This window comes from Paramisgurnus dabryanus, chromosome 6, assembly GCF_030506205.2.
Source record: "Paramisgurnus dabryanus chromosome 6, PD_genome_1.1, whole genome shotgun sequence".
Lineage (NCBI taxonomy): Eukaryota > Metazoa > Chordata > Actinopteri > Cypriniformes > Cobitidae > Paramisgurnus > Paramisgurnus dabryanus.
The window spans coordinates 10795666-10939844 of NC_133342.1; the positions used below are offsets into that span (position 1 = coordinate 10795666).

Sequence of the window (144179 nt, forward strand, 5' to 3'; positions counted from 1 at the left end):
TCATGACGAAATATGGTGAGTACCCACCGTCGCCGAAATCGACGCCTCTGAAAACATCCCCCCCTCTGTTTTTTTCACAAATCGCACCCTGATTATGAGTAAGTAAACAAAAAGTGTTAAACACAAAAAACTTACTTTAACCAATCTACGGCCACTTAAACTAGTATATTTACGGTAAAGTATTAGCGGAAACACAAAACAACAGCTGATAATTTTGTTCTGTTGTCGTCAGAAAGACCAATCCTCCTTTAACATGCTAAACTGAGAGTGTTAAATCATTGTCATCACTACATGAATTATACCGCAGCAATGTTTATAAAACTGACACCAATAAAGTTTAATGAAAATACGCAGCGAGCGAAGAGTTAAAAGTCTATCTGACCAATCAGAAGCCGCATGTGCGGTTAAACCCCGCCCTTTTTGTAAACCGTATCGCAATGTGGTTGGTCGGTCTATCGTGAGGAGGAAATACGTGATTTATAAACAACTGGACGCGTGCAATGATCCGATTCCGTTCGCTTTAATTTTCGGTTGGACTAAAAACACATAAAGCTTAAAAGCGACTCGCTCTCGGGTTTAGGCTATTTTGTTCGAGAATTGTCGCAGAGATGTCGTCCTGCTCTTTCCAGACGCAGTTAATGTCCATCATGGAGCTTCTGGCCAAAGCGGCGATATCAGAAATCCACCGGCACGTGGACGACAACTGCGCGTTCATGAGAGTGGAGCTGAGTCGCAGCCGAAAGGACATCGATGTTCTGAAGAGGAAATGCGTCATGATGGAGAGTGAACTGAGGAGGGTCAAAGGTCGCGCTAAGAGGAGAGGTCAGAGGTCAAACACTTCACCTGTTTTAGTCTTGTTCTCATACTGTAATGGTACACACTGTAAACATAGCATCAGTCATACATAATTAACCACTGAAGGATGTTCATTTTACATTCAGTTATTATTTGTGTCTGCTGTCTGGTGCTGATGATGTTTAAATCATGCAGATGTGTGATGTGTTTCAGTGTGGATCAATGGGACATTAGATCGATATCCTACACCCCTCAGGACCGGCTGTGTCAGAGATGAAGATCCAGAACCCATTCTCAATATCCATCAGGTGACATAAAAACATTCACACACAAACACTGGCTTCAGGTTACAGGATTCTCTGTTATCTGTAAGTGCTGTGACAAGAAAAACATGTTGACATGCAGTATAAACTTGTTTATTATCAATAAGATCATTTGCAAAATACAACCTTTTATGAAGCAACATAGTAAACCATTTATAAGGGAGAGCGGGGGACAACCTTATGCTTTTTTGACTTTGGCTTTATCATTCAAAAAATATTTAAGTTAGATTAATAATTTTTTAACACAATCAACACACACAACTCTGCTATAAATGAACACTTAAAGTTTGTTTGTGTGATCTACCGTTACAGGAGTGCAAACGTTACCACATAGTACAGGTTTGTTGTAACACCTGCTTTAGTTTAAACACAAATAATTCAATCAAATTCTGTCTATATACTAAAGGTGGATATTGTTTATATATCTGCCTATAATATATAGATATTCACACATTCATTCATCCATCATCTTTTATCTAACCATCCATCAATTATGCAGCAATGCATAGAAATAGATTTTTTTTAAAGGGCTGCACAATTAAGACAAAAAATCTTAACTGTAAGTTATTTTCCCTGATATTGTATTAACAGTTATTATTTTGATGAATAGTATTTACATCGTTTTCATTTAATTATCATTGTATACTGGAGGCTTCATTGTAACACTGTGTGACAACTAACCCCGCTGTGTAAAAATGTTTTCAATCCCAGCTATCAGTTACTAGGAGTTGCTGACATGTTTCAAAATGGTGTTATGTTTTAGGTAACAAGACAGTGATTAAAATAATATAAGGTTGGATTTGATGACTTACACACTCAACTCAGAAATAAAAAAACGTAAGATGAAGAAATTTACTTTCATGCCTCCAAAACACTTTTTGTTCAATATGTTCACCAAAACACAAAACATTTCACAAATTCACAGGAGATCTTCTGACAGTAAGAGAAAAAGACCAAAAGCACAGATTGTAGAAATATGTAAAGTATTCATGTTATAATTAACCCTGTGTTAGTTTGTGTCCCGCTCACCCTTACATACAAGTTACACACAGTGACAGTCGCACAAACACTTATAGACCATTTCAAAAGATGTAAACAACACTGGTCCAGAAACACTTCCTGTTTCAGTTTGTGACTGTTTTTTTATTTCACACATGTATCTTTAAGATGCTTGTTTAACTTTTTGATTCAGTTCTATATGTTCTGTTGGTTGTATTTTATCCCAACGTTTATCTAGTTTATCAGTGTTGTTTACATCTTTTGAAATGGTCTATAGAGATAACAGTTTAGGTTCTGATCCGTTTAGGTATAAAGTATTTATATCTCTTAACACTGAATGAATCAAGACACTGACTGTTGTATTGTAGGTGGTCCAGGTTCTGGATGATAAAATTAAAATTCCAGTGATCAAGCAAGAAAGAGATGAAGAAGACCGAAGCGGCGGTGAGAGAGGCAAGCAGAACTAATATACACACATACTCTGTTTTACTTGAATTTAACAATTAAACGAATAAAAATAACAGGCATTAAACAAAAACTATTAATTTACTTATTCTCAACTCCATGGGAGTTTTTCATTTCTAGATTTCTAGTGGATAAGGAATACTCTACTTTCATAAAAGGAATTCTGATAATTTACACACCCCCATGTCATCAAAGATGTTTATGTCTTTGTTCAGTTAAAAAGAAATGACGTTTTTTGTAGAAAACATGATACTAATTAATTTCCTTCTGTCAGTTAGGTCTGACGATTATTATTTTATTTTATTTTTACGATTAAATTAGCGATTATTTTTCCAATGCTTCAAATTATCTTAACGATTTTTTTTTTTTTCATTTAGATTCTCATTATCTCCCCATTAATTGACTAATAGCAATTTATATACAATCGACACACATATTTTGCATCAAAATATTTTTGCGCCAACGTCAGCGATGACGTCAGCACGTTGTCCCAGCCCTAGTGTCTGTTTATTGTTTTAAATGGTCCACAAGTGTTCGTTTTACATATGTAATGCGTGACCTTTCAAACATGAATACCTAATACGTAAGGTCACGCTGGGGAATCCCACGGCTAGTGCAAGACGAGAACTTAAATAAGTTTAAAAGTAATTATTTATTTGTGCAAAACTGATGATGGTTTCTCCAGATAAGGCTCTTATGTCTCGGTTGGGATCGTTTTGAGTCCTTTGAAGCTGCATTGAAACTGTAAACTGTTGATGTTGAAAATCCTGGAATGTTTTCCTCAAAAAACTTAATTTCTTCTCAAATGAACAAAGAAAGACATAAACATCTTGGATGACATGGGGGTGAGTAAATTATCAGAATTTATGAAAGTGGAGTAATCCTTTAAATGTTTATTTTTGCTTTTAGATGCATTAAACAATTCATACGATCTCGAGCAGAACATCCAACCACAGGAGAACATGGAAAGTCAGAAAACTCTTTCTGGAGATCCGGAAGTCCAAAACACAAGTTGTGTACCCACACAGACTTACGCAGAACTTGTTGAACTTGATGAGGGTTGTCGAAGCGATCTGGGACTGCAAGTCAAAGTGGAAAAAGATATTAAAGAAGAGGGGAACTTAAAAACAGAAGGATCTGAATCCAGCATGGGTCCAGGAGATCACCTGAGGTATGCAGTTGTTCAGAGAGATGCCCAGCTGTGGCCATCCGTTCCTGAATCTGTCCAGCGAGAAAACACAGAACGAACATTTTCCACATCCATCTTCTCACAGCCTGATCACAGATCACAGATGGAGTCTGGACAGATCAATGCAGAAGACCAGGACCACCCAACCTGGTGTGGTGATGGCACACAGGAGTTGGGTCGCATGACACACTGTGATGAGCAGAGTTCAGCTGGTGTTTCATATAACATGCTGCATGAATACAACACGCCAACAAACGTGTTTCCACCGCATGGTGGTCTTGGAGAGATCGGTGCCGGGCGCAAGCTTCGGACTCACAGGCGCTCGAGCGTGGATGTGGTAAAGCGATTTAGCTGCTCGTTCTGTGAAAAGAGCTTTAAACGATTCGATCAGTTGAAGGAACATCTGCGCAGTCACACAGGTGAGAAACCGTACACGTGCATCCAGTGCGGGCGCAGCTTCACCAAACATTGTAACTTAATTCGACACACCGCAGTACACAGCGGCGAGAAACCGTTCCGGTGCGTTCAGTGTGGAAAATCTTTTACACGTCGATCCAGTCTGAAGTCACATCAGAGGATCCACTCAGGTGATGATACAGTCACTGGTGGAAATGGCTGAGGAGAATTGTTATCGATTCAATTTGCAGTTTGGACATTTGCGTTTCAATGCTATTTTGTGGATTAAAGATGGGAGTCCTCTACATTTTGAACTTTCCCTTTCCTACCCCCTTGAAATGAACTTCTGGCCCTGTTATGTTTGTGGGGTTTTTTAAAGTGAGAATTTGTAAAAACAACAAACAGGCCCTTCAAACAAGTAAAACATACTCTTAGTAGATACATTTTTTGTAAGATTACACTTGTGTGAAAATATGTGAACACATTTGCAGTGATTTTGTTAAAGGTGTCATTAAATGTTTTCATTTGACCAGCATGTTTCACAAATTTTTGCATGTATTTTTGAATCTGTCGCATGCTTGTGTAAGGTTAGTATTAGGGTTGCGGAAAGTTTCTGATAAATTTGAATCGGAACATAATCTGGGGAATATTGTGGGGTTTTTTTTCAAATTACTTAATTGTGAGCTTTATTTATTTATTTTGTGTGTGTGCTTAGTTATTTTTAATCAATAATGCAAATATCCCCTCCTCAAAATGATCTCTCTTTTTATTTCCGGTCATTTTGTGTGACAGGTGGGCGGGGTCTGGGAAAAGATTGCAGCGATTAGCAACATGACCCAACTTCAAACGATCCAATCCAATCAGTTCTCAATGGACGAATTCAAGTCCAGTCCTACACTTATTTTTTATTTTATTTCAGAATCCGTTTCACTTGGATAAACGTCACCACGGAGAAAATAAGACTTATAGTTTCTCATTGTAATAAAAGTCATAAAATAATCGCCAAATTGACCAAACTGTATTTTGGTGATTCATTGGTCTACTAACAGCGCTTATCAATGTCATAGTAATTGAACTGACCAATCAAAGAAAGAACGTGGAGTTACTGACCAATCAAGTCAGAAGGCGGGAATTCCATTGGACGCAGAATGAGGTAACTGACATTTTATATTGTACAACCGTTTAACACTATACATTTTAATTATTTTTTTTTTTTTTAATTAAATGAATTTACTAATGAACGAGGTCGAGATAACGTGACTCGTTATGTAAATCGCATTGTCACACAAACGTGCTGTTTTCAGCATCTTATTTATTAGAGATCAGATTAAAAAATGTATGCACATTGTTGATAAATTTAATGGACTTCGTTACCTGTCTTCACCTGATAGACTTTCGGTAGTAAGAAAATTATTCATAACATTTTAAGTGGGATAATATCATCCTCAGACTTGTGGCTTTGACTCAAGTTCAGATGGATTACTTTACAATAAAAAAATTAAACTCGTTCTTTATTTATCTTATGTAAAATGATATAATTTTGTTTTATAAAACAAATATTCCATTATACTTTCTAAAAAAATTTGTATTCAGTTTTTAGGATTCCCTAGCCTAGAAATCTACACGCACCCTAGCGGCCGCAAAATATATTTGCTGCCAGGGTTTAGTCTAGGCACTCACAATACACTTAACAGCTCCAAAAACCAAAATTTGGTCAGGCCAATCACATCGTGTGTAGCGTCTGTGGGGCGGGCTTAACATGATGACGACAGAGCTGCGACGGTTCCTACTTGAAAACTTCGTTCTTCGTTGCTCTGATTGGTCATAGCGCTATCCTATTGCGTGCAGAGGCATTTTGAGGGACAACCTTATATCCCGCCCCTTGCATTGAGCCGTTTGTGTGAAGAGTTGCCAGACCTTACATCTTGATGTAGGTCTGGCTAACCAGGCTAAGGATTCCCTTTATAGGGAAAAAAAAAAAAAAAAAAACATTTTCCATTAATGGTAAATGTATCTTCACGTTTTCTACGGTCTTTACGGTAACTGAAACTCAAGCAGGAAGTAAATTGACTGTAAGCCCGACCTCATCCTCATGATAAACACTCATTTCATTGAGATTTGGTGTTTTTAATGTGTGTTCATGATATCAGATGAGAAGATGTCGAGCAGTGTTTTATTCCAGAGCAGACTGAAGTCAGTGATCGAGTGCGCTGTTTCAGAAATCATCCGACTGCATGAAGATGGAGTAATGTTGATGAGACTGGAGATCACTCAAAGAGATGCTGAGATCACTCAGAGAGATGCTGAGATTACTCAAAGAGATGCTGAGATCTGTCATAGAGATGCCGAGATCAGTCAGAGAGATGCTGAGATCAGTCAGAGAGATGCTGAGATCGAGATGCTGAAGCTGAAACTCGTGTCAATGGAGAGAAAGCTACACTGTGTCAAACATAGAGGATTTATTCAGAGTTCAGGTAAATAAACCAGGAGAAATCACATTTCCTAACTAGTTAAATCCCAACTAGTAAATGTGCTTAATATGGTAACCAGCTCACATGCCTGTTTAAATTTTAATCAATTGTATAAGGTTTGTTTGTGATTTGTTGTGTTTGTATGCTTCATTTTAAAGGAAGGCGTCTAGTATGGCAAGTCATTGTCAGGATATTATTTTTTTCAACCAATACCCAGATAGAAAAAAATGTTAAAAAGTGTTGATTTGTCAATGTTTATCCAGCTGAATCAATATCAGGTGTGCACCCTCCGTTACAATTGAAAAATATTGAAATTTCAATAAACCACCATTATGGTGATCAGCGTTTGCTTTAGTTAAGCCCTTGACTTTTACTAAGGTGAATCTTTTGTTTCTCAGTGTTTGTATGTTTATGTAGAAACACATGTGCATTGGAAAACAAAGATGTGTTTTAAAGTTAGGTTAAAATTGGGTTGTTTTTATGAAGATGTCAAGATGATATTTAATTTCTCTGCTTTACATGATGATGTTGATTCTTTTATGGCCTTTATAATTGTTCTGGTTTTTAAATGCACTGTGACAAGGTAAACCAGGGCCCGGTTCCCCGATAACGTTCACTCTTAGCGTGCTAAGCAGACTCAAAAAGATATATCTTACCAAAGTTGTTGATGTTCCTAAGTGTGTTCCCCGAAGTGTCTCTTAGGAAGATTCTTAACACGCTGCCTCTAAGTTCGACGTACAATGGCGCTGTCCCAAGGGAAGGTGCTGAATTATTTGCGATCGATCACTCAGGGATCGATTTTCCACTTCACGCGAAGGTGCATTACGACGTTAAGAAAGACAACACGTTATATACAAATGCATTACTCAAATTATTCCAGTCACATTTATGTTAACATAGTTTAAGTTATCCGTAAAATATAGACTATTAAATAAATGATCAAATTGTCAGTAATACGGGTAGACGAACAGGGTATCCCTCGCTATTTATCCATCCTCCTTATCCCGTTGTGCCTCTTCTTGACATGGGTTTTGACTTTAAAAAAATATGTAATACACTTTTATACGAATGTTAAGGTACTTAACAATCAGAATTGATTGGCAAGCAGCTGCAGTAGTTCTATTTAATGCGGTATTCTGTTTAATTGCTTACCATTAATGTTTTCAATAAAAAGCAACCTAGTTAGATAGAGAATATGGTCTGAGAAGATCTAGCAGCTCCATAATCAGTTGTCTTGGAAGGCGATTTTTTTATTTAGCCACGTCAGGCAAAATGTCAAAAGGTTTAAGGGTTGACGAATAAAAAAATTGGCATGGACTAAACAGTTACGCGGCCGGTGTTGTGTGGAAGTCTGTTCCCCCTATGTTTCCCTTTAGTGTAGTGTTTTTATAGCATTTTTATCACATTATACGTTTATTATTTATATACATTGAAAGTTTTAATGGCTACTGAGATGTATATGTGTGCATTTATGTAATGTATCTTGACTGTTCTTGATTGTAAGTCAATTATTTTTACAATATGAATCATATTATATGTATAATATATATTTATTATGTTTGGAAACATAACAGTTTTAAAACAAACAGTAGAGGAAAAAAAAGAAAAGAAAAAGACAGGCTATATGTTAAAAGACATAAAACTGTCAAATATGAAATATTTAATAAATTGTATAATAGAATACATGATATTATTGCTTTTTAGTATAACCAATTGAAATCTTTAATCTTTCTAAATAAATTATAAATGTAACTTGATGAAAACGCTATAAACATAGAGGGAACAGACTTCAATGAGGAACAAACACTGGCGCCGTCTTTGATTCATTAGTTCTGATACGAAATAAAGTCAACTGCATAAATAGTCCTGTATCCATTGCAAACATATTTTATTAAGTCTTAAAATGTCCATAACATAAAATCATTGTCAGCATACCATAGTTTGACTTGTACTGCGCTGCGCTGATTTTTAAAGACTGCGGCGATACCGTTTTGCGCTCAAACAACGCTAAGAGAGAGCTTACGAATGGTCCAGACCAACCTTACGAAAGTGTGACTTACAGAAGATATACTTAGCGTACGAACGTTTTGGGAATCGTGCAATAGAGTTAAGAGAGAGGTTAAGGAATAGGTTAAGAACTACTTAGCGATAAGAACGTTTTGGGGAACCGGGCCAAGGTAAATTTAAAAAAAAATACTGACACAGCATGAAGCTTTCTTTTGTTGATCATCACCATTGATGAGTTTCATAGACTGATTGATGATGTTAGAGATTGATTCAGTAGTTTAACCTACTAGATCTATGTTTTCTTTGCAATAGCAGATGTATCTTAAAACATGCTTCAACAACCAAAGAAAACTTAACATTAAAACACAAGAGTCAGGGGGCCAACTAAAGCAAACACTGATCACCACAATGGTTGTTGAAATTGTAATATTTTCTAGATTAATATGGTGCAAACGTGATATTGATTCAACAGGATTAACACTGACAAATCAACAATTTTTAACATTGTTTCAAGGTTGCTTGCTATATATTGCTAAGTCAAGATAATTTTCGATATATCTATAACTATATGTCTTTTCATATGTTAAAGATCCTAATGAACTGTCTATGACGTGCAAACTAGGTCTGCTATTTGGAGATCTAACCATGACCTTACTTGGATTTCATTATGCAGTTCAACATTTGAACGTTGGACTACACTGTAAAATCGATTTTGTTGTGCTTCTGCTTCAACAATTTTTCTTAAGTTGATACAACACAAAAAAAATCATTCATTACAGAAATGTTTTCCTTTATCCAAATACAAATCTTTAGGGTAATGGTTCACATTTTTTTTTTATAACTTAAGCGAATGAAAAATAAACCCTTGCCCTAAACAATATTTTTTACATCTATGAACACCTGGCAATTTTTTAATTTTTTTGTTGTTGAAGAAAGTACATTTTAGTCCTGTTTTTATAATGTTTAAATGTTTGTTGGTTGTGTGAATGTTAGGGTAATGTTACATTTTATTATTTTTTAATTGTTATAAAACATTCTTTCTGAATGTTCTGTAAAATATTGCTGTAGAAAACACAATTCACTTTTTAGGTTTAGATGTTGGTTTTGTTTCACGATTATGGTGATCAGTGTTTGTTTGATTCTGAGCTTGTTAGCTTTTCCTCTGGCTGCTACCACTTTGTGTTTAAAACACGTTTTTGTGTTTAAAAAGTTGATTTATTCATTCACCGTTTGATCAACCAAAAGTATCTTTTTGCATAATGATGTGATACTACAGTAAGATATCGAGCACGGACAGATTTTAAGACAATTTGCTCATAAAAAAGAAACCATGGTTCCATTTTGACACACAAACATAAAGAATCAGAGTATGAATCTTCAATCTCATCAACGGCGACAAAGTATAAAAAATTTTATTTATTTACACAGCAGTGCATGCTGGGAGTCCTGGATGTAATTTGTAATTTGTTGATACAGATGTCCAATGAACGTCAATAATGGACTTTCAGTAGACGTTGGAAAAAAGACATTGTCTGGCATCACATATTTTGACATGACAATTCACACACATGAAGATGTTTTAACAAGTTGTCGCACTCGTTTCTTGTCGGAAATAAAGTCAATGGCCACCACTGGGAAGTAAAATATGCAGGACAGGTGCCAACCAGGAACAACGTTAAAGATACAAAATCTATTCACTGCTAAAAAGGACTGCCAAAAAATGTGTCAATCTCCGGCTGAATTAAGTGTTTAAAAACAAAGTAAACATATTTTAAGATTTTTTTTCTTACCCATTTGGCAGAATTGTTGCTTGTTTTAAGCACAAATTTACTTAAATATAATATTTTTTTTGTCTAAAAACTAGATTTATTTTCTTAGGTCATTTTGCTCATCAAGAAAATACATCTTGATTTAACGGGATGGTTCACCCAAAAATAAAATTCATAATTTTCTCATCCTCATGTTGTTCTAAATATGTATGAATTTCGTTTTGTGCTAAATTGCCATCATTTACCAAATCTCTTTTTCATCATTTATCACAATACTTCCATAATATTTGTTTTCCTACTGTAAAAGTCAGTGTTTACAATCAGCTGTGTGCCTACCATCATTTACCAAAATATCTTCTTTTGTGTTCATCAAAATAATAAAACTTCTTACAGTTTTAGAACACCATGAAGATGAGTAAATGATGACAGAATTTGTATTTTTTGGTGAACTATCCCTTTAAGATTTTTTTGTTATTTGTACTGAAACAAATAAGTGTTTTCAGATATCAAGATTAGGCATTGACGTTAATTGTAAAAAACATTGTATAAAAAGACACTTAAATTACTCATACACAATACCTCAATGTCATTTTATCTTCTATTAAAGCATCTGTCATTTAAAGAGTGGATGTTCAATACTCAAAAGATATTGACATCATTGTTCATGACATGAAGCATAATACACTAGTCAACATTTGAAGTGGATCAAAAACATTCATCAAAGTTGTCCTAAGACAAGAATGGGTAATGGGCATTGGTTTTAAGAAAACTTTTAGGAAAGATTTTGATCCACTTCAAATGTTGAATAGTATAGTTCAAAATGTAATGTTGGATGTGTTAGTGTTGTGAGAAGAGTCTAATATGTTTTGATCTGTGCTGTCTACAGAGTGCAGTGATAGAGCTGTTCCAAAACTTCAGCTTGATAGTACTACAGAAAACCATCAGAGAGACACCGATGTAGAATCCAACACAGAAGAAACCTCCTGTACAGAACCACACACACAGATCCAATGTGCAGATAGACAAGACCTGAACAATGAGAATGAGGAAGGACCACAGTTAGAGGCTGAGCAGAAGTTTCCGTCCGAAATCACAGACCATCACAGACCAGACCTGGACCATCAGGACACCAAACGTGATGTCAGTATGAGAGACTCGCAGTCATGGCCATCTGATAATGGAGGAAATACTGAGGAACCCACAGAAGATCCACACTGCTCATTTATTCCTGTGGAAGAAAGTGCAGTCAGTGGACAAACCCTAAACGGTTTCGACTCCGTGAACCAGAGCGCAATTGAACCGCTTTGGACTGACAGAATAAACCTGGACTTGATCCAGACACAGCAGCAGAAAGATGTCATAGCACCTCAAAGCTCATCGTTTAATGACCACCTGCACGATAACGCAGACAGATGCGTGTTTACCTTGAGCGGCTTCGGTACAGGTCCAAAGAGCTTTACTCACAGGAGAGACACGAGAGGAGTGAAAGAGAAGTGGTTCATCTGCTCGTTCTGTGGCAAGAGTTTCGATCGCTTCAGTCACCTTCAGATGCATCAGCGCATTCACACAGGAGAGAAACCGTATAGCTGCGCAACCTGCGGCAAAAACTTCTCACAGCAGAGCAACCTGCGCACGCACCAGAAGATCCACCGCAAACCTCGGATACTCATGAAAGCATCCTGACGGACAGAGGACAAAGATGTCCTACCATTGCAAGACTCGTTCTCTGACAGCTGTGCCTTTCCTTTATGGTTTCCAAAAACATAAACAGTGTTCAATGAATTGCGGTATCTTTAATGTAATTTAACGTTTGTTTGCATAAAATGTCCCTGCCATTAAAGGCCTTTTACAAACATGGAAAAACCTCTTCATCTAGGTCTGTGATTGGAATAATTTCCTTCTCAAACAAACAACTTTATATACAGTATTATACCATAATATTGCATAGTTGTAACCGTGCGTTCACACCAGCTATTCGCACCAGCAAATCGCGCTATTCGTGTGTAGTTGGACCCTTGAACATTTTGTGTTAGCATAAAATTCGGTTGTGAATACGCTCAATTTGCCAGCATTAGCCTTTGTTAGGGGGAAAATAAAATATATATCCATCCGTTTGGCCCAACGACGGTAACAAAACGTCATGGCAGAAGGATCAAAGTTGTTTTCCCGGGCTAACATGGCGATCTCATGCTGTGTCCTTTGTGGAGGGGGCTATCTTTATTCAGGAAATTGTCTTACAGCTAGCTTGTACTCACTCACTTTTTTCCAAGCAAGATCCTTTTCATTCCTGTTTCTATAAAAATACAAATATGTGTCATACAGCTTGGGGTGTCCACATACAGCGACGATGATTTTGTCCTCCATTGTTGTTTTGTATTTTTTGCCTCAGCTCACTATGTCATAATCAAGTCCCTACTAGAGCAAGCAACTAATTGGTTAACGCGGTGCAAATATCCACCAAAGTTCAGACTTTTAAATTCATGTGAATCATGGCTTATGTGCGGCAAACAGCAGAAACACTCAATTTGCACATGTCTATTGCGTCTTTGCATTGACTTAACATATAAATCACTTGATCTTAACGCTTCATTCACGTCTGGTGTGAACGCACCTTAAGCATTTAAACATAATACAGTGTATAAAATACAGCATCTTTTCAAAGTAAATATAACAAAATCTCAAAACTTCACAGTACAAAATCTTTGATTTTGGGAACTGACGAAATGCCAGTCTACAATCAATTTTTTTTGTTTTCAGTAGTACAAAAAAATTTCCTCTATGACAATTAAGTAACATAGTATCGTGTATTGCTCCAAAATTCGGTTAACCCTTACAAACATATGATTTAGTGTTTACCATATTCCTGTGTTTTGGCAAATTGGTAATCTTCTCACATCTGAACCTGCTAAAGCTTTCGTGATGCACATTATGTCTGATCATCCAAACACAAACTCAAAAAAAACAAAAAAGTGGTGAGAGCCTTTAAACGGACAGAGGAAAGTTTTAAACACACCACAGAGTTTTCAGCAGGTCAGACATAGCAGACGACTCTGAGCCGGATCCACGCCGGTGCAGATCCGGCCCGGAGTCTTCAGCTGTCTGTGCAATTAATGGCTCACTTATTGTTGACGAGGCACCTTAAACCGGGCTACAAACTATTTTAATGTGCAAAAATAACTTTCACCTCTATTACTTTTGTTGTCTTGGCACCGTGTTGTGTTAAGTACAGAGGTAGACTGTGTCTTAACCAGGTTAATATTATATTCAACAATATTATACACAGTCAGGGTTCAGTAGATTCACTGGAGTGTCAGTGTTTGAATCAGCAGAGATGATTTGTTTGAATCTCTTTGAAGCTGACTATTCATGGAAATCCTTCACTGTCCCATTACATCCCATTTAAAACAGTCTACTAAACATCGTTTGTGTTTAGTATGAAGTTGACAGAATGATTCCTTTAACAGTCTGTCACTACGAACCACACGCACAGATGACAAGTCCAAAACTTTCTGCTGTTATGTGGTATCGTTTAGGAATATTGTCGTTTATCAGATGACTTCAGATTGACGTCCTAGCGGGTGTATTATGATCCCGTTAGCGTTTGCTTTTGGGGTGAGTCCACCATTACTGTAACGAAAGTTGTTCATGGCCTCAGATATCTGGTAAGAGTTTATAGCAGCGGTTTCCTCCTCTCCTTCTGGAATTTTGTCCGTCTGCATTTCCGTGTCTCTCTCATCAGGTTCCTGTCTGTGAATCTCTCTGCGAGAACCATGATTCCAGCCGTCTGCAACCGTGTCTGCGGCCGGAACGGTGCTCATGGATGGAGGAGAACTGTTGTCCCTGTGAAGACCTGAATCCTGAAACACAATAAATAACAAAATCTCAGCTCGAGTTTAAACATCAAGTTTAAAGTGTATGTCACAAGTTTGATTTCAATCTTTGACTTCATCTTACTCAGTCAATACATTAAAGATATATATATTCACAGAATGTTCTTTGCATTATGTAGGATGATTTTATGTAGAAAACATGACTTTAACTGGGTTTACAGAGTCACATTTTTCTTAGTCTAATGTCATCTCCTCACTGTTCCTGCAGGGGGCGCTATAGCAGAAATCAGGATAAGCAACAGTGTTAAGTCAAAATTTTAAAGGGGTCATATCATGACATTTTAAAAAAAATGTAAAATAAGTCTTTGGTGTCCTCATATGTGACGTTTTAGCTTAAAATACCCCACAGATAATTTATCTTAGCATGTTAAAATTGCCACTTTGTATTTGTGAGCAAAAATGTAAATAAGCTGATGAAATGCAAACACTGATCACCATAATTGTGGTTTGTTGAAATTGAAACTTAATTGTGCTTTCAACTGTGCTTTATTTTTTTCTCTTTTTCTCTCTGCTGTAGTTGAAAAGTGCCGATTAAAGGGGTGGTATTATTATAATTGGACTCGCTACCTACGTCACAAAACGGGCGATATCTGAATGGGCTATTTTTTTCCACAAGCTTGCAGAGATTGATTTACCAAAACTAAGTTACTGGTTTGTTCTTTTTCACATTTTCTAGGTTGATAGAAGCATTTTGGACCTAATTATAGCTATGATCCCTTTAACGCTAGTTAAGTTGTAAAAGAGACCAGGAATTTACAAGAGTTAAAAAAGTAAATGGGGTTTATTTAGTTATGCTGACTTTAACCAATGACATGTTAGTACAAACAGGCCTCATTTATAAAATGCTGCATAGAAACCGGACCAAATTTGATCTCACGATCATTTCTCAAATGTGCATACGTGTGATTCCTAAAATGAACGTGCGCACAGAAAATGTGTGTATAGATGTGAAATCTATAAATCTTGAAATTGTGCGCAGTTAAACAGTTTCAAATCTCCGCATTTAAATGATGCCTAATTAATTAATGTCATTGACATATAACAAGCACCTGTCAATGTTTAAATCATTATCAAGCAGCAAGAAAGACTTATATTTCCAAAAACAATCGGCAAAAGTTGCATACGACTGCTCAGAGCCTGACTTGGCGCTAAGCACTTTTCCACATCAAAGACCAGTTTTTATAAATATGGACTTTGCCATAGATTTTTGTGTGCGCGCACTTAATAAATGAGGCCCCAGATGTCTACAGATTCTCACCAGAGATGCATGACTGGACTTCAGATAAGACGCGACTCTTCTTTGTCGTTCCTTTATCTCTTCGTCTCTCTCTCGAAGCTTCCTACTGGCTCGTTCCGGCTCGAATGCTGTATAGATCGCAGGACGCCCAAGATAGTCGTAGTCACCCTGTCGACTTCTCTGGTCACCCACTGTAGAGTAATCCTGCGGACAGACAGACAGACAGCGTGAGAAACAGGCTTTACTCTGGTCACACACAAAATACGCACACACACTTCACAGTATCTCACCTCCATTGATAAAAGACTTTTTCCCATGCTTCTTTCCATGTGAGTGAATGAGTTTTCTTCAGGCTGAAAACAGCACAAAAGTTGATAAATCACTTACATTGACAAGACTAACAGTGAATTGATAAAAAGACTGAGGACCACAGATCTTGTCAGGTGACTCTTAAAAACAAACAGAAAAAAATCTCACTCACTAACTGCTGTGTAAAAACACTGTATGAGCACTTAAAAAAAGGCTGATTTATACTTCTACATCAGAACTACACAGTACCCTACACATCTTTTCATTTATACTTCTGCATCGTTGTTTGCATCAATGTGCAATTATAAATGTAGACCACTAGTAGGCAGTGTCCACGGGTGTGGTATATCAAGCCAAAAGCTGAAGAGGCAGCAGCTTGTTCTTACATGACAGATTTCCTGTATTTGGCCTAAATGTTCTAGTGAGTGTGAAGATCCCAAGCATGCATTTAGGATAATTCACCCAAAGGGACACACTTAGCAAGTGTAAAAATGTCAATCCAGGTAGTGGCAGCAATTTGCACCAAAATGTAGTCGATAATATATATTTTAAAGTTTTTCTTACATGAACACATAAACAGTCTGAAATGAAGATTTGCTGAACTTTAAGATTATTATCTACAGTTATCTGAAACTTTCTGAAGCAGAATTCTTTGAATCTGTAAAAAAACCTCTTCAGTTTGTGCATGCATCTTTATTAAAGTGTATTTTTATCCAGTAGTCCCTGAATAAAGCACACAATTGATATTGTTTCTAATTATGGTGATAAAAGCAGTTGCAGATGTTTTACAAAATGCATGTGTCATATCCATTTATTCACTTAAAATTAAAAGTTTCCGTGACATCTCGCAAGGTTTGGGCAAAAATCTCACGATTTACATCCAGAACATGATGCATGATGGGATACATTAGCCTTGAATACTGCTCCGAAGAGGTATTTGAGATAGTGTGGGTTAAGAGCACTACAATTTGCCAGTTTTATGATATGGGACAGTCTTGCACATTTCCTGACACATACACGCACTCTTGAGCAAGACCACAAGTGTGGGTATTTGGGTCCTGTCCCAAATGGCACAACTCCAGACTTGTGGACTTCCTCAGAGGCCAAACTTTGATGACATCATGTAGTGCAGACCTTAGGGACCCTTGACACGAGGGCGCACAGGAGTCGTATTTTGGGACAGACTCAAGTGTCACGTCGGAAATATGAAGAGAAGGTGTCCATCAGTGTAAACTCCTTCCATCCTTGTCTGATTTGTATGATTGCTCTTTCACAAGGACTTCTGGGTAGGTAAAGTGTGCGAAGCCTGCACTTGTAACGCATTTGGGAAGCATCGGCAGTGATGCAGGTAAATAGACAGCGCCTTTATTCAAGCTTAAGTTGTTAGATATCCCATACAGCAAAAAAATTATTTCTTTGGCCAAAAATATGTTTCAAATATATGCAAAATACATTTTGTAGAAAGTACAGCGTAATTAAAGATATTTTTGAATTTGAAAATGTATTTAGGTTTCACCTTAACATATTAGCATATATTTTAAAATGTTTTACATGGGCAACATTTTTTTAATAAATATATTTCCTGGCCAAAATTAAAAAAAATCTTAGTAAAAAATCTAAGTATAAAATGTATAAGTATGTATAAAAAATTAAATTATAAGTATATTTTTGCAGTTATATATTAAATATATTTAGTTTTAATCTTTTCAAACCCGTTATGTTTACAGGTTTGTAACACACAGTTTTCTCCAATGCAATGTCAATATAAATGCTTTAAAAAATATTTATTTTTAAAATAAATTTCAAAATCGGTAAAAAAAATATATTTTGTAAACATATTTCAAAATATATTTCAGTACATATATTATTTGACCATTTTTTGTATATTTTGAAATATATTTAAAATTATGTTTGAAAATATATATATTTTTGCCATATGTGATAGCTCCTTAACTTGGTCAATCTTTGTTTTAAGTAAAAATGTGAGACAGATTTTTTTAATCAGAGTGTTTGCGCATAGAATTGACACGTTGTCCCATTTTTTGAGAGGTGTGTGCCAGACTATGGCGTATGTCTGACGCAGAAGTACAAATCAGCCTTTAAGCACAATGTGTTTACTGTATGTGTGTGTGTGTGTGTGTGTGTGTGTGTGTGTGTGTGTGTGTGTGTGTGTGTGTGTGTGTGTGTGTGTGTGTGTGTGTGTGTGTGTGTGTGTGTGTGTTTTTGATGCTGTACCGGTATCCTGGGATCAGAAGTGATGGAGCCGAGTCGCCTCATAGACGCCTGTCGTGAGAGACTAACCATCTGCTCTCTGATGTGAATGACATGACATTTAGAGTTACGTTGGGTTTTAAAAGATTTGACTTTTGTGAGGAATTACTTTGTATTAAAAATCATAAACTCACGTTTGGACACTAAGGGCTCGCTTCAGATTTCTGTTTTTATGTTTAAGGTGACAGTTGACGTAAATGAGGATGATCACCATAATGACCACCAGACTTCCAGCAGCAGATGCTCCTAAAACGATCAGCATGGTCTCTGAATGCGCCATGATCCGCTCGATAAATCCATCTTTATCTTCTAGAAACAAATAAAACACAACAAAGTTATACGATCAGATTTACGCATGCAGAACCGAGAATGTTGAGTAAATAAATATGGGAGGTGAAATGCCAGAGAAATTCCAGCTAACTTGTGAGTCACTGTTAGATTATGATTATGATTTACACAGATACTGGAGAAGTCATTCGGAAGAGATTTAAACAAACATTCAGAGAAAATGATGACGGATCGAAACAAAGAAGACTGAAATGTTTTCTGAAACACTGAAATAATCAAAACCTTAAAGATAAAATATATCTTTCCATATTTTATCTTTAAGGTTTTGATGAGTGATTATGTCAGTGAAATATTCAGTCAGTCAGTGTAATAACACCATTTGATTTTTTTCAATATTCTTTTTATAAAGTTAAACACTTACCTTTAATCTTCACATCATACTCAGATTTAATACTCCCAACAGTGTTTGCCGTCTGACACACGTAAACGCCTTCATCTGTCATGTTTAGAGGACGACTGAAGATGAGTTTGTCACCCTGAACTAACACACCGTCTGGTAAATGACCTCCTTTCCTAAAGCACAAAGACAGAATTGAGTTTAGTAGATTTGGCTATAATATGCAATTTTACACAAAACAGTTTAGCTTGTGTTATTTTTATACTGTACTGACATCAGCATGTTAAGTTTTCTCTTTATGTGTGCATGCCAAACATGTTATGATTGAAACAACAATGCTGTTATAATAAAACATTAAAACTACAGAGATTTGTATTACGGTTTATAATGATTGATAGGTTGGATGAAACAGCATGTGATCTCAAACACAACTACAGAGAAGAAGTATTAAAGGTATTTTATTATCATCTTACATTAATTGATGTATTTTAAGTACATTAATAAAGTGGAATATTATCAACAAGTCGCTGAATCAACAACTTTAGTCAACTGTCAGCATCCACACATCCTCAAAAAACACTGCCTGAGAAAATTCATATGCTTCACAACTATCAGATACAACCCATTAGATCACTGGACACACCCTGATACCGACACATACACACACAGGGAGACACTACGTCTTCGTCTATGAAAACCTGGCAAAAAGTTTATTTTTTTATGTTGGAAGAAAGCCCATACATTTTAGTCCAGTTCTTTTAATGTTTAAAGAATGTTTGTTGGTTGTGTGAATGTTAGAGGAATGTTACATTGTATTATTTTACAACTGTTATAAAACATTATTTCTGAATGCTCAGTAAAAATATTGCTGTAGAAAAAATGATTTGTTTGTTTCATTTAACCTTGGAGAACCCACAAGGTCAAATTTGGCCCCTGTTAATTGCTGCTATCCAAAATTTTCTTGGGTTCTCCAGTGTTAAAGTCACCATTACGCTGATCAGTGTTTGTTTAAGTTGGACTCTTGACTCTGAGTTTGCTAGCTTATGCTGTGGTTTCTACAACTTATTGTTTAAAGCATGTTTGTTTTTATAAAAAGCAGCTAATAATGTAATAATCACAGTGGTGTTTAGTATCTGAGGCTTAAGATCATCATCTAGGTAGTTGATTTATTCATTCACTGTTTGATAAACCAAAAGTATTTTATCAGTCTGTTTATGATGTAATATTGCAGTAGGAGATCCAGCACTCTCACAGCAGTTCATAATTCTGAGAGATTTTAAGACAATTTGCACATAAAAAGGAACCATTGTCCATTTAGACATACAAACATCAAGATTCAGAATAACAATCTCAACATTGGTGACAAAGAGTAATAGTAAAAAAGTGAATTTATTTACACCGCATTGCATTCTGAGAGTCCTGGATGCAAATTCAATTCAATTCAATTTTATTTATATAGCGCTTTCACAATTGGTAATTGTTTCAAAGCAGCTTTACATTAATAGAAGCAGTGAAAAGCACAGAAAATCGACAGATAGCATAACATGATACACGACAGCATAAGCAGCTAAATTTGCTGTGGCTATGAATTAACATTATAAGCGAGCGTATTACTAATGTAACGTATAGAAGAGGGTGCTAAGTTAAGCCAAAGATGGCTGCCTCCCCGGGTTGAAAAACCCCCTAGGAGAAAAATTGTAATTTGTTGATACCCAGCATGCATTGCAACATGAAGCTTTATATTTCTTTGTCACCCTTGTTGAGATTCATACTCTGATTCTTGATGTTTGTGTGTCTATATGGCACAATGTTTTTTTGTGTCTTCAAATCTATCAGAATTATAAACTGCTATGAGAGTGCTGGATCTCCTACTGTATAATAATCACATTATTCACAGAAAAATATGATTTTGGTTGATCAAACAGTGAATGCTCTTAAAGGTTCTCTAAGCGAATTCACGCGTTTTAGACCATACATTTTTTTGTTACATACAGCAAACATCTCCTCACTATCTGCTTGCTTCCTGTCCGCTGAACAAACTGTAAAAAAAATGCGATCTCTGTAGACAGCCCAGCCTCCACAAACTGCAATAATAACAAACTGGCCAAACCTACACCAGAAACCATAACAAAGTATTCTAACCAATAAACGCCAAGAAGGATTTGGGGGTTGGGTTTGGGCGCGTTCATGAAAGCACGGAAGGGAGGGGGAGGAGGAGGAGGAGGTAACTACGCTCAGTTTGTTTGAAAACACATTTCAAAAATCAACACACAGATTCGCTTAGAACGCCTTTAAAGGGGATATTTCAAAAGACTTTTTAAAGATCTCAAATAAATAAAATGTCTTTGGTGTATCCAGAGTACGTATGTAAAGTTTTAGCTCAAAACATCCCACAGATAATTTATTATAACATGTTTAAATTGACACTTTGTAGGTGTGAGGTTCTGACATCACAAGGGGAGCCAGATTTCAAAAATTAACTTTTTCACATGATTACATGTGAAGAATGGTTTACCAAAACTAAGTTACTGGGTTGATCTTTTTCACATTTTCTAGGTTGATAGAAGCACTGGGGACCCAATTATAGCACTTAAACATGGAAATAGATTTTAATGACTTTTATAATATATCCCCTTTAAGACGATGATCTTAAGCATCAGATACCAACTGCCACTGTGATTATTACATTATTGGCATCTTTTTACAGTACCAGAACAAATGTATTTTAAACTATTAGTTGTAGCAGCCACAGGATAAGCTAGCCAGATCAGAGTCAAGAGTCCAGCTAAAACAAACACTGATCACCATAATGGTTACTTTAAATGAAACAAAACCAACATCTAAACCTAATAAGTGAATAGTGTTTTCTACAGCAAAATTTTACATAACATTTAGAAATAATGTTTGAAAATAATAAAATGTAACATTCCTCTAACATTCACACAAACAACAAAGGTTCTTAAATCGTTGAAAAACTGGACTAGAAGTACATTTAATGGACTTTCTTCAACAACAAAAAATATAAATTTCGCCAGGTTTTCATAAATGTTGAAAATATTGTTTAGGGCAAGTTGTTAATTTATCATTTACTCAAGTTATAAAATTTAGACTTAAACTATTACCCGAATTGTTTTAATTTAAATTAAGGAAATTTTTCGTGGATGCAAAACATTTTCTGTGTAGATGAGACAAAAAACCTTAAGAGTTTTCAAATTTAGAAAGTAGTTGTGTCAACTTAAAAAAAAATTAAGATGAAACAGCAGTAACACAAAATACTTTTAACAGTGTAGAGAGATAAAAGGAGATAGACACACATACACACACACACACACACACACACACACACACACACACACACACACACACACACACACACACACACACACACACACAGGGTTCTGATGGTTGTAGCAACACAAATCATCACATTAAAGGTTCTCAGGTTTGTAACTTAAACTCTCTTTGTCTCTGTAATTATCATCTGAGTATCATGTGAACATACAGACTGTTGTACAATTCACCTAAAAAACATAAAAAGTATCACCTGAGCATATTTCAGCTTACAGTATACAAACACTAACATACAAATGTGTTAACACTATAAAACATCTGTAATCAGAGACCGCAGAAGATAAACTAAATTTAACTTTTTCCGTCCAAATCTGATTGTATAACTTTGTAAAACTAAAGTTTCATCACTGACAGGCCGATGCACAGGACGTTAATAACACACACTAGAGTTATAATATCAGCGTCTTGAATGAAAAGTAAAGGCAGTGTTTCAGTATCAGTTAAACAATGATTAGAGGACACAGTTGTTATTTAAGGCTTATGAAGCGTCTGGATACACCGCACCCTCATCACTTAGCATCCTGCTGCTTACTCTCTTTTCATTTCAGTTTTTTCTGAGAAAACTCTCCTGCTGGCTCGAAACTCTCGGGCTGCAACGTGACACTGGGCCTTTTATTTTCTCCTGAAAGGAGCGAGTGAATATGTAGCACTGCTGCAGTTCAGAGCTCTTTGTGTTCAAGTTAAACTACAGAAAGAGACAGGGTGCGGATGGATGTAAGGATTAAAAGAATGTGATATTTATGTCACCACTCTTTTCTGTAAACATTCATATAAACTCTCCTGAGACCAACAACAGCAGGTGTGCAGGAGTCTTCTGATAAACAGCTGTAGTGTCTGATGAATACCTCACACTAAAACTACAAAAACAAATCATAAGATCTGATTGGACAGAGATGGTGTGCACGGACCTTTATGAGCTGAACTGAGCATCAGTCACTCCATGTGGTTGCCAGATTTGTGGTCTAACATATTTTACTTTCAATATTTAGCAGGCTTTTTCTTAAAGGCACAATATGTAGGATTTTCACCACTAGAGGTCACTATTACACAATAACAAAGGCGAAGTTTAATGACGTTATGAAGGACAGTTGAATGATGGGATGAGACATGTGGAATTCTCTTATCATGTACATGGATGAGATAATAAATTAATGTTTCATTACCTGTACGTTTAATTACATTATTTTATGCCATTATAATGAATAAGCTGCAAGGCACAACAACTGCATGTTAGATGCTGTACAACGCATTCGTGTTGCCAACGTTTCGACAACCGGAAACTGATGATAGCGCAGATGTTAAGTCACTATAAAGCGTGACAATTACAAGGTAGACAAGAGACGAGCCATTATTTAATACCAACATTTCCAGCTCATTCTCATGAATTGCGTATAAATAGCAGGCAGTGTGAAAAGTTGTGCAATACACACGCCAAATTCAACTTTTGCAATGATACGCCCCCTTCACCTAACTCTTTACCGCCATTGACGAAATATCTCGTCAATTAAGAGAAAACACTTCCCCGCCAATGACGAGATTTTCCATCTTTCCGCAATACTGCTATTATCTATTTCCGCAACTTATACAACCCGGAAGTAGCGCCTCTCGTGAAAGAGAAAGAACTCCATGTATGTTTTAAAGATCGCTCTGAATGGGATCTCTATCAAAAGTCCTTCGCAAAAATGAAATTATCTCAGCTTTTTGCTCAAAATTGGGTGTTTTTTTTGGGTGAAGCAACCTACCCATGTTTAAGAGGTGATTACAAGAGAACTAATGAAGGTAGGATGAAACGTTTTTTTTTTTTTTTGAAAGCAGAGGGTCGGTTCTTTCATCTTATATATTGTTTGTTTATATATTTAAAGAAGAACATTTTCTGGAAGGCATTAAACTTTTGTGAAAATCATGGAAAAAGCTGGCGCTGGCTGGCAACTTTTTTTAAAATGCTGGCAGGGAAAGAGTTAAAACAGCGCAATTTTATTTGTTACATAAAATTACATCCTTACCCAAACCCCAACTCCAAGCGACCATGGTTTAAAAATGGACAAAAACATGAAAAGCCCTTTATATTACATACTAAAGTAAATCTTAAATTGAACTCCAAACCCAAGCAACTAGTTTAAAAAACACAAAAAATTGAGAAACAAATACATAAAATGACACAAAAAGATGCACTGTATTAAGTTAACAGGAAGGACTCGCGTATCATATGCACGCAAAATTGGAATGTGGCTTATGTATTGCATGACTTTCACACTGCGTGCTATTTATACACATTTCATGAGGATTGAAAATTTCTCTGGATTTACAAATCCTTGGGAACTTTTGGGATAATGTAAGTACACAACTCTATTAAATATATATTACACTGTGCAAGTGGTTTTGGGATATTTTATTACAAAAATCTTACTTCTTGTTGCTTAACTGACAACTTTGGTAGACAGAAACAAGATGTTTTCTGTTTGCAGAAAAGTTATTGTTTAAAGAATTACTTTCCAGATTTTCAACCCAGCAAGTAATTTGCATTAAAAAGACGTCAAAAAGCTGTCCAGATTAAGTCCAGACGTCTATAGGCTAAATTCAGGCAAAATTTAAACTAATAAATAAATGAAAGCCAACACATTGTCATCACTGTTGACTTTGCCTACGTCTCACATGTTATTTTGGCAAAAAAACAAAAAACAAATTTAAGTTTATTTTGGCTAGAATGAATCGCTTATAGTCAGACACGTCGGGTCTATAGTTATGGTGAAATGACAGCTATGGATTTCAGAGTAATTAGCCAACATTAAAGGGGTTTAAAGGGGAAAACTGTGATTTGTCGTTTTAAATGTCACCCAGATGTTCTCTGGGTCAGAAAAAAGAGGCAATGTGGACCCTTAGTGGTGTGTATAGGCTTTGTGATTAATTATTTGAAAAGCTTTTAAGGGTGTTGGCTTTATGCCTAATATTAAACCCAATGTCAAACCTGCTCCAGGTGATGTTGTGAGGCTGTGGGTTTCCTTTAACTGCACATCGGAGTTCTGCTCCTGTTTTGCCAAAGGTCCAGGAACCAAAGTCATGGATCTCTGCATCTGGTGGATCTACAACCGAAAACCCAAAGTGACATCAACAAGAGTGTGAATAAAAAGCAATAAACTAGTTTCCATGTGAACTTACATTGTACAATCAGGTTGTTTTGGAGTCTCCGGGGTTTGTCTAAAGCCGGGTGCCACACCAGACAGTCCAGGCGATGGCCATTCATGCCGCGCACCGGATTAAGGGAGAATTCTGAAGTCACAAGGCCGTCCTCGCCAGTTCGATTCTGAGACGTTCCGGTAATGTCCGTGTCCCAGGAGAGACGTGGAGGCGGATACCCAACGGAACGACAGGAAGCAGCCATGCGAGACGATTGGCCTTCCTGCAATATCACCGGCTCCAGCGTGGAGATGGGTAAAACTGTGAGAGTTACATTTTAGTATCGTTTATCAAATCAAAGGGTGGATCTTGTGTGGAGGTAATGCAATGTAAATTATAGATTAATACATAATTTAGTCTAGTCATTTTAAAGGATTACTTCACTTTAATAAAAAAATCCCAATAATTTACTCACACGCATGTCATCCAAGATGTTATGTTTTTCTTTGTTCAGTCGAGAAAAAAAAAGTTAAATTTTTTATTTTAATTTTAAAATTAAGTTCAGTTTTTCTCCATATAGTAGACTTTAGTGGACCTCAACAGTTTACAGTTTCAATGCAGCTTTAAAGGACCCTAAATGATCCCAACCAAGGCATAAGGTTCTTCTAGCAAAACCATAATTTTACCAAAAAAAAACTATTAAATAATATGTACCTTTTAACACCAACTTCTCATCTTGCACTAGCCGCGTGATGCACCTGCGTGACCTTACGTATTACATTATCACATGGAAAGGTCACACATGATGTATGTAAAACTACCGCTCCAGTGTTTACAAGTGTGGAGAAAGAGGAGCATTCAAATGTTGTGGTATGAGAAATAATACTTATTAATGTCTTTGTGTTCGTAATACATAAGGTTGTGCTGGTTGGTCACACGGCTAGTACTTATTTAGATTTTTTTTGGGGGGGGATGAGGATGGTTTTGCTAGATAAGACCCTTATGGTACATTCACACGGGGCGCAAGCGTTAACACTTAACGGAAGGCTAGTCTGAAGCATGGCCAACAGCCAATCTTAGGGGCTGCAGCACATGCTCCGGTCTTCCGTAAACGTTATTGGCTGGCTCTGCCTAGGTTATTTGCTTAAGGCAATCTGATTGGCTGACGCTCGCGTTGCCACTTGAAAAGTTGATGAATGTTCAGCTTCTGCCACAAGCAATGGCAGTGACGCGGCGCCGACAGATCCACAATTCAATTCGCCAACGCTTGACGTCTCCCATTAAAAGTGAATGGGAAGCGTCAACGCTTACGCCCCGTGCGAATGCGCCGTTATGTCTCAGTTGGGATTGTTTGATGTTGAATTGAAACTGTAAACTGTTGAGGTCCACTTGAGTCCAATATATGGAGAAAAATCCTGGAATGTTTTCCTCAAAAAACTTAATTTCTTCTCGACTGAACAAAGAAAGACATCATCTTGAAATACTTGGGGATGAATAAATTATCAGGATTTTTTTATGAAAGTGAAGTAATCCTTTAACAAACAAACATGTTGAGTTTATAAAGCACAGCAATTTAAGAGATGAATCCTTACTCCAGACTGTGACATCTATTTGTCTTTCGAAGTTTCCCGATGGGAATGTGGTGATGTGACAGGTGTATGTAGCCTGATCGCCTTTCTTTGTGTCCAGAATCAAAAGTGTTGAGTCAAGTGTTGGCTCTTGACTCTCAAACTGAACACGGTTCAGAAAATCAGGTGACGCTGAAATAAACAAACAAACACACAGCTTCAGGAAGAAGATCTTTACAAGACAGAGCGCCGGATCCCAGCAAGCAATAGGCTTCAATTCACCGTCTAGGTTAACTAAAGACACAATATATTTCGGCTATGAGTAACACACTTCTAGCTAAAAATAAACTTGAATTTGTTTTTTTGCCAAAATAACTTGTGAAATGTGTCTGATATTTCATCATGTTAGCAAAGTCAACAAGATGTTTACTTTTCTTTATTGATTTATTTCATTTAATTTATTTTTGGGCTATGGTTAGCAGCTATTAAATTTTCCATTGACAGGCCGAATTTTGCCTTGTTTTATGCTGCGTGCACACCTCCAGCGACTAGCAATGATGAAGCGATGCAACTTCGTTCATTTCAATGGAAGCTTGGCGACTTCCGGCAACACGAGAGACAGTGGCATTTGACGACAGTAGGTGGGCATGTCCAGCTAAACAACAAAGTTGAGAACAACCTTATGCAAATGACAAGCAACTTTCAGGAGCATGTTGTTAAGAGGCGTTCCTAATTCTAGTTCCCAGAATCAACAAACAAATGAGTAACCGTCCTCTCAAAGAAGGATGGAGTGAACTTCACTGCTTCACTCTCATTGGTTGTCGAACCCGAAAGTTGCTTGTTGAACCGTTGAACTGTTCTCAACGTTGTTGTGTAGCTGGACACGCACACTTCCTGTCGCCAACGGTTTCTGTTGCGTGGGTTGCCGGAAATCAGCAAGCTTCCATTAAAATGAAAGAGATCGCATTGCTCCACCATTACTAGTCACTAGCGGTGTGCACGCATTTTTAGCCTAGACGTCTGGGCTGTGTGTGGACAACTATATTAGATGTTGATGGATTGTTTCTGGCATCTTTGATATTCAGGTCATATACCTTTAGAATTTAGCACATTTCTCATGATTTCAAAAAATAATCACATAGTTTGAAGCACAAGTGAAGAGGACGAGTTACTCAATGACGTTGTGTGCATAAAATACATGAAGTATTAACTAATAAATATGTTGAAAACAGAAAGAAAAGTATTTAATGTTGCGTTTATTTGGTGTAATTATCAGCTTCTTCTTTGACCAAACAGCAACAGCACAACATTTGATCTGTCGGGCGTTCACACGTAAACAGCACTGTTGTAATATCACACTTCCAGGACCGTAATGCTATTAGACTCCACTGAAAGTGGTCAAATCTCTTATCATTTTATCATGAGACAGCAAGAACATCAAAGGATTCTGTTATCAGTATCTTCATGGTTTAGACTCTGGTCTGCCTATATACAATCTACAGGTTACACAAAAACACAACTGCCTTCCTGTGTTATCGGAAATTTGATAATTTGTGAGAAGTTGTAAGTGATAACGAGTGTGTTGTGTGTAGATGCTTTGCTGACGGAAAGAATGGAGGATGTGTGGCCACTTTTTAGCTGGTCAGACTGGGAGACCTTCCAGCTTAAACTTCTTAAACCAGTTTTAGCTGGCAGTAGTTGGTTTAGTTGGTCATCCTGTCTGTCCAGCTAAGACCAGCCTGACCAGCTAAAAAAGTGGCATAAAACCCTCTAAAACCAGCTATACCACACAGCAAAATCCCTAGAGTTAAATGAATACTGCTGGGTGTATATGTTGTTTCAATCTTACAGTGTGTTTAAAGTAACACTGACGTCCAACTAAAACAAACACTGATCACCACAATGGTGACTTTAAGGAGCGGTTTCCTTTACAGGGATTAGGTTAAGCCAGGACTAGGACTGCATTTTGAGGCAAAACAAAGGGCACTGATGTATTTTAAGATATGTCAGTGCAAGTTGTTTTCAGTTTGGACACCTCTTACATTTATTTTAGGCTAGGACTAGTCTAATCCCTGTGCAGGAAACCGCCCCTTTATGGAACATCCAACCTCTAAACCTAAGTTAAGAAAATAACTCTACAAGTAAGGTGTAAAATACAATTTTAGGTTTCAAACAGAGATGTAATGAAGAGGATAAAGTTACAGATTGCAGCTTTAACTTTGCTTCAGTGTTACTTTTAACAATATATACACCTAGCAGTGTTCATTTAACAGAAATCCTTCTTGCCATTTTTAACGTTTGAGACCTGCCCATCTGAGGAACTTGAGTTATAAAAATGATTTCCAAACATCCCAGAGGTAACGACGCCATCAGAGGGCATTCATGTGCAACTTTAACCTAGTAAATTCGTATTTACGACAATTTCAAAAGCACATGAAGGCAGCATTTGTGGATTTAAAAACATGATGTCAATCTTGACACTGTTTGTAAGGGGTTAATTGCTATGAAAACAATTAACCTTGAAAGGTTCTTTGTTTGGCTTCATAAAGAAACACAAAAGGTTTTTTGTGATAGAAACAATGCCAATGGAGAACCCAGAATGGACTGAAGAGACACACACACACACCTTTGGGTCCCTCAATGAAATGTCCAATAATGATCTGCTCTCTTTCACCTCCAGGTTTTTGTCTGTACCAGGTCACCTGCACCACACGCTCGTCCTCCTGTGTGGCGAACCGGCACGGCAGTCGGGTCTGTGTGCCGATAAATGACCGCAGGACCAGCGAAGAAGAAGGTTCGATAAACTCACCATCTACACACACTGAAAACACACACAGAGACAACAGATCTGTAACACTGAATGTGTTCACTGTGAGAGTCGAGGACAACCAGAGTCAATGTTTGTGAGATTTAAGTTAATATTAAACAGACATATCACAAGTGTTTGTTCGTGCTCAACAAAAACAACACATTCAGAAAAATGAGGAGGATCGTTCTCACATTCTCCGACACACAAATGTGTGCTCTACATCACAATGAATGACTCATTCTGATTGACAGCGAGAGGAAACAATGCTACTTACAAATAATAACATACAACTAATATATAGATTCATGGAGAAAACACTTCCTGTATGTTTTGTTGTTGACATCAAAGGTCACATGCCAATCGAACGCTGTGCTATTTTGACGCAAATGCATTCAATATTCTCATTCAATATTTGGCCTAGGGTTGAGCCATTTGTATAAAATGATCAATTGCGCTTCTGTTGTTTAGGCATTTCAACAATATGTGACCCGTGCTGGCAAAATGAGTCAGAATGCTCTCTGTCTATTTTAAGCTACAGGTAAAAGAAAGTATAAATGTCGATTTTGTTCAAAATTGAGGTTTTTGATTAAAATAAGTACATTAAGCCCTCATCTAATGATCTCAATGCTGTAAATAGTCATTAAACATGACATTTTCTGAGAGGTGTACCATCCTAAATGCTAAGAGGCAGATTCCTGGACAGGGATTAGACTAGTGCAGTAATTCTCAAAGTGTGGTCCGCGGACCACTAGTGGTCCGCCAAACCCCCCCAGTGGTCCGCCAAAAGATGACCTAAACTAGGCAAGTGTTTATACAATCTTCACATATTTAATTAGATTTTTAATGCATTTGCAAAACTGTGATATCAGTTCTTGACATTCTGTTTTAATAACGTAAAAATGGATCGGTGCCTAAACCAAAGAGGAGTCAAACGAAGGATCAAGCGTCAACTGAAAGCAGCTAAAATTCACAGATCTATTAGTTTTGTAATGTACTAGTTTTCGTTTCATGTGTAAAATCCCTGTAATTTCAGTGATTTTGGACATTAAGGGGAACATTTTTTTTCAGCATTTTATTTTTACCATAGTTACAACCATAGACTTCATATACCCACCACCTAAGTTTTAAACTAAGGGGTCTTTGGAATGACATTAAATGTGACCTAGGCTGTTATAGTATGTTTAATTGCAGTTTTTTTCACATGTGCAGTTTGTTGTTCATATTAAGCTGCAACTCATTTCACATTTACTTTTTCAAATGAAATAAAATTTATATAATAATTTCTGAACATAGCATTGCATTTGTGTTTAAAAAATTAGTTTTTGACTTGAAAAAGTTGCATATTAAACTTAAATTTAGCTTATTCTTCCTACTTTGTTGTTTTTTGGGGGCGTGTTAGAGTGGGACTCTGTTAGGTGGTCCTCAGAAATAATTGGAAGATATAGAGTGTCCTTGGGCTGAAAAAGTTTGAGAAACACTGGACTAGTGTAAGAGCTGTATAAACGGAAAACAACTTGTACTAACTGACATATCTTAAAATACACATGCCCTTTGTTTTGCCTTAAAAAGCACATAAGTAATGTTTTAGTAGCTAAGGCATGTTTGTTAAAACTAGTTATATAAGTAAGGCCTAGTCCCACCCCTTCATCTAATATAAAGATGCGTCTCCATCCACATGCCCGTATGACATTTTGGTTTGTGTTTTAAAACATGCAGGAATTAGAAAATAAAGTACAGGTCGGACTTGCTTGATGTTAAAATCGTTATGAAGAGAGATAAAGTTTGAGATCTGATTAGTGTTAAAAGAGCGAGCGCTGATTGACACACCTGAAGCATGCACACAGACCCTGATATATACACATCTACACAAAATTACAGTTTAAAAATATCTGTTTTGAGAAAAATTCACGCAGATTTAATTTGTTATGTCTTAAGTAAATGTTTGGTTAACTGTTGTGATGTGTAAGATTATTTTAGAACCTTGCATTACAGTAGATCTTAAAGCTGTCTGTTCTCAATGTCAATCAAACAATAAAAGAAAGAAAAGTTGAACATATATTTTTGACTGTGTGTGTGCTAAATCTATTAGTTTTACTGGTCATTTAAGGTAAATGCTGTGATTTTGTTTTTGAACTTTCAAAATTCTTCGACTGCATTTTTCTTAAAAATGACTTTGTTGACTCTGTCAACTTCAAACAGGTTTAGCTCGGTCATTGTTTGTCAGATTTCAACAAATCATACTTCGATTTGAAATTTGTTTAATAGAGAATGTCAAAATATAAATAACTCATTTTTTTTTTATTTGCTCATTCCGACTCATTTTGCCAACACAGGTCACATATGTACTCTACACAAATATTTAATCTAAATCTAATCTGACAGTGTCATCATAATATTTCTACACAAGATTAATTTTACACATTGTTTTGAGTGTAAAATCCTGAGAGCAAAGTCATTGAGAAGCTTAGTCGTCTGTCTGAATGAGACCGAAAGGAGAAGATAATGAGACATTAGGGGAGAATGTTACCTGGCAGATCTGGTTATTGTTCCTGCTCACCTCACAGACACTCAACACAAACACACCTGACACGCCACATTTAACTAAACAATACACACACACACACACAAATCCTTCTGCTCATAGTTTCAAGATAAGTAATAGTTTTACTGATGGCTGAACACTTTAATCTCACAAAAAATGTCTACAGGAATGTGACTACTGTCTAAACACACGCACGCACACACAAACACACACAATGCATGTATATTTAACAAAAATAATATTTCCCACAAAGAATTAAACACTAACACCTCTGGCATACATAGGTTAAGGAAAAACAAGGTAACTAAACTGAGCATGTATTAATATTTACTTTACTTCTACACAAAAATGCACGTATTCTGCCAAAAGCATACAGGTACAGGTAGACAGAAGGAGAGAAGGACTTACGCATTGCTCTGTAAAATATTAAACCGATGCAGGTCAGTAGTTTTGTCATGTTGTTTGTTTATTCGGTAGTTTCTGTCTCTCTTTTATTTCTCATCACATCTCTATTTGATATATGGAGGTTTCCAGTATAATAATCATCCAGGCGATCTTCTGTATCCACTGCTCGAGTCAAATCCACAGTTAAGACGCAGGTGAGTCATAAAACACAAGCAGAAGATTTCGAGAAACGATATCAACTCATTCTCATTGCGCGCACAGACCGACTCATCTCTCTCTCTCTCTCTCTGTGTGTGTTCACCTCAGGTGAGTTAGACACACACGCACGCACGCACGCACGCACGCACCTGCGGACCCTGTGCTCCACCCACCACAAACACCCACACACGGGCGCGCGCGCGCAGACACACTGACCTTTGGTTTTAACGTCTTTTTCTCTCTCTCTCACTCTTTTCCTTACTCTCTATCTCTTTCTCTCTCTCTCTCTTTAGATTCTTCGGCTGCTTAAGTTAACTGTGTGAGTGTATGAAGAAACTTGAAGAATTTGCATGAGGACTGGTTTGTCCTGTTCACACAAACACTGTACAAATGTCACATCCGCTTTAACATTCCTGAAGTCGAGCTCATTAACGCCTAATGTGACAGATCAAACAAATACTTCATCAGGTGCCTGTCATGTGTTGTTAATTAATACTGAGTAACGTTAACTGTTTATAGGATATAAGAAATATAAAGTTCATGCAAAACTAGTTAGTTAATTAGTTGAACCATTTAGGGCCACCTGCTGGATAAATCGTTTATGTTTAACCCTTGTGTGGTGTTCGGGTCTGTGGGACCCGTTTTTAATGTTTACTTAAAGAAAAAATATGCAATTAATTGTTGTTTCAACCTCAGATTCATTGGCCTTGGCTCATTTTCTATAAAGAACATAAAAATAAACAACTTTATAATGACTGTACACTGTACACCCCCCTACACATTTATATTACATATGTGGTGTTCGGGTCCACTGGATCCGGGGGTAATAAGAGAGTGAAAATTGAATGTGCTATATGTAACTTCACTTTGTTATTCTCCTATCTGGGACTCCTGTGAGTGCATGAGTGTGTTTGTATATATGTCTGTACATATGTGATGGATGCATGTCAGAGTTTTGTCCTTCTGCACTTGCTGTAACAGCGCAAAGATACAACATGTTATATATCAAGCATGAACACTTGACTGCCCCCACTGTCCCAAAAACTTTACCTTTTGTCTAAAAGGAACAATTCTACATTTTACTATTATATTCCTTACAAAATATAACCATGGTCGTATTATAGTAAAAGTGTAGTAATCATGGTAAATTGGTGTATTGATTACCATTCCTTGCCTGAACACATGAGTTTACCACAAAACCTATGGTGTGTGTGTGTTTGTGTGTGTATGAGTGTGTGAGAAAGAGTGAGAAATAGAGAAAGTATAATTTCATATCCAAGCATTTTCATCATTTTAGGTTGTAGCCAAAAACAACACATTGTACTGCAGTGTGTGTGGACATAAGATAGACAGGAAGACACAGTATACGTCTATAAAATGCAAGAAATGCATATGCAACACAGCTACACAGTAAAAATCTGCTTCTTATGTGTTGTGTAGGCTGACATGAACAGGTTATGTGTTCAGTGTAGATAATGTGTTATAATACCGCATCTTTTCAGATGAGGCTTGTGCTGTGTAGACGGACACAAATGTGTACAATTTCAAACTAAGTTCAAATAATTAAATGTCAAAGTGATGAAAAAGTGATGAAAATACTTATTTTATATAAACATCTGGGGGAGAATAGAACTTTCTTCTCTTATTTCATATTATCACAAAAACGAATGGCACTTTAATCTATAAATAGTCCTGTACCAGTGGTAAATGACAAATATTAACCATAAATTATATCTATATTACTTGCAATAAGGCTAAAGTAATCATCTGTAAACAGTTATATATAAATTAGTATGACTGCATTGGTTTAAGATACGAATAGTACAGTGGGTCCACTAGACCCACAAACATTGTCTAAGTAACAGAAATATGAACACCACACGAGGGTTAAAGGAGTCATATTATGAGATTTGCTTAAGATGTCAAATAAATCTTTGGTGTCCCCAGAGTACATGTGAAGTTTTAACTCAAAATACCCCACAGATAATTTATTATTACATGTCAAAACACTTTATAGATCAAAGCAAAAATGTGGCGTTTCTTGGGTGTGTCATTTAAAATGCAAATGAGCTGATAATGCAAACACTGATCACCATAATGGCGGTTTGTTAAAATTAAAACTGTGCGGTCAATAAGTTTTTCTATTTCTCTTTCTAGTTGCACTAAATGGCAGTGTCGTGGTTGGATCTCGCAGTGCTCTGATGTCATCTGCTTGTCTGTTCTTGAGGCGTTGTGTAAAAGTTGGGCACACATAAAAACTCGAGACAGCCATGAACTTCTCTGCCTAGGCCTGCAACTCAATTGTATATAGCAGGAAAAGTTCTCTCTTACTTCTCAGTGTGAGAAATACAAAGTGTGGCAATCGAGCGTGTGAACTGACTGAAATGCGTGCGTCTCACAGTGAATGTGTGAGACTTAAGAGTCCAACTGATCTTAGATCTAATTACTCTTAATTATGTGATAATAAACCTAGGAACAGGTGAAGTTGAAAGTTGAAATATGAAATATTGTCAGTCATCCTTCCCAGCGAACAATTTTTGGTTCCCAAAATGTTCCCCTAACGTTAGGGGTTCTCAAAACTTTATTGTCCAAGGTTTGTTTTTGGTTAGCCAGGAAAGTGTTCTTTAAGAAAATAGAACATGATTTTAGGTAAGTATACTGTTCTCTTAACTTAGAATAAAAATAACCACCTTCCAATGTTATGGTAACGTCATTTTATGGTTGCAAAAATAACCAAAAAATAACAATTAGAGTACATATAATAGATTTTTAGGTTATTTAAAAATAACTACCCTGCAACATTATGGGAGCAATATTTTTTCATTGCAAAAAATAACAGATTACATTAAAATTTGTTTTTAAGTTATTTAAAAATAACCACTCTGTAACGTTATGGGAGCGTTATTCTATCATTGCAAAAAAAATAATAATTAGAGTCCGTTATGTATATTTTATTTTTAGGTTATTTAAAAATAACCACTCTGTAACATTATGGGAACGTTATTTATCGTTGCAAAAAATAATAATTAGAGTACGTTATGTATAATTTATTTTTAGGTTATTTAAAAATAACCACTCTGTAACATTATGGGAACGTTATTTATCGTTGCAAAAAATAATAATTAGAGTACGTTATGTATAATTTATTTTTAGGTTACTTTAAAAAGCTCTATAACGTTATGGGAACGTTATTTAAATGTTGCAAAAAATAACAATTATAGTACGTTATGTATAATTTATTTTTAGGTTACTTTAAAAAGCTCTATAACGTTATGGGAACGTTATTTAAATGTTGCAAAAAATAACAATTATAGTACGTTATGTATAATTTATTTTTAGGTTATTTAAAAAATAACCACCATGCAACGTTATGGGAACGTTATTTTATTGTTGCAAAAAATAATAATTAGAGTACGTTATGTATAATTTATTTTTAGGTTATTTTAAAAAGTTCTGTAACGTTATGGGAACGTTATTTTAATGTTGCAAAAAATAACAATTATAGTACGTTATGTATAATTTATTTTTAGGTTATTTAAAAATAACCACCATGCAACGTTATGGGAACGTTATTTTATCGTTACAAAAAATAACAATTATAGTACTTTATGTATAATTAATTTTTAGGTGATTTAAAAATAACCACCATGCAACGTTATGGGAACGTTATTTTATCGTTGCCTCAGGACTGGTTAGTAGACATTTGAGTATTTCTATACTACAGAGTCATAGATAAAACCAAACATATACCTTTGTTGTTATTTTTATGTGTATTTGCTTGTAAAAATTTGTATTTATTGTTTCTACGCTTTGGCAACGTAAAGATCCTTTTTTTTTACCATGACAATAAAGCCTGTTTTGAATCTAGTGCTGCTTGTACTCTTATCAGATTACATTTAAATGTTGTATTTTAGATGCTTTATCCGAACTCTAGGAGTTTATTGTAGGTTAGAGACACAACTTTATTTCTTTGCTAAGACAGATGGGAGGCGCTATAAGGCACATTCACAGCTGTCTGATTATTAATGGACAGTGAAACACAAGAAGACAAGAACCAATAGTTAAGTTATTTCATGTAGTTTATTAGGGGGTTTAAATTAATCCTAAATTATTTAGTTATTTAAGTAGTTTTTACAAACCTTACAAATACTGGTGTACATCTTGAAACAAAATAATGGCACTGATATATGTAAAGATACGTCAGTGCATGATGTTTTTTAATGAAACATGCATTAGTCTGGGACTAGGATAAGCCCTGTCAGGGAAACTGCCCCTAAACATTTTAACTATAAGTAAGAAATGATTTTTCCTATGTAAAAAGATAAACACATATACACATCTAATATATAAACACACAAAAGCAATAAAATATACTGATTGTTTTGCTTATTGCAACCAGTAAAAATTGAAAGCAAAATGTGTGGCTGTATTTTACAGAATAAATGAATAGCGTGAGAGTTTTTGTTCAGGGTTAGGGCTCATGGTTTTGTTTTAGGCCAGCGGTTTCTTCTTCACTTCATGCAGGGTTTGATAAGGGTCCTGATCCTGACGGCCCAAACCCTGAGAGAAGCAAAGATATTTCATAAACACACGACTTTACCAAAGACATTAAATAATCAGATGATTAAAGGACATTAAACGGCAGAATACCTCATAGATTCCTCCGCCTTGTTTCTAAAAAGACAAAATGGACATTAAAAGACAGAAAAAAAAACTGGCAAAGCAACATTTCTGAGAAGTCAGTTGCTCAAGACTAAAGAGTTTGTATGTTTCCACATTAGTCACACAACTAATTCCTCTTTCTCTTCTTCTTTCGCCTCCTCTCGGTCTGTGCATTTGGTCACGATATTTGACTGTATCTTTTGATTTATGCCAAACATTAATTATGTATTTTGCATGTAAATGTTGATGTGCGACACTTTAATATATAACACGTGCAAAGACATTTTAAGATTCAGATAAAATGAGACAAATGGAGATGTGTGTTTTATTATAAACCTCTCTCTGTGGTCAGTCGAAGCACGAAACCCACAGTTGTGACACAGGAAGTACCAGACACACACACACACACGCGCACACACACAAATACACACACACACAAATATATATATATATGAACTCACCTCTGGACAACTTGCATTAGATGGCCGCATCTGTCAACAACCAAATATGAACAATGAATATGAACTCAAACAACTCACAAGTTCTTCATTCAGACTCAATGGAGCTCATCTGTGTCTCCAAAACAAATAATGGAAACAGGATTGAGCTCCATTTTGTTTCTCTTCTCAGATCCTCAACATTCAGAAGTTTCACACTACATTACATTTCTGGAATTGTTTATTTAAATGTAAATAAACAAAACCTTTATGGCTTTATAAACAAAAAAGGTTATGTCTTAAAATGTACACTGTAAAAAATGTTGCTGTGGTTCTGCAGCTGTTTGACAGGAACTTACTGTAGTTTAAATGCATGTTATTTACTGATAACAGTTTGTTGAAAGTTAAATAAACATTAACAAGTCTTCATCTTTACAGAATAAAACTATAAAATAATAGACACATGCATTCTGGGAAACAAATCTGAAGGGAAAAAACAGGATTGAGGATTACTGTTTCCCAGAATGCTTTGCATGAGGCTGTTATTTTATAGTTTTATTCTGTAAATATAAAGACTTGTTAATGTTCATTTAACTTTTAACAAACTATTGCCAGTAAATAACATCAATTTAAATCTACAGTAAGTTACTGGCAAACAGCTGACTGTAATACTGTCATTTCTACAGACATTTATAACAGTGTATATATTTTTATTTATATCAGTTTGTGATTTTAAGTTAATTCCAATGCTAGGTGACTAATGAAAGGCAATCTTTATGAGCTCAGATCTCATTGTTAGATGTTCATTAGATGCTCTTTGGTCTGCTGGTGAACACAGATTTTAGCTGTAAGTACACAAAACCAAACACTGACACATTCTCAAACTTATCTTTACTTTCTTCAAATGAAAAGTTTGACCATAGGTGACCGGTTGTTTCAGAGTTATTAACGGAACAGTAAAAATGCTGGGTTATATTTAACCCACTGTTGGGTTAAAAAGAGATGAGCCCAGCCCATTGGGTTGTCATTTGGTCATTTAGTTAAATCATATTTGAAGATTTATCCGCTTTATTGTTTCCTACTCTATGTAAGTCGCTTTTGGATAAAATGTAAAAGTAAATAACATACAGAATTAATCTTTACATATGATTTGACTAAATGCCTTGTATCTAAAACCGATTGCAGTTGCAGATAATAATAAAGCAAACAATGTCATACTTAAAAAATGCTTAAATAATAATAATAATAATATATAAAATAATTACTAAATAATAAACTTATATGAATTAATTACTTGATTTTACTTATTTGTTAAAATTTGAAGTCAAAAAAACGTAATACATTTCTTTGTGATGTAGCTGCAAATAAATCTAAAATCAGATGATAGAAATGAAGTCTTACCCTTAATCTGCAGTATAGGACTGTTAACACGATGCCATAGACGATCAGAATCCCATCCAGAATATAACACACACCATTGTCCGCTTGTGCGGCTTAGACAAAAATAACAACGATAAAACATTTTATACAAAACCTTACAAACCATACAAGTATGTGCTTAATCTCGTGTGAAATATAAATAAAGTACAGGTTAACAATTAAAATAAGCTGAATTAAATAATAAGATGAATTTTAGCTGAATTTACACAGTAAACTGTAACTATTGGTTTTGTTTTGGACATTATTGGACTGCGTTAATAAATATTTTCACAAAAAAACTTTTTAAAAATATTTTTATGACAATAATCTTACCAACACATCCAACTTTCAACAGAAGAGCCAAACCGATTCCCAGCAGGTGCATTTTTCCTTAAAATAGTCAGATGGCGTTAAAGACGAGAGAGATGATTGATGTTTGGAAATAGAGACACGAGTGTCATTTACCAGGAAACTGTGGGCTTCACAAAGTGTCTGTTCAGCGACACACACACACCAACACACACACACACATTTTCTCACCTCACTTTTTTTAAGGTCTTATTTAGATAAACCAAACCTCTCTTCCTGTTTCTGAGATGAGCTGGACATTTAAGAGCAGAAAACTGTTTTTTAGTTCAGCTGATTTTCTCAACAAAGTAATGGCGAATGTTAAAACGTCTGTTTGACAGGAACGTACTGTAGATTTAAATTGATGTTATTTACTGCCACAGTTTGCTTAAAGATAAATAAACATTGAACATTAAAAAGTCTTTATGTTTACAAAATAAAACTAAAATAACAGCTTCATGCAAAGCATTCTTGTCAGTAAATAACATCAATTTAAATCTACAGTAAGTTACTGGCAAACAGCCGCATAACTACGGCTAATGTTTTACAGAATAATGTCTGTATTAAATACAGTGAAAATAAGAAGAGTTTTATAATAACTTTCAGTCTCTGAGGTTTTCTGACTTTAATCTACATGTATGTGCCTTGCAGATCTTAAGATTGATCTTATCTCATTCTTCAAAATGTCTTCCTGGTCTTATTGAGAATGATTCGTTCAGTTTGTTTTTAATATAACTTTCTCTCTTCTTGTCAACTGATGTCTTTTATTTTGCTCTCTGGGTGACAGAGAGTTTAATATTGAATCCAGAGAAGATGAAATATCAGTTTTGCAAGTTGATATTTTACAACAGATACTAAATGTTGAGTCATTTCCTTTAGCTAAACTTAACTTAGAAAAGAAGTACTAGTCAGTGTGCTAAAAACGACACACTTCATGATGTGATCTGTTACAATGATGGAAATCACCAGATTAGTGTGACGTTTTAAAATGACATTAAAGCTTAGGGATCAGCGCAGTATTATTTTTTAATAAATCAAGAAAGACTGATGCATGGGCGTATAAGATTACTCAGATCAATCTGTAATACGCAACAGGCTCATTTCTGTGTGGGGCAGCAAAACTCTAGATGTTAAATGTTAATGATGTCACAAGCAAACTTCAATAATATATTTAAAAAAAGATTTATAATGAATTTAAAACTCATTATATTTAGTAAAAAAAAAAATCAATCTATTTAATTTACAGTAGTTTACTGTAATGTGAAAAATCTGACTATTTAAATTGTGAAACATAATTTCAGTAAAACTTAATTTAGGTGTTTATTGTATTAAATGTTTTTAGTACTTATTCAAAAACTAATTATATTATTCCCAGATTCTTTTGTTACTGTAATATAATATTGAAAATGGGATGGATTAGATTAAATTAGTTTATAGAAATTCAGGGATAAAAAGCATCTTAAAATGTTTATCAGAAACATCATCTTGAAAGCTTTTAAAATGTGCTTTATTTTCTTTTTGTAAAACAATTTCACTTTCTTTTGATTTTGTTGTGAGATCAGAGATCTGTGACCCGACGCGAATACTACAGATTTAAAAACAAATAAGGCTTTGGAAAAGAAGTCACGTTTATTCAGTTTTTTCAAGGCATGAATTTCTCAGAGAAAATAATGACATCATTGTTTAAAGAAGCTTTTCATTCATCTCAACAAAATAATGCTGCATATCATTAATCATTCGATTTTTAAATCTCCAATCTCTCAACTGGAAAAATGATACAAAAGTCAAAGTAAAGTCAGTGTTTGGAGTTTTACTGTGTAGTCGCATCAGACGGCTCGCTCAGATCCTACTGAACGGACCGGATTACATTCCCAAACCCAAAATATTAATGTCAAACTCACAAAGCTATTGCACATACTCACTGCATACAAGCACGCACACGCACACACATACACACACACACACACAGACACACGCACACAAACACGCACACACAGACACACGCACACAAACACGCACACACAGCACACACACACACACACAATGTTAAACATTTAAAATCAGCTTTTTAAGTCTGTGCGACAATCATGTTATAGTCAGAAAACATTGATCATTATAAAAAACATAACAAAAGAATATGAACAACAGGACACTAGACAAGTTCGTTCCAGCCCACCTAAAACTAGACCAGTTCAGAACAGACCGGCTAAAACCAGACCAGTTCTGACCAGCCTAGCTAAAACCAGACCAGGTAAAACCAGATCAATTTTGACCAGCCTAGCTAAAACCAGACCAGACAAACCTAGCTAAAACCAGACCCGTTTGGATCACCCCAGATAATACTAGACCAGTCCAGTCCAGGTAGAACCAGGACATTTTGGACCACCCTAGCTAAAAACCAAAGCAGTTCAGATCAGACCAGCTAAAACCAAACCAGTTTTGAACAAACCGGCTAAAACCAAGAGCAGTTCTGACAAGCCCAGTTAAAACCAGACCAGTTCAGACCGGCCCAGCTTAAACCAATGCAGCAAATCTTTATGTGGTTTTATTTTAGTTTGATCTGTGAGCAGTGAATAAATTATTGTTGAACTCAATTTGTGCGAGTTTGTGTTTGTGTGTGTGTGTGTGTGTGTGTGTGTGTGTGTGTGTGTGTGTGTGTGTGTGTGTGTGTGTGTGTGTGTGTTTGTGTGTCACTCCAGTGCACAAGTCTTTCTCTGTTAAAGGGGAATGTATCACTGTAGAATCTGGACTTTGGTTGGGTTCAGTAGGTCGTTGCGGGCGCTTCACGGGCAGCACTAAACAAAAGCTCCGCCTTCGAGGTGATGAAGTACGTCACCAACAGAGACAACAGCAAAACAGCCACACCCACCCCCAGCGTTAACATCTGTCAGGAATAAACAGAGACCAGAACATCAAATCAGTTTAACAGGCACACGTCACAGTACAGCGGTTTGGTTAAGCACCTCAGGGCGGTACGGTATGAGTAACTTCAGTACCTCTAGCTGTCGGCTGGCCACGAGAAAAACTCGAGCTTTGATGCTCTTCCAGCGAGACTCCGTCCACGTGGAATAATCTCTAGAGCCGTACTCCAGCAGTTCAAAGGCCGGCGAGATGGCTTTAGACAGACGAACGGACGCCCGCACACAGAACGCTTCAGCGCTGCTGTTATCAGAGGACGCACCAGAGACCCACAAATACGAATACAACTGAGAAAGCAAATAAAAAAAAAGATATCTGTCATGAGTGCAAGGCATTCTGGGACACACAGGTTTACTTTTAAAATCTAGCACACTACCTCTCTGTTTAAACCAGACCTGCAAAAAAATTGTGGCCAAAATCGACTCGCTCTCATGATATTTTAATGTCAAACCCATTGGTCTGCGGCTACGCAGCACTGCGTGAAGTCAACCAGAATTGAATCTGCCGATTGACACCGTTTCATATACAGTGCAGTTATATTCACATTTGGAACTTGGTGAGGATTCCTTTTTTTTCCCTTATCAAATACAACCACAAGTATTTAAAAAACAAATCCACTATTTATGTTTGGTAGCTAATTTCAGTTGAATATAAAGTAGATTTTCTATCTTTACCAAGAATGTTGTTTTTATAAAGAGTTGTAATCTAATCTTAATGATGGTTAAAGATAAAACTTTTATATCTGGGCATGCAAGGCTAGTGGTGATCCTGATATAAGCACAACATGTCAAATATTTGTTTTCTGTGAAATGACACACTTGTGTTAGTCAGTCCATCGGTCACGTTTACAAAAATGATCAATCAAAATCTGGTTGTTCTCTCTTGAGGCTTTAAAAGAAATGAATCAACATGTGTTTCTTACATCTTTATTTTCCGTGCTGACATCGCTGGGGTTCTGGCATTGGGTCTCCGTCAGGTTTGTCACGGTTCCCGTCAGGTTAGCCAGAATATACTGCACGAACTTCGTCACGCTGTGAACCGACCCGTGACTCCTCGGACCAAGACCGATGTAGAACTGAGGAGGTCCAGAAGCTTCAAGAGAGAACGTAATGAGCGTGGTTACTAGGGATGTCACAATTATTAAATAATCATCTCATCGCGATCGTTTGTCCTCATCGTGATATTGTAGATCACCGCAATGATTGCACATCTCTTTAAAAAACACAAGGGGGAGCTGCAGCACCTGTAAAAACGAAACTGTATCAGATGGAGCTACACGATACATCGCAAAGCCATTCAATACAGTGGAAAAAACAGCATTTAAAGAAATGCTGCAAATCTTTGATAAGCAGTATGAACTGCCAGGTAAACATACATTTCCAAAACAGCAATTCTAAATTTAGGGAAGTGAATGATGCTCTTCTTTAGGATCTGTAAGGAATTGATTTTTTGCAGCCACTACAGACATGTGGTCCAGTACTAATATGACCTTTAGTAGGATTGGCTACTATGAATTATTTCATGAACAAACAAAAATGTATGAGATTTAAAAAAGCAATAAAACAGACAATAAATTATCAGAATCTTCTAAATCCTAAAACAGGCAATTAATCTTGACAATTTATTAAACAATTAACCGTCAGCCAAATGTCATAATCGTGACAGCCCTTATGGTCACTGTCGTATGCATGTGTGCAGGATAAATGAGTTTGTGCGACTGTAGTTGTGATCACTATAAGAGTGCTTTGATATCTTGTGCATGTAATCAAAATGATGGACGTCACTGTTATTAAAGGTCCAGTGTAGATTTGTAGCGCCATCTAGTGGTGAGATTGTGAATTGTAACCAATGCTTACCCAAGCCTACCTCATACTAAAGTAATAAAAACAATACAGTTCATTATGTAAAGTCTTTATACAGCACTGATAATAATGTAGTAATGTGGATTAGATTGCATTTCTGTCAAGAGATCCTCCTAAAAGTTACACAATATAAAAGCCACATGTTTCTGCTCCTCTGTCAACTTTCTGGATCATAAATGATTTTGTGGCACACTTAAACAATCTTGAAATTCACCAAGACTTTTCAGAAGTGAGCGTGTGATGTCACTTTGCCTTCAACGGGACCTTCTTTATTTAAAACTGCTGCAAGGCAATGCAGTGGGGTCATGGGACAAATAATGATGTGAATGGAAGCATTGAAGCACTGACCTAACAATGAGCTGCCTTTCTTAGTTACGTCTGGATGCAGCAAAGACCTGAACCAACTGTTGTTCTTCTGAACCAGAAAACCATACAGCAACTGAGCAACCTGAGAGAGAGAGAGAGAGAGAGAGAGAGAGAGAGAGAGAGAAAAAAAAAGAGAGAAAGAGTTAAGCATGTGTATGTCATGTGAGAATGTGTGTGTATTATGTCTCTGGTCATGTGACTCACAGTTTTTGGGTCAGCAGTGATATTTTTTAACATTTTCTCTTCTCCTCCGGCCTGTCGGTAAAGTGTGCGAGCGACCAATGTGGCCACATCAGTGAGAGACTGAAATAAAAACAAACATGACAAAGTGAAATCTAACCAACAACCTGTCTACCATCTTCTTCCACAGAGCTCAATGCAATGCATTCTGGGATAGACTTGACCTGAGTTTATTTCAATATTTTGGATGTAAATTTGTATGGAATCTTATCTTTGGAAAGCTCTAAGAGTGTAGTTTTCATATTTTAAAGTCATTTTATTACAGAAATGATGTAGTGAGTGACAGTTTTTTGTTACATGACCCCCATAGGGGTATATTTATTTTGTATATTCATAACACTATATTTTTATGGTGCGATTACGATAGCGATATTTTAAAAAAGCTGTATGGCTGATATGAGCCCGAAATAAAACAAATGTATGTAATTATATAATCATTGGTCATTTTACTGTCCGCCAGACTTTGGCTTTACATGGAGTGACACTGAGCGTCTTTTTATTACAGACAACAAATTTAAGTAAAAGATAAATTTACTGGCCAATTGAAAATATCAAAATATCGAACAATATATCGGCCTCTGAAATACATCGGTCTATCACTACCAGTGTTGGGGAAAGTTACTTAATGCATTACAATATTAAGTAAATACCAAAAAAGTAACTAAATGCGTTACTTTTCATGGAAAGTAATGCTTACATTACTTTTAGTAACTTTTTCTTGGCTGATGCTTGATCTCTTTCAGGCCTTGCAGGTGTTTTTATGACTGAAAAGTTCAGCATTCAGAAATTGCATATTTCATCACAAAAATGTCGAGCTCTGGCCTGCCATCTCCGTTTCTGATTTAAACTGTTCCCACACAGGCGTGTACGCATAGAGTGCATAATGTGGCTACGTTTAGTTTAATTTCGTTAAATTCATCACTTTTTAAATCAAATTAATTAAACTAAAAAGTAACTTGCATTACTTTTTTTGTTCATTTAAACAAATAATGCGTTACTTTACTCGTTACTTCAGAAAAGTACAATTATTACTTAATGCAAATTACTTGTAATGCGTTACCCCCAACACTGATCACTACTATATAGAAAAATCTTCAGAATATGACAAGATAGCTCTAGGAATGTAGTTTTCATATTTCAAAACCTTTTAGCAGTAATAATAATAGTAATGCAGTGACAGTAATTTCTTCATTTGTGACAAGAGTATGCAGCAAACCAACGACACCTACTGGCCTTTGTTGGTAAAACCACAAAAAAGTGACTTATGGCTTCATGTTTATCGCATAACTGTTGTGAAATATTAAAATTTTTATCATTTTATTTGTAAATTAATATTTCCTCCAGACACTTTAGTGAAAAACCTTAAATTATCTTCTTTAAATCAAGCCCAAGATTAGACTTCTAGACCACAAAAAGCCAGTTATATTAATCTAAACTTTTCAAAAAGGTGGGGGGGGGGTTGACAGCTACGAGATCAATGTGAAGTGTAATCATTTCTCAGTCCAAAATATCTTAAAATATCGTACAGGTGTCTCACTATGATTTGAAATGATGTACCAAGTCTGGTAAACATGAATATTTTGCTCTCAAGACAATACTAGAAAACTCCCCACAAGACAAGCCATGTAATACAAGAACAAGCTTAACACATGTGGGCCTAAAGTTGATGTCAGAATGATGAATGGTCAGCTGACACTATGTCGCTATGGCAACAGATGTGATGCGGTACCTTGGCTGTATCGGTCTCATAGCGCATCTGCTCATCTGGACTCAGACCGTCAGGGTACGTCAAGTTCAGATTGACAGCGGTGTCGTACAAACTCTCGTAGTATCTGTTGAGAAGCATCCTTCATTAAATACTGACAGGTTGATGTGTACTGCTAGGCTGCTTAGCACATCATCGGGCACCTCGCTCATGACATCATATCTTAATATTTACAGTGTTTAAAGTCACGCGGTAGACTTTCATCGACTCAGTTTGATGTCATACCTATTGGTGAAAGCTGATTGGTGGTCTGTCAGCACGAGTCCTGGGATCTGTCTGGCTCGCAGAAAGCGCTGGAATGAGGAAGGCGGTAAAGCTTGAGTAACATCTGGCTCAGCCAGTTTCAGATTGAGATCAGCAGCTACAGACGTCATGTTTTTCATGAGAGCCGACACCTGCGAGAGACAGAGATGATGGATGAGATCATGACTGACGTATACTGTAAAGAAAACCAACAGTGTTTGTCTTGTTCACACACCTCTTCCTCTACAGTACTGCTGTTCTTGCGGGATACGGGGTCAGAGTGCATCCACAAGTCCCGCCCACTGCTTAACCCCACCTACAAACAAACAGGAGGTGTGCTGTAAATCTGTGAATGCATGTATGGGAACACATGAGAGGACACAGGTAATAATATCCTTATTTCCAAAGAGACACGCCCGGCATGACCTAAAATACGCTCTAGGCAAGCGGCTCACTAGGATTTGGAAGAGAAATGGTGCGCGGTCACACACCTGTCCGATCTCCAGCATAGAGTCAATGTTCTTCAAGTCCATAACAAACTCATTGTGTTGCATGTCATACACCATCTTGGAGCTGCCGATGTAGTCGAAGGCCTCCTGTGAGATTTAGATCATTGCGAGACATTTTAAAACACACAAATTCAACAACACGCTGAATGACACAGGCGTAACACACCCACCCCTTGGAAGAAAGTGAAGAAAATATTTCGAGGAGGCGGGGCTTCTTGAGTGACAGGATAGAGAGCCTGAACCGCAGCCAGCAGGGTGACGATACCGGACACGGTGCCTTCGGCTGCTGGAGCCTTTTCCCAGAAAAACGACCTTCCGTCAAGCTAAGACAGAAAATAAATCTTCATGTAAACAAGAGTTTGTGCAAGCAAATGACTTTATTTATATCATGCCATGATGCTAAACTTATATACAGTAAGTCTAAATGAAGGAAATTGATATTTTGCCCACATTTATTTACCACAAATAGTTTTCAAATACAAATACATTTAAAAGGTTTGCACATGTTGGGCCAGAATGACATGCAACGGATGTTTGGATATAAACGGGTACACGAGGTAAAGTTTACTCACTCTGGCCGCGGCGATGACGAAACTCTCGTTTTCTAGATGACCCTTGGCACTGTTGTTGAGGGGTTTTGTGGACAACCAGACGTTAAAATCATTTAAAGGATCACAGAGAGCCTCTGACAGGAAACAGAGATAAAAACAGGAGGAAATTTAAGTCTTAAAGTGCCTGAAAACACACAACACAAATGCTTTTCGAGTCTGGATGCGTTTGTGTGTACCTGGGTTGATGCTGAATTTGGTCTGGAGGTTCGTGCGTCTCATGCACGTGACGGTGTCGGTCGCAGCGTGCATGTGTGAAAACAACTGCATGGCACACAGTGGGTACTGAGGGGCGCTTCCATTGCTGCGTGCATTATGATCCTCATAACACTACACACATAAAACAGCATGATCACATGAATGTACGCCACTGTTAACACACATGTGTGTAGAAGACACAAACACACACCTTTCGAATGACCTCTGTTTGATTCTCGTCTTTCAGAGCAAACACAGGGAAACCGAATTCTTCGTAGGACAGTCCGTTCCCCAGAGGATTCCACACGGTGACGTTACAGTCTGTATACTGAGGCCCATAACTTCCAGAATACACACCTGAAAACCACACACAATTATGCTTGAATGCATTTAATGTCATTATATTTATCGCATGTGATTTTTGAAGAGTTTTTGGAGTAAACATGTATACAGTGCAAAAGTCTTGTGCACCCTAAATACAGTAATGTGCATAAAGATGTAGTATGCAGAACGCTTAAGCAAGCTTATTATTATGTAATACTGCATTTTTGTACTTAGACTACTCATACATTTATATAACATAACAAACTCATTTAAATGCATGCTTCTATTTAAAAAAATCCAGTTTAACAGATTTGGAGAACAAAAAAACATTTAACTTCTAATATGTACACATGCACACAAACCTGTATTCTGGTTGGGACAGGTCGTGTGAGGTGAGAATCCATCAGCAGGGCCTGTTTTTGAGACAATAACAGCGACCCCAGCCACCCTGGATGAGTTCTTCATTCTCAACATGACGGATCTGCAGTAAAACACACGAGATCAGATACACACAGACAGACAGACAGACAGACAGACAGACAGGCGTCTGGTGGTAAAGTACCTATTAAAGAAAGCCGTCTCCATGACAACCATGTAGGGAGGATGTGGTCCTGTATTGAGAATCCAGTCCAGGTCTGATTCAGTCTCCAGCACATGAAGAACACCTGTGTCTCCTGATATAGATGCTGAAAAAGAGAAATGAGTAAAACAAAACTATTCACTTACTTTCATTACCATGATTTTAACACTAAACTCTCAAAACTCGGTTCTGTCCCTGGTAACTCAAACTTTTTTAAAAAACACTCTTTTTTGTAACACATAATGTGTTATGATGGTTATGTTAAAGACAATAAAATAATATTTTTTGGTGTACTTCATAACATTTTCATTTAACTGAATAGATTTTATCATGGGAAAGTTATGCTTTTCTTTTTAAGTTTTTTTTTTGTTTTTATTGTTCACCCTTTAACGCATTTTATGCCTAATTTTATTTTTCCCAAAAATTATTTTGCATTCAAACTCTATTTGGAGGACCTCCATGGACACCCAAGGGTCCCCGGACCCCTGTTGGAGACCCATGTTTTATTCAGTCACTAACATCTGTCATTTATAACAGCTTTAAATGTTACCCATTTTATAAAGCGTATCTACATCACCTTTTAAAAACTCAACTTATATACAATTAAAAACCTCTGAAATGCCAATGGAGAAAGAAGGGTTGTTAAAATGAGGTGTTACCCTGAAGTTCTGACTGTGAACCCTTGTTGTAATTTTGTCTTTCACCATAGCAATTAAATGTTTTGTTTCAATTCAAGTTTTATTTTCAATTCTACTGAATGTTATATGTTGTTATGATTGCTTTTAATCATCATGACTAGTGAGTGAGACTAGGTGAGTAGTGGTGGGTGATATGAGCTGAGCTCAAACTCATATCAAGGTATTTTCAACTCTCCAGACATTATATTTGTATTACATTGTCATTTAAAAAAACATTTGGAATCACATTGTAGTAAACAAAATCTGTATTTTAAACATTATATAACATAAAAAGTGAGGGATTGGACATGATTTTTTTCTAACCCTAACTTTTCCCTCATCTTGTTAATTATATGCATATTGTCAATGTCGGATTTTAAACCTTGTGTCTTTAAAACTGCTACTTTTTCATGAAATGTTTTTTTTCATAATTCAACACATACAGGATATAAGTGATGCCTTTACAAAGATGCCTTTGATTTACTTTCACAACAGCTTCAAACAAAGTGAAAATTGTGCTTCTGGATTTTCCCTTTAGTTCACTTTAACATCACATTCACACTCATATTCACAACATATTTCCAATCATATAAATTATTTCCTAACATGAGCAGCTGCTCAGGGTGGCATTTTGTGGGGGTTGGCACAGGGTGCCCCAAAAAAAGAAAAAAATACAGACGTTCATTTACACTGTATGGGACATAAGAGATGGATGGCACTGGTTTGTAAATGTATGAATCTTGTTAGCATCAGAAGTTGCAACAAGTACCAAATGAAAGAAACTATATAAATGCAAAAATAGAATTCATCGATATGTAACGGTATCAACAGAATTGCAAAATCTATATCATGGAGCAACACAATACTGGTAATCACTTTTTTTACCGATATATCATCAATCCGGAAGTGTGGGATAGAGAAAGAGAGACTTACACTGACAGCCGATCTGATGTGTGGCGTTCAGCAGTCGAACACATGGTACCGTATCATTCAGTACAATATAAATCTTCCTTTCCACTGAACTGCTGCTTACACCTATAGACAAACACACAACACCAGACATCACATCTGATCTCTTTATACAGTTAACAACTTATACCAACTAATAAACCAGCAGAACACTTGATTAATATTCATCACACACTTTTCTGTAATACTTGACCGTGATTGGTCAATAGCAGCATTCTGCAGTCCAATAACCATGTAGCTAAACTATCACCGATGTTTTAGATCAGGGGGTTATGATTACAAGGACCCCCAAATAAGATAAACCTTTTGTGAGGGTCCCCTCGCTAAAATAAACATCTATATATTTGTATGTATAACGAAACATTGAAGCTGTCTAGACAGATAATTTCCCCCAAAATCAAATAATTGGTTCTTCTTAGAGTAATACTACATGTTTAGCCTAAAGAGAAACATTGTCAATCTAAATATATTTGAACTGCATAAACTTTCTGAAAACGACGGTATTACTTTTGGCAACTTACTGTATAAATGAGACGCTATTAGTCTCTATTTCTAGTATTGTAATATTATTTAATTGTTATTGAGTAACTGTTATATATTTATAGGCGAGGCCTGAAGAAGTAAACAATATCCATCACTTCATGACGACACACACGCAAACTTAAAAACGAAATGATGGCAATAATACTCACAGCTGTAAAATAAAGCAGCAATAATCAGTTTAAATGCGCCCATTGTCCTTAAATGTTCCATCTTCTTTATTTAGGAATCATCAACAAGGAACCGGAGAAGCGCGTGTTTACTTCCGCTTCCGGTTCCTTCTTCTTCTGCGTGTGAGAGATACCTCAGCCGAAACGCGCCACAGCGACACCAAGCGGCACACTTTTAGAAACGGGTTTTTATAATTATTTTTTGATACATTTATTAAATTAGTTTGGATTGTAACACTAGATCTTCCACAGGTGATAATGCATTAAAACGAATAATACTTTTTTACTTGTATATAACTAAGGTAATATCAATAAAAACCTTTAGTTTCATTTAGATTTTTAAATCACTTTGAATAAATACTAATAATAAGAAACGGATGAAAACATTTCTTATAATGGGAAAAGTATGAATAGATTTGAATTATCTATCTGGTATTTTCTATGTGTATACTTTGTATAAAAATAGTTTTATGTATGATTGTATTATATACTGTAGTGTATGTCATATCCAATGTATCCTGCACTTACATTTAATGTTTTTGTTATATAATGTTTTTTTTTTTAAAGCAAACTACAAAGACACCCGGCGACAGAGCGACATCTGGCGGCACAGCCACATCCGACATCGTCAGCGTCAGTGAGATGATACTCTTTGACATTTGACATATTTTTTTATTATAGAACAAGAGCATTCCATGCATACATATAAAGAGGACCACACCCTGCTTATTATTACATTTAAATGAGCTACAAATGGACCAAATCAAAGGGAGAATAAAAATAACAACAACATGGGGATATTTTACAATAAATCAATAAAATACATGGTTTTAAAAATTGTATACATTCGTTTTGCTTGTTGATTTTTAAGAGTCTTAACATAATGCCTTCTGTTCTAAATAATATGCTGCTAGGTTTGTTATGTAAATGAAATGTATCATATAATCAATAAGTTGATCAATATGTCTTTCTTCACTTTTATCATATAAAAATAATATCCCTTTCACTGAAAAAAAATGATTCATTCAATTTACTCAATTCTGTTAAAGTAAGTGGTTGAAATCAGTTTATTTAAGCTACATTTAAACAAATTTTTTTTGTTTTGTTTTGGTTTTTCTAATTTTTTTGTTTAAATGTAATGAGTAAATTGAATGAATCCTTTTTTTCAGTGACACTTAGGTTGGCATTTTATTCAGGCATGTGAACTCTTAAAACACAAGATGTATTTTGATAATTTGCTCTACATACACTCTAAAAATGGCTGGGTTATTTTTGACCCATAATGGGTAAATATTGGACAGAACACGTGCTGGGTTAAAAATGACCCCGTGCTGGGTTATTAATGACCCAATGCTGGGTTATTTTTATGCAACTATGGGGTATAATAACCCAGCAGTTGGGTTAAAATAATCCAGCATTGGGTAAATTTTTAACCCAGCACGTGTTCTGTCCAATATTAACCCATTATGGGTCAAAAATAACCCAGCAATTTTTTGAGTGTAAGTATAATCTGGCCATATTTTCTCTTCATTATTTTTCATATTCTAATTCAGTGCAACATAGACAAAGCCCAGAGAATCTACAGAATGTAGAATTCACTTTATTTAGATGAATACAATGAGAATTGATTTTGCTGAATTTATGAATACAATTAAAAGCTGCTGGATTACACAATAGGTTAGTAGTTTTAAAGATTCCAACTTTAATGTTTCTAAACAAAAAATATTTATTTATGATTTGAGTAAATAATCACTTTATATCTATACTTGCTGATGGAAACAATATGAAAATAAAAGAAAGAAAGAATAAAGATTATTTCAATAACAATCTAATTATTTAATAGCCATGAGCTCTGAAATATCAATGTAAAGCTAGAAAAGGCAGCATAATTACAGATAATAAAATCATCAGCATTTGAAAGTGGATTACTGTATGGTGCACAGCGTTGCAATCTTAACGCCAGCTGGCAAAATAAAAGCTCCACCCGTTCCAGGAAAATTAAGCAATTGGGCTAAAACCTTTGCTGCAATGCCGACTTCTACAACTGGAGCAGCAGGGAACAGAAAGGCCAAAAGCATAGGTGCAAAAGAACTGATGCCCAACCCTAACAGAAAGCTGGTAAGTATAGTTAGGATTTTAATATAATTTGAATAATCTTCAGTATTCTCACTTTCTCTCATTATCATCTCCTCATGAATCCATTCATCCAGACTCATCCTTTCAGTCCGCTCTCGCTCCTCTCTCTCCCTCTCTTCCTCCTCAAGTCTTCTGAGGATCATCTGATCCATCTCCAGAGATTCTCGCCACCGTCTCAGTCGTTCTGGAATGGGTTTCTCATTCTGTTCCTCTTTTTTTATATCAGACACAATCTGATTAATCCTGCCTTGGACACGCTTCTTTTTTCTCTCTGAATCTTGTCTATCTTCTTTCATGTCTGCAGTGAACGCAGTCCAGCGATCATCAGCCATTTTCTGTACGTCCGCCCTAATATTATTCGTTCTTCTCTCGTCTATTATTGCCTTGGCCTTCAGCATTACCTCCGTCATCTGATTGGTGAAGTGTGTGTTGTCATTCTGAACCAGCAACTTATCCACCATCTCCAGCAGTTGAACAACCTGACATTGGTTTGTCAGATCTGTGTTGTCAAAAGCAATGTAACGCTTCCCAAACATTTCCACGAGGTCTTGAACCTTTTGGTTTTGTTTTGAAATGAACAAATCGATAGGTTCTCGAAGTCTGTCTGCGTGAGAGAACACAATGATGGTGCGATGGGTGATGCCGTCATGAAACATCTCTCGAATCATGTCCACGGTCCGCTGCTGTTCCTCCGTATAACGCTCTATTGGTATGATCAGCAGAAACACGTGAGGACCAGGTGAAGACAAAGCTAGACAATGTATTAGCTCATGTTGTAGTTGCTCATTCGTGAGATCTGTGTCAAATAGACCAGGTGTGTCTACGAGCAGAAGGTTTCGTCTTGCCACCGTTCCACATTCTCGCTTGCACTCTTTGGTGACTGATCCCATGCTCATATCAGAAAGAAAACGCTCTTCTCCCAGGATTGTGTTTCCTGTTGCGCTCTTTCCTGCACCTGTTTTGCCCACCAGGACGAGACGCAGTTGGTTTTGCGTCAGGTCTTCTGCAGGTGGCTCACTCTTTATTGGCTCTTGTGAGTTTCTGTAGGACCTCCATCTGTTACTTTGAACATTGTATGGCCTTCTTGGTCCTTCAGGAAAAGAGAAAGGGGACGATTACAACACTAGTTATTTATTCCAGTTTGTGCATTATGACAGAAAATAAATCAAACGTGTTGATACTTTAATGGTTTCTCTTAGACGTCAATGAGATTAGATGAAGAGAGCGTTAGATGTTCCTGATTCTTAGATGTTTTTCCTGAGAAAAAGATTCAAATCTTCTAAATCTTCTTTAAACTCTACATAAATTTTCTAAATTATGATGTTTGACATTATGTACTAACTACCACCACAGAATTGCACTTTTGTGTTTTCTTGCCATAACAAACATGTTTTAAACACACAAAGTTATGGTGCCCCCCCCCCCCAAAAAAACTAACAAGCTAAGAATCAAGAGTCAAGTCCAACTAAAACAAACACTGAGCACCATAAGGATTACTTTAAATGAAACAGGCAACATCTAAACCTAAGTTAAGAAAATAACTCTACAAGTAAGATGTAAAATGCAATTTTAAGTTTCAAACAAAGATGGTGAGGATAAAGTTACAGATTACTTGCAGAGATTATTCTAACAGATTAACTCTAGGAGTTTTTCTGTGCAGATTTATAAAATAATAACAGGATGTTTACTTGCTCCAGATGATCTTAACCTCCTACCTTACTGCCGAATCCACCCAGATACCCAAATACTTGTATGATCCTCTGCCAAAATTAACCATTGTTTTACTACACTTAAAAAAACATGGTCACTGCACTTTTACTTCAAAAAACACCCATGATTAATTTTCATAAGGGAAGAAACTTGATTGATGTATTTATTAATCACACATTGTGGGTTCTCTTAACTTATCACTTTACTTTGTCATAATGGCACTCCCACGTGCTGTAAAGTCATTTTCTAATCATGGATGAAAAGTTATCGTTTCTTAGGGAAAAAAATAATTACACAACACAGATGATTTGTCAGAACTGGATAAAAAGAGAGAGATTTAGTTATTTTAACGCTAAAAACTAATTTTATTGTATGGACAACAATAAAATAAATTCAAACAGTTCTTATACGTAAGACTATTTGTCTGATAAAATATAAATGACTAATAAATTCAAATATTTCTTCTATCCCTTTTTTAAAAAACAATGTGAACAATTGTGAAACGATTCGCAGCTGTACAAAAACAGATTGTGCAATAAACAAATAAATATAGACATAGTAATAAATAATAACTAATTAAAAGAAATACAACGCAGTATTTAAATAAGCATGAATCTTTTGAAGAAGAGAAGCTCTACTTTAAACAACTATCTCTTTAAATAAAAGATGCTGAAATTACCTTGGTTCGACATGTTTTCCAGTTTGGGATGCTTGCTTAAGTAGCTCTGAATTTTAGTCCGTGTGCTGTATTTGAGGGGTAGGACTAATACAGAAACGAAACTTGGAGCGAACAGATGTGTTTTTGAGAGAAACAGATGTGTGGGACTCAGCGCTGCGCAGGCTGATCGGTCTATTACATCACAGTAACGCGAGATCACACTGTTCTTTATGCTCTCGAATCACTCTCGCGGTACTTTGATTTCATTCGCCGATCGGTCTGCAGTGTGCTTTCTTTTTGTTACACATTAACCAATGACCTCATCTCATGCAGTACACTATGCTCTGTTCTCTCTTATCATGATCAGATTCTGTTTGTATGTTTTTTATGACAATTCATCAGACAATCATCCCATGTGATGTACATTTAATAAGTTTTAATAACAATGTGTAAATAAACATCCGGTGAAGAATGAGAGACTGCATAGCAGCAAAGTTTTTATTTCATTTAAGCTGGAGATCATGAAAATAAAAATGTGCCACAAAGGTTGAAGTGCAATTTCACAATTCACTCTAAATAAAACAAAAGATTTTGGGGAAAGTGCTAAAACATTTCCACTTCAAGCGTGTACAATTCAGTAAAATAGCAACAGTTTCCCATTTAAAACCCACAAATAAAACATCACTCAAAGATTACCAATTGCAAATTAAACACTTTACCTTAATTTACTTTAAAACCACACCCTTTAAGACTGCTTATATAAGTAAGTAACATAAATATATTCATCTTTAAGTGCCAGTAACAGTTTCTTCAGTACACATACAGGTTTTTTCTTAATAATTCATTATTTAAATAAAAACTTTTAAGATAAACAAAGGGGTCATGAACTGGCTTTTTTGATTATTTTGTACTGTTCACTTTGGTCCAGTAATAGCAAATTTTTACCTAAAAAAGTCATAATTTGTAAATAAAAAGCTTTATTCTAACCGGTTTTTAAACACAGTTTACGTGAGTTTGTCGCATGGAAGAGTTTAAAGTAATCGCTCACTGCTGTTATTGTGTAACACTGTTGAATATAGCTGCAAGCAGCAATGGCGGGCCCTCGCACGTTTTTTTTACCGCTACACGGTGCGTCCGAGAAAACGATGCACGGTGGGCAAGGGCATCAAGTGGGTAAATATCAGTGGGCTATTTAATGTTATCACTGAGCCATTTGGGCACTGTAGCCAAAAGAAACCCCACATTTTAGACAAACGGGGGCACTAGTGAGCCACTTAAGAGACAAGCCTATGTCTGCCATTTTTGTGCACACTTAACAGCCGACAACTCTGATGTGTGTGCCTACTTTAAGGTTAATCTAAGAACGTCAAGAGCCTTAAATATGCTTGAAATAAAAGCAAAGTTTGCAGCGTTGCCATGGGAACAGCGTTCGAGATATAAAAAATCCCTTCGCAATTTATCATCTACAATGTCTTGGCATCATGTTGACCACTTTTGGTGTCAATCGCTAGAAAATCCTAGGAGGAGTATTTAAAAGAACATCGCATGGAACTGTCAAAAAAATCCAGCTTTGTGACTGACACACTTCCTGGCGCCTGGTGGTGGCGCTATACCCGGGAGTCACAATAGGCACATCAATGGGATCGGAATCTTCAGACGAACAAACACCCCGCGTGTCATCACAAGAAGAAATTTTTTGCCTTAGATATAAGACACTTCCTGTTTTTCTGATTTCGCCACAATTTTGTCGCCATGCCATGGCAGAACCGTTCGAGATATCAAAAATCCCTTCGCAATTTATCATCTACAAGGTCTCTGCATCATGTTCACCACGTTAGGTGTCATTCGCACGAAACCCCTAGGAGGAGTATTTAAAAGTTCACCGCATGCATTTTTTAAACAATCCAAAATAGCCGACTTCCTGTTGGGCGGAGCTAAAATGTTTGAGTGTGAAAGTTGTTTGGGTCGATGCGATCTATATGCGTACCAACTCTCGTACATGTGCGTACATGTTTGCTTGATCTGTGCCCCAATGTTTGTTTTTGCATTACAGGGGGCGCTACAGAGCTCCCTTGCCACGCCCGTATTCCAGCCTTTGCATGAGCCTAGTGGCACGTGACTTTGACATCTGTGCCAAATGTCCGTTGTTTTCGAGCATGTTAAGGCACCCAAAGTGCACGCCAAGAGCTTAAATATGCCTGAAAATGAAAGTAAAGTTTGACGTGTTGCCATGGGAACAGCGTTCGAGATATCAAAAATCCCTTCGCAATTTATCATCTACAATGTCTCAGCATCATGTTGACCACTTTTGGTGTCAATCGCATGAAAATCCTAGGAGGAGTATTTAAAAGTTCACCACATGCAACTGTCAAGAAATCCACCTTTTGTGACTGCCACACTTCCTGGTGCCTGTTGGTGGCGTTATACTCGAGACTCAAAATAGGCACATCGATGCGATCGGAATCTTTGGCCGAACATACACACTGCGTTTCATCCCAATAAGACATTTTTTGCTTTAGATATTAAACACTTCCTGTTAATCTGAATTCGCCTTAGATTTGTCGCCTCGCCATGGCAACATCGTTCGAGATATCAAAAATCCCTTCGCAATTTAGCAAGTCCAATGTCTCAGCATCATGTTCACCACGTTTGGTGTCAATCGTATGAATTCCCTAGGAGAAGTATTTAAAAGTTCATGACTGACACACTTCCTGGCGCCTGGTGGTGGCGCTATACCCGGGAGTCACAATAGGCACATTGATGCGATCGGAATCTTCAGACGAACAAACGCCCCGCATGGCATTACAATAAGACATTTTTTACCTTAGATATTAGACACTTCCTGTTTCTCTGATTTCGCCACAACTTTGTCGCTTCACCATGTCAGAACCGTTCGAGATATCAAAAATCCCTTCGCAATTTAGCAAGTACAATGTCTCGACATCATGATCACCACGTTTGGTGTCAATCCCATGAATCCACTAGGAGGAGTATTTAAAAGTTCAACGAATGCATTTTTTAAACAATCCAAAATAGCCGACTTCCTGTTGGGCGGAGCTTAAATGTTAGAGGGCGAAAGTTGTTCGGGTCGATGAGATCTATATGCGTACCAACTCTCGTACATGTGCGTAAATTTTTGCCCGATCTGTGCATCAATGTTTTTTTTTGCATTACAGGGGGCGCTATAGAGCCCCCGTGCCACGCCCGTGTTCCAGCCTTTGGATTTCTGCGATGACGGACGACTCTGACATCTGTGCCAAATTTCAAGAGTTTTCGAGTATGTTAAGGCCCCCAAAAAGTCCAAAAGTGTTAAAAAAAAAAAAAAAAAAAAAAATTATAAAAATAAATATAGCTGCAAGCAGCAATGGCGGGCCCTCGCACGTTTTTTTACCGCTACACGGTGCCTCCGAGAAAACGATGCACGGTGGGCAAGGGCATCAAGTGGGTAAATATGAGTGGACTATTTCATGTTGCTACTGACCCATTTAGGTACAGTAGGTAAAAGAAACACCATATTTTAGACAAACGGGGGCGCTAGTCAGCCACTAAATAGACACGCCTTTATCTGACGTTTTTGTCAACACTTAACAGCCGAAAACTCTGATGTGTGTGCCAAATTTAAAGTTCAACTAAGCACGCCAAGAGCCTTAAACATGCCTGAAATTAAAGTAACATTTGACGCGTTGCCATGGGAACAGCGTTCGAGATGTCAAAAATTCCTTCACAATTTATCATCTACAATGTCTCAGCATCATGTTGACCACTTCTGGTGTCAATCGCATGAATCCCATACGAGGAGTATTTAAAGGTTCACAGCATGTAACTGTCAGCCTTAAATATGCTGGAAAATGAAAGCAAAGTTTGATGCGTTGCCATGGGAACAGCGTTTGAGATATAAAAAATCCCTTCGCAATTTTTCATCTACAATGTCTCGGCATCATGTACACCACTTCTGGAGTCAATCGCATGAATATTCTAGAAGGAGTATTTAAAGGAATATCGGCGTCAACTGAAAGGCTTAAATATGCCTTTAAAATGAAAGTAAATTTGACGCGTTGCCATGGGAACAGCGTTTGAGATATCAAAAATCCCTTCGCAATTTATCATCTACAATATCTCGGCTTCATGTTGAACACTTTTGGTGTCAATTGCATGATTATTCTAGAAGGAGTATATAAAAGTTCACTGCATGCAACTGTAAGGCTTAAATATGCCTTTAAAATGAACGTAAAGTTTGACACGTTGCCATGGGAACAGCGTTTGAGATATCAAAAATCCCTTCACAATTTATCATCTACTATGCCTCAGCATCATGTTGACCACTTTTGGTGTTAATCGCATAAATATTCTAGAAGGAGTATTTTAAAGAACATCGGCATCAACTTAAAGGCTTAAATAAGCCTTTAAAATGAAAGTAAAGTTTGACGCATTGCCATGGGAACAGCGTTTGAGATATCAAAAATCCCTTCGCAATTTATCATCTACAATGTCTCGGCATCATGTTGACCACTTCTGGTGTTAATCGCATGAATATTCTAGAAGGAGTATTTAAAAGAACATTGGCGTCAACTGAAAGGCTTAAATATGCCTTTAAAATGAAAGTAAAATCTGACGCGTTGCCATGGGAACAGCGTTTGAGATATCAAAAATCCCTTCGCAATTTATCATCTACAATGTCTCAGCATTATGTTGACCACTTCTGGAGTCAATCACATTATTTCTCCAGGAGGAGTATTTAAAAGTTTACCGCATGCAGCTGTAAGGTTTAAATATTCCTTAAAAATGAAAGTAAAGTTTGACAGGTTGCCATGGGAACAGCGTTCGAGATATCAAAAATCCCTTCGCAATTTATCATCTACAATGTCTTGGCATCATGTTGACCACTTTTGGTGTCAATCGCATAAACATTGTAGGAGGAGTATTTAAAAGAACATCGCATGGAACTGTGAAAAAAAATCCACCTTTGTGACTGACACACTTCCTGGCGCCTGGTGGTGGCGCTATACCCGGGAGTCACAATAGGCACATCGATGCGATCGGAATCTTCAGACGAACAAACACACCGCGTGTCATCACAATAAGACATTTTTTGCCTTTGATATTAGACACTTCCTGTTTCTCTGATGTCGCCATAAATTTGTCGCCTCGCCATGGCAACACCGTTCAAGATATCAAAAATCCCTTCGCAATTTATCATCTACAATGTCTCGGCATCATGTTCACCACGTTAGGTGTCATTCGCATGAATCCTCTAGGAGGAGTATTTAAAAGTTCACCGCATGCATTTTTGAAACAATCCAAAATAGCCGACTTCCTGTTGGGCGGAGCTTAAATGTTAGAGGGCGAAAGTTGTTCGGGTCGATGAGATCTATAAGCGTACCAACTCTTGTACATGTGCGTACATGTTTGCTCGATCTGTGCCCCAATGTTTGTTTTTGCATTACAGGGGGCGCTACAGAGCTCCCTTGCCACGCCCATATTCCAGCCTTTGCTTGAGCCTGGTGGCACGTGACTTTTACATCTGTGCCAAATTTCTGTTGTTTTCGAGCATGTTAAGGCACCCAAAGTGCACGCCAAGAGCTTAAATATGCCTGAAAATGAAAGTAAAGTTTGACGTGTTGCCATGGGAACAGCGTTAGAGATATCAAAATTCCCTTCGCAATTTATCATCTACAATGTCTCAGCATCATGTTGACCACTTTTGGTGTCAATCGCATGAAAATCCTAGGAGGAGTATTTAAAAGTTCACCACATGCAACTGTCAAGAAATCCACCTTTTGTGACTGCCACACTTCCTGGTGCCTGTTGGTGGCGCTATACCCGAGACTCAAAATAGGCACATCGATGCGATCGGAATCCTTGGCCGAACATACACACTGCGTTTCATCCCAATAAGACATTTTTTGCTTTAGATATTAGACACTTCCTGTTTCATTGAATTCGCCATAAATTTGTCGCCTCGCCATGGCAACACCGTTTGAGATATCAAAAATCCCTTCGCAATTTAGCAAGTCCAATGTCTCAGCATCATGTTCACCACGTTTGGTGTCAATCGTATGAAATCCCTAGGAGAAGTATTTAAAAGTTCATGACTGACATACTTCCTGGCGCCTGGTGGTGGTGGCGCCGAAGATATGTATATAAAGGCTAGATGGCTCAAGGCGGAGTCAGCTGTGTCGTCACTTGGCGGCCATCTTAGGTCAGTGCTGCCATAGTGCTGCTCCCTGCTGCTGTGGACGGAAGGTGAGTGACATACGCCAACTAAAATGCTCGTAACTTGCTGAATTCTTGACGGATTTACAAACGGTTTGGTTTTTTACAAACGTTATTAACGTGGCTATAATTCTGGATGCTTTAACATGTTTCATGAATTTTTTATTTATTTTTAGTATACGTATTCAGTGTCATGGGTACATCTTTGACGTTTATAACAAACCAATCCGTTTGAAAATCGGTAAAAAATTAAGCAAGTTATGGTCATTTAAAAGTACCTGCATCATTAAAACTCAATGCTACGAGTGAGCGAGCGCCCTGTCCTAAGATGGCCGCCAAAATGCGGACGTTCCACTCAATTGGCCATCAGCGCGGACGAGCCATCTAGCCTTTATATACATATCTATGGGTGGCGCTATACCCGGGAGTCACAATAGGCACATCGATGCGATCGGAATCTTCAGACGAACAAACTACCCATATGGCATTACAATAAGATATTTTTTGCCTTAGATATTAGACACTTCCTGTTTCTCTGATTTCGCCATGAATTTGTCGCCTCGCCATGGCAGAATCGTTCGAGATATCAAAAATCCCTTCGCAATTTAGCAAGTACAATGTCTCGGCATCATGATCACCACGTTTGGTGTCATTTGCATGTATCCCCTAGGAGGAGTATTTAAAAGTTCACCGCATGCATTTTTGAAACAATACAAAATAGCCGACTTCCTGTTGGGCGGAGCTTAAATGTTAGAGGGCGAAAGTTGTTCGGGTCGATGAGATCTATAAGCGTACAAAGTCCCGTACATGTGCGTAAATTTTTGCCCGATCTGTGCATCAATGTTTTTTTTGCATTACAGGGGGCGCTACAGAGCCCCTGTGCCACGCCCGTGTTCTAGCCTTTGGATTTCTGCGATGACGGACGACTCTGACGTCTGTGCCAAATTTCAAGAGTTTTCGAGTATGTTAAGGCCCCCAAAAACTCCAAAAGTGTTAAAAAAAAAAAAAAAAAATAATAATAATAATAATAAATTCGAGCAAAAACAATAGGGCTTCGCACCTTTCGGTGCAGGCCATTCTGGCCTGCTCCTCGGTGCTCGGGCCCTAAATATAGCTGCAAGCAGCAATGGCGGGCCCTCGCACGTTTTTTTACCGCTACACGAGGCGTCCGAGAAAACGATGCCCGGTGGGCAAGGGCATCAAGTGGGTAAACATAAGTGGGCTATTTAATGTTGCTGAGCCATTTGGGGACTGTAGGTAAAAGAAAAACCCCACATTTTAGACAAATGGGGGCGCTAGTGAGCCACTAAAGAGACACGCCTTTGCCTGACCTATTTGTCCACTCTGAACAGCCGACAACTCTGATGTGTGTGCCGACTTTTAGGTTAATCTAAGCACGCCAAGAGTCCTAAATATGCCTGAAATAAAAGTAAAGTTTGTGGCGTTGCCATGGGACCAGCGTTCAAGATATCAAAAATCCCTTCGCAATTTATCATCTACAATGTCTCAGCTTTATGTTGACCACTTTTGGTGTCAATTGCATGATTATTCTAGAAGGAGTATTTAAAAGAACATCGGCGTCAACTGAAAGGCTTAAATATGCCTTTAAAATGAAAGTAAAAAGTTTGACGCGTTGCCATGGGAACAGCGTTCGAGATATCAAAAATCCCTTCGCAATTTATCATCTACAATGTCTCGACATCATGTACACCACTTCTGGAGTCAATCGCATGAATATTCTAGAAGGAGTATTTAAAAGAACATCGGCGTCAACTTAAAGGCTTAAATAAGCCTTTAAAATGAAAGTAAAGTTTGACGCGTTGCCATGGGAACAGCGTTTGAGATATCAAAAATCCCTTCGCAATTTATCATCTACAATGTCTCGGCATCATGTTGACCACTTTTGGTGTCAATTGCATGATTATTCTAGAAGGAGTATTTAAAAGAACATCGGCGTCAACTGAAAGGCTTAAATATGCCTTTAAAATGAAAGTAAAATTTGACGCGTTGTCATGGGAACAGCGTTCGAGATATCAAAAATCCCTTCGCAATTTATCATCTACAATGTCTCGACATCATGTACACCACTTCTGGAGTCAATCGCATGAATATTCTAGAAGGAGTATTTAAAAGAACATCGGCGTCAACTTAAAGGCTTAAATAAGCCTTTAAAATGAAAGTAAAGTTTGACGCGTTGCCATGGGAACAGCGTTTGAGATATCAAAAATCCCTTCGCAATTTATCATCTACAATGTCTCGGCATCATGTTGACCACTTCTGGTGTCAATCTCATGAATATTCTAGAAGGAGTATTTAAAAGAACATCGGCGTCAACTTAAAGGCTTAAATAAGCCTTTAAAATGAAAGTAAAGTTTGACGCGTTGCCATGGGAACAGCGTTTGAGATATCAAAAATCCCTTCGCAATTTATCATCTACAATGTCTCGGCATCATGTTGACCACTTCTGGCGTCAATCGCATGAATATTCTAGAAGGAGTATTTAAAAGAACATCGGCGTCAACTGTAAAGGCTTAAATATGCCTTTAAAATGAAAGTAAAATCTGACGCGTTGCCATGGGAACAGCGTTTGAGATATCAAAAATCCCTTCGCAATTTATCATCTACAATGTCTCAGCATTATGTTGACCACTTATGGAGTCAATCACATTATTTCCCCAGGAGGAGTATTTAAAAGTGTACCGCATGCAGCTGTAAGGTTTAAATATGCCTTAAAAATGAAAGTAAAGTTTGACAGGTTGCCATGGGAACAGCGTTCGAGATATCAAAAATCCCTTCGCAATTTATCATCTACAATGTCTTGGCATCATGTTGACCACTTTTGGTGTCAATCGCATAAACATTGTAGGAGGAGTATTTAAAAGAACATCGCATGGAACTGTCAAAAAAAATCCACCTTTGTGACTGACAGACTTCCTGGCGCCTGGTGGTGGCGCTATACCCGGGAGTCACAATAGGCACATCGATGCGATCGGAATCTTCAGACGAACAAACACACCGCGTGTCATCACAATAAGAAATTTTTTGCCTTTGATATTAGACACTTCCTGTTTCTCTGATGTCGCCATAAATTTGTCGCCTCGCCATGGCAGAACCGTTCGAGATATCAAAAATCCCTTCGCAATTTAGCAAGTCCAATGTCTCGACATCATGTTCACCACGTTTGGTGTCAATCCCATGAATCCCCTGGGAGGAGTATATAAAAGTTCACTGCATGCATTTTTTAAACAATCCAAAATAGCCGACTTCCTGTTGGGCGGAGCTTAAATGTTAGAGGGCGAAAGTTGTTCGGGTCGATGAGATCTATAAGCGTACCAATTCTCGTACATGTGCGTGAATTTTTGCCCGATCTGTGCATCAATGTTTTTTTTTGCATTACAGGGGGCGCTACAGAGCCCCCGTGCCACGCCCGTGTTCCAGCCTTTGGATTTCTGCGATGACGGACGACTCTGACGTCTGTGCCAATTTTCAAGAGTTTTCGAGTATGTTAAGGCCCCCAAAAAGTCCAAAAGTGTTAAAAAAAAAAAAAAAAAAAAAAAAAAAAAAATAAATTCTAACAAAACCAATAGGGCTTCGCACCTTTCGGTGCAGGCCATTCTGGCCTGCTCCTCGGTGCTCGAGCCCTAATAATCTGAGCAAAAACAATAGGGCTTCGCACCTACGGTGCAGGCCATTCTGGCCTGCTCCTCGGTGCTCGGGCCCTAAATATGTAAAAAAGTTTCAAAGCCCCCATCTGTGCATGTTTGGAATTGCACAATATAATGACATAAGGCACCCTAACCCTAAGCAGAGTATCTGGAAAACGTGAGCATCTTCTTATCATAAACCTCTTCAAAGAGTCTGCAGCAGGGACGCATTTTGATATGACACACGATGCACATAAGTTTACATGATGCGCCAATCACATATTTTGACATGACGAGCCACACACATTGATGGGCTAAATACATGTTTTGATGAGCTTTGCTGCGTGTGTCCTCAAAAAATAAGTCATCGGCTGCCACTGATAATTCCTATTTTGATCTTGGTTTAAATAAAAGCTGTTTTTGAATAACAAGGAAGTGTTGAGTTTGAAACTTAGCATTTTTATAGCATACTGACCAGAATACATCTTTTAACAGTAGTTTATAAAATAAATTATGTATGGAGAGTAATTGATTCATTTATGAAGAGATTCTGCTAAATGTCCCTGTCTCACCAGCTTATATTTTCAGTGTTTTGCATGTGAATTCTTATCCAGTCATGACAAATCATATATCGTTTGAAAGCTCTAAGAGTGTAGATTTCATCATCACCATTTTGGTAAAGAAATGACATTGAGAGCCATTTTCTAAAATGCCACTGGTCCACATGTAGGCCCACTTTGTTATTACATATTTGTAACACTAATACCCTTTTAAACCTAAACAATCTTGACAAAAGCTCTAAGAATGTAGTTTAGTCATATTTCAAAACCTTTTAGCAGTAATAATAATGCAGTAACAGTAATTTATTAACTTGTGACAAGAGTATGCAGCAAACCGTTGACACCTAGAGGCCATTGTTGGTAAAACCACTAAAAGTGTGACACAAACCACATTTTTTGTGATTTTAACTTAAAATTTGGATCGAACTTGGATTTGCGCCACAAAAGGGGTTAATTAAGATGAATACTATAAAATCTATATCAACAAGAAAACTGGATTACACATTAGGTTACAGATAGTTTTAAACAGTCCAACTATAGTGTTTCTAAACAACGATAACATAAATAGATGATTGAGTAAATAAACACTGTTAAATTTCTATACTTGCTGAACAATATAAGAAACAAAGAATATTATTGTACAGCAATGAGCTCTGAAATATCAATGTTAAGCTAGAAAATGCAGCATAATAATAGATTTTAAAATTGAAAGTTGATTATTGTATGGTGCACAGCGATGCACCCTTAATGGCAGTTGGCAAAATAAAAGCTCTGCCTACAGTCAAAGCAAGCATTTGGGTTAAAGTCCCTATTGCCATGCTACCTCCCCCTACAACTGGAGCAGCAGGGAAGAGAAAGGCCAAAAGCATAGGTGCGAAAGAAGTGATGCCCACCCCTAACAGAAAGCTGGTAAGTGCAGTTAGGATTTTAGTGTAATATGAATCATCTTTAGGCTTCTCACTTTCTCTCATCATCTGCTCCTCATGCATCCATTCATCCAGATTCATCTTTTCAGTCCGCTCTCGCTCCTCTCTCTCCCTCTCTTCCTCCTCAAGTCTTCTGAGGATCATCTGATCCATCTCCAGAGATTCTCGCCACCGTCTCAGTCTTTCTGGGATGGGTTTCTCATTCTGTTCCTCTTTTTTTATATCAGACACAATCTGATTAATCCTGCCTTGGACACGCTTCTTTTTTCTCTCTGAATCTTGTCTATCTTCTTTCATGTCTGCAGTGAACGCAGTCCAGCGATCATCAGCCATTTTCTGTACGTCCGCCCTAATATTATTCATTCTTCTCTCTTCTATTATTGCCTTGGCCTTCAGCATTACCTCCGTCATCTGATTGGTGAAGTGTGTGTTGTTATTCTGAACCAGCAACTTATCCACCATCTCCAGCAGTTGAACAACCTGACATTGGTTTGTCAGATCTGTGTTGTCAAAAGCCATGTAACGCTTCCCAAACATTTCCACGAGGTCTTGAACCTTTTGGTTTTGTTTTGAAATGAACAAATCGATAGGTTCTCGAAGTCTGTCTGCGTGAGAGAACACAATGATGGTGCGATGGGTGATGCCGTCATGAAACATCTCTCGAATCATGTCCACGGTCCGCTGCTGTTCCTCCGTATAACGCTCGATTGGTATGATCAGCAGAAACACGTGAGGACCAGGTGAAGACAAAGCTAGACAATGTATTAGCTCATGTTGTAGTTGCTCATTTGTGAGATCTGTGTCAAATAGACCAGGTGTGTCTACGAGCAGAAGGTTTCGTCTTGCCACCGTTCCACATTCTCGCTTGCACTCTTTGGTGACTGATCCCATGCTCGTATCAGAACGAAAACGCTCTTCTCCCAGGATTGTGTTTCCTGTTGCGCTCTTTCCTGCACCTGTTTTGCCCACCAGGACGAGCCGCAGTTGGTTTTGCGTCAGGTCTTCTGCAGGTGGCTCACTCTTTATTGGCTTTTTTGAGTTTCTGTAGGACCTATGTCTGTTACTGTGAACATTGTATGGCCTTCTTGGTCCTTCAGGAAAAGAGAAAGGGGACAATTAAAAACAGAAAATAAATAAAACGTGTTGATACTTTAACAGTTAACAGTAATAGATTAAATGAGAGCATTAGATGTTCCTGATTCTTAGATTTATCTCCTGAGAAAAAGATTGAAATCTTCTGTAAAGTTCATAAGAAGATCTTAACAGTGTCTCAAATGATGCTCAGATCTGCACACTTGCTTCAATTCAGTTTCACTTTATTGGCAGGATTTCTCAGAAAATAGTTTTGCATCCCGATTCCTGCATTTGACCCATAGTACAATCTTTGAGCAAATATGTAAAAATCTCATCAATCGTGCTTTAAAGACAGATATATTAAATGATATATTATATAGATCTCTCTGGACTTCACATACTCTTACTGAAATATTCAATTGTCTTATCTGTGTCTTTTAGCAGCTATCAAGGGCGCCACTAGCAACTTTGGGCCCTATGAAAGAATATAAGTTTGGGCCCCCTACCACACCCATTTCACACAAAAAATACAAGCCAACCTAGCTAATTTTTAATAACACAGACCTATTATGTTTGCTATTGCTTTTGACCACTATTATCAGTATAGTCAGAGACCTACCATGTCTGTAGCTATAAGATGATTTATTGTGTAAATGTAATGTTAATACAAAAATACAGAACAGTAATCAAATATTCAGAGAAAATCCAACATCCTTGAATATTAAATATATATGATATGGTGTGTACAGTATGAACCTTAACTCAAAAACCTTCAGTTTCATCCACTAGATAATTGTGACCAGCTAAAGTATTTATTTGTGGATTTACTGTATTTTAATAAAATCATTGTATATTTTAAAGAACATTCTCTGAAAATATCAACTTGATATCTTTATTACTGACTGAGTAAGTATATGTCAGCAATTGAAATCATAGTGAAATAAATGCTTGAAATCAAACTGTGATGCTCTTTATCTCGTCTGGTCTTCATGGCGCTTCTGGCTGCGTAACACTATTGATATTTTGTCACTTTACTTTGTTAATTTTAGTTACTTTGTCATAATGGCACTCTCATGTGCTGTAAAGTCATTTTCTAATCAGGGACAAAAAGTTATTGTTTCTTAGATAGATAATTTGTCAGAACTGGATTGAAAAAAGATTGTTATTTTAACACTAAAAGCGGATTTTCTTGTATAAATTGTAAATAAATTCAAACAAAGTTCTTATACTTTATGCTATTTTTCTGATAAAATACTATACAGAAAAATGGTAGCTGGTTTTAGATGTCAGTAGCTGGTTTAAACTGTCCCAGCCTGTCAAAGCGGGTAGGTCAGGTAAAGTAACCAAAACCACTTAACCAGCTTGCTACACCAGCTAAAACCATGCTTGGAGACCAGCAAAAACCAGCTCAGCAGCTTATTCTGGTTTTAGCTGTTTTTTTCAATAGGGAAATGAATAATATAATAAATTCACAGCTTCACAAACGATTCACAGCTGTACAAAAACGCATTGTGGAATAAACAGACAAATATAGATATAGTAATAAATAAATAAACAATTACAAGAAATAAAAATAATAAACGCAGTGTCTATATAAATAAACATGAAGAAGTGAAGCTCTATATAACAATCTCATTTAAATAAAAGACGCTGAAATTACCTTGGTTCGACATGTTTTCCAGTTTGTGTTGTTTGCTTGTCTTACAGCTCAGAAACAGTGAATTTCAGTGTCAGTTTGCTGTTTTTGAGGGGCAGGACTAATACAGAAACGAAACCTGGAGCGAACAGATGTGTTTTTGAGAGAAACAGATGTGTTTGACTCAGCGCTGCGCAGGCTGATCGGTCTATTACATCACAGTAACGCGAGATCACACTGTTCTTTATGCACTTGAATCACTCTCGCGGTACTTCATTAGTCGGTCGGTCTGCGCAGCGTTTTCTTATTTACATAAGCTGTGGTTTTATCCACTCCACTTCCAAGACTTATTTATCTAGGGTGACCATACGTGCCCTTCTTCCCGGACGCATCCCGTCCAGGATTTTGTGGTCCTCTAAATGTAAACAGTCGTCTAAAGCTAAAATGTATTTTAGTCAAATTTAGTAATAATCATAGTTCTCCATTGAAATGAAGTCGTACAAGTTCGTTTCGGAGGAGCCTGATCATCCTGTCCTGTCGATCATTAATGCAGCAGACGCCTACATTTAAAACTGGATGGACAGGTGAATTTGTAAAATAACATCTAAACACTGTTCACACGACCTTAAAGTTGTATACTTCCTTATTGTTACCCGACATTACCAATGACCTCATGCCCTGAATAAAAAACTGCTCTAACATGATCGGTTATCTCTCATCAATATCAGTTTCTTTTCTGTGTTTTTATGATTATTTATTCGACAATCCTCCCATGTGATGTACATTTATTAAGTTTTAATAACAATGTCAGAAAAATGTTGTGTATATAATCACGCAGTGAAGAATAAGAGAGATGCAGTTGCATAGCAGCAAAGTTTTTATTTCATTTAAGCTGGAGATCATGGAAATAAAAATGTGCCACAAAGGTTGAAGTGCAATTTCACCATTCACTCTAAATAAAAATAAAATAAAAAAGATTTTGGGGAAAGTGCTAAAACATTTTCACTTCTAACGCGTAAAATTCAGTAAAAGAGCAACAGTTTCCCATTTAAAACCCACAAATAAAACATCACCTAAAGATTACCAATTGCAAATTCAACACTTTACCTTAATTTACTGTTAAACCACACCCTTTAAGACTGCCTTTATAAATAAGTAACATAAATATATTCATCTTTAAGTCCCAGTAACAGTTTCTTCAGTTAAGACAGTCAACAGTACACATACCACTGTCAGAAAAAGGTACAAAACTGTACCTTTTTTGTCACTGGGGTGGTACCCCAAGGTACCGTTTTGTACCTTTACAGGTATATAAACATAATACAATGTTGTACTTTTTGGGGTACATTACTGTTCTTTAAGGATCTATTTTGTACCTTTACAGGTACAGTTAACTGTTTTGTACCCCTAAAATTTAACTGGTACAAAATTGTTCCTTAAGGTACACAATAGGTCCTTACGGTATAATATTGTACCCCATAAGGATACATTTTAATGTGTTTTATACCCATAAAGGTACAAAAAGTTACCTTTTAGGGTACCACCCCAGCGACAGAAAAAGGAACAACTTTGTACCTTTTTTTCTGACAGCAGGTTTTTTTTTCTTAATAATTCATTATTTAAATAAAAACTTTTAAGAGAAACAAAGGGGTCTTGAACTGGCTTATTTGATTATTTTGTACTGTTCTCTTTGGTCCACTAATAGCATTAGAAAGATTTTTACCTAAAAAAGTCATCATTTGTAAATAAAAAGCTTTATTCTAACCTGTTTTTAAACACAGTTTACGTGAGTGTGTCGCATTGAAGACTTTGAAGTAATCGCTCACTGCTATTATTGTGTAACACTGTTGCATATATAAAAAAGTTTCAAAGCCCCCATCTGTGCATGTTTGCACAATATAATGACATAAGGCATCCTAACCGTAAGCAGAGTATCTGGAAAATGTGAGCATCTTTTTATCATAAACCTCTTCGAAGAGTCTGCAGCAGGGACGTATTTTGATATGACGCGTGATGCACATAAGTTTACATGACACGCCAATCACATATTTTGACATGACGAGCCACACACATTGAAGTGTACATGTTTTGATGAGCTTTGCATTGTGTGTCCTCAAAAAATAAGTCACCGGCTGTCACTGATAATTCGTATTTTGATCTTGGTTTAAATAAAAGCTGTTTTTGAATAACAAGGAAGTGTTGAGTTTGAAACTTAGCATTTTATAGCATACTGTCCAGAATACATCTTTTAACAGTAGTTTATAAAATGAATTATGTATGGAGAGTAATTGATTCATTTATGCTAAATGTCCCTGTCTCACCAGCTTATATTTTCAGTGTTTTGCATGTGAATTCTTATCCAGTCATGACAAATCATATATCGTTTGAAAGCTCTAAGAGAGTAGATTTCATCATCACCATTTGGTAAAGAAATGACATTGAGAGCTATTTTCTAAAATGCCACTGGTCCACAGGTAGGACCACTTTGTTATTATATATTTGTAACACTAATACCCTATTTTAAACCTAAATAATCTTGACAAAAGCTCTAAGAATGTAGTTTAGTCATATTTCAAAACCTTTTAGCAGTAATAATAATGCAGTGACAGACGGACACTTCTGTGAAAAACCCTGTAAAGTTCTGTGAAGTTATATTACTTTGAATCAATGTGTACATCACATTTTCACCCCCCCACACTCAAAAGGGATTTGCGCCACATAAGGGGTTAATTTAGATGAATACTATTAAATCTATATCAACTATAAAACTGGATTACACATTAGGTTACACATAGTTCTTAACAGTCCAACTATAGTGTTTCTAAACAACGACTATGAATAGATGATTTGAGTAAATAAACACTGTTAAATATCTATACTTGCTGAACAATATAAGAAACAAGTTTCTGAAAGCCCCCCACCCCCCAATAATAATTTAATTACAGCTCTGAAATATCAATGTTAAGCTAGAAAATGCAGCATAATAATAGATTTTAAAATTGAAAGTTGATTATTGTATGGTGCACAGCGGTGCAACCTTATTAGCAGTTGGCAAAACAAAAGCTCCGCCTTCTCCAGTCAAAGCAAGCATTTGGGTTAAAGTCCCTACTGCTATTCTACCTCCCCCTACAACTGGAGCAGCAGGGAACAGAAAACTCAAGAGGTAAGATGCAAACGATGTGACACCCAACCCTGACAGAAAGCTGGTGAGCATCATCAGCATTTGAGTGTAATATGAATCATCTTCAGTCTTCTCACTTTCTCTCATCATCTGCTCCTCGTGCATCCATGCATCCAGACTGATCCTTTCAGTCCGCTCTCGCTCCACTCTCTCCCTCTCTTCCTCCTCAAGTCTTCTGAGGATCATCTGATCCTTCTCCAGAGATCCTCGCCACCGTCTTAGTCTTTCTGGGATGGGTTTCTCATTCTGTTCCTCTTTTTTTATATCAGACTTGATTTGATCAATCCTGCCTTGGACACGCTTCTTTTTTCTCTCTGAATCTTGTCTATCTTCTTTCATGTCTGCAGTTAACGCAGTCCAGCGATCATCAGCCATTTTCTGAACATCCTCCCTAATATTATTCGTTCTTCTCTCTTCTATTATTGCCTTGGCCTTCAGCATTACCTCCGTCATCTGATTGGTGAAGTGTGTGTTGTTATTCTGAACCAGCAACTTATCCACCATCTCCAGCAGTTGAACAACCTGACATTGGTTTGTCAGATCTGTGTTGTCAAAAGCCATGTAACGCTTCCCAAACATTTCCACGAGGTCTTGAACCTTTTGGTTTTGTTTTGAAATGAACAAATCGATAGGTTCTCGAAGTCTGTCTGCGTGAGAGAACACAATGATGGTGCGATGGGTGATGCCGTCATGAAACATCTCTCGAATCATGTCCACGGTCCGCTGCTGTTCCTCCGTATAACGCTCGATTGGTATGATCAGCAGAAACACGTGAGGACCAGGTGAAGACAAAGCTAGACAATGTATTAGCTCATGTTGTAGTTGCTCATTCGTGAGATCTGTGTCAAATAGACCAGGTGTGTCTACGAGCAGAAGGTTTCGTCCTGCCACCGTTCCACATTCTCGCTTGCACTCTTTGGTGACTGATCCCATGCTCATATCAGAACGAAAACGCTCTTCTCCCAGGATTGTGTTTCCTGTTGCGCTCTTTCCTGCACCTGTTTTGCCCACCAGGACGAGACGCAGTTGGTTTTGCGTCAGGTCTTCTGCAGGTGGCTCACTCTTTATTGGCTCTTGTGAGTTTCTGTAGGACCTCCATCTGTTACTTTGAACATTGTATGGCCTTCTTGGTCCTTCAGGAAAAGAGAAAGGGGACGATTACAACACTAGTTATTTATTCTAGTTTGTGCATTATGACAGAAAATAAATAAAATGTGTTGATACTTTAACAGTTAACAGTAATAGATTAAATCAGAGCATTAGATGTTCCTGATTCTTGGATTTATCTCATGAGAAAAAGATTGAAATCTTCTGTAAAGTTCATGAGAAGATCTTAACAGTGTCTCAAATGATGCTCAGATCTGCACACTTGCTTCAATTCAGTTTCACTTTATTGGCAGGATTTCTCAGAAAATAGTTTTGCATCCCGATTCCTGCATCTGACCCACAGTACAATCTTTGAGCAAATATGTAACAATCTCATCAATTGTGCTTTAAAGACAGATATATTAAATGATATATTATATAGATCTCTCTGGACTTCACATACTCTTACTGAAATATTCAATTGTCTTATCTGTGTCTTTTAGCAGCTATCAAGGGCGCCACTAGCAATTTTGGGCCCTATGAAAGAATATAAGTTTGGGCCCCCTACCACACCCATTTCGCACAAAAAATACAAGCCAACCTAGCTAATCTTTAATAACACAGACCTATTATGTTTGCTATTGCTTTTGACCACTATTATCAGTATAGTCAGAGACCTACCATGTCTGTAGCTATAAGATGATTTATTGTGTAAATGTAATGTTAATACAAAAATACAGAACAGTAATCAAATATTCAGAGAAAATCCAACATCCTTGAATATTAAATATATATGATATGGTGTGTACAGTATGAACCTTAACTCAAAAACCTTCAGTTTCATCCACTAGATAATTGTGACCAGCTAAAGTATTTATTTGTGGATTTACTGTATTTTAATAAAATCATTGTATATTTTAAAGAACATTCTCTGAAAATATCAACTTGATATCTTTATTACTGACTGAGTAAGTTTATGTCAGCAATTGAAATCATAGTGAAATAAATGCTTGAAATCAAACTGTGATGCTCTTTATCTCGTCTGGTCTTCATGGCGCTCCTGGCTACGTAACATTATTGATCTTTTGTCACTTCACTTTGTTGCTTTTAGTTACTTTGTCATAATGGCACTCTCACGTGCTGTAAAGTCATTTTCTAATCAGGGACAAAAAGTTATTGTTTCTTAGATAGATAATTTGTCAGAACTGGATTGAAAAAAGATTGTTATTTTAACACTAAAAGCGGATTTTCTTGTATAAATTGTAAATAAATTCAAACAAAGTTCTTATACTTTATGCTATTTTTCTGATAAAATACTATACAGAAAAATGGTAGCTGGTTTTAGATGTCAGTAGCTGGTTTAAACTGTCCCAGCCTGTCAAAGCGGGTAGGTCAGGTAAAGTAACCAAAACCACTTAACCAGCTTGCTACACCAGCTAAAACCATGCTTGGAGACCAGCAAAAACCAGCTCAGCAGCTTATTCTGGTTTTAGCTGTTTTTTTTCAATAGGGAAATGACTAATATAATAAATTCACAGCTTCACAAACGATTCACAGGTGTACAAAAACGCATTGTGGAATAAACAGACAAATATAGATATAGTAATAAATAAATAAACAATTACAAGAAATAAAAATAATAAACGCAGTGTCTATATAAATAAACATGAAGAAGTGAAGCTCTATATAACAATCTCATTTAAATAAAAGACGCTGAAATTACCTTGGTTCGACATGTTTTCCAGTTTGTGTTGTTTGCTTGTCTTACAGCTCAGAAACTGTGAATTTCAGTGTCAGTTTGCTGTTTTTGAGGGGCAGGACTAATACAGAAACGAAACCTGGAGCGAACAGATGTGTTTTTGAGAGAAACAGATGTGTTTGACTCAGCGCTGCGCAGGCTGATCGGTCTATTACATCACAGTAACGCGAGATCACACTGTTCTGTTATGCACTTGAATCACTCTCGCGGTACTTCATTAGTCGGTCGGTCTGCGCAGCGTTTTCTTATTTACATAAGCTGTGGTTTTATCCACTCCACTTCCAAGACGTATTTATCTAGGGCAGGGCCTTGCAGAGACAATTGGAGGGGCAGGTGCTCAAAAAATAAAAAGGGCACTTTGCTCGCTGACACGCAAGCACACAACTGAAACAAATAATAAAGTAATACAGAATAGAAAGATGATTTTAAGTCTAACGTTTTCCTTTATTTTCCTTGCAAATAGAGTGAGAGAGAAAAATCTATATAGACTGAGTTTTATATCTATATATTTATGCATTTGGCAGCCACTTTTATCCAAAACGACTTACAGTGCATTTCATTTTGTGTTTGTGTGTGTCAACAGTATATGCAGTTTTGAAATTATATGATATTATTGCATTGTGACATTAAGATATTATTACGTTTACAGGCTTGTGTTTTTTTGTCATATTTAAAATATAATTATATTCTATTCTAATCCTGTTCGAAATTTGTATACAAAAAGAGTAGCCTATAGTTTTGAATCGTGTTTGTGTTGTGTTTTTGCACACTTTGATGCCTTGATGACACGGCAATAAAATAATGATATTCATCTCTCCTTTCATTCATTTTATGAAGCCTCTAGTACTTTCTTTATTTTGAGGTAAACTAAAACTGGTTGCAAAGCTGGAGAGTTTTTGACTGAGTTAATAATTTAGCACGAGTATGGCTATATTACCCAACATCAGCTCACATTGTCTTTTATCAAAGGCGAGTCCAGGAATCGTAAATTCAATATGATACAAAAATTAAACGAGTTTTTTTTTACCGTATTCATCGGATCTTGCTCCTCCAACAAACTCCGCGTGACAGGTGGATGACATTAGAACAGCGCGAGAGCGATTTGAAATCAAACTCCTCCGTATGATTTCCCGAATATTTCTCGCGGTACTTTGATGTCATTTGCGTTAGGTTCTCTTGCATTGCTGTGAAGTTGAGCACACCTAAAAACTCGAGACAGCTACCTGTATGAACTCCCGGCAGCGAACGTCCCTGCCTTTGCCTCATCCATTGTTTTTATATGGGAAGAATGTTTTATTTTCAGCTTGAGAAATGCAAGGTGTGGCGTCACTGGCGTGTAAACTGGCTGAAGTGCGTGTGTCTCCCGCCGAATGCGTGAGACTTGAGAGCCCTGTTTGCATCTAATGTTGTAGAGATACACACAGACAGCAATAAACAAAAGCTGTGCATGCTCTCCTCACGTTGTTCTTGTAAAATAATAAAAATATAACAAGCATATCGCTTCGGTTCAATGCCGGCTCGAGGGGGATCCTCCCTGTCCTGCGCACGTGTGGGCGCTGCCAGCGCTGTGAGCTAGCTAGTGATGATCGTCCCTAAAGAGATTGTCCAATAAAAGGTCAATACGTCATCATGTGACTAATTTTATTTGCGTCTAAATTCCTGGACGCATCCCGTCCAGGATTTTGTGGTCGTCTAAATGTAAACAGTCGTCTAAAGCTAAAATGTATTTTAGTCAAATTTAGTAATAATCATAGTTCTCCATTGAAATGAAGTCGTACAAGTTCGTTTCGGAGGAGCCTGATCATCCTGTCCTGTCGATCATTAATGCAGCAGACGCCTACATTTAAAACTGGATGGACAGGTGAATTTGTAAAATAACATCTAACCACTGTTCACACGACCTTAAAGTTGTATACTTCCTTATTGTTACCCGACATTACCAATGACCTCATGCCCTGAATAAAAAAACTGCTCTAACATGATCGGTTATCTCTCATCAATATCAGTTTTTTTTCTGTGTTTTTATGATTATTCATCAGACAATCCTCCCATGTGATGTACATTTATTAAGTTTTAATAACAATGTCCCAAAAATGTTGTGTATATAATCACGCAGTGAAGAATAAGAGAGATGCAGTTGCATAGCAGCAAAGTTTTTATTTCATTTAAGCTGGAGATCATGGAAATAAAAATGTGCCACAAAGGTTGAAGTGCAATTTCACCATTCACTCTAAATAAAAATAAAATAAAAAAGATTTTGGGGAAAGGGCTAAAACATTTCCACTTCTAACACGTAAAATTCAGTAAAAGAGCAACAGTTTCCCATTTAAAACCCACAAATAAAACATCACCTAAAGATTACCAATTGCAAATTCAACACTTTACCTTAATTTACTTTTAAACCACACCCTTTAAGACTGCCTTTATAAATAAGTAACATAAATATATTCATCTTTAAGTCCCAGTAACAGTTTCTTCAGTTAACAGTACACATACAGGTTTTTTCTAAATATTTCATTATTTAAATAATTTTTTTAAAGAGAAACAAAGGGGTCATGGACTGGCTTATTTGATTATTTTGTACACTTCTCTTTGGTCCACTAATAGCATTAGAAAGATTTTTACCTAAAAAAGTCATCATTTGTAAATAAAAAGCTTTATTCTATTCTACCGACTTTGAAGTAATCGCCCTCTGCTAATATTGTGTAACACTGTTGCATATATAAAAAAGTTTTAAAGCCCCATCTGTGCATGTTTGGAATTGCATGAGGCATTTATATTCTTACATGTATTTCGCATTACTATGATGTCATAATAGCACACATTTTAAATCGTACAGTGGCGGCCTGTGATTTCTCTTCTGAGGGGTGCGAATTTCAAATATGTGTTTACCCGTGTCATGTGTCAAAATATGTCTTCGTTGCATCATGTGAACCATGTGCATCATGCGTGCCTGCTGCAGATGCGTCAGAAGGGTTTATGATAAAAGAGACGCTCACGTTCACAAAATACTAGCAAGACACTAACTTAACACTAAACTCTGATTACACATGAAATTAAGCGAGTATCTGGCAAACATAAGCGTCTCTTTTATCATAAACCCCTTTGAATTGTCAGTGGCAGGCACGTATTTTAACATGACGCTTGATGCACATAGGTTCACATGACGCACCCAACACATATTTTGACATGACGAGCCACACACATGATGGGCTAAATACATGTTTTGACAAGCTTGACATCGTGCCGCCACTGAAAACATATATACGAGTCGTATTGATGTTGGTTGAAATAAAAGCTGTTTTTGAAATAACAAGGAAGTGTTAAGTTTTAAAACCTACAGAGTATTTTTATAGCATACTGACCATTTGTTGGGGTGGTCACACTAGAGTTTGACCATGCAAATAAACTACGATTATGGTCCAGGAACGCTTCGTCTATCTTTTTTTTCAGTAGAGGGAGGTAACGCAGGTTTTACAGGTCAGAGTTCACAAGACTTCAACTTTGGAACGCAACGAAATGCTAAATATGTTTCTGGTCTCACGCATGCGTATCAATAGAAGTCAATGGAATGAAAAGTGTAGTGTGACCGCCCCTTTACTGAGGAGAATTCTTAGCTCACGACCCCTTTAAATTCTGTTTTCTTTCCCAAGTTTAACTTATTTGAAATAAATAACTTTAAGACAATAAATAAACACTGAATAGTAATCCCTGACTGAAACAGCAGTGCTCGATAATAAAATCTCCCCAATTACCATATCAGTGTTATATTACATACTTAAGACATTTAAGTTACAGTTCTCTAAAACATTTTGTTTTCAGAATGTAAACATTTAAAGTTAAAGGCCAAGTGTAAAGACTCTATGATTAACATTGATGTCACTAAATACCTCTGGCCAGCATGATGCACATTACCTCTGTCGAAACATACTTTACGCAAGTACAAAAATGTGGACGTGAACACCTTGTAATTACGACGTCAAGAGGATAATGACATTCGGTGCATTTAAGTGTTTTTTTTTCTTGTTTTGCAACTATGCACACCAGCGTCTTTAGAGGTTTTACAGTAATTCTGCTTTAGTGACTCTTGTTGCAGTACCGGAGATGTACTTGCGTACAGTATGTTTCGGGTCTGTGGTTTGGATGTGGATGCGTGTGAGTCATGTGTGAGTTTATATATGATGGTACACTAAAAGCTTTACTGCAATGTATTGTTGTCGAGCTCAACGCGAGAAACCATAGTAGACACGAGTTTCTCCAGGTCCTTGGCTCTTTGTTTGCCTGTCTCCAGAACCTCCTCGTGATTGGCCTTCTTCTCGCTGTCATAATCCATGACCGCCTGATTGGTAATGAGGGACAGAGCGAAAACTCGCATTCCACAGTGACGTGCAATGATGACCTCAGGAACGGTGCTCATGCCTGCATAAAACAAAACATGCACAGAGACCGAACGATATTACACATTCAGTTCATTTGCACAGGAGTGTATGCTTAGCTCAGATTTAAATATTATCATATTAGTTTATCCCTGTGCCCCAGACTCACCCACAGCATCAGCACCGAGGAGGCGGAGCATTCTGCATTCGGCGATGGTCTCAAAGGACGGCCCACCCAAAACGCTGTACACGCCCTCCCTCATGAACGCAGAGAAGCCCAATTCAGCTGCGACATCGTGAGCCAGCTGCTGCAGTCCGCGGTCATAAGCATCTGACATACACGGGAACCTCACCCCAAACCTGGAGCACAGACATGAAGAGTGAGACAATAATACCATGCTATAACTTACTATGGTAATAGATGAAGCAGGGCTCCAGACTAACTTTTTCACTAGGAGCACAGTGGCCCCCAACTGAAAATTTAAGGGGCACAATGAGAAAATTTAGGGGCACACACCGTAAATCAACATGCTAACCAAATATTCACCTTTCTACTAAGTAATACACTGTATTACTAATAAATACTTTAATGATAGATGCAGAAAGTACAATGTGCTGTTTTAAATTCAGTGTCACATCACAAAAAAAGGTCAAATTTACTGGTCGCACATGTGCGACTAGATGTAAAATTCAGTGGCACACTCTCAAATTTTGGTGGCAAAATGCGACCATTTGGTCGCAGTCTGGAGCCCTGTGAAGCATTGTAGAAAACAACATCTCACCTCTCGTCATTGGGTCCCACTAGTGGGTTGTTCCCAGCGAAGCCTGGAATGTTGATATGATCTTTAATAACCATGATGTCACCCACTGTAAAATCCTGATTCAGTCCACCAGCAGCATTGGTCAGGATCATCGTCTGTACACCCATCAGCTTGAACACCCTGATAGGCATCGTGGTCTGTCAAAGACAACAACCATTCTCTCTTTAGCCAAAAGGGTCAAAATGTGTCACTACTTATTACTACTTATTAATTATTCGATCAATCAAGTCTTATTACTGTAATTACTGACACAAGAATTTTTTAAGGGACTGTAAGTAGGATTTATCCCCATCTAGTGGTGAAATTGTATTTTGCATTCAAACGAATAGTGCTCTCTAGCGCCTCGCTTTTCCAAATGCGTGTTGCAACTACAGTAGGCGTTATGTAATCACTGATCTCCTTGTCAGTTTCAGCTGGTTCAAGTGTTCTGAATGAAAACGTGTTGGTAGGCTAGTGCTTTTTGTCCTTCTCTGCTATTATAGTTTATCAATACGGCGAAATGGACTTACCCGTTCAATGTAAGTAAAGAGAAAAATTCTAAGCTTACAAAGAAAAGTCAGATCACTGGCAGAGGTCATTTGACACCAACAAGAACATATTTATAAATACAGACATTGATTTTGATTAATACAACACTTAAAACCCTACTTAGTGTCCCTTTAAATTAAAATACAACAAATATATGATCTCTTATATTTCCTTTGAGCTTGGGTGAAATATTAATTCTTGTAATAGACTGATTATTATATTTGCTAGGTTGATTTATTAACTATCATACAGTCATTAATCAATAATCTGTCAACACTCTGACATGACATGTTTTCAGATATTTTGACTCGTGGTCAACTGATATGGGCTGATATAACACAAATGTAATTATAGTAAATAAAAGACAAACTTAAAAAGGGGGGGTTACCACATGAATTTGTTATGCATATTTGTTTACAGTTTCAATGCAGCTTCAAAGACTCCAAACGATCTCAACCGAGACAAAAGGGTCTCATCTAGAGAAACCATCCTCATTTTAACAAAAAATATTTACTTTTATACCATGGGTCTGTTGAATGCTGTATTCTGATTGGCTGAGAAATGTTCCGTCTGTATTAATTTCTGATAACCGCACACCTAACTTGTCAAATGTCTTAAAAATAGGCACCAGAGCAATGTTTGTGGTAACTGTGGTAGGAGGAATAGGAACAGAGGAATCCTTTGAATTATTTGAAAATAATGCACACCCACGGTGTAACGGCATTGCACCTTGGGTGTGCATTATTTTCTTATAATTCAATGGCCCGTCGTCAATTATTCCTTACTTAAACCACAACTTCTCGTCTTGCCAGCGCGACTGCATATTACATAATCATGTGAAAAGGTCGTGCGTAACACACAGTGAGGAAAATAAGTATCTGAACACCCTGCTATTTTGCAAGTTCTCCTTCTTAGAATTCATGGAGGGGTCTGAAATTGTCATCGTAGGTGCATGTCCACTGTGAGAGACATAATTGACAATACAATTTATGATTTTTTAAACTATTTATTTGTATGATACAGCTGCAAATAAGTATTTGAACACCTGAGAAAATCAATGTTAATGTTTGGTACAGTAGTCTTTGTTTGCAATTATAGAGGTCAAAGGTTTCCTGTAGGTTTAGTTCTGACGACATAACTTTCTCCCATGACTCCTCTGGATCATCCAAATGGTCATTGGCAAACTTAAGACGGGCCTGGACATGTGCTGGTTTAAGCAGGGGAATGTTCTGCGCCATGCATGATTTCAAACCATGACGTCTTGGTGTATTACCAACAGTGATCTTGGAAATGGTGGTCCCAGCTCTTTTCAGGTCATTGACCAGCTCGTCCCGTGTAGTTCTGGGCTGATTTCCCACCTTTCTTAGGATCATTGATACCCCACGAGGTGAGATCTTGCATGGAGACACAGTCCGAGGGAGATGGATAATCATGTTAAGCTTCTTCAATTTTGTCTCTAGTGTCTTTGGAGAGCTCTTTGGTCTTGGCCATGTTGGACAGGTGTCTTTATTCAGCTAATGACCTCAAACAGGTGCATCTAATTTAGGATAATAAATGGAGTGGAGGTGGACATTTTAAAGGCAGAATAACAGGTATTTGAGGGTCAGAAATCTAGCTGATAGACAGCTGTTCAAATACTTATTTGCAGCTGTATCATACAAATAAATAGTTTTAAAAAATCATACATTGGGATTTCTGGATTTTTTTTTAGATTATGTCTCTCACAGTGGACATGCACCTACAATGACAATTTCAGACCCCTCCATGATTTCTTATCATTCCACATACAACAACATCTGAACGCTCCTCTTTCTCCACACTTGTAAACACTGGAGCGGTGGTTTTGCATACGTCATGCGTGACCTTTCCATGTGATTACATATTACATAAGGTCACGCTGGCACATCACACGACAAGTGCAAGACGAGAAGTTGTGGTTAAAGGCACAAATTTTTTTTGAGCGAGTAAATGATGATGGTTTTTCTATATAAGACATGGATGAAGTAAATTATCAGAATGTTTTTATTAAAGTGGAGTAATCCTTTAAGACGTCAGTCAAGTATAATATTGTAATCTTTAATCTGCTAACTTACTTGTTATTATGACCGCTGGATAAATAATTATATCAGGTGATTCATGACAGAGGAAACAGAAACCGATTCAAAGTTCAGCTGCTGGTGTTTGTGAAGTTGTAAAAACTACACGGTGAGTTTACATTTCACACATACCTACATCACGTCATGTCAATAAAGATGCTATAAATACACCGGTGAATGACACACTGTATTGATTCAGTAATTTATGGTCATGACAAACAGGATGTCATTGGTTTGTCATTAAAGAGAGACCTTGAGGTTTTCGTGATGTGTTTGCATGCATATAAAAATCACCTTTTGAATGGGGTATCCTTCATAGAGATGAAACCGGCCCTGCATGCACACACAAGCCTTTCCTTTAAGAGTACCAAACACCAACTTTCCAGCATGGCCATGCACTAAACACACATCACACAATCAGAAGAGACAGATTAACAACAAACAACTGTAAATTACATTTATACAAGACGCTTGCAGATAACATATCAAAATGAACAAACCAATATATTTGTAAAATTGGCTTTCATTATATTAAGGTGAACCAAAACTGTGTTCATTGAGTGAGGAGCCACCTAACGTTAAATAATTAACGTAGAGCTTTGTACAAAAACATTTCATTGATGTTTAGTTGTCGCATGCATTTTATACTTATGTACTATTACACAACTGATACATTACAAAAGACGCAGATCTTTTAACAGTTTTGTATTTTATATGCAGCTTTGTGTGAACTCACCGGTGCTTTGAGGGAAGTTTGGGATATCGTTGTAGTTTATGACCTGCTGATCTTTCAGCATATCTGCCAGTCCACCGAGACCTGAACCACACACGATTCCCACTAGAGGACGCACTGAAGTGTAAGATAACAGCCAATCAGCTGTGACCTTACAATCCTCATAGCTGTACCTGAAACATACAGAAGCCAATCCAGCATTAAGATTGTGACATTTGAAGTCACAGCTTGAAATATAAATTCTCAGAGAATGCATTAATTAACAATATAATGAAGCATGCGTTTATATTTTCCTAATCTGCTGATCATTTTGTTTCTATAGATGCGTTATAGCAGGGCCGTTCCTAGACATAGGCAAGCCAGGCAGTCGCCTAGGGCACCACCAAGCTATAGTAATAAACTATAAACCAGTGGTTCTCAAACTTTTTCGGCATGCACCCTCTCTTGTGTACGGTGGCCGCCCAAAGAAAATTTATGACATAAAACATAAACAAAACTGTGTTTTAGTAGCCTTATTTTCCTGAGGTTTAATTACACAGAATTCATGATAAATTCATATATTTTATAAAATGTCATAAAACTTGGGCCCCCCTGGCACCATCTCAGGGCCCCCAGTTTGAGAACCACAGCTATAAACTATAGTAAACTAATCACAGTTTTATTTGTAATAAGTAACCATAAATTTTCCATGTTCTCACCATAATTGTATTTTATTTGTAGTAAAACTATGGTAATATATCTTCTAAAATCATGGTAACTACAAAAAAAAGCCATGGTTAATTTCCCTCATGATGATAACTGTTAATATGACTCACAATGGATATGAATGAGATGCATTAAAGATTTGAGTGTTACAGGATCACATGATTTGTGTTGTAAGTATGTAATACAGCATGTATAATTGTATGATCTTGTTTGGTGGTGTGGCAACATTGGTTTTGCCTAGGGCGTCAAAATGGCTAGAAATGGCCCTGCATTATGAATGTGAAAAAAAATGACACGTTTTTAGTAGACAACATACTTTGTAGAAATTTTGTGAATTTAAAATGGAGACGGGACGGCTCTTCAAAGAACATTTTATATTTATAAAAAAAAATGTATTCGCATTTATGAGGAGAAAAGAATGTTATGGATGTGAAATTTGCATTTACTTAACCATGAAACAAAATAATAAAAACAATTTAAAAATTTAACCAAGACTTTGTATTTAAACCACAAAATATTGACATCAAAGATATCAGTATGCTTAAAAACTTTAAGTAAAAACTTTAGATTTGCATGGAATTGCACATATGTCTCTTGTAAAATATAAATGGGAAAGGGTAATGCCATACACACAGTCAAATAAAAACAGTCTGCACAGAAATTTCCAGAACCTGAGCCCAGTAAAGTATGAATGAATGAAGTCTTTATTGTCTTCATTGTGTTGTGTTGTGTGTGTGTAAGCTGCACTGTTGGTGGTGTAAACAATGAGAAATATGGCGTGATGGCAATACAAAGTGTGTAATTTAGTCAAGACTAATAGAAACAGGTTCAGATTCATGACAATCCTGCAAAACGTGATTCTCAAGATTTTTGTTCTGAAAAGTCAAACTCTTTAATTACAATGTACTAAAACAAGAATAACAACTTCTGAAAAACAAAGTAGTTATTTGGTGATGACATTGTCTAGTATTCTGTAGTTCTCTTTTAGAAAACATTTCCTATTTTTACAGTTTTCTCCAGATAAGAAAAGGTCAAATTCAAATACTTCTTTCCCCCACAGATGAATATATATGACTATATAACTGTCTGACCTTTACAGTAACACATAACAGTCGTGTACGGTTTACTCATTTCTGAAATCAAATAAACAGAAATCGGCTCCATTTTCCATTTAGGTTAACAAATGGAAAATGAGATTATGCACTCAAAAAATGGGTTTTGTAGCACTGTTCATTATACACAAATATATTTAGTTACATTAACACATACACATTTATTTTTAAGACAAAATACAAGTGTAATGTGTTATGCTAAATCAATTTGTTATTCACTCTGGTTTACCTAAATACCTATCTTTAAACTAAAGTAATTGGTTTACTTTGCGATAGAGAGTAGACCTATTATCAGGTTCATATTCCGGAACAGAGGGGGCGGTAATGCTCCATTAAGCTGGTTACCAACCGCTGGTAAAAAAGAAAGAAGAAGAAGAAGAAGAATTTTTTTCAAACTAAAGGATGTGACGTCATTTTAACGACTTCCACGAAGACGGCGCGCAGGTGATGGTGTGGTAAGTAAACTAAATACGTTTATTCTTCAATCCATCTTAAAACATTGTTGAGGCAACTTTATTTTATGTTTAAGGCGATGGTGTTTGTTTTTGATGGTGATGATTTCACGTCATTTGTGCAGCAGTGAGGTAAAGTGTGTGATTTGTGCGTTTCAAATGTAATGGAGTGCTTCACGCGATCTGTTGTGTGACGTGTTTAAACCGTATTAAACGTGATGTACTCGTGTTTAAACAGTATTAAACGTGTTGTTCAATTTCGGGCCATTATTAGTGTTTTATGATAGCAGCAGTGTTGTAAACTGCGTGATTTGTGCGTTTCAAAATGAACGGATTGCTTCACGTGTTCGTGGTGAGTTGAACTTCGATTTTCCGTCGTGTTCCGGTGGTAACGTTAGCCATTGAACTTGTTTTACTGGTGATAATAGTGCTTTTGAAACGTATTTTCCTGTGTTTAGTCAGAGCATTTTCTCAAGGGGTTCTTAAAGTTTATTTTTATTTGTTACTCTGAATGAATACTTAAAGTAAGTTATGTTGAAATGTAAAATTTGTGATCTAAAGTACTAAAACATGAAAGACTGCTGCACGTGCGTTGTGGTGGTTATCATAGATATCATAGTACATATTCTAATTGATATATTCAAGACATGATATGCTCTACTTGTTCATTTAAGTAGGAATTATGCTACAGATGTAATATTGCATGACGACAAAGGCCCACTTTCACTTGTAATTTGTGTGCATGGCATGCAGTGCACTGTCATCAGAAAAAGAATACTTTGCTGACATAAACAGTCACTTAAAGAAGAGTAAAACGGTATTTTGCATGTTATCAGGTTGTGTTTTCCAATCAAATGTCAATGGGACTTCTATATCACACAAAAACAGAAAACACAACCAGTGAGTGATTTTAAGCCTGGTGTAGTTTCCATTGCTGAAGTATTACAGGAGGTCAAACGTTTTTATGGTGATGAGGCAAGTGATGCTTTTGTTCATGACTGAAGCCAGATGTGTTTTATTAAAACAGATTATTTAAACTAGAGCATATCACACATTTTTTTAGGTAAACTGCATTGTATGTTAAAGTCTGTCAGTGCCTATTTTAGTTAGCTAGCTGATGATTGATTATCCATTGCTTGAGTTATATGGTTGGTGTTTTATTTGGTGACTTTGAAAAGACAAGTCCACGCATACTGTATTGTAAAATATGCTTTTATTTTGTTAAATGGACAATTCATAAGTTAATGTTTTTTTAAACCATACTTACAATTGATTTAAAAAAAATAATTAACTAAATTTTACTTGTTTTCCACAGTCATACCACAATGACTTCTCCAGTCTGGCTAAAAGTTACAAAAGGTGATCCTTCAGTATGCCATTCCTACTTCAGTGAGTGACCTGTCAAAGGAAATAGAAAAACAATGTAATCTACAAGGACATTTAAGGCTGCAGTTCATGGATTCTGACTTGGGCAATTAGTTTTTAAATCTCATGTACACATCTGAAATTCAAGACAAAAGTACACTAAAGGTGGTATTCCTGACAACACCAAGTGATTGTGACAACTTGCCCCCACCACAACTGAACAGTTCTCAAAAGGAGTACCTGCTCATCACCAGCTCTTTCACTTTCATCCTGTGACACAGTCATTTTTTCAACCCAATCTACATCATTAAGCTCTGACTGTGTTGCAAAAGTGTGTCTTGCCAAATATATAACAAAACTGAGAAAAATTGGCTGTAATGAAGTGAAATTAAATTTACTCAAGCCCAAACCAGCTGGAATTTCCAGTGCTGTTTAACATATATATATATATAAAAAAAACATGCAATGCTGAGGTGAACTACTGCCCTTAACATCCACAAACGGAGACATCCAAAACACTGGAAGTAGTCAGTTTAATACTTCTGTCTGAAATTAAAAAGAACAATAAGAAAACATTATGAATGCTGATGGACAAGACCTTTTCTATCAGGAGACATGAGGTTGTCAAGGAATCGCCTTCAATAGCAGATTTCAAAACTAGATGGCCTGCTCTTTTCAGAAGGGAAGAGGTGAGTGAAAAGTTTTTGAGTCATTTATGTTTAACTTTATTGGTTTTGTGGTAACAATAATTTATTTTATTTTGTAGATTTGTGCACAGTTTAAAAGAATCACAACAGCCACATTGGTGTCTACATACTTGGCGAAGATGAATCCATATTCTGCAAAGCTTATAAGGATCTATGCAAAACGAGGAGTCGTCAATGGACAGAGAATTAAAAACCTGCTGGTCTCCACAACACGGGTATGATGAACTGCACTCATTAAAACCTTATAATAAAACTTCTTTTTGCACTGGTGAAATTGGAATTAGAAAGTTTCTGGAACTTGTAAAAAAAGAAACATAGGTACAGTTTAAAGTGTCCCTTTTTGTTGTTGTTTTCCACTTACATGCTGTATTTTGCATAATAATCTAAAAATAAAGGTAAATGTTTACCTGATATTGTGAATGCTACAATTAATAAAATTTTGATATTTACATATTTAGACTGACAACATTGATCAGACTCCGATCTTTCTTTGTCTACCTGAATGAAGACCCGACCAGTCTAATTAAAGAGTATTTGGTAAGTATATGTGCATATATATACTTTGCTGTATTATCAAGGAATTGAAATGTTGTGGTATCCCAGGTGAAAAAGTAGTACACTTCCATATTGTACTTACAGTGCTCTATTTTAAACTAATTTATACTTGGTATACTAAAATTTATTCTTTAGTACTTTTTAAGATGTTCTTAAGATTATCTAAGTGTACTTATTTGTGCTGTTTTGAGACAACATGATTATGAACTAAAATGTGCTTTGAATATACTATCTCTGTATTAAAAATGTATTTAGTTAAAACTTGTAAACTTGAACCCAACTTTCATACAAAGATGGGTTCAAGTTTACTACGAGTGGTACTTAAATACATTTTTAAAATAGATTTTTAGAACATTTTAGTTCATATTCATGGTGTCTCAATAATAGAACAGGGAAGTACAATTATACCTTGTTCACACTGTCAGTCTAAATATGATTTTGGTGCATATTCGAATCCATCAATTCCAATTCAATCACATTTAGAACGTGTGAACGGCCAAAAACCACATGAAATCAGTGTTTTTTCAAATCTTTTTCGGGCTACATCCATGGGTGGTTTAAAATCCTTTTCAAATCGCATTTCTGGAAATCCAAGTCAGTCTGACCGCTCTGATCGCATTTGTGTAGCTTTTCAGTTATGTCATGCTGTTGCGTCACATAAAACGTAAACACGTCTGATGTTGAGGCAGATTGTCGTGCCAACGCAACGTCATTGCCATAGAAACATTGCAGATAATCCAGAAAACGGCAGAACGCTACAGGACGAACAGTTGTGATCCACAATATGGACAATGAGTTTGTCAAATCGGATATGCCCTAAAATCTGATTTAGACTGACATTGTGAACAATGTACAAGATGTTTAAGATTATCTTAAGTAGTACAAAAGAAGAATTTTTAGTATACTACGTACAGAATTAGTGCATGAAAATAGAGCACTTTAAGTACATTATGGACGTGTACGTTTTCACCTGGGATAACTTTTTATTTTATCTCATCTCCACTCATGGTATTTCAAACCTAGTAGTTTCTTTCTAATGCAGAAAACAAGATATTTTAAATAATGTTGGTAAGCAAACAATACTTGCCCTATTTTACTTTTTGGCTGTTGTACATTATGGAATATGAGACCGTTCTTAAAATACTTCAGTTTTACAGAATCAAGTGATGTGCTGGTTTTGAATAACATTAAATGGTAAATGAGATTTTTCAGAACTTATTAATAAACATAAAATAATTTTATCATTGTCATTCTCACCTGCAGGATACAGATGCACCCAGTACCCAGGAGGCGATCCAGAAGATGGTAATGGGAGTGCTTGTTGTAAAAATGTATGGTTCAGACATCGAAGACAGCCCAGCAGATGTTGGAGTGTTATTAAAGGGATTAAGAGTTCTCGGACCTCAACAACATTGTGTATGCAACAACCATGCTGATGGGACTGAAATATGAACTGAACTTGAGCTACTTTCCCAAATTCAGGTACACTTTTGAAGTATTGCAGTTGTTGTTTCTGGAGCTAGATGGGAAGTAACTATCTCATAAAGTTCAGACGCTGAAGACCAAGCCTTTTGCAGATGTTTTGAGAAAGGAATGTTTTAATATTTCATATGTAAATGCCATGTTTTTGAAATGGCAGTACAATAACATTCAGGAAGTAAGCAGTGTCGTCAATTTATTTTGATAGTTTTGCAGTGTGTTTCTATTTAATTAGATTAATGTAGAGTTGTTTAAAGCTTTGGCTGTACGTAAATGGTCCTGCATCTAATTTGTCATGGAATGTTAACGTTTATAATGTTTTTACAGTACCATTTAACTTAAAATTATACCAAAGTTGTTGAAAAATCTTTGGAAGTCGCATGTGCCAGCTCTCTGAATGGAGAGCAACCTATTTTGTCAGTTAGCATTACAGTTGTGTAATAATGTTGTTTAATTATACGTATCCGGGGGCTTGAAAAAACTGCCTGAATGGTGCTTCGTGCATTTCATTTGTCAGTAAGTGTAAAAAATTGTAATGTTATAAGGTTACATTGTAATATCCAAAGTCCTTGAAAAACTTTGCAAGTTTTTCAAGTTGATGAGTGCATCTCATTTGTCGGTATATCCTTTACGGTATCTGTAGTTTAAGTGCAATAAACATGGCTTGAAGAACTGGTGTCTGAGAATCTTTTATGAATAAAATGAATGTTATATAGAGTTTATTACAAAAAGTATATTTTTGTGTGTGATTTAACTTGAAATAGAAATTGTTGTGTTAAAGTAAATAAAAGTAATTGGATGGAACCACTGTCCACAATGTAAATGAGTTGTATGAATAAACTACTCTTGATTTGGACAAGCAAAAAATATTTGATTAGTTTGTACAAGTTAAACACATGTTCAGAAAACGTAACAATCTTAAGTTATGGATAAGTAACTAAGATAATTTTGTTAAACATTACCACTTCACATTAGTTATTTATTATTCAATTGTGTTGCTGCAACAAAAGAATTTGGCATTGACTGAAAACAACCCTTAAATGTTAATAAAAACTAACTGGGTTGTGTGGAACCACTGTCCACAATAAAATTGTGTTCGTTTAAAGTATCATTTTTTTGAGTGTGGCTTGATTTTTCATTTTTGGTCAACAAATCATTTCATGGGTTCTAGATTTCATTTACGCCTGTGGTCAGCGCTAAAACAACCTCTTCATCTGATTGGCCAAACCGGTGCATGGCTTCTTTGGGTCAGGCAGAATAAGAGTCCTTCAAGTTCGCAACGCTAAGAAAGGCTCACAGATGGTGGTGTATGATTTAAGAAAATTAGCTGTGATGGAGGTAAATGGACAGTGACTATTGTTGCAGCTTGAGTTTATCAATATGCCTTTTGCCGACCCTGCTCTTCTCTCTTTTCCCATCACATCGAAATGGCATTTATTTTTAATAAAAATAAAAAAGATTTGAAAAGTGGAAATAAAGTGTCTAACAAGTGCAAGAATAAAAGTATTTATTGGGTATGGGGATGGCTTTTATTCTCTCAATAATGCAGCATCCCTTTACTAATTTGAATATATATAATCATTTACATAAACTGTTATTATTGCATCATCATGTCAATCTACAAAAACTACTATTATTTATTATTATTTTTACACACTGTACATACCGTATCGCAAAAAGATGATATTGTCAAAGTGTAAATAGAAAATGTCTCAATATTTGTTAACATCATGTAAATAGCATATATCACTATAAAAACACAGTTTTCCAAGGTGTAAATTTACATCTAACGCTATTTGCACTTAGCCGCTGCCTTCTATTTGCTAACACTACAGCAGGGCTAGTTAACTGGCGGCCCAGGGGCCAAATGCGTCCCTCCAATTATCTTTGTCTGAAATCAACATGGTTACTTTTACCTTTTCACTTTACATGACAAATAACGGCAAAAAACAGGAAAAGCGACTGCTTGGGGTGCCAACCATCTTCAGGTGTGCAATTATCAGATCCCATTTGAGCTTTGGATGCATTTAAATATAATAAACTTGTGCGAAAACACCACATGTCGATCAGAAGTGATGTATTTAGTGTGTTCCAATAAAAACAATGTGTGCAAGGTGAAAATAATTAATCCTTTTTTTTACTTTACCAGTAAAACTTGAAACCTTTAAAAACTAATAATTACTGATAAGTATAAATATATTCGTAGAGTAAAAGCTATATTTACAATTAAACTTCAATTTCATTATGACTGCCACTAGAGGGCGAACACCGACAGTCGTGTCCAAATGTAGTGTACAATTTAAAAGCGGTTTAGCATATATATCTTTAAAATATTAAAAAAGTAAACATGAAGTGAAATTTTAGTCATTAGGAGAAGACTGAATATATGTCGTGAATAAATGTCTCTGCATTACAGTTAGTGCTATACACAAATACATCTGTTAATAATTTACACTTGAACGTTTTTGTGAAATGTTTATAGTTGAAATATTAACATTTTGCTCTTGCAATGTTAAGCCGCAATTGTAAAAAATATATAATAAATTATATATAACAAAAAAATAATAATACACACGCACGCACGCACGCACGCACGCACGCACGCACGCACACACACACACACACACACACACATATATATATATTACAATTTATTCACGACATATAGTCAGTCTTCTCCTAATGACTAAAATTTCACTTCATGTTTACTTTTTTAATATTTTAAAGATATATATGCTAAACCGCTTTTAAATTGTATATATATATATATATATATATATATATATATATATATATATATATATATATATATATATATATATATATATGGTGTGCATCTTTTCCGAAAATGCTTGTTTATATATGAGGTAAATAAAAATATATATATTAAAGGTACCAATTTTGGTTAATGGTTGGCCTGCATCATATTTACAATATTAAAATCTGGCCCTCTTAGAGGAGTACATGAAGACCCCTACACTACAGGTTCCAAAACTGAAGTTCAGCTCGAGTTAAAAACTAAACCTAAATCTACTGAAGCTTATTTGCCAACTTTACGGTCCTTAGAGACCTCTGTGTGTCTGTTAAGTTCATTATCCATCCCTGGTTTTAGATTTTTGGGTTTATTTAAATCTGCGACACAGTGATGAGATCTCCTGGGATGCTTTCTTGCATCATCACCACGAGTGAGTCAGAGGACGCGCATTGTACGTGATGAAGACCACATCACACACCAGGTTTTTCCGTGTATACGTAATACACTACCACGTGCATCTCAACAGGCGGAACATCTTTTTTTATAATTTATAATCGTTTATTATCTATAATTCTCTTTTCTTTCACTGTCAAATTCTATGACCTCTCTTGATAAGGACCGTTACAGTACGAGTATGAGTTAAACGCGTTAAAGCTGCTCGACAGGATATCGTAATTTGAATGGTCATCTTCCTTGTAGAACAAAAATAACTACACAAAACTATGCAAAATAGCTAACAGACACTGAATCTATGGATTATGTAATGTTATGTATAAGGTGTAACCCGTAGTTCGTAAATGTAAATAAAAGCGACGCATGAAACTTACCAAGTAACGTTAGAAGATTCTGGAAACATTGAAGCTCGATTCTCTCTGTGACGTCACTTATAAATGAAAAATAAACGTTAAGATGCGCGAGGTTTATATGGTTGGTGCCGGGTTAAACTTCCGTGGGTTTGTGTGTATCCGCGTCCGTGAGAAACCCTTATAAACACCCCTCACATCACTCACATACGTCACGCGCGCTCATTGGCTCAATGAGAGGGTGTGATGCTTTTTTTTGCATTAAACCGGAGGCGTTGCCAGACATAAAGCTCTACTGCGACACAGGCCCTCTATTTTTATGAGGTTTTTTTATAGCCTGCTGCGTGCAAGATGTGTGAAACACTTCTATACAGTTTCCTTTGCCCACTATTCCTACACTGAAACAAGTTCTGGCAAAGATAAACATGCATTTAAAATATGTATGCATCATCTTCATACACATGTTTGGAGGCATACATGGCATAAAATGTTTGGAAATAATGACAGCAGAGAAAAGATTTGCATTTTAGATGATGTAATGATAACAATGATTAATAACTTATTTTACAAGAATATTTTTACATTAACAATATTTCAAGAAACCAGTCATTTTATTACCGCTAACTTATTAAAATAATCTCAGTAATAGTTACTGCTAACTGTTAATGTACTACTAGAGCTAGTAAACTAAACATTGATTTCATATTTGAAAATAACACATACATGTGTTGATTTTCTCAGCAACATCTCAGTTTTATAGACTTGGAGGTTTTCCTGAGATTTTTCCTGGAATGTTTAAGACCTGACTGGGTGGGGATGTAGTTTGTCTTACCTAAACTCATCATCTCTCCTTTCTGCTTCCCTTTCCCTGCTATGCACAAAACTTTTCTCAAGTCCATCTTCAGGAGCTAATAGTGATCAAGTTAAAATAAGATCATCATTATTGTTTATAAACTTACTTTATTTTCGTCTTGTTTTCAAGATAACTCAATCACATGCTGTCACCTGGGGCACATTCAAGTTCAAACCTGTGCGCAACATTTTTCTACGTGTCCAGGTTGGACAAAACTAGTGTGCAAAGGGGTTTGAGATACATTGGCCCTGTCCCAAATGGTGCACTTCATGTGGACCCCATCTGACGATGCCCCTGCATCAAACATTTAACAGACAAAACAGAATGAACAGATAAAACTTCTACTGAAATCACATAAATAACACTATAAAAAATTACAGTATTACTGGGTATTACTGGCAACTAGCTGCCTGTAACTAATTGTAGATTTTACATTTACGTTATTTATTGGCAAAAGTTTGTTAAAAGTTAAATGAACATGAAACATTTTCAGTCTTTATCTTCTACAGTAAGTTACTGGCAACCAGCTGAATAATTACAGTTAATTTTTTTTACAGTGTATTCATGTAAAGTTTCAAAGAAGGTAAAATTGTCTGCAGACTTGCATTTTGGCAGTATTTTAGTGAAAAAATCATGCCAATAGTGTAAGCACAGAAAAACTAAGGTTAGATGAATAAAGTTGATAGTTATTCAGCGTAAATAGGAAGTTTCAGTTTTGTTTCAGTTGTTTTCTTTTACGCTTGCAACTTGATTTACACCTTTACATGCAGATTTATTTTACGCTTGCAATGTCACATACAAATTTTATCCTGCGCATACAAATCTTTTAGACACTATTTTAATTTCATAGTTTCACAAATAAAATAAGCAAAGAGAAAAGATAAATACAATAAAAAAAAAAAAAATATGAGAAGAAAAAAATGCATCAATGGTATTACAAAAAATATTTTAAATTTCAAAAATCTGTCACTTTTTGTTTTTAACCAACCTTAAGGATTTGAGAAATGCTTTAACTTCATTTAGGAAATGTATAAAAAAAGAAGGCTGCGAGTTAGAGAAAAAAATCCAAACAATTAACAATGTTATTCATTGGAATATTAGTTGTGCCTTCATAGTAACAAATTATGTCTTTTAACTGAATGGATTTGGAAGAGTCAAGGTGCTTGTTTTCCAAAGGTTTTGAGTTTTGTCACAAGTTATAAATAAATGGGTCAGTGTTTCCGTTTTATTCCGCAAAATGAGCAAGAACTGTCGACATACATATTTTTTGCCTCAGTATCATTCACAGGATATTTTATATAAGATCTTTAAATGAATTTCTTTGATCTTATTGGGAATGCAGTGTGAGGCTTACTTTCAATCTATTTTGTCGAATGTGTTTATCATTACATTTTTAGTTTAATACACATATTCTTTGAAAGGGTGTGATGCTCATCTTGAGTGCTAGTTTGTATGACGTCACACGAAAATTTAGAACCATTCAGTGACAAATGCAGCAACTTTTCTGTCGTTGTTGGAGACTTTTGATGTGAACGCATCATTCACCCTTTTCTGCAGTGTAAGGGGGACTTTAACAGTTGCTGGTTAACACGTACATTAACAAGTAGTTCTAACGGGTCACATTCAGTCATACTTGTTACATTTTCTTACAATAAGCAGAGAATATACAAACGAGAAAGCCTTTTAGACATTCGGGTGTATTAAAATGAGACTTGACAGTTCAGAGCGTTAAGAAATAAACTTCATTAGGTTATGTGTACATGTAGTATCACAAACAACTAGAATTTATGTTCTATTAATAACGAGTTTAAAGCAATTACAAGCCAGAAAAATGCATAAAGGACAATCGGAACGCGAATTTTATACACATTGCTGCTAAACCACTAGCAAGTGAGGTTAACAGCTGGAGACCTTGCATGAACAATGCTGGTAACTCATTAAGAGTTTTACCAGCAAAAGAGTTTCACCAAACTGCTTACATCTGCCCTTAGAAAGTGTTTCCCCACATTTCTAATAATTAGGTGGAGTCTACCCGTGCCCAGTGCCCAGCATTTCTCCTCTGGCCTGTTTTATGACAGGAACTACAAAGCCTGTTCATTTTATCACCGGGTTTATTGCCAAGTTCACCTGGAGCTTTAGGAGATCTGTGACTCTAATGTGGTCTTCAATATGGTGCCGAAAGGCAATGGGGGTGGTGACAAAGAAATAAATTCCTGTTTTACCTGTTTTTCTCAAAAATAAGATACAAACAGATGATTGTCATGGCCGATATATCCTGTAAATCAAAAGAGAACCAAAAAATCCAATGAATTTGAGCTCTGTGTATGGATAATGTAAAGAAACATCACTAGTTTAATGTTTAATATTAATGGTCATTATATGAATTAAGCCAATCTGATGTCAGAAATCCAAACCCACAAAATAAATAGCATTTGTTTCTCTTTTGACTTTAAAGTGACAGAAGTATGTGTGTACATGTGGTTTTCCTTTACAAGATGCAAGAGCAGTGTTGACAACTATTTTCAATGGAAAGTCGCTAAATGTCGCTAGATTACATCATTAGCATATCAGTGACATCATCACATCATATTTTTTACTACTTTGGCACTTCAAACTGTTTCGTGCTTCTTTAAAACACTTGACTGTTTCCACTGGACAAAACATTGAAATAAAATGTTATTAGGGTTGCAAAATTCAAGGAATTTTCAACAATGGAAACTTTCCATTAAAATGAATGGGAATATATGGGAATTAACGGAAATAAATGGGAATAAACTGGGAATCTGAAAAAATTGCAGAGTTGCCTATAATAGGGATCTTAAATGTAGTTAAAAACAAAAAAATCATGCAGCATACTTTTGTTTAAAATAACAAGATTTAATTCAATTTCAGTTGAATTTGTACCCTGCACATTCCTCACATGCACACTGCTTACTGAAAAGCCAATGAGGCCACACCCCCTGCACACACACAAATGTCAAAATGTCGATCTCTCATGTATAAATTACATTTGTTTAAAACGTCCTTGTGCTGCGTGTAAGCTAATGTTTAACAACATTATAACATTGTAAAAACCAAAACACTGACTGAGAGAACATTTAGCTGAAATAATAAAATGTAGTGTATAAAATGACCCTCAACCACACACACACACACACACACACACACACACACACACACACACACACACACACACACACACACACACTTAAGGGGGGGGTCCTCTCCATTTCCAGTTTTTGACTACCACAGAAGCCACACTTGGTGCATTTGATAATGTGCATTGTGTGTTATGTTAAGACGCTAACTTAACACTAAACTTTGGATACACATGAGATTAAATGAGAATCTGGCAAACGTTAACGTCTCTATTATCATAAACCCATTGGAAGCATCTGCAGCAGGCTTGTATTTTAACATCACACATGATGCACATAACTTTGCATGACTCAACATCATGTGTGTGGCTCGTCATTTCAAATTATGTCTTTGTTGAGTCATGCAAAGTTATGTGCATCATGTGCGAAACTCGCCACAACATGTAAGATGTAAATACATGTTATGACGAGCTTTGCATTGTGCTCTCTCGAAAAATAAGTCAACGGCAGCCACTGCTTTCTTCTATACGTTACATTATTACTCTGCTCACTAGTATGCTTTAATCTTAGCGGCTGTACTTTGCTCCTTTTGTTGTCCTCCTCTAATTTTTCTGTGTTTCTCTTGTTTTTATTAATGTAAAGCTGCTTTGGAAAAATGTAACTTTAGTGAAAAATGCTACAGTACATAAATACAATTTAATTATCTTAAAATGTGTATATTGTAACACTGATTTGCTGTTGCTTCCACTGTCAGATAAATAAGGGTATTCAAACTAATATATGTAATGTACAGTGTCAAGAACAAATATGTAAACCCCTAGGAATGAAGTGGTTTTCTGCAGTGATTTGCCATAAAATGTCATCTGATTCTCATCTAGGTCACAACAATAGACAAACACAATGTGCATAAGCTGACAACACACAAATAATTCTAGAAAACACCCAATAAACATTCACAGAGCTGGAGGAAAATGTAGTGAACCCATAGACGTATTACTTTAATGAAAGATCATTTGTGTCAAAGTTCAAAGGTGTGGTTTAGTGATACTTTGATAAAAAGACACTTAAATATTTTAAGATTGCTGACCCTAAGAAGAACATTATGAACTATGCCTCGCAAGAAGGATCTCTCTAAAAATATCTGATCAAGAGTTATTGCACTTCATAAGGCTGAAAAGGGATACAAAACAATCCCAAAATCAGTCTACAGTTAGACAAATTGTCTATAAATGGAGACAGTTTAATACTGTAGCTACCCTTCCTAGAAGTGGGCACACAGCCAAGATATACCCCTAAGGCCCCAACGCAGAATACTCAAAGAAGTAAAGAAGAACCTACAAGTTACAGCTAAAGGCTCGAAGACATCATCCCTTACGTAGCCTAAGACTTTGAACAGGCACCGTGTCTATGGCAGAATACCACAGAGAAAGCCGCTGCTCTCCCGAAAAACATTGCTGTGAGCCTGGAGTTTGCAAGAGAGCACCTTTGCAAACCCCAGGGCTACTGGGAAAATATTTTATAGACTGATTAAATAAAAGTTGTGTCTCGACAGTAGAGTCTGGTGTAGGGAACATCATGATTTGGGCTTGCTTTGCTCCCTCAGGGCCTGGACCACTTGCCATCATTGAGGGGAAAATGAATTCCCAACAAAATATCCTACAGGATAATGTCAGGGTGGCTGTCTGCCAGTTGAAGCTCAGTAGAAGTTGGTTGATGCAGCAGGACAATGACCTTAGCATTGAAGTAAATCATCTGATGTTTCCAAAGACAATGTAAGAGCTTTTAAAGTTTTCTTTTATTCTCACCTTGATCATGTTTTAATGTATTGGATAGGGACTTAATGTTGAAGACCAGTTTAATCTGATCAGTTAAAGCCTGATTGACAAATGCCATATAGTCTGTTTGCTGTGCCAGTTGTATGAACCACAGGATCTCTGCTATTTCACATCTTGTGTAAAAAGTTTTCCCCCTTCAGAGCCTTTTTTTGTGAAGGTGTGAAGAATCGATGGAAGTTTGCATGAATATGCAAGGTGTAATCCCATTCCATGAAGCATTTCATGCAGGGCTGAAAGGCCAACAAAGTCTTCAAGACTCATCAGATAACATCTGCACACAACTGAAAGCATATTTTTATGGACTGTGTCACCATGGTTATTATGTGTGGCCCCTGGTGCCAACATGGGATTGTAATGCTTCAGGAATGCGATACTTCCTGTAGCACATTCCTGTGATCAAAGACTATTGGCAGAGTTGTTTGTCCAGTACAGTGGGGGTTAAAGGTGATCTTCTAGTTGGTCAGTTTAAATGTTGTTGGGTGTGGTCACATGGTCAAGAAAGGGATAAAAGACAATGTTTGGCTATGCTCTGGACTTCTTCTTTTCCCTTATATTCCTTTGGGCGGATGTCCATGAGCTCTGCTCATTCTCTTTACTTCTTTACCTGAGCTCTGGGATTCAAGAGTCCAGTTCTCAATGGTGTCTCTCTGTCTTCTAAACTAACTTTCTTACTCTGTTCTCTATACTATCAGGTAATATCTCATATATCTCATCTCATTTCATGCATTTATACTGTAACCATTTCAAAACTAAACAACAGATTTATAAATGAAAAGGCAGTACAGACTTAATGTTAATTCTTAAACACTACCTATTGCAATACAAAATATATTTATATTCTAGCAATGCTCTCCCACATATTTTGCTATCATAACTGCCCTTATTACTGTTGTTGATATAAGTTGCAGAAGGGTTGTTGACAAGAAATCCTCAGTTTTATACCATCTTGCTGTTAAAGGCATGGTAACTGATTTGATCCAGAAACATTTGAGAAAAAGTTTACACAAACCTTTTATTGTTACTGTGTGATGTTATCTGGATGATCGACCACTGTTTTTGGGTTTTGTGATAGCTGTTTACATATTGCCATCTTGAGCATCAATGAATGTTTGTATTTTGTAATATCAGTTACTGTTGGTATAGTTCATTCAAATTCTGTCATCTTTTTCTCATCCTCTATATCTGTATAATTGTTTTTCTGATGAACACAAAAGATATTTAGTGTTTCGGTAAGCAGACAGTTGATTGTAACCACTGACTCCCATAGTAGGAAAAACAAATATGATGGAATTCAATGGCTACTGTCAACTGTGTGCTTACCATCATTTATCAAAATATCTTCTTCATCATTTATTACAATACTTCCATAAGATTTGTTTTCCTACTATGGAAGTCAATGGTAACAATCAGCTGTGTGCTTACCATCATTTATCAAAAACTTCATACAGGTTTAGACCAACATGAGGATGTTCATTTTTTTGGTGAACTATCCCTTTAAATGCTGACATTTTGCTGATTCTGCTAGGAGTATGTAAACTTATGAGCTCAACTGTATGTATGTTTCAAAAGAAATCCAGAGGAAAGTTCCAGAAACCCAATGACTGAAGCAAACAGCCCACTATAGTCTCATTCAAATACTTCACTTTCTTTTTACAAACATAATAATGACAAACTTGTATGTTTTTGATGTTTCTTAAACCCTGCAGTGCAATGAGTGCATGTGTGTACAGGTGATGGTGAAATGCAGACATGGGTAAGCAGTATATATTGTGTTGATCATTCATTAAAGGAAAGGCCTCGTCATTCTCTCACACTTCTTATTCATCTCACGAGGTCTGTTCACAGGATGTTCTGTTCCAGCATCTCACAGACCACTGACATCTACACGTGTGGAGGAAGTTTGTGCAAAGGCTCAGAATCAGAACAAAAACCACTCAATGTGGACAAACACTGAGAGACACAATGAATGAAAATCCGTGAAGTCTTTTGATTCCAACTACTTCCTTTCACACCGATGCAGGAGGCCTAATGCTAATCACTGGGATATTACACTTAGGTTTTGCATATTATTAACACACACGTGTCCTCTGAACATTTGACTTAAGATTAACATTGGATATGTGCTTAAAAATTGGTGTCCTTATTCAGGCCCGTAAAGGGTTAGTTCACCCAAAAATGAAAATTCTGTCATCATTTTCTCATCCTCATGTTGATCTATAACTGTGACACAAAATAAGATATTTTGATAAATGATGGTAAGCACACAGTTGACGGTACCCATTGAATTCCATCATATTTGTTTTTCCTACTGTGGAAGTCAATGATTACTTCCATTTAAAGGGATATGGTGATTTGTTTTTCATTTAATTGTCACCATTGTTGAGATTCATACTGATTCTTGATGTCTGATTGTCCCAAATACACAGCGGTTAATTTTTGTCCATATTTTCTATCTTTCTGATTTTTATCACCTCTCAAATATGGGTAGGTTTCTTCAAAAACACGAAATTTTGGGCAATTGCATTTTTGTGAAGGACTTTTGATAGAGATCAGATTCAGAACTATGATCAAAACATGCACAGAGTTTGAATTGTTTAACATGAGCACGGGTTTTATAAGTTGGGTAAGAGCGGCACCTGGTGGATAATAGGGGAAATACGGATTGCCAGAAAAACTCATCAATGGCACGAAAGCGTTTTTTCTTAATTGACAAGTTAACTCATCAATGGTGGGGAGAAAGTTAATGACAAACTGCTGTGAGAGTGCTAGGATCTCATTTTGACAGAAAATAAACTTTTGATGAGTGAGTAAATCAATTAATTAGATGATGTTTTTATTATTATGTACCAACCACCACAGAATTGCACTATTAACTTTACATTAATATAATAAATGTGTTTTATACACATAAAGTTAATGCAACCAGAGAAAAACTAGTAAGCAAAATGTCAAGGATCAAGAGTCCAGCTAAAACAAACACTGATCACCATAAGGCTGACTTCAAGTTAAACTTTTGTATTCATCAAATGATACAGATTTAGGACAACAATTTTGGGCAAACTTTATATTTTAAAATAAATTTTAACGCTAAATGAAAAATATACACATTATACACCATCATTAATTGTCATTCAGTGTGATCTGCTGTAACAATAACTAAATATTACTTTTTATTACATTGCTATTATATTTCTGTATAATTATCAAATATGCAGACAATCATATTAAAGGACAGACCACATGCAACATCTGTTTTTCAATAAATTTTTCCAACATGACTGACACTGGATTTAAGGTAGACTTAGTTTGAATCACTATGTGTTTCCATGGGATCGAACCAATGACCTCTTCGCTGATAACACAATGCCAGTTGAGCTACAGAAACATTCAAGTACTAAAATTAATTTCCTAAATAAACTGTTGCACACTTTATGTGTCTTGTAGGATTGTATATGTAAAAAATATTTACGATTTATACAAAAGTAAAGTTAATATTTATTAAATGTAACATAATAACATAATAATCATGATGCCACACAAGCAGTGGATGAAATACATAAAAGTTAAACAAATCAATGCACAGACCTGTTTGCCAGAAAGGTTCAGTGTCAATCGAAAGAAAAAAGATTTGCTGAATGAAAAGAGGAGAGCGAGCGAGACAAAGAGAGAGCGAGCGAGAGAGAGATGCCCATTTATAAGAGCAAGTCACTTGTCCTGAGGTCTACAGACATTCAGCTCTTCTGAAGAGTTTCTGTTTAATCCTGATATTGTTGGAAATCATGTAGACGAGAGGATCAGACCTGATCAGAAGCTCACACAAGACTCGATTCATCAAAACAGCTGATTGTGTGTCTCAATAACCCGTGACATCCAGACAGCACGGTCACAGACACAGAGGTAAGCGGCTTTCATATACATGACATTCTCAAATCAAATTCAATATTTGAGTTTAGAAACTGCTTGGGCTTTTTGGGCAAAAGTTGCCATCCTAACCGGTGCAATAAACACACTTAACCTGAACACAGGTGTGTATCATCTAACACACATCCTACCTATTAACATCAGTTCATTACATCACTTCACCATTTATGTCTTCATTTATGCAAAAGCAGAAATATGACACTGAAAGGTGCTTGTGAAATTTTAGTCCAAGTTTCGCCTTTTCACTTTCTAAACCAAACTTTAAAAAAGCACTTCAGAAATACTGTACAGCAATGTGTGTGAGAATGAGAAGTAGTTATATGCATTTATCCAGAGCATCTTGTGTTTAATTAGTTTGTGGGTTCACAGGAAATGAACCTATGACCTTGCTGTTGCAAGCAACAGATGAATTCACTACATAATACAGTTGTGAAAAGTCTATATGAAAACTTACTGAAATAGTCCAGTACTGAGTTTGACTGCATGTGCATCAGTGGGCGAGAGAGAGAGAGAGAGAGAGAGAGAGAGAGAGAGAGAGAGAGAGAGAGAGAGAGAGAGAGAGAGAGAGAGAGAGAGAGAGAGAGAGAGAGAGAGAGAGAGAGAGAGAGAGAGAGAGAGAGAGAGAGAGAGAGAGAGAGAGAGACACTGGAGGTTTGGGATTTGCAGAGGGGGGTTTATTATCCACTATGGAATACTAATGTGCTGCTATTGTGTCACGTCCGCCTGCGCTCTCTCTCTCTCTCTCTCTCTCTCTCTCTCTCTCTCTCTCTCTCTCTCTCTCTCTCTCTCTCTCTCTCTCTCTCTCTCTCTCTCTCTCTCTTTCCCTCTCTCTCACTCCCTTTCTCTCTCTCTCTCTCGCCCTCTCTCTTTCCCTCTCATCAGTGGTGGTTTTTGTCCTTCACACAATGTGTTTCTTTGTGCCCAAGAGAAGGAGACAGGTTGAAAGAGAGACAGATAGAGAGAGAGAGACAGACATGAAGTTCTGATAAGGAGGCACCAAAGAAACTGCAGCACCTCTGATAGATAAAGCACCTGTTTTAACCCTTAAACACAATGTCGATTTGGTTTGCATTGGTAAAAATAACTGCTTGTATTCTGCAGGAGTGATGAATAATAGTTTTCTATAAGGGAAGTAGACAGACAACAGATATCTGGTGTGAAAGAACAGCGGTAATCCATCAACTTATATAACCAGCAGTAATAATGAATGTGCTTATATAAGAGGTCTGCTGGTGAGAAAAACACAAACTCATACTATACTATACTATACTATACTATACTATACTATACTATACTATACTATACGGGATTATGCCCAATCAGAGTCTGTAATATATACACACATATCTTTATATAAAAAAAAGAATAGGAAACATATAAGATGCGATTTCTTTATGTTTTTTATGTTTGTGTAAAGCTGCTTTGAAACTATGCAAAATTGTGAAAAGGCACAATATAAATATGTTTTGATTGATTTATTGATTGATAAGATACATATAAGGATAAGAAAATAAAAAAGCTGCAAGCAGTGATGGTAGGGCCCTCACACGCATGGCCAGCGGCCCAGCGCCACCCTATGGTCTTAGGAAAGCAGTCAACAGTTGGGAAATGAATTTAAGTGGGTAAATCACTTTAAAAAAACTCCTTAGAAATTACAGTGTTACTTGCAGCTGGTTGCCGGTAACTTACCGTAGATTTAAATGTATGTTATTTACTGGCAAGAGTTTGTTCAAAGTTAAATACATTTTAAATATTAACAAGTCTTTATATTTACAGAATAAAAGTATACAATAACAGCCTCATGCAAAGCATTCCGGTAACCAGAAATCATCATAAACCTTTTTCTGTTTTTTGCTTCAGATTTTGTTTCCCAGAATGCTTTGCTTGATGCTGTTATTTTAGTTTTACTCTGTGAAGACAAAGACTTTTAAAGGTTTAATATTCATTTAACTTTGAACAAAATGTTGCTAGTAAATAACATACATTTAAATCTACGGTAAATTACCTGCAACCAGCTTCAAGTAACACTGTCATTCCTATGGATTTTTTTTACAGTGTATTTTCTATTTTGTATGATTATGTTAAGTTAGCTGTAATGTGACTGTCAGTAAATAAAAAAATTGGCGCTATTGAGCCATTTTCACACGGCCACTTCTAAGGCCTATACCACATGTAAAGTTTTGCCACTTAATTCTGACGCGTGTGCAGAGACAACATTGAGACAAAATGAGACAGACATTGGAGGAACATTATTATCCACACCTGAAATTACTCTGAACCACTAAACATCACTTTGACACCTGTTCAATTTAGTCATAAATATTGATTTAGGACTGAACATCGAGAGAAAGCAGATGGGAGAGATGTTTCACATTCCTTCATTTGACATTTGTGTCACTTACATTCCTGCTTAAAAGTCTTTCTGATGTAAAGTAATCTGATCTACACTACACTGAACAAACTACACCCATTAAGTCCTGTTCAGACTACAAGATACATGATACCACAAATACAAAAAAGGTGCTTAAAAGGTTCAATGATAAAAAACATTTAGTTAAAGGTACTTGGAAAAAACATTTCCGTCTTCCCAGTTTATAATAAAAAAGTATTTTTTACTACAAAGAACATTTTGTGAAACCAGATAAATCACCGGATAAATCTGAATGTCTGTATTTGTAAGTGTTTACTAAGTACTGTAAATGTTTTTAAGGAATAATTTTACAGCAAGCATCTTTTCACACTCAATGCTTGTCAAGGTGTCGTCTTTAATTTAAAAAAAAAACCTTCAATATGGGGCATAGCAATGCCAAAGCAATCACTGTAATATTTGTGTTTAAACATTACACTTGTGTGCCCTTTATGATCGCAGGTTATGATCACGTGATCCTGTGCAGCCTGATACATTTTAAACAAACCAAAATTTTAACCAAATATAACAAATATTCGTAATGCATTTACATGTTAGTTTGCTTTAAGCCCCGTACACACCAAGCCGTGGGCAGGTTTTAAGTGTCACCTGACTTCATTTCTTCTGTGTGTTCTGCACCGTTCAATAACATAAGTCACTGTCACCTTTATTTGGCCGATTAAAGGCGGAGTGCACAATGTTTGAAAGCCAGTCGGCCCGACTCCATTTTCCAAAGCATTTTTCAGAAATTGTGCACTCCGCCTTTAACCATGTTGTATCGGCAGTGGTGCACATCTGGGAGTCGGATCATTCTGATTGGCTGTTCACATATCTAACCAGTGCACAAGAAAAATGGAAGTGATGAAGCAAGCAAACAACGCAGTCAAAGGGGGACCCACAGAATGCTCATCTCATTTTTTGCATCTTTCGTCCTAAGGGGGCTTGTACACCAAAGCATTTAATCGCGGCGGAAAACATCAGGCGGACGCCTACTGTTAATTCTTAAGCGCTGAACTGGTTGGTTGTTGTGATATTTGTCTGGCCCCTTTTCACTGTGATTAGACGGCTGAGTCAGAAGAGAAATTGACAATCTGAGCATTTTACCCAAAGCTGAACATTTTTAAACTCTCTGCGCTCAGCGTGTGCGCGAAAAAATCGGCAAGTGCCAGTGCTCAGCATGGACAAAACACACCAGCTGCATCCGTTTTTGAAAAGCGCAGCACTTCCTTTGGAAACAATAAAAAACATACACCGGCGTAAACGCCTTGGTGTGCACACCCCCTAAAACGTGAATATTTCAAAAAGATGCGGCTCATCATAAGACATTACAGATATATCACAAATCCATCTGTAATGTAAAGGTAAACATTTTTAGCTATAATCTAATCGTCAACTATAAACTGGATTTGCTGTTTTGTTATTAAAGTGAGACTATGATTTATGATTTAAATACAAGAGCATGTTCATGTGTGGTGTTGTATGTACCTTTCTTTTTTAGATGACATCGACCACACCTCATTTTGGTCTTGGCTCCGCCCATCAGAAAGTATGTCACTCGCAGACGCAGACAGATATTTTAAAGCCTCTGATGGCAGGAGTGGGACACGGGAGTCAGGCGAAGCGTCTGAGGCGGGTGTTATCCAAAGATGGGCGGAGCAATGTGCACATCGAACACGTAAGCGGGCGTGGAGCTCTGTACCTGCGTGACCCCTGGACCACCTTTGTAGATATGCAGTGGAGGTACAAGCTGGTCCTGTTCAGCGCCACATTTGTGGGCACCTGGTTTACCTTCGGTCTGCTGTGGTACCTGCTGGCATGGGTGCATGGAGACCTGTTGGGTAAGTGACAGAAAGAAGTGCAGTTACAGTGCTGATGTCATTTCTATAAGTGCTTAAGTGTGTCTTATGTTTCTTCCCGTAGAGTTTAATCCACCGGCCAATCACAGCTTGTGTGTGATGCAGATGCAGACGCTCACCGGTGCATTCCTCTTCTCGCTGGAGACGCAGACCACCATAGGTTACGGCTTCCGCTGCATTACTGAAGAATGTCCATCTGCGATAGTCCTGCTCATCATTCAGCTCCTCATCACCACCGCTATGGAGATCTTCATCACAGGAACTTTCCTCGCCAAGGTGCTTCAGAAAAACCAGACACTGCATCGGAATAATCATTGAAACGCACACGGCTCCAGTAGTTAAACCACAATTTAACTAGTGTGCTAGAATTGCTTACTAACCTTGTCTGTTCCAGTTTTTAGACTCTTATTTTCTTACTCTCAGGTGGCTCGACCTAAGAAGCGCGGTGGGACGATATGCTTCAGTCAGCATGCTGTTGTAACCAATCACAATGGCCTGCCGTGCTTGATGATAAGAGTCGCCAACATGCGTAAAAGTCTGCTGCTGGGCTGTCAGGTAACCTGGAGAGATCATCATTATTAATGATGATGTATATACCTACAGTATGAATTACTTAAAACAATTTGAAAAACAATACAAAGAGCTCAGATGCAAGAGACGTTATACGCCACCTCTGTAAAAAATGAGATAATAATATTCACTTAATCCTGGCCTAAGGCCATTTGGAAACACCGGTTTGATGGCAGAATCCGCTAAACGCCACAAAGATTTTTCAGCTTTAAATTGCAACTTTCATCTTTTGCAATGTTTCTGGTTGCATCTATAGTGATTTTGCAAATATTTTCTGCTTTATGCAACTACATGTCTTTGTAAATAAGGTTTTTTTTTTGAAGTGGAGGTTTTTGCAAAAAAAGCTTGCATGCACTTACATTTAGGCATTTAGCAGACTCTTTTGTCCAAAGCGACTTACAAAGATTAAGAAACACTAAAAGCAATATGTCATAGGGAGGCAATAAAAGATGCTTATAACAAGATACAAAAATAAAGAGTTAATAATAAAGAGTTAGTTTAGGTCGGTGCACTGAATCCCTTACAAGAACCAGACTAATAACCACCGGGCATCATTAAAAAACAGTAAGGGGCACTTAGAGGGTTTTGCAGTGAAAGCCAAATTTGTAAAAGGGAAAATAAAAATTCTGTCATCAGTTTCTCTTCCTCATGTATGAATTTCTTTTTTCTGATTAACAATAAAGAAGATATTTTAATAAATGATGGTAAGCACACAGTAGACTTTACATATTGACTATAGTAGGAAAAACAAATACGATGAAAGGCAATGGGAACAGTCAACCATGTGCTTACCATCATTTATCAAAATATCTTCATTTGTGTTCATTAAAATAAAAATAAAAAAATTCATACAGGTTTAGAACAACATGAGGATCAGAAAATGATGACAGAATTTTCATTTTTGGGTGAACTATCCCTTTAAATATACCAATGTAATATGTGAAAATAAGGCATTTTAATTACTGACCAATAACCTTTTCATTGGCATAAAAGTAAAATTACAGAACATAAACATAAGAGCCTGATGAAATAAACGAATTTTCAAGGAAACATGTCAGACGCACTTAGAGGGTTTTGCATCTAAACTCTTCATATCTTTTTAAATAAACAGCCAGAAAACACAAAAGAAGATCAAATTATTTTGGATGGGCATCATAACTGCCCTAGGTAGTGCTCTACATAGGCCGCAACTCAATAATGTTTTTTATTTCAGGTGACTGGAAAACTTTTACAGCCGTGTCTTCCTAAAGAAGGAGAAGCGGTGCGTTTGGATCAGAGGAACGTGAAGTTCAGTGTGGACACAGCCAGTGAAAGTCCATTCCTCATCGTTCCTCTAACCTTTTACCACATCATAGATGATGACAGCCCACTGAAAACCTGGACAGCCAAGGGTACAAATCCTCTTTATCCTCTATCTATCTTTGTACCTGTGTGTATCATGTTGGCTTTTTAGAAACTTCTGGAGTTTGTTTCATAGCAGTACAGTGATGCCATCAAATGCTAATACCATGGTGATTAATTGTTATTCAGCCCTATTTTTTATCAGACCTAATAGATTTCACATCAGTAATTTCAAGAATAAATACATTTTAAATGAACGGCCTGACCAAATGATCACTTTTAGTTTTATGAATATCTCATTCAGACGTATTTTATCCTGCAACAACAGGACACACATGAACATTTATGCATTTATCATTATTATCAAATCATATTTACTGCTGCTATGGTGTTGTTATATCATTTCTGGAGCTTAAAAGCATCCATCCTTATTCTGTTGAGCATTTCTTCAGTTCATATCGGACTTGAGGGTGAAAAAATGAAATAAATGATGGTTTAGTTTTGGGGGAAATATTTCTCAGTATGAATATCATGTGTATTTCTGACCCAGAGATGTTTCTGTCTTTCAGGTGGTGGTTGGATAGATTCAGATCTGATGGACTTTGAGCTGCTGGTAATGATGAGTTCAACAATAGAGCCAACGTCAGCCACCTGTCAGGTCCGGACCTCTTACCTGCCCGATGAGATTCTGTGGGGCTATGAGTTTCAGCCCGTCGTCTCTCTTTCACCGAAGGGCAAATACGTTGCAGACCTCACGTACTTTGACAAAATGGTGAAAACCAAGACCTCCTCCTTTTTCAGTCAGTCCACATCCAAAAGACCTGACGGTTACCATGGAGACATCAGAGAAACGGACCCGGAGAAGATGCAACTGGAGCAAAGTTACAGAGAGAGAGCTGATGAGAAACAGACAGACAGAGAGAAGAGTCCAGTTAGTGTGAAAATCAGTAATGTCTAACACACACACACACACACACACACACACACATGCACACATACATGCACAAACACACACATGCACGAACACACACGCACACGTGCATGCACAGCATAAGGGAAATGAAATCTCTAGGAAATCAGAATCAGTTCATACATTGATTATCTAGTTTAGCGGTTCTCAACTGGTTTCGCTTCATAAGCTTTTACAATGAATTTTACAATGTACAACAAACGTCAATCAAACAGAGCACAATTGAGCAATTTGTTCATCGTGCAAAAGTAAAATCCAGAAGAACTGCTGCATTCACAACATAATCAATATCAGATCATATTTACACTCTAAAAAATGCTGGGTTGTTTTCAATCCAACATTGGGTCAAAAAGGGACAAACAGAGCCTTTGGGTTAAATTATCCCAGAAAATGTTGATTTTTGACCCAACGATGCACTGTCAGAAATAAAGTACAAAACTGCACCTTTTCTGTTGCTGGGGTGATACCTAATGTTCTGTTTTGCATCTTTACAGGTATACAAAACATATTACAATGTTGTACCTTTGGGTGCATTACTGGATTGTGTACCTTAACATTTAACTCGTACACAATAGGGGTATAATATTGTACCAGAAAAGGTGTAATTTCAATGTTTATAAAGGTACAAAATGAACCTTTGAGGATATCACCCCAGTGACAGAAAAGGGAAAAAGCTTTGTACTTTTTATCTTACAGTGTGAGTTAAAACAACCCAGCATTTTGTGTTGAAACAATCCAGCATAAGTTTAATTACTGTACAATCTAACTGGTTGGGTTCGTCCTTTTTTGACCCAACGCTGGGTTGAAAATAAAAATGTACTCCTGCTGTCATAGAGCATTCATCCTTATTCTGTTGAACATTTTAAACTTTATGAAACTAGAAAAGGAAATGTTGAAAAATAATTTTGGAGGCATTGATATGATATACCGGTACTCTTTTAAAACAGCACTTTAACGATTCGCTTATGCACAGTTTTGATAAGCTAATATGAACATTTTAAATGTGAATAAATGACCAGACCCAAAACATGCAATTGGACATAGAGGTGCCCGAATCAATGCAATTTCACAAAGCGTTTCAGTTTAAAATGTAAAAAATGTCTGTTTAATTACAGTATTACTGACAGCTGTTTGCCAGTAACTTACTGTAGATTTAAGTTTATGTACTGACAACAGTTTGTTGAAAGTTAAATGAAGATTAAACATTAACAAGTCTATATCTTTAAAAAAAAAAAAAAAGATAAAATAACAGCCTCATGCAAAGAATTTTTCCTCATCAACCTTTTCTCTGTTTTTCCTTCAGATTTTGGTTGCCAGAATTCTTCGCATGGGGCTATTGTTTTATAGTTTTATTTTGTAAAGATAAAGACTTTGAAAAAACTGTTGCCAGTAAATTCAAGATTCAAATTGGCTTAATTGGCATGGTTAAAAGGATCTTTACAAAACAGTAAATAACATCAATTTAAATTTACAGTAAGTTACTGGCAAACAGCATAACTACAGCTATTTTTTTACTTTTATTCATGCATCCAAACGTTATGCAAATATTATACATAATATAGTTTTCTGCATCTGTTGTTAAAAACATAGGCAAAATATGAAAGTCTCCTCAGTGAATCTCGGGCACAATTACACAAATTCAAACTCAGCAGAATTGAAAAAAATTTGAATATTATTCGCCATATTTTCGATGTTCGTTTGCCCGTTGAGAACCGCTGCAGTAAAACGCACAATGACTGTAAGGAGTTTGATGATTTATCTATATTGCACTTAGCAGGGCTTCATGATCGAAAAGCACTTTAGTTTTGTATATTACGCCCTGTAAAAGCTATAACCCTGTTTGTATAGAAATATACAGTGACCTTTAGTATGAATGAATGCATGAATGTGCCTCTTAATGCTTTCTGACTGTTTATGATGTGCATAGTTTACAGAATATATTTTTCCTGTATTACTGAAGTCTGACCTGTAAGAGCTGACACTGTTTTACTGATAACAAGGTGCTTTAACTGACTGACTGATGTCAAACATCAAAGTTTACCTACAGGCACAATAATGTGCTATTTCTCTGCTTTTATTACTCAACTAATGAAGAGATTATTGTTGTATTTAGATACTGTAATATTTCCTGTCATGGTAAAATGATACATTTAACTGCAATGTGGGACTTCTGTTCTGTCAATCACTCAATAAATTAATATTTTAGATTCTCAGATGCTGTCAACTGTGAGAAACACATAAACTGAGTTTTTAAGGAACAAGAAAAATAATAAACTGACCTGTAGATGATTTCATGATGATTTTTAGACTCCATCTTCAGAGACGTCTCTATCAGATGTGTGTTCATGACAAATACTGGAATAATAAAGCTCTGAAATTCATCAAAATGTCTGCAGATATTACTGCTGTCTCTTTTCAACACCTCACACTTTGAATATAAAATATACACGTCATTTATAATTACCTTTTTAGATAAAGACTATTATCGTTATAGCTTCAAATCTGGAATCCTTCGATATTCGAAATTTTTGTTTTTCAAATTATTTGTTTAGTTGAAAATGCTTTATTATTTTTAACATGCGTAAAGAACATCAGGGTTTGCCATATACAGCACAGCTTTACACTTTATATACAATATTTACAAAATTAATTTAAATTTAAAATGTACTTTTTTAACACATTATATTGTTTTTCAAGCATATAGCCTACATTTAAGGAGACCGACTCAAAAAAGTAAGTGACTACAGCGATATAGGATTTTATAGGCAAAAATTTCAATTTACTATGATTGTTGCCATACCACAGCTAAAAATAAGACAAATATTTTAATGTAAAACAAAGTACACGACCACCAAAACATTAAACACACCCAATAATTATGACATTATCCACATCTTACATAATAATAATAAAAAACATAAAATATCACAACTACAATAAATTAAATAGCCTAATGATATTACATGGTAACAAAAATAATTCTATATTAAACTTATATTTAAATGTAAACTTTTTTTGTTTCTTTACCTGCATTTTGCAAAGGTCATGTGTCCAGATGCATGCCTGTAATTATAAACTATCAATAATTTTCTCTTTTATATTATATAGTCACTTACCTTTATCATGTGGTGTACTAATAGCGCCATCAGGTGGTCAAATACGGGCAGCATTACATGTGATCTCTGCTAAACATTTTAAACACGTTTTCTTCATAATTATAGTAACATTATAAATTAAGTTAAATTAAGTGTCGGCAAAGACATTTTCCAAAATACCTTCCTAATAACATGAAGGGCGGTGATGGACTTCTGTCGATGTGTGTTAATATTCGCAATAAAAATGTTTAATGAATTTATTCCACCGGGAATCATTTCATCTGTTTACAATCACTCACATGCCACTCAATTTAAGGATGTGAGTTTAACGAGTCTAATGTAAATTATTATTATTATTAAATACTTTCGATAAACGTGTGATTTGAGCCGTATTTAGTATTTTTCTTCAGCCAACAGTTTTTAACAATTGCCGGACTTCTGAAAGTAAAGCTTTTCCCTACAGTACCCGGACTGTGTTTACATGTGTGATAAATATTGATGAGATTTTATTCCTTTCATTCAATATTGTGAATATATACAAACACCAGCTGCACTTAGAGAAGGTTACAAGAGTAAAATCCTTTAAACCAAAACATTAATAAAGGCCAACTAGAATTTGGACGTGAAATCATTTGAGTAAAATACTCTTGAAAGACCAGTTAAACGCAAATAAAAAACTATTTCACTCTTTATAAATCAATTTGACAATTGTGTAATTGAATGTCAATATTTCATTGTTTTTATGCATTATGAACCATTAACTCTGAACGATTTACAACGTAACAAAAAGTAATGATTAATTTATTTTAATTTACAGTAATTAAAATAATTTGTGAGAAATAGATCTGATAAAATGTCGGCTATATTTTGCGATAAAGCAACATTATTAAAAACATGTTTAGCAAGTAATTCTCATAATATGAGCTGACTGGACTAAAATTAGGTTTTTTTGTGCTTTAATCTCGCTACGATTTATTCACCTGATTTGGACACATTGAAATAAAATAATACTATATTTCTCTAGCAAGTTTTCATTAGTAAATCAGACCTCGATAAAGACGATGAAAGACTTTTGTGCCCGTCACACTGAGCTTGTTTATACTTTATAATAATACACTTTTTATATTACTAGGTCATAACAATACATAGAACATAACGAATAAAATATTTCCCATTTACACTGGGGCTATAGTTTTTATAATTACACTCAGTGGAGTATCCTTTTAATTTCATTGCGTAGTCTAAAGTCACAGCTGTCACAAGCTTTTAACACTTTAATATGAATTAACATCTTAAAATTATATACATGAGGAATACTTTCGATTGACATGAGACGAAAAGAGCTTCATGTGAACAGCATGCGTACGGAACCGCCAGAAAAACTGACATGCATGGCCTACGGGGATTTATATATATTTTTTACTTTAATCTTAAGTTTTTCTCAGTCTGAAAGGAGTTAGGCTACACGACTGAAATATCTGCCTGAGAAAAAAATTAAATAGTTTTGTTGTAGTTAACAGATCAGTTGTCAAACTTCAACGATGTTTTTGTGTCTGTCAGACGTTTGGTCGAAAACAAAATGTTTCTGCGACCAATATTTATTTTAAATGTTTTCAAAACGATGTAACATTTGTTGTTTTAAATGAAGCCCCTAAACAACTGTTTCCTAGTAAACATTTTAAGTAACTTGAGTTGCATTAGGCCTACATCTGTTTGTTAATAGCGAAAAAAATTATTTGGCCTAATATTATCAATTATAATCACATTTTAGATTAGGCTATAGCCACTCAACATAAGCACTCAACTATAACTGTTTTTTTTTTTTTTTGCTTAGTTTATAACTATTTTCTATTGTTTATTTCTCACCCGACATTGCAACTTGACTCCAAATCTACAGATATCAAAATGAACGCTCATGCATCGGGTATCTACGAAGACATTTTGTAGAGAAAACAGTTTATTAAAAGCAAATAGAAAATAAGTGCTGGTCTGACAATCCAAAATGTAAAATTTACAATGGTCCCCGAACAATCTTGCAAATCTACTGAACTACCCATCGAAAATTGTCTGTTTTTATCACCGTCCTCTTTTGAACAAATACACTTTCAATACTGTAACTGGAGACAATGTGTATGAACTCATCTTGAAATGGCATATCAAGACTTGATGAAGTAAAACAATAACTGAACAAACTAATGATTTAAAAAAAAAAATCGATGCAGTCCAACAGAGTTAACCAACTAATAGTTCAAATCTCTTGTCTGTATGCAACACTGGATTTAAGCCTCGTAATGTTTGTCGGTCAGCAACAAAAGTTTACCCTGTTTACCTTGGATGCGTAAAACAGAAACTCTGCCCATCGGAAAAGCGAAAGAAAAGTACATGCACTCCGATGTCAGGCCATTAACATCCCCTGAAATGCTGTTGGAATCAGCTTCAGATGTCAATCCGAGAATGTAATGTGGAGTTTTTGGCCTCGTGGTCCCAGTAAGAGTACAGCTCGCTCGGCTGTCGAGAGCAGGCAAACTGTAAACCCGCCGCGCTGTTGGACGGTACCGGTGATGGCGCAGCCGGTGACGCGCTCAACTGCTGCGCCTGGTGCTGATGGTGACCCATGCCGTTATACGAGTTCATCATGTTCGGCAGGCCCATGGCTTGCATTCGGCTGTACGGGTTGTACGACGGAGCGGACAGTCCTTTAATGGGACTCATGTTGCCGTTTCCCATCTGACAGGACGCGTAGGTCATCGGCGGCGGCTGCGCAAGCGGCCAGCTGTTGTTCATGAAGCCCGACTGGATGTATTTTGGAGCCGAGAGGTAGCTGCCGTATCCATCTCCACCGAAGAGAGATTTGCCCGGTTGGAAGTGAGCCACTGACGGTCTGAACGGCCGCTTCATCCGCCTGCGCCGCCGGTAGTTGCCTTTCTCGAACATGTCCTCGCAGGCCGGGTCCAGGGTCCAGTAGTTTCCCTTGCGCTCCCCGCCGCCCTCCCGGGGAACTTTAATGAAGCATTCGTTCAGACTCAGGTTGTGTCGAATGCTGTTTTGCCAGCCCTTTTTGTTTTTCTCATAGAAGGGGAATTTGGTGATGATATATTGGTAAATACCGGACAGAGTCAGTCTCTTCTCCGAACTCTCTCGGATGGCCATAGCGATCAAAGCCACATAAGAGTACGGCGGCTTCTGCGACGGATCCACTTTCTCCGTGTTTTGCTCTTGGACCGAGTCATCTTTGACAAATTCTTCTTTCTTCACCGTGTTGGTGTCGTGGACCATCAGAGCCATTGCGTCATCATCTAAGCTATGGTAAGATGCCATCACTTCAAACACATAACAAAAGCAAAACATCAAAACAAAAAAATGAAAACACAAATCAAGTTGGCTTACATCTGTGTGTGGGAAGATCATAACGGGACTATAAACGCACGTACCTGATATTTAGGTCCTTTGGATCTTTGGTTCGAGCATCAGGTCAGCAGATCCATAGGATGATGATGATGATGATAATATTCGTGAATATTCTGTGTGTAAAATACGAGCTCCTCTCTCGCGCGCACTCTCGAGTTTTGTCGCTGTGATCTCTGGGTTCTTCTGGATGATCCTGCGACTTTTTTCCTCTCTTGTGAAAGACGAAACTTTGCTTTCGTCACGAGCTCACTAATGTTCTCATCATGTTCCGCTTTCGTCACTTTTAACAAACAACTCGAACGATGAATTTACAGGAAGTGTTTTCCACAAAAATGTCACATTTACTCGTTTATTTTCATTTGATTGATCAGATATTTACTATCGTGCGTTTAACCTTCAGGCTGTCATAGCAACGTCTTGTTTTTATTATTATTTATTTTTGTATTCAACCATCTTTATTTGAAAGTGTTTAGAAAATTAAACGATTAAATATTAAATATTATATCGTAAATATATGTATGGTTATTTATTTAATGTTTTGCTTTAGTTTTAGTTAATGAGTTATCTCATTCGAAGAGCTAATAAATGGAAATTTATGAACTAAATACCTAAAAAAATACGACCACGTACAGAAAATATAGGCTATTAATACAATAGATTATTATTGATTATTTTACTGTTGTTTATGTTGTTTGTTTAGGTAAAGGTTCTCAGAAAGCCCAGAAAATCACACCATAGTACAGCTTTATTGCAAACTACATCTAATGGACTCAAATAATCTTAATTTTAAAGTAATCTTGGGTATGATGTCTATTCGAGTCTATTTCAAATTAATCACCATTAGGATTATCCTATATTTACACAGTTAATTATCTACGCATGATTTCAAGATAGAAATATCAAGTGTTTGATCACCCATACTTTTCCATTTACATTCTCTCTCTCTCTCTCTCTCTCTCTCTCTCTCTCTCTCTCTCTCTCTCTCTCTCTCTCTCTCTCTCTCTCTCAGCACAGGTGTAACAGGTGTCTTCTTTGTACGTCAACAGAACCCGCGGTTCCTTCACGCCGCGCTGCAATTAAAAAGAGAAACAACGTAGCCAAATGTGTGTGCGCAAAATAGACTTCATGTTAACACCAAGCAATACATTCAAGCAATACAGTACATTAAAATGACATTTGATTGTCCTTCTTAAAAGATGTGACAATTTACAGCAGGCCTTGTTTATTTTAATAGATATTTTATTACATTAATAAGTGCTATTCGATCATGACACACAATATTTGCGTCAAATCGTTATGCGGAGGTTTAGCACAAACACATGATGCAGAATCAATCCAGGGGGTTACATTTAAAACCGAGATAAAATAGATATAATGCACAGCCATCTCCAAACATCCTGCCAAACTCTTTGAAAGAAGGATGTTTGTGGTTCAAAGTGCAAGAATGCAGCGCGCGGGGTCAGTGGGACACCCGGACCTGATGACATTCATTTAAACTAATGCTGTACAGTTACAACATCATCTCTTACTGCCTACATCTTCACAACATTTACTAAAAGTGTTTCTGTAGTTTTAAATCGACTGGGCAAGGAAGGTTCGAGATCTCTGATCTGATAACAGGGCCTTAAGAACTTCTAACATGGACTTGATGAGTTAGTAATTTATTAATACCTTTTAAACGGAGATGTTTAAATTAATGCAATCAAAAAGTTAAAGAAAACATTATGACGTCCATGAGAACCTTCCACACACAACAATTTATAGTTTTATTCGAGTTAGTTAAACATACAGGTGTTTTAAAGAACCCATAACTACCCAATACGTCAAACCTTTAAAAATACACCAAGAAATGTTTTAATCTCAAATAACCTTCCTGTCAACTTAAAAACTATTGTTAAAATGATCTTTAAAGAAAACCTTTTGAACCTTTTTTTTAACAGTATGTGATTTAAAAGACAAAATTAACTCTTATTTGAGAAGCTGACCTGATGGTGCATTATAGGGGCGGAGGGCCTTCCTTACTTTGTAAAACCCAGGATTGACCTCTGCCTTAAATTACAAAACCCAAAGGGCCGCTCGGCTCTTCCTGGAGGTGCTCAGGGTTTCTGTTTTAAAAGCGGAGACTGTTTTCCTTTCTTATCACCCAGAGGAAGCGAATGGGAAGTTCTAAGCTCTTCTGCTAACAAGCCTCCTGTCAAATCATTATAATACATTACACCAATGACTCCATCTGCACAGCTCCACTCATACAAATGTAAATATTAAACACTAATAATTCAATAATTGAATGAAATAACAAAATCTGGCAGTTCACACTGTTGAAATAGGTCATTAATTTTGCTTTGACTTCAGCAGTGTTAAGAGCACTATACAAACGGTGAGCTCATTATACACAACTCATTTACATGCATACAATAACAATTATTTTAAGAGATTTTCTCTTTAACATTATTTTTTTATTATTATTTGTAAACGGTTTTTTAATGTAGATGCCATTTTCTAGATGCATGTAGTTAAAACAACTTGGTTTTGCAAGTAAATTCAACCTACTATTTTAAGTTTTGAACTGCGATAAGTTAAAATTACTTAAAAAAAGATTCTACTTGTTTTTCTAAGTTAAAGTATCATAAAATATATGTTGATTTGTAGATATAACCAAAATGAAGAGTTTCGTTGCAAAACGAGATAACTCCGTTTTTAACATTTTTGTCAAAACATGTTTATTATTATGTTATCATGTTATTATTTTGTTTTTTGGTGCTACTTAGCTGTATTTTTTAAGTTAAGAAGGTTTAAATCGAAACAAACCAACTGCAGTTGAATTGATATTTATTGGAATGCACAACCAAAAAAACTAGATTTCTGAAAATTTTAAAATCGGAGTTATCTCGTTTTGCAACGAAACTCTTCAAATATAAAATGTTTTTAATCGCTGTAGTTATATCGCATATATTATTTTATATTAACACATAAATTAATTCACTTTAAAGAACTGACAGAATTCTTGAAATCTTACAGAAATTAATTTTTTTTTTTAAATTCACAGCCCATGCTAAAATCATCACACCTTCTTTATTAACGCATATCTGCTTATGATTTATGTAACTTATATTGCACACATCGGATATGAAATGAGCGAGGAGAAGAGACCGTCGAGCAGCCAGGACACAGGTTTAAGGTTTGATCTTTATCAGGAGCGCGCAGCCGCACACACGCGCCTTTGATCCAGCGGGGGAAACGCGCTCACGCGAGCTATTTCTGTCTCACCTCTGCTCTTCTGTTTCTGTCTGGAAGCAGGTGAATGTGTTGAACTTTACAGGCTAGTGCACTTTACCAAAGTTCACAATGCCACTGTCTGAAACACTTTTAAAAAGACACAAACTCCTGGGACAACACACAAAATTGACAAAATGATAATGACTGACTGCAAACTGTTTGACTGGATTCACACAGAAAAACATTCGGTAATTTCCAGAGAGACCACATTTTATAAATCTCTTGTATACACATTTTTATGCCTTAATAAATTTTATATGCATTTATTGTAACGCTGCTTTGCTACAATGCCAAATTTTATATGGCGCTATGGAAATAAATTTCACATAAAACTCGATCCTCTTCCATTACGAAAATTACTAGCATACATATTACAATATAAACCATACACATACAACAGTACCTTAATAATTATTAGACGTATAATTAGCCTAGAAGAATGAAAGATTCTACAGCACCCAGTGAAACACTGAGGAATCATAAGTGAGGGGAATAAATCCTGGAGCGCGTCCGTGTGAACAGAGAGTGGCGCAAAGCCTGCTGTGATGACGCAATTGTCGTGCGTCTGTTGGGCCAGCGAGGTTAAACAGGGAATATTTAGCTAACTACAAGGATAAATGAGTATTAATAACAAAGGGTGAAATGAAGTGATAGGGAGACCAGGAACCGCACGTGCACGTAATGAAACTAACAGCACGCAACACAGGATAGGATAACGCGTTACTCTCTTAAAGGGTCCGGCACATAAAGAGTCCTGCAGATAAAGAGAAAATAACTTTGTTTTTCATTGCTGTCATCAGCAACTGTCTTCCAAACGATCACATTATGCAACACAATAGGCGAGGCCAGAAATTTTAAACTGAGTGAACTTTGGTGAAATAGGATGGACCTCAATGTCTACTCTCAAATTAAATAAGTTTACAAGCATGGTGGTACCCACTTGCAGTGCACAGTTAACACTTGTGATTTTGCTGTGTAGTGGTTAAACGGATTACACGTTTTTTGAGTGATGGATCGAATAATTGTCAGCCAAAAAAGGAAAATAAAATCAACAAATCAAGAAATTATAAGCATATGAAATAAGAAGAGCAATGTTACAAATAAAGTATAACAGTAGTATATAGAAAAATATAATCAAATAAATAATAATTTGTATTCTTCAGTCTATAAATGAAATATAATTAATCTTTTTAAAGTTACAGAAGTGATTTTTCTTTTGTCTGCTGTTGATTAACATAATGACGCAACATAAGCAGATTTTTTGAAGCTACTGCCACTTTAAGACGGAATAAGCACGGATCCATATACTGACACACATCTGATTTCTTCATAAACTGTTTGCGTTCACTTTAAGACATGACTTGCAAAGACTGTGGTATTTCGAGATTATTTTGCGCGTAAGTGTCCTGTCAAGCGCATATTGTTTGTGTGCTTTTCACCGTGCCCGCGCTTTTGTGTGAGTGTGCGTCTGTGCGTACAAAAAAACAGCTCACATTAACATCTTCTTGCGCTCAGATTGTTTTAAATGGCTTAAATTAACATTTGCAAGGAGAGAAACACATGCAAATTATAAACTTTCTACATAAATAGGCTAGTTATTCCTGAATGATGCGTACTTGAGCAATTATTATTTAAGAGATTATTATCATTAATGTGTGATTTCTTCTGCTTTTCCACAAAAATATTTAGTGTCTCTTTTAGCTGGGTGGGCCAGCCGTCAATTTGAGTGGGCAGTGCCACCCTGACCCCTTGCCACTGGGTCAGTGATGTTCCTCTCTTCCGAGTGCAAGGGAATTATGTCTGCAAATCCTTACATGTTGCTCTTTATCCATAAAGTTAAATGTATTTTATATGTTATTTTAAATTATTTCATATTGTTTTAGTTAAAGTTGATATTTGTGATCTACACTAATTAACACACTTCATTTTAAATTATAAACCGTTTAACTATTTATTTCTCATCCTGGTATATGTTGTTTAAATAAATCATTTGGGAAAAGTAGTCTATGTGCTACTGCAGAAATGTATTGAAAGATAATCATGATGTCATGTGAAATGCATTTGAATAAGCCTAATCTTCTCTCACAACAATTGTCCAACACACATTTACAAAGCCTTCTTCATTAACATCATGGTATTGTAATAGCAGACAAAAACGGCTTACATGTGCTCTGTGTTGTTTCTCTGCATCAGACAGTGAAATCCATCATCAACAGGTGTATGTTTCTTTTCTGTCACATGACATCAAAAATCATTTTTTCAGAAATATAAGAAACACCACTGAATCTTCTGTCATTACTAAACCATAAAGGATTACACAATAAAAAAACACTTAAGCTTCTCAATCATAACTTAAAAACTTGAAGACGTTCTCAGATACCATTCATTTAGGAATCAGCATTATTTTTTTCAGATGGTTATCATCAAATTCATTAAGACAAATAACAATAGACCCACGACACAAGACAATTAATCTTAGGTGAACGTGATGAGAAATGATTAGGCTCATACTGAGATCACTTGACTTTTGATTGCAAATCTCCCTGCAGTTTGAAACACTTAAGATTATTGGGGTCTTTACTCCCAGAATAAAAGACGACTCATGAAAACATCTCAATTTGATCTTTTTAAGATACAAGAAAGATTTCATTCACAGAAGACAGTGAAGAATTTTTAAGTACATCTTGAAGTATCTATCCTTATAGTATATTTCTTTTGGCAAACGTTTACTTTATTACACTCATATTTCTTTTAATCCACTAAAATTCATGCTAATATCAAATTACATTTAATGGTATTTCATGCATTCTGACTTATTAACACAGTTATAGAGTTGTTTCCTCATGCTAAACGTTGGCAAAGTGTCAAAAAAGCATTTGGTCATGTTACAGAGTATTTCTGTGCCGAATGCACTTCGCCAGGGTTCGTACAAGTTTCGGAAAGTTGACGTTTCAAGGGTTTCTATATGTATCACTTCTTTTTATGTGCACTTTCCCTGGAAAACCCCGCCCACCCGTCAATCAGCGGGAGACGCTCGAACTTACAAACATCACATCACACGACAGCTTTGTTTAATTTCAAAACTCAACAATGGCACGAAAGAAGAAGAGTGTGTTTTTGGTTAGGAGAAGAAAGTCAGCCTTATGGAAACAATGGATATAGTTTATTATCCGGGGAACAGCGGAGTTTTGCGTGTGTGTTTGATGCGCTGGATTTCATTGAAAAGTCCCAACCGGGTCATGAGTTGCAAGACTTCTGTCTTATGTTGGAAATAGGCGCGTGCATATTATAAATGACACGAACATGTAGTGAATCATAAATTAAAACAGTGTTGCATGACTCGTACTCGCTCCTCCTGTGGTAGTAACTCCTCCTTCTTCATTTTTTCGTACGTTATCGGAAAGATTCGGTAAAGCTAATCTTTCTTTTATAAATCTGATTAAACTAAAGACTCTTCGGAGATATAAAGGATGTCATACTACTCCATAGGTACTCCAGATTAATATCAGAAATGCAGAAACAGCGTGTGTTATGTGAGCTTTAAAATCTAGTGCTTTTTTACATTTACTCAAGTACATTACAAATCTAGTATGCTACTTTAAGTCTTTATGAAACGTAGTGGAGTAAAAGTCTGATATTATGCTTTGGAATGTAGTGAAGTATGTTTTCCAAAGAAAACCCCTGATAAAGTACAGATACTAAACCAATGTCCATGTCTTGGCTATGATATGAGTGCATGTTCATGGTGCAGAATGTGATGTCAAAGACTCGCGCTTCAGCGTCCTGTTTATGTTGAATTCCACATCGCTCTTCCTGAGGGAAGTTAAACCCTCCGGCACATGGATCACTTTATATATTTTTTCAAAACTATTCACTCTCTCTGTTTTAGTCTCAAACACACAACAATACGTCCATGGCTAACTAACAGTTTCTGCTGTATGTATACATGGAAGACAATGAGCTCAACGTGACTTCTATTTCCACTCCAATATTTGAAAAACGAACGAAATGCCTTTTCACAAAATGTATTTTAATATGCAAAGCCAATGTATTTCTGAGATGATAACTGGGAGTCAATAAATTAAAACGCAACATACAAAGATGCAGTTTGAAACGTTCTGCAGTTTCATTTACATACACTCCTCTAAAAATCCTGTGTTGGGTAAAATATGGATAAATATATACACGCTTTACGGCAAAGCTAATTCATACGACCACATTGGTACGTTTTTGTATGATTTGCTTTCCCCTCTGTGATGTTGGGTTAGGGGCGGAGTTTCAATTTTTTTCATACACATTGTGCAAATTCATACGAACTCGTAAAATATGCACAAATTCCTGTGAGATCAGGCTGTAGCTGAGCAATTTACAGCAAATGATGATATTTCACATATTCACACAATATTTTTGTGATTTAACGTCTTGTTAACATTCTCATCGAGTTAGTAGTGCAGTAACTCAAGCCCACTGGAGCTCATGTTTTTCGGGCCCCGTCTGTCAAAGGGGGGCCGCCGTATTTGGGTGCAAGTCGGGGATCAGGGCCGGCCGGTGGCAAACAGGTCACCCCCTTTTGAAGCCAGCGAAGGGTTACTTCCCTGCAGGACCTCTCTTCGGGGGTCACGCGGCGGCCCCCGAAGCGACCCGCACCCGCCGCGGTTCTAAGGAGAGGAAGGGGCTCAGGGTGACCCGGAGAGACGTACCCCAGCGGTCTTGGTCCGAGCCAATGTGTTCTCAATCAAAGGAAACACAAACAAGGGTTTGATTTTAAGAAAGGCCACAGATCCTACGCTAACGCTGCCCACCGCACACCGGCAACACACGTCCCTCCTGGAGAGAAAGAGGAAGAGAAAGAAAAGAAGGAAAGAGAGGTAAGAAAAACAAACACCTTCGTTGTTAACCAGACGCAGAAGCGGCAGGTTCCTGTCGCCCTGCTCCATCTTGTGGGCGTCCCTCTCTCGGGCCGTGACACGGCTTTGCCCCGTGTTAAGCAAAACAAACAAATGCAGAGATTAAGACGAAGCCTTTGGTAATGAGTGACAGATGAGAACGGAGCGAGTCGGCGAGGGAAGGTAACGCTTTCTTTCACAACACATGACTATAGCAAACAGCATCACATGCTCTGTTTCAAACCCTAGTGAGCCACCTTCATGTATACGGTCTACATAGACAGCTGCCTTCTAAGTGTCTGTGCATGTGAGAGACGATAACCCATAAGGCCACACAGCACCCAAAAGGATTTTCAGACAAGCAGCGTTTCTTTACTAGATTTTAAATGAATAGTTAAAATAAAAACGCTTTCAAATAGTTGTGTGAAGAATCAACATGTCCACAGGAATTCACAAATCTTTTCATATTCTGCAGATTTCAGGGTGATTCATCACATCCACACACTCAGACGCACTCTTTCTCATTGTCAGCTGAAGCATGTCGGACTGCAGAAGACCCCCTGAACCCATGTGAAGACTTCTGTGTTTTGTCTCACCCAACTGATAACGTGAGATAATGGTAAAGGACCCAGTTCCTCCTGTCTGCACCTCACACAACCCTGTGTGAAAGCCAATTACCCATAAGGCCACGCGGTACCCTCACAGCGACAAAACCACAAACACTACTACAGGAAAAAAATCCTAAAGCTAAACTTTATCATGGTATACTGAGTGAGAAGCTTACAGAATCATTCAGTCATTTCTTTTCTCTCACACAAGTTTGCAGTTTTTATTTAGTAATAATAATTAAAGTAATTGTGTTCTTAGCAAATATATGCATGCACATGTGTAATGATGTTTATTTAGGCTATACTAAATAAATTCAATCAAACATAAACACACACAAGCCAAATTGTGTTTTTATTTTTTGGCACTTATGGGGTCAGTTTCCTGGGGTTTAGATTAATCCAGGACTAGGCCTTAGCTATATTACATTTAAGTAGTTTATACAACACTCTTAACCCAGATATTTTGTATTTACTTAAACAATGAAGTAAACATCACTTAATAATTTGAGTTTTGGACCAAATACTTAAAAAATGTAGTTCATTTAACTTTTAAGCGTACAAAATCCATTAAACTAAAACATTCAAGTACATTGAATTTAAAATGATTAGTTCATGTTGTGAGGAATACCCATAATCCTTTGCAACTGAATATTTTGATTATTTTCTTTTTTTCACAGAATAAAAACTTATATATTTGTTAATAAAATGTCACATAGGTTTAAGCTTTGTTGTAAATTATAATTTTGTGAAGTCACCATTCAGGAGATCAGTGTTTCTGTACATGAACCCTGTTCAGAACATTTTATTGTTTTTCTCTCCACAGTACTGACAATGCAGGTCAAAAACACATTTTTGTGTGTGTTTCTGTGGATAATCACGTTTATTCAATGATTGACTTAAAGTTAGTCATGAATCTTGTGTTATAATACCATTCATAACTCCCCAAGTAATTTAAAGGATTAAATTGGCAACTTGATTTGTCTGCTACACCAACTAAATGATCTATGTTAATACAACTTAACCTGTTTAGTCATTTAGTGCAACAGGTTTCCTTGCAAATTTCTAGTAATGTCAACTAATCCAGCTTAAGGGTTTTAAGTCTATTCAACTTAAAATTGTTGTAAGAACAGCTTATATGTTTGAGAAAACTTTACTCGAGTTGTTAAGTTATCATTACTTACATTTTTAGGGCAACAAGTTTGCTTCATTTTTTAAGTAAACTCAACTTATCCTGGTTTACAGTGAACCTTAAAAAAACAATACTGGTGTGCATCTTGAGACAAAACAATGACACTAATATATGTCGGTGCAAGATGTTTTTAATATCAATGTGATCTCATGAAAATACGTGTTTATTTTTACGTAAAGTGTACATTTACTTACGTTTTCATACATACTGAACCATAAAATATCAATGTGTTGACATTTGACAGGACTAATACGTTAATTAATAATTATTTACGTATTAACAGCTTTACAGGCGTAAAAATGTGTACGCATTTCTATTCATAAATATTAAAATCTTGGGATCTGGAGTTTCTTTTATTAATGACATGTTTTTAGTCATATTTTTTATTTATTTAAGACAGTTTACTTCTAATGAAATGTTCATGACTTTCAGAAAATTACACAATATTAAACAAGACTACAAAGATGTTAATTTTATTCATTCACTGTAATCTGTATCTTTAAATTCATACGATTGCGAGGAACAGATCCAAATTTAGCCCTTTATCCAACAATCTTGTTCCCAGTTTTTATCAGCGACTGTTAACGTCAAATCTTGCGTTCGTTATGAATTTAAATATTGCGCCTCAAGAAGTTTTACGACACATTGCTTTATGGCAGTGATATTAAAAGTTGATTGACTCTTGGGGACTACTACGTCACAAATTTGCGACATTGCCGTCTTTCAGTCGATGTACTTTTGAAATTTGAAATGCGTGCATTGAAAGACAGAAGCTGGATTAATGTTCTGGTGGATTTATAACTTTAATATTTTTCTGTACTTCATAAACTCCAGAGGGGACCACGACTGCAACACATCCTCATTTTAACTACTTTTGGTTCTGCTTTTGAAATTTCACAATAAATAAATTATTGTGATTACATTTGTCTGTCTGTTATGCTTTTTATTTCTAATAATAGATGATTTTAATAAACTGTTTTGGACTGTATTAGAGGCTTAATATATCTTTTAAATTCTACATTGTTACTTCTATCAATCTAGAAAATGTGAAAAAGATCAACCCAGTAACTTAGTCTCAGTAACCATTCAATGCAAAAATAGGTTATTCAAATGTGGCTCCCCTTGTGATGTCAGAATCTTATTATAATAATACCGCCCCATAATCTTCTCTCCAACCACGGCACTGCCATTTAGTACAGAGATCAGCTCATTTGCAATTTAAAGGACAGACCCAAAAACATTTTTGCTCACACCTACAAAGTGGAAATTTTAACATGTTTTAATAAATTATCTTTGGGGTATTTTAAGCTGGAACTTCACACATGTACTCTGGAGACACCAAAGATTTATTTTATCTTAAAAAAGTAAAATGTCCCCCTTAACAGTGAGACCAGGCTGTAAATTTAAGAAAGCTCAAACGTGCATTTTATTTTGGTACTAGGATAAGACCTATGAAGTTATAAAATCAAATAATGTGACTTGAGCTTTTTTATTTGTTATAGTTGTTAAGGTCACACACACATTATGATAGCAGTATAGGTTTGTTCATTCATTAGAGAATCTGCCTGTCTCTCGTAACCGAGAAGCATCAGGTAAGATTGTTGTCGTTCAATGCCGCTCTTCAGTAGACACAACACTCGTCTCATATTAACATTCCTACAGCGCCTTTATCAGCAGACTCACATCGCTATATAGCACACAGCTATTTATAACATACAAAAAAACCTGCAAATTATACCAAAACACATCCACTTTGTTTCCATTTCAAGTTACTTGTAAACAGATAAGGTTGTATTTACAAAATACAAACCCTCAAATAATTCATGCATATGCTATCATCTCTGATGATGTAACAAAACATTTCACTTACTAAACACAATAAGGTGACGGAGAGAAAAATAAACTTTACAGTATCTAAATGTTTTTACAAAGGAGTTTGTTTGCACAAAACTTGTCAAGATCACATCAGAATTAAATGAAAATTTAAAATTTTGAACAAAGAAAACTTTTACTAGTCCTTATTTTACTGTATTAAATTAGCCCCCCCAACACACAAAAATATCTTATTACTTTATAACATTTGAATATTTTAATTTCAGTGTATTATTATTTTATTCAAATGTTAAATTATTATAAAGTATATTAATTACAATCATGTTTTCTTGTTCTTTTTGTGATGTTTTAATAACCCAAAAGGTCAATTTTCACACTTTTAATCTGGTCAAACAGACCATGCAAGTTTACTTTTTTGAAAGGATGTTTGTCAACTTTAGTATTGCGGGGCATGGTGTCACAATATAAAAGTAACAGCTCACAAACAATAGCAATAATAAAAATATTAACACAAGAAACACAAACCTATTGTGATGCACATGCACATACATTTTAATTAATAAATTGCATAAAAATTACATTTAAATTAAATGTGACAACTTGCCCCAACACAACATTTATGACAAATCCTCCTGTCCTGTGTTTATGATGACACTGGAGGTTTAGGACAAAAGGATTTACGATCCTCACAGTAACGCAAAGACAACTAGCCCCGGTCTCCTGACCTACCCGTGATGTCCGAGCTGCTGTATCTCTATGGGACACGGAGACCTGCTCTCTCTGTTCTCGGTCTCTATCTGAGAACACGGCGACATTCAGACACTGATGGCTGCTGTTTGAAACCTCAACTCTCCCACTCGTGTTTATCAGGTGCTGATAGACTCTCGCCTGTATTCTCAACTCCACCACAGCAGCTGCGAGATAAATCACCACTGAGATCTTTTTAATATCGCAACTGTTTGCCTTAGACAGCGATGTGAGGGCAAGTGGATATTTAAGAAAACGACACATCGATAATATCTTAAACAGTGCTCAGATTTGACAAAATACCAAATCCTGCGGTCAAAATCAGTGAAACAAGCTCATCAGATTCATTCAAAGCCAGTCAGTTTTTATAGCTTGTCGTACTATTGAAGAATTTAATGAGAAACATTTGAGACAGTGTTAAAGGGGACATTTCGGATGACTTTCTTAAGATGTAAAATAAATCTTTGGTGTCCCCAGAGTACGTATGTGAAGTTTTAGCTCAGAATACCATATAAATCATTTATTATAGCATGGTGTGTCCTTTAAAATGCAAATGAGCAAATAATGCAAACACTGATCACCATAATGATGGTTTGTTGAATTTGAAACTCAATTGTGCTGTCAATTATCTTTTTCTCTCATTCTCTCTGCACTAAATGTCAGTGCCGTGGTAGGATAGACCAGATTAAGGGGTGCTGTTATTATAATAAAATCCCCTTATGACATTTCAATTACCTAATTTTGTACGTGCTTGCAGAGAATGGTTTACCAATCTAAGTTACTGGGTTGATCTTTTCACATTTTATAAATTGATAGAAGCACTGGGAACCCAATTATAGCCCTTATACATGGAAAAAGTCAGATCTTCATGATATGTCCCCTTTAACTCTAAAACTGTGTCAAAACTTTAAAAAAAACTTTGTTAATAAATGCAAATTAGATATTAGGATATTTTAGGAAGTTTTTAGTTCTTCTTTGAAAGAAATGGTGACACGGCATGGCTCAATAACTTCTGCATGTCCAGGTACGCATTACTGAGGTCAACAGGACACAAACCACCGTTAATCCCCAAAGAGCCACGGCATGGTTTCTTCAAGGCAGACGATGAAACCCTCGCTGCCCTCGAGCACTCGGTTTCCCTTTTAACGTTTCGCTCGAGCGAGGCCTCGCTGCTGGAATGTTAAGCCTGCACAGGAAACGTCGAAGCGCTCGCTCAAATCAAAGACAACAGGTGAGTGACAGGTAAGGCAGCGTCTCAAAAACGGCTCGCACCTGCGTGAAGCTCTGCCTCCCCGTGCTTAGACGTGACCCCGGCCCCCGACCTCCCACCCTGCAGGTGTGTTTCAGCATTGTTAAAAACAGATAAGCAGAACCGATCTTCTGACACCGATGCAGATGAGGGTGAACAGCAGGGGCTTTAGGTGTCAAAGAGAAGAACAGAGAGATGAACAGCAGACAACAGAACGAGTGGCTTTGTGTCTGCTGAGAGCACATCAATGAAATCTTCCCACAATACACACATTTGAATGATCTGACTGACGGTTTTGTCTCTCTTCCTGTAAGGGTTTCTTTATGGAAATGAAAAAGCTAATTGTTAGATACTGATCTGCATAAACAGACCTGCATCATCTGGGCAAAAGCACAACACGTTTCTGTGTAATGCTTAAAAACCTTAAATTGACAACGCATTCCCACAGAAATGTGCGTTTCATGAATGTTGCTCATTCACATTAAGATCTGAGTTAGCAAAAGTTGTCCATATAATCGTATGGTGTACAAAGAAATGTTATGGTGTTTGGGAAGAACTCCCATATTTCTGAAGGAAGTTGGAAATTAGACCGCAGCTACAAGTACAAGTCTTCCGATTTAAAACCGCTGATATATAAACATTAACATGTGTCATCTCAAACAGAAGTTTTTTCATGACACGCTTTCTCGTAAAGGATCTCCTTTTAATTCTCATGTCAACATAAGTTGCCGTGTCAATCATCTGACAGACTGTCCTCTGAGCGATAACACTTCATACAACAACATCACTGATGTAAGCATGTGCTTCTGTATATGGGAATAGTTTACCCATTGATATCAGAGATGCTGACATGGTACACATTTTTAAGAAACAACTTAAGACACATTTGTTTGCCATGGCTTATCCTATCTTTTTTATTTTATGAAACGATGTAAAGCACATTGGTCAACATGCGTTGTGTGAATAGTGCTATATAAATAAAGGTGACATTGACATTGTATAGCTCAGCTGTAAAGCATTGCATTAGCATGATTTTGGATAAAAGCATCTGCCAAATGCATAAATGTTAAAATGTAAATGAATTTTTTGTGCACTGAGATCTACTTCAATACTAAAAGTGAATATTACTGTAAACATGCCATTCTTTGATACAAAAGAAGGTAAACACAACACATTTGTGACCCTGCACCAGTCATAAGTCACACGAGTATTTGTAGACTGGGGTGTCATGCAATTTTTTTTAAGTGGGCACAGTGAACACACTTCATACTGTAATCATAACTATTAACGTCCATTAACAAAATACATTAAAACCTTTTAATATGTCATATTCTCATGGACTACACAGTCAAAAAAGGTAAGAAGCCTTTAGAAGTTAATTTAATTGCTATTTTACACATTAATGAAAAACTGAGTGAAAAATACACTTTTACACCGACAACTCATTTAAACATTACATTGATGCGCTCATCAGTCACGTCAGACATTGGCTTTATTGATCAACACTTCAAAAAGAATAAAAAGAAACTTTGAATGCTACGTAAGTAGATCTTGATTGTCATTTTTTTTTATTTTAACATTTCAATTTAATTGCATTGCATTGCATTGAAAACATGCAACTTTAAAAAAACATTTACCTATATAAAATTAGTACCGGTAGATAAATGCATTTTTGCACATAAACATGTGATTCACCGCCCCCCTTTAGGGGTGAATATAAAAATTTAGAAATGGACTTTTAACCATCATCTTTGTACACAGGGTAAACTGAAAACTGTGTTTTAAAAGTATTGCAAGCGTTTATGATGTTTTTTTAATTTTATCAGGCATTAAAATCGTGCACAATAATGGCACCAGCGATGTTCTGTTGTGTTTGGATTTGTATAATTTATTAATAATTAATTAGGTCCAGAATGAAGCACATGATTAAAACAGCAAAAATAACAGAGTGAGGAACTGGTTTTGCCTAAAAGTAACAGATGAAAAGATGCTTCATTTATTTTGAGGTTGCATGCAAAATCCACTTGGCTCTAAAATCCAAGGGTGCACATGCTCTCCGTTTGTAGCAATAGCCAACAATAGGCCTACATTGTATGGGTCAAAATGACTGATTTTTCTTTTATGCCAAAAATCATTAGCATATTAAGTAAAGATCATGAAGATATTTTGTAAATTTCCTACCATAAATATTTCAAAAATGTATTTATCATTGGTAATATGTGTTGCTAAGGACTAGGGATGCTTAACGATTAATCGCGATTAATCTATAGCAGAATAAAAGTTTTTGTTTACATCATATATGTGTGTGAACTGTGTATAATAACTTTGTATAAATAAATGTACACACATGCATGTATATATTTTAGAAATGTTTACATGTATATATACATTTGTATATTTATGTATAATTTATATTATATATATATAAATATAAATACTTAATATATAAATATTTTTTTCTCTTAAAATTATACATGCATGTGTGCATATTTATATATACATATTTATGATACACAGTTTACACACATATATGATGTAAACAAAAACTTTTATTCTGCTATAGATTAATCGTTAAGCATCCCTACTAAGGACTTTATCTGGACAATTTTAAAGGCAATTTAGCTTTTTTGCACCCTCAGATTTCAGATTTTCAAATGGTTGTATATCTCAAATATAGTCCTAAACTAACAAATCAAACATCAGTAAAAAACTAAACTGAATTATTTTATAAAAAATATCACCATGTAACGTTAGTACAGGGTCACAAATAATGACAAAGGGCCTAATAGTGTAATATCATTAGCATTTGTGGATGTAAATGATCTTATCACTGTCAATTTGTTTTAGGTGTATTAATCTAAATTATTTTAGAGCTCCATACTATATATATATATATATATATAAAAACAAAGGGTATCTCATGCACACTATAAACTTGCAAAAGATGAAAATATTTATTGCAATGTTTCGATCACAAGATCTTCCTCAGGCATACATTGCTCCATACTACAAATGTATTTCAACAATTCTTTTATTTTTACCAATTTTTAACATTTATGCTTTAGTAGATGTTTCCTACGCTATACATTTTTTTTATCCCTATTTGTATCTCTTTAAGCAATTTTAAGTAAAACATCTACAGTAAGTCAATGTCTACCATGTCTCTTAAGAAACCAATACAATTTTCCTCTGGCTGATCTACAGTAGATAGGACTCGAATTCCTACTTTAGTGTAAATCTATTTTTTGCCTCTTTTAGGATAAAAACAGTTCAACAGCTCATCTGAAACAAATACTGTAAGTTAAGCACTGTTCTTCTATTCTCACAATTACAGTGACAGTAATAGAGATCGTTGACTAAACAAACAGCAAAACATGATATAATAAGGGAAAAACAAGACATGTGAATGTGTTGAGACAGACAGAAACAAAGAAAGAAAGCGCTGGAGATATCACAGCACAGAGCTTCACAGTGAGATGAGAAGAGATAAATAACCCACTGAGAGAAGATAACTAGAGGAATGTGTGTATGTGTCTCTCTCTCTTTTTCTCTCTCTCTCCCCTATGGGCCTGTTTGTACCTGCCCAGCGTCTCCGAGTCCTTCTGCTGACTCTGCCCTGAGCTTCAGGAGAAATGGGCCGCATTATCTCACTCAGGAGTCCGATCAGAGCTGATGTGTCACCGCAACGTCTGCTGATTAATGCAAACTGATTCAACCGGACCAAAAAATCATTCAGATAGACAAACAGGAGACTGCAGTGATCTTTAGTAATTATATTCACAATGTCGTCGTAAAGGGCCACTGCATTGTTTTGGTCAGAGTGAATGAAATTTGATGCGTGGCGTTTGCCTGAAAGACAATCAGGAATGTGTTTCTCAATTCACTGGAAGCTCAAGCCTGATCTCACAGAAATTGGTACATATTTTACGAGGTGGTGAATCGTAAAAAAAACGTATGATTATTATAACTAAACAAAACTGATAAACGGGGAGAAAGCAAATGGTACGAATGTTGCAACAAATACGTACGAGATTGTGTTTGAAGCTCAGGACAGTTTTCATTTTAAATAAGGTTGTTGGGCAGTCACTTAAGTCTTCTTAAAGTCGTTTTTAAGAATTTGTAAATATGATGACAACTTATCCCCCCCCCCCCCAAAATCAATGCAAAAAAATGTAACACTAGGGCTGCTCGATTATGGGCATAATCACTTATTTTGGTAAAAAAAAAATAATCTCGATTACTCTGTGACCTTAAAAACATTTATTTTAAGCATAAGCATTTATTAAACTTTTTATTAAGTAAGTGTTGCAATACGTATCAAAGCGGTCCAGCAGCATGCAATATATATTTTAATCGCACAATAATTGTTTTACCTCAATTATCTTGTTTTTGTAATTGTTTGAATCAAAAATTGAAATAAAAAAATCAAAACCAATTAATTGCACAGCCCTATGACAGACCAACGCTATCTTATGGCAATGCATATGTATTTACAAGGTGGCTTATTCGTATTATTCACACCACCACATTTGTAGATTTTTGTACGATTTGCCTTGACCTTGTGACGTTGGGGTTATGGGATGGGTTTCGTTATGGTTTTTTATGATAATGTACATTTTTTTTACAGTTAACGTCATATTAATTTATACGAATTAGCCAAATCGTAAAATATGTACGAATTCTCGTGAGATCAGGCTGGAAACACACAGTCAAGTTATTGGTTTAAAAAAAGCAGATGAAAAATCTTCCTGATTTCAAATGCTTTTATGCTTATTATAATATTGCATTATTCACTTGCCAGATTAAAATCAATAGTCTCACCTCATATGAGAAGTGCCGTTTTGCATCACTTGCTATGTAGACCATTACAAATCAATCTCTTATAAAGATAACTATAAGCATGTAGATTGTGAATATGTACGCTTGTAGACAACGCACCTTCATCCTTTCTTTCAATTTGAGAAAATTCCCCTTAGATTAACATGACTCAACTCAAACACTCCCTGGCTGTGACCGATTCAGTATGAATCAACGAAAATAAGTGAACATAAGAACAAAAGCGACGGTACGTTTCTAAAGGAGGTAAGCCCACCTCCTCGGGTTCACATCAGAGAGGGGATGTGATGCAGGTGATAAGGGTTGGAGGTGGGTGTGAACTGCTGGGTTCAGTGCCTGAGCTCTGTCCACACATGCTGGTATTCGTGACAGACCTCCAGATTCGTCTGGATTCAGAGGTGGGCATCTTGGGCTTCCCCGACAGATACAGATCAATGCCAGATAAGCGGCTATTTGGAATAGTGAATGAGTTCGAAACACTCTCAACAAAAAAGCCTGAATATTAAATGAGCAGAGTTACTTTAAAAACAACTATGTGCCAAAACCTGTTACTATTGTTTGGTAATAGCATGTTTATTTAGACATGCTTAACGTCACTTCATTTGGACATAACAACAGTAGTCATTTTGGAGTACCATGTTAATATAACGAAACTATATTTACCACGGTGATCTCTTGCAGCATGGTATTTTGTGAAGAACACCACAGGCATTAATCTGAAACCTTCACTGCACTATGGCACATTTTTTTGAGGGGTAACAGTTTAACACCAGCAGTAAATGTGGGCAGCGTGATTAATTGGTTGGTTTATGGGATAATTGGTGAAGACATCAACATTTGCGTAGTGTGAGCGCACTGTACGCCTGCTGTTTTCATAACAGGGTTTAAGCAGATTGATTTGTAAATGTAAAGGCTCGATGTGTCGGTCTGTGGTCTTCCCAGCAGCTGTGGATCTATGGCCCACCCAGGTGTTTTTGTAAGTGAAATGTCCCTCATCCCCCCCCCCCTCTCTCTCTCTCTCCAGTGCCCGCAGTGACTCCCAACAGCAGCTGTGTTAAAAGCCAGAGGAAGGAATTCATTCATTCATTCAATCTAACAGTGCTTCTGTTTCCACCGTCACTTTAATTGGGTTGAGTTTTGTTGTGAAGAGATTTGAGAGGCTCAAATACAGAATTTGATATAAAATACAGGAGAAACAAATCTAAACGTGCATTCCACTGCTAACCCTAACTTTCATTAAAACAGTGATAAATGATATTTCATCCTTTTAAAATTATATAAATCAAAATAACATGACATACACCTATACACTAAAGGTTCTGTAGACTACAAAAATGGTTCTGTTAAGACTTTGGCTGAATGTTTCATTGGGGAACCAAAAATGATGCTTCTGGGTCATCATTGTAAAGAATGCTTTTGTGGCACGTCACTTAAATTTGTTATAAATTAACTTTAGGGCATAAATACAGGATATAAAAACTGTTTAGCAATTGCATTAATTGAGAAATGCCAAGCAGAGACCTTTATCATAATTGTTAATGTGCGATGTGTAATTTTTTGTGAGATCTCTTGACAGAAATGCAATATAATCAGGGTTTCCCTCAGCACTTTTCAGTTCGGGCGACCCACCTAAGCTGGGATACCCTACCACCTTAACAAAGTCGTCCAAAAAAAAAAATTTGCTGCACAAAAGGCCGTCAAGTGCGTCTCGGAGAATAGCGTGGACACACTTCACAGTGCAAACGGGCACGCGCCACATGGCCGAAATGAGAGAAAGACATGGTCCGTCAATGTCTGGAAGATAACTAGCCTGTTATTATAACATTTAATTCATTAATAATCTAGTATGTGTTCATTTTCTGTCATAGTTTCTTGAAAATTTAGTTTTATTTGAGTGTTTTAAATAAAAATATTTTCATCATGACGTGTACGCCCCACCCCTTTGATTGCCACGCCCCCGGCCCGGCCACCTGCACAACCTTACCACCTTAACTAACAAATATTCTGCGGGAAATCCTGTATAATAATATTATAAGTGATGTATAAAGACCTTACATTATGAATTGTATTGTTTTTATATCCCAAGCCGTTATTATCTACACCACGGGTCTCCTTACATGCAAGTCGCCATTTCGCACCACCATGTTTCTACAGTAGCCCTAAATGGACAAACCGTTCTGCAGAGCCCCTTTTCTCACTACGTTATCTCAGACAAAGACATGTTGGCGGCTACCATAGCTTCTCTATGCCTTGGTTGCAATTCACAATCTCACTGCTAGATGCCGCTAAAATCTACACAGTGGACCTTTAAGTGATGATGCAAAGTAATTTCATGGTAATTTGTACAGATTTTACAACGTGGCTAATTTGAACGACCACACTTGTACACTTTAGTACGATTTGCTTTTGCCCCTGTTACGTTAGGTTTAGGGGTGGGATCTCCTCATTGTTTTTTATGATAATAGTACGTTTTAGTACAATTCACTTTGTACAAAATTTAAACAAATGAGCCAACTCGTAAAATACATACAAATTCTCTTGAGATGAGGATGGATATCTCAGATGTCAACATTTGGTGGCTTAAAGGAATAGTCAATTTTCTTAAAAAAAATCCAGATAATTTACTCACCACCATGTCATCCAAAATGTTGATGTGTTTCTTTGTTCAGTCCAGAAGAAATTATGTTTTTTGAGGATTTTTCTCATTTTAATGGACACCAACACTTAACACTTAACTCAACACGTAACAGTTTTTTATCAACGGAGTTTCAAAGGACTCTAAACGATCCCAAACGAGGCATAAGGGTCTTATCTAGCGAAACGATTTTCATTTTTGACAAGAAGATAAAATATATGTACTTTTAAACCACAACTTCTCGTCTAGATCCGGTCCGACGTGACCTAACGTAAATGCGTAGTGACGTAGGGAGGTCACGTGTTACATATATAAAACGCACATTTGTGGACCCTTGTAAACAATAAACTGACACAAAGACATTAATTAGTATCAGTTGACATACAACAACGTAGGAACGGTCCTCTTTCAAGACGCTTGTAAACACTGGGGCGGAGTTTCGTGTTCGTCCTCTGTGACTTCTTGACGTAATGACGTATTGCGTGGGGTCACGTTGGCGCATCACAACCGGATTTAAATGAGAAGTTGTGGTTTAAAAGTGTATATTTGTTATTTTTCTTGTCAAAAATGACAATCGTTTTGCTAGATAAGACCCTTATGCCTCGTTTGGGATCGTTTATAGTCCTTTGAAACTCCGTTGAAAAAAAACTGTTAAGTGTTGAGTTAAGTATTAAATGTTGGGCTCTATTAAAGTCCATTAAAATGAGAAAAATCCTGCAATGTTTTCCTCAAAAAACATAATTTCTTCTGGACTGAACAAAGAAAGACATCAACATTTTGGATGACATGGTGGTGAGTAAATTATCTGGATTTTTCTTTTAAGAAAATGGAATATTCCTTTAAATACCAATGCGAGGTCTCTTTTTAAGTTTTCAAAATATATATTTTCATTGTTACGTACAGCTTTAAAAAAAAGTAACATCCATAACATTGTCTTTCCTCATAAATGGGCATGTGAAATTTTAAATAATATAAATATATTAAAATATATTAAAATATATATATATTATTTGTTCTTTATAGAGCTGTCGCTTCTGGATTTTGGGGGGTATCAATGCTGGTTTGAGCATTTTTATTCATAAATTTACAAAGTATGCTGTCTCCTAAAAGCTTGCATCCATTTTCATAACATCCATAACCCATGTGTGTTTCCCTCATCTAAATAAAACATGACTATAGACTATATATATTTCTGACGTCTGGACTCTATCATCAGGGGTTTATGAAAACATAAACAGATGGTTCAGTATATATTGGTAATAAATATTCTCTCACACTGTTTTCTGGAGGCATTGACAGATTGTTAGATTAAGGATTGTGTTAGGGGCTTTAAAAAAATTATTCTCAAACTATTATTTCACACTAATTTGAGGGGTTAAAATTATTAGGGTTTTGGGTGAACTGGGGTTTCTTTGATTAAAATGTTGATCCAGGACCAACAAAAAATCATCACATCTTACTTTGTGAAATCACACACTGTAAAGAAAATGCAGGATGAAGTTAAAACAACTTGGTTTTGCAAGTCAATTCAACTTACCATTGTCATAAGTTGACATAACATATAAAAACAAGTTGAAATTGTGTAACTTAATTTGTTAAGTTAAAGTAACATAAAAATATATGTTGATTTGACAAAAATGCTGATTTTTTACAGTGCAGCGATCCTATAATGACTTTGGGGGGCTTGGCTAGGGACCCGATAATATCTGACATAATTCAAACACTGTAAAATATACATATGCTTCCTAGATAGTTTATTTCAGAGTTATGAATAAAACTCAATTCATATATTAGTAATTAATATTGCCATTAATCTATCATATAAGTGTATATTTTTAGGAGCTGTCACTATTTTTATTGTTATCTTTTTGAGCCCTGCAGTATGACAAACATATAATAAACAGACAGACATGTCAATATACACCTGTATGTTGAAACACATTAACTACATTTATCTTCCTCTTCAGTCTTAAATGAGCAATACTCTATTTTAAGTGTTATGTGAGTTCCTGTTGGCTCGGCTCCAGATGAAACTCTTATTGAAAGTTAATGACAGCCATTGTATTTGCAGCTTGTAAAAACATAAGTTTCCTGGTTTGATGCTCATTTCTGATCTTCTGGCTCTTTCACGTCCTGTCTGCGTTTCCCTTTATAAGCTTCAATCCCAGTCACTCGTATAGCAGGAAAACACAATCGGGCTTCAAGCTTTAAACCTTTTCCTTAAACAACTCTGAAAGTGTCAATAATTATAATCATTTATCTTTATACAAAATATCATGAAAACTGCCATGGAAAATTTATTTGTACAAGGTTCACAATATTGCTCCCCAAAGACAAGACGTTCACACTATTCATTTTCACCAAATCACAGCAGAAAACAACAGTGAAGTGATTTAGACGTGAGCTAAAGTGAATCACAGACTCATGATGAACATCACGCTTACAGCAGGTGCAGGATTCACTTCTCAAATACTGTAAGCTTAAACAGAAACCTCTCCTGAAGAGTGAACTTAACTGCAAAAGACCTGACTGTGTGGTTTTATACAAGCACTGAATACAGTAACACACAGAGACAGACAGCATCTATACTGTAAAAATACAGCATAAAGTTTAACAACTTCATTATTTAAGGCAGTTCAACTTATTTTTTTAAGTTTTGACTGACATGAGTTATGAGATGACAACTGTTATGTCTTAGGTTTGTATTTTGGTTTATAAAAACAAGTTGAAATTGTTTAACTTAATTTGTTAAGTTAAAGTAACATAATTAGGGCTGGGCAAACATTTTTTTTTCGATTAATCGTTTTTTTTTACGTGGTCGATTCAAAACTGATTCTCAAAGGCCACAAATCATTTTTTTTTAAAAATGAAATAACCTGATCCTGTTTGATTAAGGAATGCAACTGTTTTTTCAGCATACATTTTTCATCTTGCATCAAAATATTTGTATTGTATTTAATATAATTGTATGCATTTGAAAATTTGAGATGGGATCTGTTTTAATGTATTCACGTGTACCTAATATAAAATAGTTTAATATACAGGTTTGTGGCTCTTAATTTCTTTTTATTAATTACCCATTTGTAGACTTATGTTCAATGTTCTTTTTTATAAATATAGTATTGTATTAAATCTATATTCATTGAATCGAAATCAAATTGATCTTGAACATCTGAATCGATACCCAGCCCTAAAAAAAATATATGTTGATATCATTTTTACAGTGTAAGATAGACAGAAAGAAAAAAAACTATACATGGACAGCATTAAAGTGATAGGGTATACAGTATGTATCATAGTAAATGATATGTTGAATCTTACATGAACAGCAGGGAGGTTGTGAGTCTGTTCAGTTTTTTTAAACTGTTGTTTATGTGCAGCGCATCTTTCCAAAAATATTCCAGTGGGAATATTTACGAAGTGGCTTATTTGTATTAATTCGGCCACATTCATATGTTTTTGTAAAATTTGCTTTCGCCTTGTGATGTTGAGGTTAGAGGTCATTATTGTTTTTTATATTAAAAATACATTCTCTTTTGTACGAATTTATACGAATTATCCAACTCATAAAATATGTACGGATTCCCGTGAGATGAGGTTGGAATTAGATGTGACCTGTTAAAGGAACGGTTCACCCAAAAATGAAAATTCTCTCAAGAAATCCTAACCCACATTGCATGCCAGGATTTTTATAATCTTTAACGTTTTGCCACTAAATCCTAAATACATATTTTTTTAATTTTTAATCAACATCACACTCTATGTTATTTTTTTTGGGGGGGGGGGTTTTCTCAAACACCGAATCCTAGATGTGAACACAAAGGCAGATTTTTATAATTTTTTCTCTCCGTTTTGCACCTTAAATGTAAATAAATTTTTAAACCAACAACATTTTTAGTCAACATCTGTAGGATTAAGGTTTAAATTGTGTACATACGTACCCCATACGCCTATAATATATGTTGAATGTACATTAAGTTCTGTTATATTTAACATAAGTGTTCATACTGCTTGACGTTTGGAGATCTCATGATGATTTAATTAGATATTGTGTGCATGTGTGAAAATCTATTTAAACTGAACTCATTTTCTCTCTTCAGATGCTCTTTATGGGAAAAACTCTCTGACGCATCTACAACCTTTCACCCTGTCACCTTACTGAAGTTAGAAAGAGGTTCAAAGTTCAGTGCTGCCAAATTCAATGAAGGTTGACTGAGAGACGAAGCTTTCATGCGCCTGTGGCGATTGGACGGAGCGTGAGGGCACAACCCTTCGCTTCCCGTCATGATGCTAGTCAACTTTGAACGCTACATGGCAACAACATCGCCATTACCTCAGCGGACCGCAGGAGGATCAAAGCGGGTCCTTCTCTATGAGGAAATCAGCCAAAAAAAGTAAATTAGATTTAAAGAATTGAGACGGGGTCCTGGGTTGACCGTGGGTGGAGGTAAACGGATTTTAATTTAGAAAACAAATTGGTAACCGCTCTACAATGCTACCCGGCCCACATCCACAGGAGTCGATGACGAATCACGTTTCTCTACGCCGGCCGAGATCTCCAGAGACGCATTAATGCTCGAAACCTTTAGATTTATCTACACCCCGTTTAAAGCGAGAACGCTCCTATACAACCTGTTTCTTGTTTAATCTTGAATGAGATTTTGCAAGACTTTACAAATCACAAAAAGACATAAGCTGGATGAAGGTCAACTTGAAAGGGTAAAGCGCTGGCTTTCCGATCTAGAATCTTGGATATTCTCACAAAAATAAACGCGATAACCATACATCAGGCCTTTATATCAGCTCTAGTGTTTGAGCAAAGAAACGGGGTGAAGTCCCGAGGAAAAATGACCCAGGTTTGCTCCGG

The 144179-nt window shown here is 36.4% G+C and overlaps 11 protein-coding genes and 1 long non-coding RNA gene across 17 annotated transcripts; 4 read left to right on the forward strand and 8 right to left on the reverse strand.

The window, feature by feature from the left end:
* The first annotated feature begins 441 nt into the window (after positions 1-441).
* On the forward strand, positions 442-5121 carry LOC135744069 (uncharacterized). Of its 2 annotated transcripts, none has more exons than XM_065262026.2 (4): positions 442-822; positions 1009-1103; positions 2486-2561; positions 3492-5121. In XM_065262026.2, exons 1-4 carry the CDS (start codon positions 609-611, stop codon positions 4388-4390), a joined length of 1284 nt encoding a protein of 427 aa, XP_065118098.1. In that variant the 5' UTR covers positions 442-608; the 3' UTR covers positions 4391-5121. The 2 variants fall into 2 exon arrangements, with proteins under 2 accessions (XP_065118098.1, XP_065118096.1); XM_065262024.2 differs by having other exon boundaries at positions 2486-2570; positions 3492-5119.
* A 1095-nt stretch (positions 5122-6216) lies between these two features.
* On the forward strand, positions 6217-12277 carry LOC135744071 (uncharacterized). Its single transcript, XM_065262028.1, has 2 exons — positions 6217-6641; positions 11301-12277. Exons 1-2 carry the CDS (start codon positions 6308-6310, stop codon positions 12095-12097), a joined length of 1131 nt encoding a protein of 376 aa, XP_065118100.1. The 5' UTR covers positions 6217-6307; the 3' UTR covers positions 12098-12277.
* On the reverse strand, positions 12188-33112 carry nectin4b (nectin cell adhesion molecule 4b). Of its 2 annotated transcripts, XR_010530663.2 has the most exons (12): positions 32599-33112; positions 29466-29660; positions 26864-27031; positions 25314-25592; positions 25123-25237; positions 18831-18982; positions 18256-18430; positions 18086-18161; positions 15832-15894; positions 15563-15745; positions 12656-14271; positions 12188-12490 (listed from the first exon to the last, which is right to left on the reverse strand). XR_010530663.2 is itself a non-coding variant. In XM_065262023.2 (11 exons), exons 1-11 carry the CDS (start codon positions 32645-32647, stop codon positions 13963-13965), a joined length of 1764 nt encoding a protein of 587 aa, XP_065118095.1. In that variant the 5' UTR covers positions 32648-33112; the 3' UTR covers positions 12188-13962. The 2 variants fall into 2 exon arrangements, 1 of the variants encoding a protein (XP_065118095.1); XM_065262023.2 differs by having other exon boundaries at positions 12188-14271.
* A 3742-nt stretch (positions 33113-36854) lies between these two features.
* On the reverse strand, positions 36855-39804 carry fcer1gl (Fc receptor, IgE, high affinity I, gamma polypeptide like). The gene is made up of 5 exons (XM_065262273.1): positions 39645-39804; positions 39294-39385; positions 37917-37946; positions 37444-37467; positions 36855-37353 (listed from the first exon to the last, which is right to left on the reverse strand). Exons 1-5 carry the CDS (start codon positions 39694-39696, stop codon positions 37285-37287), a joined length of 267 nt encoding a protein of 88 aa, XP_065118345.1. The 5' UTR covers positions 39697-39804; the 3' UTR covers positions 36855-37284.
* A 1465-nt stretch (positions 39805-41269) lies between these two features.
* Positions 41270-51745, reverse strand: ncstn (nicastrin). The gene is made up of 17 exons (XM_065261938.1): positions 51612-51745; positions 50884-50985; positions 49256-49379; positions 49056-49174; positions 48581-48726; positions 48351-48501; positions 48136-48248; positions 47734-47886; positions 47546-47650; positions 47290-47370; positions 47037-47206; positions 46776-46878; positions 45011-45109; positions 44789-44888; positions 43501-43670; positions 42656-42865; positions 41270-42543 (listed from the first exon to the last, which is right to left on the reverse strand). Exons 1-17 carry the CDS (start codon positions 51670-51672, stop codon positions 42421-42423), a joined length of 2130 nt encoding a protein of 709 aa, XP_065118010.1. The 5' UTR covers positions 51673-51745; the 3' UTR covers positions 41270-42420.
* Positions 51746-53044: 1299 nt separating this feature from the next.
* LOC135744331 (uncharacterized) lies at positions 53045-56250 on the reverse strand. Of its 3 annotated transcripts, XM_065262361.2 has the most exons (3): positions 56155-56218; positions 54947-55022; positions 53045-54855 (listed from the first exon to the last, which is right to left on the reverse strand). In XM_065262361.2, the coding sequence occupies exon 3, from the start codon at positions 54659-54661 to the stop codon at positions 53555-53557; it is 1107 nt and encodes a 368-aa protein (XP_065118433.1). In that variant the 5' UTR covers positions 54662-54855; positions 54947-55022; positions 56155-56218; the 3' UTR covers positions 53045-53554. The 3 variants fall into 3 exon arrangements, with proteins under 3 accessions (XP_065118433.1, XP_065118434.1, XP_065118432.1); XM_065262362.2 differs by lacking the exons at positions 54947-55022; positions 56155-56218 and adding an exon at positions 55481-56036; XM_065262360.2 differs by lacking the exon at positions 54947-55022 and having other exon boundaries at positions 53046-54855; positions 56155-56250.
* Positions 56251-66074: 9824 nt separating this feature from the next.
* Positions 66075-71414, reverse strand: LOC135744332 (uncharacterized). The gene is made up of 2 exons (XM_065262364.1): positions 70211-71414; positions 66075-68567 (listed from the first exon to the last, which is right to left on the reverse strand). Exons 1-2 carry the CDS (start codon positions 70221-70223, stop codon positions 67267-67269), a joined length of 1314 nt encoding a protein of 437 aa, XP_065118436.1. The 5' UTR covers positions 70224-71414; the 3' UTR covers positions 66075-67266.
* Positions 71415-73196: 1782 nt separating this feature from the next.
* Positions 73197-76367, reverse strand: LOC135744127 (uncharacterized). Its single transcript, XM_065262098.2, has 2 exons — positions 76177-76367; positions 73197-74500 (listed from the first exon to the last, which is right to left on the reverse strand). The coding sequence occupies exons 1-2, from the start codon at positions 76187-76189 to the stop codon at positions 73197-73199; spliced, it is 1317 nt and encodes a 438-aa protein (XP_065118170.1). The 5' UTR covers positions 76190-76367.
* A 1982-nt stretch (positions 76368-78349) lies between these two features.
* Positions 78350-94879, reverse strand: pnp5b (purine nucleoside phosphorylase 5b). The gene is made up of 6 exons (XM_065262355.2): positions 94724-94879; positions 84770-84939; positions 84328-84431; positions 81371-81546; positions 80758-80948; positions 78350-80631 (listed from the first exon to the last, which is right to left on the reverse strand). The coding sequence occupies exons 1-6, from the start codon at positions 94750-94752 to the stop codon at positions 80411-80413; spliced, it is 891 nt and encodes a 296-aa protein (XP_065118427.1). The 5' UTR covers positions 94753-94879; the 3' UTR covers positions 78350-80410.
* Positions 86669-92270, forward strand: LOC135744327 (uncharacterized). 2 transcript variants are annotated; one of them, XR_010530723.2, is made up of 5 exons: positions 86669-87167; positions 88351-89089; positions 89167-89322; positions 89566-89644; positions 90926-92270. It is a non-coding gene; the product is annotated as an uncharacterized lncRNA (long non-coding RNA). The 2 variants fall into 2 exon arrangements; XR_010530721.2 differs by having other exon boundaries at positions 86670-87038; positions 90926-92269.
* A 9333-nt stretch (positions 94880-104212) lies between the features above and the next one.
* On the forward strand, positions 104213-112607 carry kcnj10b (potassium inwardly rectifying channel subfamily J member 10b). Its single transcript, XM_065262212.2, has 6 exons — positions 104213-104382; positions 108312-108651; positions 108734-108945; positions 109093-109224; positions 110453-110630; positions 111150-112607. Exons 2-6 carry the CDS (start codon positions 108312-108314, stop codon positions 111536-111538), a joined length of 1251 nt encoding a protein of 416 aa, XP_065118284.1. The 5' UTR covers positions 104213-104382; the 3' UTR covers positions 111539-112607.
* A 3911-nt stretch (positions 112608-116518) lies between these two features.
* On the reverse strand, positions 116519-118353 carry foxl2b (forkhead box L2b). Its single transcript, XM_065262062.2, has 2 exons — positions 118077-118353; positions 116519-117965 (listed from the first exon to the last, which is right to left on the reverse strand). Exon 2 carries the CDS (start codon positions 117961-117963, stop codon positions 117082-117084), a length of 882 nt encoding a protein of 293 aa, XP_065118134.1. The 5' UTR covers positions 117964-117965; positions 118077-118353; the 3' UTR covers positions 116519-117081.
* Between the last annotated feature and the right edge of the window lie 25826 nt (positions 118354-144179).

Bases quoted from the DNA above. Each gene is read 5' to 3' on its own strand.
- LOC135744069 (XM_065262024.2), top strand. From the start codon at position 609: ATGTCGTCCTGCTCTTTCCAGACGCAGTTAATGTCCATCATGGAGCTT. The intron at 823-1,008 runs GTCAGAGGTCAA...GATGTGTTTCAG, and splicing joins AGGTCGCGCTAAGAGGAGAG to TGTGGATCAATGGGACATTA. The intron at 2,571-3,491 runs GCAAGCAGAACT...TTTTGCTTTTAG, and splicing joins CCGAAGCGGCGGTGAGAGAG to ATGCATTAAACAATTCATAC.
- nectin4b (XM_065262023.2), bottom strand. From the start codon at position 32,647: ATGACAAAACTACTGACCTGCATCGGTTTAATATTTTACAGAGCAATG. The intron at 25,593-26,863 runs GTAAGGATTCAT...TAACTCTCACAG, and splicing joins AATAGATGTCACAGTCTGGA to TTTTACCCATCTCCACGCTG. The intron at 15,895-18,085 runs GTACAGCATCAA...TGCTGTTTTCAG, and splicing joins CTTCTGATCCCAGGATACCG to CCTGAAGAAAACTCATTCAC.
- ncstn (XM_065261938.1), bottom strand. From the start codon at position 51,672: ATGGAACATTTAAGGACAATGGGCGCATTTAAACTGATTATTGCTGCT. The intron at 48,727-49,055 runs GTTTGTGTGCAT...TGTGGTTTTCAG, and splicing joins CTGTCCCAACCAGAATACAG to GTGTGTATTCTGGAAGTTAT. The intron at 42,544-42,655 runs GTACTGAAGTTA...TATTCCTGACAG, and splicing joins TGGCCAGCCGACAGCTAGAG to ATGTTAACGCTGGGGGTGGG.
- pnp5b (XM_065262355.2), bottom strand. From the start codon at position 94,752: ATGTTTCCAGAATCTTCTAACGTTACTTG. The intron at 84,940-94,723 runs GTAAGTTTCATG...TGTATGTTTCAG, and splicing joins GAATCTTCTAACGTTACTTG to GTACAGCTATGAGGATTGTA. The intron at 84,432-84,769 runs GTGAGTTCACAC...ATGTGTGTTTAG, and splicing joins AAACTTCCCTCAAAGCACCG to TGCATGGCCATGCTGGAAAG.
- fcer1gl (XM_065262273.1), bottom strand. From the start codon at position 39,696: ATGCACCTGCTGGGAATCGGTTTGGCTCTTCTGTTGAAAGTTGGATGT. The intron at 39,386-39,644 runs GTAAGATTATTG...TTTTTGTCTAAG, and splicing joins GTTGAAAGTTGGATGTGTTG to CCGCACAAGCGGACAATGGT. The intron at 37,947-39,293 runs GTAAGACTTCAT...GGTTGTTGACAG, and splicing joins TCCTATACTGCAGATTAAGG to ATGCGGCCATCTAATGCAAG.
- kcnj10b (XM_065262212.2), top strand. From the start codon at position 108,312: ATGACATCGACCACACCTCATTTTGGTCTTGGCTCCGCCCATCAGAAA. The intron at 108,946-109,092 runs GTGCTTCAGAAA...TCTTACTCTCAG, and splicing joins CAGGAACTTTCCTCGCCAAG to GTGGCTCGACCTAAGAAGCG. The intron at 110,631-111,149 runs GTACAAATCCTC...TCTGTCTTTCAG, and splicing joins GAAAACCTGGACAGCCAAGG to GTGGTGGTTGGATAGATTCA.
- LOC135744071 (XM_065262028.1), top strand. From the start codon at position 6,308: ATGATATCAGATGAGAAGATGTCGAGCAGTGTTTTATTCCAGAGCAGA. The intron at 6,642-11,300 runs GTAAATAAACCA...TGCTGTCTACAG, and splicing joins AGGATTTATTCAGAGTTCAG to AGTGCAGTGATAGAGCTGTT.
- foxl2b (XM_065262062.2), bottom strand. From the start codon at position 117,963: ATGGCATCTTACCATAGCTTAGATGATGACGCAATGGCTCTGATGGTC.